Source organism: Neovison vison, chromosome 3 (genome assembly GCF_020171115.1).
Source record: "Neovison vison isolate M4711 chromosome 3, ASM_NN_V1, whole genome shotgun sequence".
Classification (NCBI taxonomy): Eukaryota; Metazoa; Chordata; class Mammalia; order Carnivora; family Mustelidae; genus Neogale; species Neogale vison.
Window position 1 is genome coordinate 68,277,605 of NC_058093.1, and position 130,415 is coordinate 68,408,019.

The 130,415-nt window shown below is 37.6% G+C and overlaps 1 protein-coding gene across 3 annotated transcripts; it reads right to left on the minus strand.

The window, feature by feature from the left end:
* Positions 1-7,165: 7,165 nt before the first annotated feature.
* SLC25A12 (solute carrier family 25 member 12) lies at positions 7,166-112,694 on the minus strand. 3 transcript variants are annotated; one of them, XM_044242333.1, is made up of 18 exons: positions 112,620-112,694; positions 111,609-111,662; positions 91,082-91,224; positions 79,146-79,261; positions 70,551-70,690; positions 56,967-57,113; positions 54,658-54,796; positions 53,908-54,001; positions 52,212-52,296; positions 44,378-44,459; positions 42,728-42,886; positions 39,414-39,466; positions 39,087-39,167; positions 14,455-14,595; positions 12,469-12,607; positions 9,756-9,914; positions 9,550-9,640; positions 7,166-8,267 (listed from the first exon to the last, which is right to left on the minus strand). In XM_044242333.1, exons 1-18 carry the CDS (start codon positions 112,629-112,631, stop codon positions 8,066-8,068), a joined length of 2,037 nt encoding a protein of 678 aa, XP_044098268.1. In that variant the 5' UTR covers positions 112,632-112,694; the 3' UTR covers positions 7,166-8,065. The 3 variants fall into 3 exon arrangements, with proteins under 3 accessions (XP_044098268.1, XP_044098269.1, XP_044098270.1); XM_044242334.1 differs by lacking the exons at positions 111,609-111,662; positions 112,620-112,694 and adding an exon at positions 89,115-89,151 and having other exon boundaries at positions 91,082-91,141; XM_044242335.1 differs by lacking the exons at positions 91,082-91,224; positions 111,609-111,662; positions 112,620-112,694 and adding an exon at positions 74,287-74,390 and having other exon boundaries at positions 79,146-79,233.
* Positions 112,695-130,415: the final 17,721 nt, after the last annotated feature.

Genomic DNA, 130,415 nt, shown 5'->3' on the forward strand with positions numbered 1-130,415 from the left:
CTCCTCTCTCTCTGCCTGCCTCTCTGCCTACTTGTGATCTCTCTCTCTGTCAAATAAATAAATAAATAAATAAATCTTAAAAAAAAAACCTCTCTGAAACAGAAGAACAAGAACCAGAAGCGTTCACTGGTAAATCCTACCAAACATGTAAGGAAGAAATTCTACTAGTTCTCTATAATCTCAGAAGACAGGAGAAAAGGGAGTACTTCATCATATGAGGCCAGCATTACCCTAATACCAAAGCCAAAGATATCACAAGAAAACAGAAGTATAGACTAATATCTCATAAATATAGCTACAGAATCCTCAATAAATATTAGGAAACTGAATCCAACAATGTATAAAAACAATTACCTACATATCACAACGATTTGGGATTTTCTACCAGGCATGCAAGACAGTCAACATTTGAAAATCATTGTAATCTATCACAACAGGCTAAAGAAAAATCATATGATCATGTTAACATAGGTACAAAAAGCATGTAAATCCTGAACACTCGTTCTTGATTAAAAAAAAAAAATTGTCAACTGGGAAGAGAAAACTTCAACTTGATTAAAAAAAAAAAAAAAAAACTACAGAAAACTTACAGCTAACATTATACCTAATGGTGAAAAACATGATGCTATCCCATTAAGAGAAAGACGGCAAGGATGCACCTTCTCACTACTCCTTTTCAACACTGTACTGAAACTACCAGCTAATGCTCTACAAACAAGGAAAGGAAATAAAAGATATACGAATTGGGAAGGAAGGAATAAAACTGTTGGTTTGAAAATGAGCATGACTGCTTACTAGAAAATCTGAAGGAAGTGACCAAAAAAACCCTCGTGGACCTAGTAAGTGATTAGAGCAAAGTTAAAGGACAGGGCTAATGTATGAGAGTCAATTCCTTTATCAAATGAACAACGAACAAGTAGAATTTGAAGTTAAAAACACAATACCATTAACATTAGCACTCCTAAAATGAGATATTGATATAAACAAAATATGTAAAGAGATCTCCTTAGGAAAACTATAAAACTGATGAGCAAAATGAAAGAAGAAAATAAATAGATATTTCATTTTCATGGATGGATAGACTCACCATTGTCAAAATGTTGGTTTTTCCCACCTTGACCAATTGATTTCAGTGAAATCCCAGTTGAATTCCCAATAAATTATTTTATAGGTAACATCAAACAGACCTAAAGTTTATATGGAGAGGCAAAAGACAAATAGCCAACACAATATTAAAGAAAAAAGAAGACTAATACCACACAACTTCAAGACTTAGTATATAGCCACAGTAGTCAAGACAGTAGTATTTTTAAAAACAAAAACAAACAAACAAAAAGCAGATTAATGGAACAGAACACAGAGGCCAAAATAACTTAAATACATAAATACAGTCAATCGATCTCTGACAAAGGAGGAAAGAACGGGGCAGTCTTTTCAAAAAATGGTACTGAAACAACTGAACAGTTATATTAAAAGAAAATATCTAGACATGGACCTTCCACCCTTCACAAAAATTAACTCAAAATAGATCAGAGAGCTAAATGTAAAACATGCAACTATAAAACTCCTAGAAGACAACACAGGAGAAAACCTAGGTGACCTTGGACATGGTGGTGACTTTAGGTAAAACACGAAAGGGATGATCCATGAAAGAAATATTGATCAGCTAGAGTTTAAATTAAATACTTCTGCTCTGTGAAAGACAATGTCAAGGGAATGAGAAGACAAACCACAGACTGGAAAAAAAATATTTGCAAAAACCACATCTGACAAAGGGCTATCCAAATATAAAAAGTTATCCAAAATATACAAAGAATGTTTAGGTTTATACATTGTATACAATGTTATGTAGGTTTACTGAGTGTAACAAATGTATCACTCTGATGGGGATGTTGATAATGAGGGATACAGGGGGTATATATGGAAAATCTCTATAATACCACTTAATTTTGCTCTGAATCTAAAACTGCTCTAGGAAAAAAAGTATTTTTTAAAATAGTAAAAACAAAGGCATTAAAATGGTACACTACAGCTATAAATAGAAATATCTAATAGATCTAGTAAATATACCTATTTTACACAAGAAAGCAGTAAAGGAGGAAGACAGGAACAAAAAGATGAGACATTTAGAAAAAAAAATTTCAAAACTAATAAGTGAATTCAGGTCAAAGGATACAAGATCAATACAGAAAAATCAGTTCTATTTCTATATAGTAATAGTGAGCAATCTGAAAATATAATTAAAACCATTTCATTCATTAAAACATCATAAAAAATAAAATACTTAAGAAAAAATTAACAAAAGAAGTGCCAGACTTGTGCATTGAAAACAAAACAACAGAGCTGAAATTTCTAAATATCTAAGTAAGTAGATATTTACTCTTCCAATCCATGAACTTGGAATCTCTCTCTACTTACTTAGATATTCACCCCAAACCAATTTACAGATCCAACACAATTGTATCAAAATACCAACTGACTTTTTTGAAGAAACTCTCAAGCTATTCTGATATTTATATGGAAGTGAAAAGATCGAGCCAAAACAATTTTGAAAAAGAACAAATCTGGAGAACTTATACTTTCCTATTTCAAAACTTAATATGAGGCTAGAGCAATCATGAAAGTATGGTCCTGGCGTTAAGTACAGTCATATAGATGACTGTAATAAATTGAAGAGTCCTAAAATAAACATGTATGGGCAATTCATTGGTGACGGAAGTACCAGAACAATTCATTAGGGAAAAGATAGACAACTGGATAGTTTCCTGCACAAAGATGAATTTAGACCCTTCACACGTACACAAAAATGAACTCCAGGTAGTTCACAGATCTAAATATAACATCCAAAATGGAAAACTTTTCAAAGAAAACACAGTAGAAAATCTTGATGACCTCAGTTTAGGCAGAGGTCTCAGATGACACCAAAGCATGATCCATAAAATTCAGAAGTTGATAAACTGGTGTTAAACTTCGAAATTCTTGCATTTTGGAGCACCTGCCTGGTTCAGCTGGTTAAGCTCTCCCTCTTCTCCACCCAAATAAAACCAAAAAAAACCCTCTTGCCTTTCAAAAACGGGATTAAGAGAATAAACTGGGAGAAAATAATTGCAAATCTGAGAGAGGACTCATTTCCAGAGTGTATAAAGAACACTTTAATTCAATTATAAAAGCACAACCCCCAATGTCCTCATTGTTAGGAAATGTTTGCTAATATACTTAGGAACAAAGTATCATGTCACCGGCAACATACTTTCAAATGGTTCAGCAAAAATAATTATTTGCAAAGATAGAGCAAGCATGGAAAAATGTAGATAGGTGAATTTAGTTGAAACATATTCAAAGAGTTTCATATTACCTCTTCAAACTTCTCAGGTTTGTAATTTTTGAAAATAAAAAATGGATAGGAAACTTAATTATGTTCCTATGTACAAGAAATGACTTTTTTAAGAAGATATAATAGTATCTAAATATATGGCATACCTAGAAATGAATATATATACACACAATGTCCAAGACCTCTTGGGTGATAAAATTTTATTAAGACATTACAAAGACTTAGGAGATATATCATGTTCATGGATTAGAAAGTCCACTATGATGATGTAAATTCTCCCTGTATGGCCTGTAGAATCTTTGCAACTCCATTTAAAATCTCAGTGTGTTTGGCTTCCTTAGTCTTTGGAAGGAAATTCACAGGTTGTTTCTAAAATGGATTTGGAAGGGGGCGCCTGGACAGCTCAGTCTTTAAACGTCTGCCTTTGGCTCAGGTTATGATCCCAGGGTCCTGGGGTCAAGCCCCTCCTTGGGCTCCCCGCTCAGCGGAGAGCCTGGCTCTCCCTCTCCCACTCCCCCTGCCTGTGTTCCCTCTCTCGCTCTTTGTCAAATAAATAAATAAAATCTGTAAAAAATAAAATAAAATGGATATGAAAGAGTGAAGAACCAAGAAAAGCCACAAGCTGTCTGAAGAATAACAAGGTGAAAAGACTTGCAGTACTATATATCAAAACTTTTTTCAAGATAGAGTAATGAAGAGACTGTATATTGGCATAAGGAAAGACCAATAAAACAAAATAGTCTAGAAGGATCTGTCTGCACATATCAGTGGTCCATATATAACAGAGAAGGCACTTCAAAGCAGTAAGGAAAAGAGGGTCTTCTCAATAAACAGTGCTGGAACAACAGACTAACCATATAAAGACTCAAAAAAAATTACCTCTTATCACATGCAGAAGGCATTTCCAAGTCGGATGAAACCTCAATGTGAGACGCAGAGCTATAAAGCATTTATGAAGAAAATATCAACCATACTCATGACCCAGAGAGAGTAATTTTTAAGTGAAATCTAAAACATGCTAACCAGAAGGTAAAAATATGTGAACATATTAAAATGGTAATCTATCAGAAACAATGTGAAAAGACAAGCCACAAATTGGGGAAAGATTTTTGCAAACACAACTCATAAAGGAGTAGTATCCAAGATATACACCAGAATCCCCTGCAAATTGCTGGGGGGAAATGGACACAAAACTTGAACACATACTGCACTCACCAAAGATGGAACCTAAATATCCAGTAAACATGTTGGCATTCTCATCTGCTGTCAGCAGGAAAGTAAGTAAACCTTTTTGAAGAACAGTGTGACAATACAGAGAAACATATGGAAGGCGTTCAGTCTCATTTGACATAAGTTAACTGCTAAGTAAAAGCACAGTGAGGTAACATTACACACCCAACAGACTGGTAAAAATTAAGAAGCCAATGTACCCTTGGAGGAATGTAAATCAGTACAAGAACATCTGGGGAAACAGTTTCACATGATCTGGCAAGCACCTAACAAGCCTGTGCCTCTGTGGTCCCACCTGTAGGTATATGTACTTTTAAAAGTACATACTCTAGGGGTGCTTGGGGGAGTATGCGACTTGATCTCGGGATTATGAGTTCAAGCCCCATGCTGGGTGTAGAGATTAAATAAATAAACTTTTTTTTTGAAGTGCATACTCTAGAATATACATACAAAATATCCAGAGCAGCACTGTTTGTAATATCCTCAAATTCGAGAGCACTCAGATGTCCAGAGTAAAATGGAAAGATTAAAATACATTCATATACTGGGATGAGCAAAGTACAGATACACATGATTATATGAAGGACTCATATCAACATGTTTAGCAAAAGAAACAAGTCTCACAAGTCTATAATATAATTTGATTCATATACATTTCAAAAACAGGAACTAAATAGTGTATTTAGGGATATATATAGGTATAAAACTATAAAGAAATGAAGAGTAGGGCTGTGTTAAGGAGGAGAGAAGTGTGATGGGGAGGATATATGGGGATTTCTGAGGTGTGTGAACGATTTTTTCACAAGGGTAATTACATGGGTGTTTACTTTAGGACTTTAAGTTCTGTGTGTATGTGCATACATACATGTACATCTCATGTGCTTTCCGTATATTCCACAGTAAGAAAATATACAAATGGCCAGTAAATATGAAAAGTCATTCAACCTTATTAGTAGTTAGGAAAATGAAAATTAAACAACAGTGATCACCTGTCATGATTTACCTAAAATGTAAGAATGATAATACCCAGTTTTACTGAGGTTACAAAGAAACAAGCATTGTCATATGCTGTCAGTAGGAAAGCAAATTAGTAAAGCCTTTCTGAGGAACAACGTGGCAATATACACAAAATGGTAAAGTCCATATATCTTGTGAATCATCAGTTCCAATTTTAAATATCCTAATGAAATACTAGTGTACATATATTCAAAATATATGTACAAAAAGATATGTATACCATTCACTACAGCAGTGAAAAAATAGTGAAAAAAAATGAACGTCAATAACGGGGTATTTATGAAAAGTGTCATAATTCATACAATGGAATACTATGTAGCTATTAAAAATTAAGATAAATATGAATGGTCATGGACAAATCTCAAAGATATTAAATGAACAAAAGTCACAGAACAATACATACACAGCATAACCCTGTTTTAAAAATATAAATATATACATATATTTTTATATATAGATGTATGAAAAACAGACTACAAATTTAGACTCCAACCTACTAGTGATTCCCTCTCAGGCAGGGAGTGGTGAAGGGAGAAGCAGGGCAAAGAGGGCACTTTCACATCGTACTCGATACAGCTGACCCTCGAACAACCTGCGTTTGAACTGTGTGATCTAGTCCACTTATATGCAGATTTTTTTAATACATGACTATAAATGTGTCTTCCTTATGATTTTCTAAACATTTTTTCTCTAGCTTACTTTATTATAAAAATACGGTATAAAATACAGGTACAAAATCTGTGTTAAGTGACTGCTTATGTTATTGGTAAGGATTCTGGTCAAGAGGAGGCTATCAGTAGTTAAATTTTCAGGGAGTCAATATACGCCAGTTTTCTACTGCACTGGGGGTTGGTGTCCCCTGCCCCCAAGTTGTTCAAAGGTCAATTATATGCACAGATATTCTATGAATCTTTTGTAAGAACATATCCATGGACTACTTGCATATTTCTAACAGGTGGTAATAGTGAAACAACTGTATTGCTACTTATTCCATTCCAATGAGAACTGAATACATTTGGAAATAACTTGCTTTCAAAGCAAGTCTTCTGTTCCTTGAAGGCCTGAGAGCTTCTGGTTGTGTTACAGGGCTGTCAGCCATCAAGTGATAAGTGCCGTGTAGGATTCTAACTGACTGGGTCTATCTCCAAGTTTGCCCCTTGAAAATATTTGCATACATTCTCATATCTTGGCTTACTGGCAATAGCAAGAATGTTTTCTCAAAGCACTTTGCTAAAGTAAATTCTGATGTACACATCAAATCACAACCCTAGCAAAGTATAGCTGTGGCTGTCAAGATGCATGTTTAGATCTAAATTAGTAATCCCACCCTTGGCGAGTGTCTTTTGGAATAAGTAGTTTGAATTTGGATTCATAAGGAAGAACCTAGACCCCACTAAAAATCACAAGATACAGCTTCTCATTTTCTTCTTCCCTCCCCTCATTCCCATCACCCTTTCCTAATCAAATAATTTCCTACAGAAGTGGGAGAGAGGGACACCTGATCACGAGTTATTTGGAACTGGTAGTGAATCAAAATAAAAAGCACTATCACTCTATTTATGAAGGAAAATCCAACTACATGGATACATTTTGGTGTGCATTTTATTATCTTTTTGGAATCATATCCATATGAAGAAAGATTGCCCAAGTATCCTTTAATCTTGAAAGCTAGGCCCTTGCCTTGCTGTGTCAGAGGAAAGCAAAACTAAGTCAGTAATGCTGGAGACATCCCTGTTCCATATGCACACCGACAGGAGAGGAGCTAGCGAGGAAATGCCTTTCGGCTGATGAACACAGGAGAATCTACACACATGTTAAACACAAATGGAAACACATCAGCACACACAAGTCATTAGCCTGGTCCTCTGGCTTCCACTAGCATGCATCTTTTCCAAAGGATCTCTGATTCAGTGGTGTAAGCGCTTGGTCGTGTTATGCCTCCTATCAGCAAATACCTTTTCATTCCAGAATGGAAAATGAAGTGGGAATTAAATACATCCAATATTGATGCTTTATTTCCATAAGTCACCAATAAGAGAATGGATTTAATTTTAATACATTTATTTTTGTGTGACTCTTAATAAAACACTTTCAAAACATTCTGTACATTTCAAGCCACTTAGAACCGCAGTACATTCTATAAACGTGATTTGTTGGGATGAGGTGCCAAGATGTCTCTGTACAAAGATGTACAATATGTACAGTCACTATAAGTGCAAGCTGTGCAAAGCAGTCTAGAACACTAATTCATGCCAAGGCTTAGAAAACATTTCAACACTTAACACTAAAGCTCGAAACTGTGTTGCTGCTTTTTCCTGGGCAAATGATTACTTTATAAACAAATATATGTATATGTCATATAGAAAGAAGAGTCTGACTCCTCAGCTCAGTCAGCACCATGCAACTGACTGGATACATTACAGGGCTGCTCTTCTAAGCTTCTCTCTCCAGGGCACCATTTGGCCACACTCAACAGTTGTCTCATCACTGAGCTGCCGCCGCCACTGCCTTTGACTGAACTACAGCAACGCTAGGAGATTTAAATTTGGGGAGATAAAGGCCAAACTTGTTTTCAATGCCAGCGAAAGTGGCTGTGGCAAGTCTGTATCCACCGATGTGGTCGGGATTGGCAGGAGGAAGGTCTGCGATGCGTGATTTAGGTGTTGGTTCTGAGCCGGAGGGTTTGCTGTTGACAGGAAAAAGCCAATGGTTAGCGTGCTCAAGACTGATGTGGATGGCCCAGGAGCACAGAAGCACATTTCCAGTCTCACCCAGGTGCCACAGAGAGGAGTGTTTGTCCGGCTACTTCCTCATCATCTGTGCTAAATTTCTCATGATTTATAGCTGCTTTGAAAGCATCACATTTTTGATTTGGAAAAGAAATGGCTTCAATTTATAAATATATCCACAGAGAACAGATCAGAAGAAAACACTCTTAAATAATAACACTCTCAGAGAAGTAGGATTGTGAGTGTTTTTCTCTTTTATGTTTTCCATATTTTCTGCACTAAGCATAAACTGGTCATAAAAAGTTTACATTTTTCTTTTATTTTGACATAGGTCAAAAGCTAATTTTTAAGTGGTAGACTCATGAACGCTATTACTAAATTTAAAGACACATAGATACAATACTTACTTTTACACAATGTGAAAGCACAGAAAACCCTGGAGTTGTAAGATTCCTATTCTCACATCCTACTTTGTAGAAGTCTCTCTACTCCTTGGTTCAACAGCTACTTCCCTATTTGGCCTCTGAGCAAGGAAGGGGGGTTAAAGGTTTATGAGCTGAAGACCCAGATATGGGATTTGATCATCTCCTGAAAAGCTGATAACTGCTTGCTTTAGGTACAACCTTGCCCACCCAGCAGATTCAACAAGTAACTCCTTTTCTTTACAGCACAGGCTTCCCTAAGTGGCCCAACTTCTGACCATGATTTCACCAGTAATTATGTCCATAAGCAAAACCTCTCTCGAAAGTTTTTTTTTTTTTCTGTTTGTTAGCTCTAAGAACATCTACACTTAACTATAATAAATAAAAATAATGAAGTCTCGCAGGCGTGTGTCTTGATTGAGTCTTAGAAAGACTTGGAAAGAAAGTTTATAAAAGTGTTACTAATACAAATTTACATTATATCTGGTGAAAGGGCCATATCATGAAATTCAAATAATTAGGACCTAAATCTATGAAGCTCTGTATTTGCTTACATTAAAAAAAGACAACTTATTCACATAACATATTAATTTGCTGCTTGCCTTCACTTCCCCCAAGTCACTGCTTAACCCTGTGTATGATGTCCCCTGACCAAGGTCTTACTGCCCTCATACTTTAGCTTCTCAAGCCCACTGGTTCTGTAGGATTCTCTGTCGAACCCTGTTCTAAGAGTTCCAAAAATGCCTCTGTAGGCTGAACAAAGACCTATTTTGGTTTCGGTGATTTCTTTTACAAGAAGTTGAACAGCTGCACTTACAGGCCTCCAAAATCAATGTAAAACCACCGCTGGAGAAGTTCATAGGTGACCAAGGTAACACCAAACTGGGGAGAAGATCGAAACACTCGAGCTGGAAAAGAGAAGGGAGTGGGGCTACTGAACATGAGTGCGGCAAAGTCAATGGGTGAGTAATGGGAGCAGGTCCCTAACACCAGCCAGCCATTCTGTATGGCCGTCACCCCTACCTGCAGTCCCCTTCCAAAATGCTGAGGGCCCCTCTTCCCGGAGTATCTTCCTGAAACAGTCAATGACGCCACTGTATGTCGTCTGGCCTGCACGGGCGGCCACTTGCAGTCTTGTCTTGATGACATCCGCGGGAGTCACCAGAGAAGCTGCAGGCACACCTTTCAGGAGAAAGACACATTTAAGTCATCCAAAGTACCTTATAAAGAACAGAAATACTGCTAACATCTAACATACAATTAGCAACTTGAACTGCTCTAACCAAAGTTTCTTAAACAGATGCCTGGGAGCTCATGGAAAAAAGGATACATGAGCCTATCAGCTGCTTCCGTGTGGAATAAAATTCTTTTTTCTTTCTGAATTAGGAAAATCACTCTAATTGCATGATCCCAAAGAACTATGAGAGGAAAAAACGCAGCAATATTACTAGGACAATTCCCAAGTATTCTCATTTAGGTTTCAGTTATTTTACCTCCTTTTTTTTTTTTTTTTTGGTAAATAAGATACAAGTATTTTTGTATATACTAAGAAATGAGGACACTGCCTGTTTAATAAGATGCTAAATGTAGTGGGGTTATTTTGCTGAAACTTGTCACCTTACTGTGCAAGGTGAAGGTCAATACTCATATCCCCTCACCTGTTTGAGGGGCTACCTCGAGAGTAGAGTGGGACTCTTTTCAGATACACTTACATGACAGAAGTCATCACAACAGGAGCTGAGGAGGCCAGGCAACTAGTTAAGGAGCAATAGCAGAACTGATCATCAAAAGGCCTTATCATCTATCCCTTGTGCCTGAGCTCCCTGGGGTCATGCTGAGACTGATCAGCGGTGGGACACCCAAGAGAGATTTCACAACCACATTATAAAAATATAAAACAAAGCTTATAAAACAAAGCTGGGAACAAAGGAGCAAGATAACGTTCCTCAGAGGGATGATATTCAATTTGGCCTTAACACCACTGAATCCTTGTGGGGCAGATGGAACTGGCGGACGTGTGAGGGCCACTGTTGGAGGATGACGCGATTCCTACTCCTCCGCGTGACCCTGTGCCGTATTCCCATGGAACTAGGTAAATTGCCTGTCTTTGGAATGTTCTGAATTTTAAATGTTCTTAGGGCCTGCCAGCAAGGCTTTACTGGTAAAAATTAGAAAAAATCATCTCTCGTTCTGAAAACTGACATCAAGTATCTGTGGGCAAGAAGTTGGTGCTGACAGTTCCATGGAAATGTTTACTTCCATCAACCCCTGGCAAAATGCCTGTCCACAATTGGACTGTTCTTTCGCTGTTTCTTTGATTTGTTTTGTCTTGCTGCTGACTGGAAAGCGCAGGCAAGAGCTTGGAGGGAAAATCCGCTGGCCCCATTTACAAGTGGGAGACTTTGGTGAGAACCAGAAAGGGGCTGCACAAGCATTCAGCGCCAGCACAGAGCAGGTAGCTTTCCCGGCTTCCGGTCAACTCAAGTAACAAACGCCAGAGAATATGGAATTTGCTAGACCCCCACATAAGGGCTCAGAGCTCCCGGGGAGAGTTTCATAACCATCACAAGTCACTCCCTGTCACCGTGGGTGAGAACAAGAACGTGGTCGGGCTCAACCCCCTCCGAACCCCACCATACACACTATGCTCCAGGAAGTGATCAGGCTGTCGGGCTGTCTAGCCAGGGCAGCAGAAGAGGATGAATCCAGCGAGAGCTACGCAGTACCATGAGCCCAGCCAGTCAGACTGACGCCAAGCATTTGGACACTAGGCTTGAGTTTGTATTCACCCTTCATGTTTCTATCCTGGACCAGCAGCAATGGGGAACAAATACACGCCCTTTCCTTCTTCTGTCATTTCTGAGAGCTGGTGCAGCCAAGGACACCTGGTCCTCCACTTCTATGCCAAGCCAGCTCCTTCAAGAGGAAGGCTAGGCCTGTGAGATCAGAAGGAAGCATCTTAGTACCTCCCTGAATTTGTTATGCTCCTCTTTCAGATGGAATCTCTTTTGTGTCTACTTTGGGAATTCAGACCAAATGAAGATCTTCATTTATTCCACTGACATTTGAGCTCCTATTATTACTACGCTGACCACGAAGGGAAAGTAAAAATGAAGAAGATGAAACTCTTGCCCTCAAAAAGCTCCCAGCCTAGTACAGAAAACAAACTTATGCAAATAACTATTATAAAGAGAGTGTTAAGGGACAGAGAAGACATGCCAACTACGTGTAGTATTGCTTACTTGTATCTAAAGAGAACGATGGTAGAAGGAACATGGATAGTATCATGGAGAAAGCTCAATTTTGAGCCAATCATGTAGACTTCATCATGCAGAAATAGCAAGTGAGGCATGCTAGACCTGGGCATCACATGAGGTACAATGAAGCAACTGATCTGATGAAGAACTCTTCCACCTTAATGCTTAGCTTGGATGTACCCAAGGTTTCAGGGGCACAGGAGGCTAAGAAGCGTGTTGAAAGCCCAATTTAGATGAGCAGATCTAATTTGGCTCTGAGTTGCTAAGCTGCATTACGCTGTTTATCCACATTATGCAAATGTAATTAACTCTCATCAGAATTACAGCACATCCCACAAAGGAGAAAAAGCAATCATATTTAAACTAAGTCAGATACAGACAATAACCCTTCCAGAAAAAAAGGCGGACAGTACACAGACATTCTGTAAAGACCATGGAGGGGGAGGATTCTTTGGTTTAAAAAAAAAAAAAGTGGTTACCTGCCATGGCTCCGGCTGCAAGGAGATTCACACCTCCCACGTGTCCACTTTCATCAGCCAGAAGCAGTTTGCAGTGAGCATAAACAGGAAAATAGATCGCAGAGAAGGGAATGTCTCGGAGGAAACACGCTTTGGCACCCTGTCACAAGTGAGGAAATAGTACAAAACAGTTGTATAAACAGGACCATGAATGCCCACAAGGGATCCGGGGGTGACAAGTCTTAGGTGTCCCCTCAAACAGCACGGGGACTGAGTGGAATGGAAATGGGAGGGGAAAGAGAGGGGCATAGGAAATGTACCTGGCTCAAACTCTGAGAAAGGCCGGAGGACCCTGGAGACCTAGAGTTCGTTAACTGGGTAATGATGTTATCCTGACAACTAAGAATTTTCTGACATTTCCATACAGATTCAGATTTTAAGGTTAATAAAAAGTCAGGTCGCAAACCTCCAGGCTGCTTCTCCTGTGTGGCTTTGGTGGATGCAAGCGGGAGGCAAGATTGGGAACAGACTTGGAAACCTAATGTTGATAGCTTTATTCCAAAGCAACCAGCGAAGGCTGCCCACAAAACTAACAATTTGTCCATTCAGTGCACACAGCGTAGAGCCTGTGAACTACCAGTTGAGCTATAGGCAGTGGCAATGAAAGAGAAAGATGATTATTCTAGGGAACGGGAAAAAGAAACCACCAACCTTCCCTCCTCAGTCCCTAGGTCCTAGGTAGCAGAGGACTGTGGGGAACTGGGATAAATTCTTTCAGCAGAAGTTTCCACCGGAATAGAAAGCCTCCCAGGGATAGCTTGCCTCAGTGACTGAGGAAAAATAAACACCTTCCTCGACTTGGTCAGTAGCCTAGCTATTCTCCCGCCCAGGGCTTGACCTAGCCAGCTGAAAACTCCATCTTCGGCCTTCATTTCCCTACTGGTTCTGTTTTCAAAAGACAAACTCAAACATTTAAAAAAAAAAAAAATCCAAGGACTCTCTGAAGATGATACAGACAAGCAATATTAATAAATTTAGCTTTCAAAGGGAATTCCAAAAAGGATGGAAATGGGGGGTAGAAGGGAGGAAATGTGTACAGAATTCTCTCCAGATAGCCATCACTGTTCTGCAGGTGTCCTAAGAGCCCTGTACCTGTGTGATTCTAATCGAGAGAATTTCTAATTTCCAATTTGTAGCTACAGAAGCACTTTACACATTTCTACAGTGATAGATCTATAAATAACTCAGATGCTGTAGAAACACAGTTGTCTAATGGCAGCCAAATTTACGTATTCCCCCCTTCCGCCAGGCAAAAGAATGGAAAGAAATACTCTTCCTTGTTTAAGAACAATCATAGCTTCTGCTCCATTACATCTGATCTGTAATGATGGGAGTAAGTACACCTGCAGAGAAGGAATCTGTTGACTGGCATTTTGCTAAAGGACAGTACACTCTGTGTTGTCTTTTTTTTTTTCTTTTTAATGGAATTCATTATTGACAAATCCCACCACTTAACTTCTTAAAGACCTGAATTCTCCCAAACTCTACTACTGTTTCACTGTGGTCAAATTATTAAGACAAACAGAAGCTCCTACTGGGAAGATAACAATAGAGATAACTCAGACTCAAAATAAACACAGAACTATTTTGAAGTCCGAAAACAGACCAAAGAGAACACCAAAGAAACTTCTCCCAAACCTGCCATCAAATCAAAGGCTGTGAGGCTAAAGTCAGCAGGTCTGCGGTGCGGGCCTCCCTCCCGGCTCCCTGCCAGCAGCTTCGTAAAGGCTGAAGGGACAACAGGAGAGTGTGTTTGTATATCCCAGTGCCTCGCATAAAAGTGTCCTGATTTTGTTTTTTTATCTGGTTTTGTACTCAAGGGACTACCCTGCTGTACAAAATTGCTTTTCCACTTTGTGGGGAGAAGCCAAGGTCTCCACATTCTTTCGTGTTCTATTGAGTACATGACAAGCTCTCTACTGAGATCGCCCGAGGGAATCTACTCACCTTATACAGACCAAAAAGCCCCAGGTCCCGAAGTACATTCAGGGCACTGACCCTGGGTCCTGTGGTGATCTCTCCAGCTACCTGCAGGCGAATCTTTACTATCTCCAGTGGATTAGTAAAGATGACTTGAGAGCCGCCAGCCTACAGGCAAGGGGGGGAAGAGACAGAAGCATGTTTCCAAATCAGAGACCAACTGGAGTGTTACCAAGCAAAGTCCAGAAAACCTCTACATGGCACTACTTTACTGCTCCCTCTTCTCAGGGGAACGAGAGTCCCACACTTCGGCCGATGCTAGAGGGGCTCCCAGGGATGGTCCCGAGCTCAGCTGCAAGCCAATCTATGTCTGGGTTTGCTTTAATTTGAAATGTCAAGGGTATTTCTCAAACCAGTCTTTCCAGAGTCAACCCAGCCTTATCCAAAATGGCAAAACTAATAAATGCATTTGGAAAACAAAGTGAAGCCAGATGAGGCAGAGGGGGAGCTCCCCAACAAAAGGGAAAGAGATGGTAGAAGCCTGGTCGGTATCTTTCATAAGCTGGAGGTAAAATTTGGACCTACGAGGGTCACTTTTTTCTTAGCAAGCATCCACTTTTAGCTCAGCCCCCTGCTTCTGCTTCCTCAGACTGTAGGGCAACTAACACAACTTTGCCCCACAGAGGTGTCTTCAAAGGGGAAAAGGCTCCCCTGGCTCAAATTCTAAAATGTATTATACTGAGGAAAATTCCTGAGACAGATACATAACTAAAGGAGAGAATTTAGAAAGACACTTTGAGTGCCAAGACAAAACCAGAAAAGCTCTGCTGGGAAATGGAACATCTAGTTACCATGAGTACAAGACTGGCAAACCAAAGCACACTCCACAATGGTGGTGAGTGACAGGGATTTGAATTTGGATAATGAGGGTGTATTTGCATCTGAAATCTGTTAACTAGTGTGTGTGTGGGGGGAAGAATGTTTAACAAAACTGCTACCATTTTTTTTTCTTTTAGTTTTTGTAAGAAAAAAATGTGTTTGTACGGGTGTGTGTATATGTGAAATATAAAAATAAAATTTTAAAGCATAAATATAGGGGCAGGTGGGTGGCTCAGTCAGTTAAGTCTATGCCTTCAGCTCAGGTCATAATCTCAGGGTCCTGGAATCGAGGACCCCTCTCCCAGAGGCTCCCTGCGTACAGGGGAGTCTGCTTCTCCCTCTCCCTCTGCCTCCTCCCTCTGCTAGTGGCTCTGTCTCTGTCTCTCTCTTAAATAATAAATAAAATCTTTTTAAAAAATACAACATAAATATAAATATATATAAATGTATAAAATATAAATAAATATAAATAAACTGTAAATATATATAAATATGTATGTATATATATAAATATATATGTGTGTGTGTGTATATATATATATATATATATATATATCTCCACGAAGTGAAAAAAATCTCATTTGCTCATCTTCATCCGAACTGCAGCTGTTTATATGACATAAGCATAACCATAGTCATATAGTCATACTGTATAATCATAACTTCCCTGCGATAGCGCGGCACATGTGAAACAGGAACTAGGAAAGGCCTCACTGGGGCACTCTAATTCCACAGGTATAGAAATCCTACAAATGATACCCGTGAAACTCACGTGCAGCATTCAATGACACTTCAACTCTCTAGCTTCACCCACATTCCTTCCATGTTTCTAAAACCCACAGTCCTTCCAGTCCTACTTCCAAGGGGTAGCAAGTCTCAGCCCATTCTCCCAACCGGCTGGGAGCCACAAACCCCTCAATTCTGCCTGCTCCAATCCTGACCCCTTACTCCTCTGGACCCCAACGTCCACAAGTGCCAACACTGCCCCAAGATTCCTTTCCACTCTGTGGGAAGCCTGCTGTCCTAGATTCCCCAGGGCCCTGATCCCCCTTTTGTCCACCAAGCATGGGGGCACAGCAATTTGCTATCTCTCTCTGGGTTTCCTGCCACTCCCAACTCCACACTCCATGTCACTGGCATACAAGCCCTTGAATGACAACTGACCCAATTTTACATGTTGATTTGCCTGTGTTTCCCTGCCTTAATCTACTGCCCTGCAGGGAGGAGGAAGCATTTCAGTGTTTCAATCTAAGCAAACAATACTCTCAAAAGGATTGCTGGGTGAAAAACTGTTAAAATGATAATCCAAGTAATTGCTCCCATAGCTAGTATTAAAGACCAGACCAACTGAAAAAGTTCACTACTTCCCTAATGGTTGCAAAGACCATCTTTGGGAAAATGCACCTGATGTTCTAAACTAAAGAAGATTCAACAACAACAACAAAAAAAAAAAAAAAAAAAAAAAAGCAGCACAGAAACACAAATTTTGATTATAATCCACAAACGGTGCCACCACAAGATGATGTCAAACCTTGTGTGCCATTCATTAATTATGGACATCATGTTTAAACAAATACAAAGTTCTTCTATGTTTTTAATCACTGGTGAAGTATGACATCCCACAGAGCAGGAGTACTCCAGCTGGCAGTTCCCCACCCCACAGCTCCGCCTCCCCTCCTTGCCAGGCCATTTGGGAAATCATGGTCAGTTGATTGAGACCTGGGTTCCTTCAACAGTTCACATTTCCTTCTGAGTGTGACATGTAACATCTAACACATTAGCTGCTGTATGATTTGAAGATCTGTTACCTCGAATGTGTACTAAGTCCTGAGAATGTAATGGACGTAAGGACCAAACTAAACTGATTTGCATTTATATATATATCTGACAAGTGAGCATGTAAACAAGAAAGCAATGACACTATAGCAAGGCACACATTTATGAGTGTGTTTCACACTAATGAACTCTATTAGAAGGAAGAAAACGTCTAGCAGTTGCGTAGTCTGTATATGCCTAAAAATTCGTATTTTAAAAAACTTGGGGCGCCTGGGTGGCTCTGTGGGCTAAAGCCTCTGCCTTCAGCTCTGGTCATGATCCCAGGGTCTTGAGATCAAGCCCCACATCGGCCTCTCTCCTCAGCAGGAAGTCTGCTTCCTCCTCTCTCTCTGCCTACTTGTGATCTCTGTCAAATAAATAAATAAAATCCTTAAAAAAACCACAAAACTTTATGATAGGCCAGGAATATGTAGGCCAATAGTATCCAGAAACATTGAATAATTTTAGAAAAAATATTGTTATTTAAGTTGTCTAAAACTTTGGATATTTCCTAACACCTGAAGGGAAACATCCATGCCAAATATACACTCTCCTTTCCTAAAATCTGAGATTGACCACTATTTCACACATGTTAAACTGGAGACAATGGGATGGGGGAAGGAAATCTGCAATTAATTCAACTGCTCTAGTAAGAATTCTAGTGACACAAAACAAGGATTATGTTTTGTAACATTCTTAACCGTTTCCTCTCTGATAAACAAATACAGGAAAATAGCATTTCTCTTCTATTTTAAGGCTCTACTGATTGTAAGCGATATTATTACATTAAAAACAGCTTTTCACAGAGAAAAACATAGTAAGCATAATCAATGAATATAATGGATTTCAGAAGTATTAAATTATGAAATAAAAATATGGTAACTTTTCAATGGGAAAAAGTATTTGTATTTTTAAAAATACACTAATATGTTTGCTGTTCTACAAATATGCAAGGATGTTTGCTACTTTAAAGAACAAAACGAAACCTAAAAATGTAAATGCCCAACAAGGAAATAGTTAAATAGAAACAATTATAAGCTCTTAAGCAATAAGATCTGGTAATAAAATTATGCCAAACATAAAATATAGGTATGCACTGATCAAAATTAATTTATCAAAATTAGAATGGCTTAGGCATGGAAATACTGGTTGCCTTCTGGAAAGAGCAATGAGTACATGAAAGAATTTTTAAAGCATAGCCTATTTTTCCTTTTAAATTCTGAATCATGAAATGTATTAACTACTCAAAAACAAGAAAAACAACAACAACAACAAAAAAAACAAAAAATGAGAAACAGAACTTGTCTTAGAAACAGTGGCTTCCTTTATAGATAGATCCTCTCTCACATTCCTGCCCATGATAAATTTCTTAATTTATATTACATTAAATGCATCTTAAAAACTAGTCAGCACTAGTTATCTGCTGATCTGAAACTTTAAACAGGCTTACCCATCTATGGAGATATGAATATCAAATAAATCTAAGCAAATATAGCCCGTGATCTGAAATAATAAAGATATATAAAATTTCAATGAAATCATGATGATACACAGCTCTATACTCGCAAATGAACTTGGTCTACTTTGACATCCTGATGCTTACAATAGGTAATACCAACCCATTCAACACATTTGGTGAACGTTTTCACTCACCAGATCACCAAAATTAGCTTCTAAACTTCTAACGGTGAAATCTCCCTCTTCAAATTTGCTACTTATTCTTATAAAGAGAGGCAAACAGTAATATTAAAACTTTTAGAGGCTTTCATTTTTCATTACTATGTATGAATTACAAATGACACAATAATAGAGAACAAGTCTCATTTTAAATGAAAGTGATCTACAGATAACAGAAATGGAAAGAATGTAAACACTTCCATTTAATCTTGTGTCACATAATTATTTTTTTAATGAGAAAATAAATCAACTAAAGTGGATGGTAAAAATTAGGAGAAAAAGGATGTAATACAGAGAAGTCACGGGGCCTCTGATATGCCTGAGGCCAAAGGGTTGCACACAGGATTAGGCCTGTTCAACCTCCTGCCCTTAAAATCCTACCCCAGGGGCAGAGTCCACAAAGAGGTAGGGGGCTTGGCTCTGCTTGTGCCCAGTCTCCTGTTTCGTTTCTTCTTTGATCTGTTTTCTCCTGTCTTTTGGAACTATTTCCCTCTAACCACAATCTGAACTATAAAGTCTTCCCTTATAGAGACTGATGAAAAATCTAACTTCAATTTAAGGCCACACCAGGAACTTGAACAAAATTGTGCATTTAAAAAAATCAAGCTAATGGGGCACCTGGGTGGCTCAGTGGGTTAAAGCCTCTGCTTTCAGTTCAGGTCATGATCCCAGGGTCCTGGAATGGAGCCACACATCGGGTCCTCTGCTCAGGGGGGAGCCTGCTCCCCCCACACCCCCGCCTGTCTCTCTGCCTACTTGTGATCTCTGTCAAATAAATAAATAAAATCTTTTTTTAAAAAAATCAAGCTAATAAAAGTCACACAAGTAGCTGTCACCAGGACTGACTCAAGAATAGGAACAGTGACTCTCTCACATGCCATCAACTAAACATTCTTAGATAGTTTATAAAGCCATAGGGAATGCAATGGTTCTCTCTAAAATAGCCTAGGATCACGAAATAAACTGCAATTTGCTCTCTGCTGAGTCACTGATCTATGCCAGGGTTTTAGGATATGAATGAATAAAACCACACATAGCCCTAACTAGGGTAAGGGAAGTCAAAACCTCTGCGTACCTATCACAAAAATATATACGGACTCTGAACTTGTTCACCTATATATGTGTGCTCACATAAGTATGCGAGCATCAAGTGGGGAGCACAGTGATCCCTGCCATGAAAGTTGGAGATACTATTTCCAACAACTCTTCAGAGATATGCGGACTCAGTTTGCTGAGGAAGACCCAGCATAATGGCTGGTCAACAACAAATCCTGGCCCTAGACTTAGTCAATGCTCCAACTAATGAGGGGACCTCTTGCTGTACCTATGGGTGTGGACACCCATAGGCCAAAGGGAGGAAGCATGGAAGAATAGAAAGATTCTAGGTTTGTTGACCTATGCTGTCTTTCACTTTGTAACCTTGGACAGGTCATAACCGTCCCAGTCCTTGGTTTCCTAATATGACAACAGGGATCCCAACAACTGGCCCTATGTACCTCACAGAGCTCTGCGACACGAGTGTGAGAGCACCGTGCAGACTGAAAGCAAGCTCTCAAGGGAACGGATGTATTCGTCAGGAGCTATGTTTACGCAGGGCTAAGAATATCTGCAACACGATACAATTACACTAGCCTTTTGCTGAGCACTAAATATGTTCTGAGTTAAAAGACTTCTACCCATTCAGAAGTATACACTCTCTGAAAGAGGGGAATGTGATCAGGCAGGTATGGGCTCTGGTTAGACTTTAAACAGAAAAACAGGTACGTACCAATGGGACATTTTAAAAATACATATAGATTGGTTTATTTAGACTAATAAACTTTCTGCTTTTTTGACTTAAAAAGACCTTACATTTTTTTCCCTTTTAAGTTTATAGATATGTCTAAGAAACTCTATGTAATCTTTTCTTTGAACAAACAACCACAGAGGGGGCAGGTCAACATGGTGGTAGAGGAAAACTCAGAACACACCAAATCCTACAGCTACATATAGAACAATTCTCTCTGAAAAAAAAAAAAAAAGGTGAAAACTAGCTTGACAGCTCCTCCACAACAACGGGTAAAAAGACCACACTGAGACAGGTAAAAGAGGCAGAGATGCAGTATGGCCCCAAACCCCACCCGCACTGGGATGACCCACAAGCAAGAGTGACCTCACAAGTACAGTGACAACCCGTGAGGAGCAAAAGGTTCAAGTTCCACATGAGGCACCCCAACCCTTGGGACCTGTACCAGAGAGACAAGTCCCCGAAATATCTGACTTTAAACACCAAGAGATCCAAAAGGCTAAAGGAAACTGAGTCTCTGCTTTTAGAGTGTTCATGCACACACTCATTCACCCTATGACCCAGCACAAAAGCAACAGGTTAGAGGGCACCGAGACTACATGTGATGGAGACTCACTGGCTAGGCAGAAGGCATCTCCTGGAAGAAGAGAGGTCTGTTGGAACCCTCTGAGGATGAGGATGCTGACACGTACAATTCTGCACTCTTCTCCTGCCTTGGTAGTGCTGGCACTAGTAGGCATCATTTTTGCACTCTTCTTCTCCTTGCTAGCATCACTTGTCCCAACCCTGCACTTTCCTGGTGCCTTGCTCTGCTAAACCCAGTGGGCAGTCTTACCCCAGCCCTGCTCACCCTGATAAGTGAGCTTATCCTGGCCGAGCACTACCATGAGGCCTTGCCAAAGCACAGAGGGGATGACCCTTGAGCATTTGTAGTCAGGGGACTGCCATTTCTGGGCCCATGGGACTGAAACAATTGGAGACACAGTTCTTAACAGGCTACCACCCCCACGGTACACAGGCAACAGACAGAAACACACCCCCATCTTCCTGTGAGCGTTTCTTCAAGACTGGGAGAGACAGCTGTTTTGCTTAATATAGAAAAACAAAGAGAGAGAGTCAGAGGAAACAGGAATGTGTTCCAAATCAGAACAAGACAAAATCCCAGGAAAAAAATCTCAATGAAATGGAAAGAAGTCATTTACCTGATAAAAACGTCAAAGTAATGGTTATAAAGATGTTTACCAATCTCAGGAGAAAAATGAATGAATAATAGAACTTCAGTAAGTGACATATAATGTAAGAAAGTACAAAAAAGAGGAGCTGAAAAATGCAATAACTGAACTGAAAAATATACCAGATGGATTCAACAGCAGACCAGATAAAAGAAAAGAAAGGCTCAGTGACCTAGAAGACAGAGTAGTGGAACTCATCCAAACAGAGGGACAAAAAGAAAAAATTATTTAAAAAGTAAAGATAGCTTATGGGACTCATAGAACAACATCAAGCAGAACAGACTTTGAATAACAGGAGTCCTAAAAGGAGAAAAGAGAGCAAAGGGGACAGAAAACTTATTTGAGGAAATAATGGCTGGACAGTCTCCTAACCAGGGGAACAAAACAGACATCCAGACACAGTAAGTCCAGAGAATTCCAAAAGACATGAACCCAAGCAGATTCAAAATAACACACATTACAATTAAATCTCAAAAGTTAGAGACTCTGAAAAGCAGCAAGAGAAAAAGAACTTGGTATAGACAAGGGAACCCTATGAGATTATTAGCAGTTTCTTCTTCTTCTTCTTTTTTTTTAAGATTTTATTTATTTACTCAACAGAGAGAGAGCGATCACAAGTAGGCAGAGAGGCAGGTGGAGGGAGAGGGAGAAGCAGGCTCCCTGCTGAGCAGAGAGCCCGATGCAGGGCTCAATCCCAGGACCCTGAAATCATGACCTGAGCCAAAGGCAGAGGCTTAACCCACTGAGCCACCTAGGTGCCCCAATTATTAGATTTTTCAACAGGAACTTTGCAAGCTAGAAGAAAATGGCATGATACATTCAGTACTGAAAGCAAAAAATTTCCAACCAAGACTACTCTACCTGGCAAGATTATCATTCAGAACTGAAGGAGGGAGAGAAAGTTTTCCAGACAAGCAAAAGCTAAAGGAGCTCATCACAGCCTAAAAAGAAAAAAACTGGCCTAAAAAGAAATGTTAAAGAGACCTCTTTAAGCTGAAAAGAGAGGGTACTGATTAGTAACCAGAAAACACTGAAAGTAAAAATCTCATCAGTAGAGGTAAATATATAGCCAAAATAATAGACTAACCACTTATAAAGCTAATGTGAAGGTTAAAAAAATTAAAGCAGTAAAAATAACTATAACTACAAAAGGAATTCAAAATGGTGATGGAGTAGGAAACCTTAGTTTCATCTGGTCCCAGGAATTCAGCTAGATGGCTATCAAATCATTCTAAACACCTGTGAGTGAACTCCACTGGAGATCTAAGAAAAGAATTGCTGCAGCTCTACAAATAGAAAAGCAACCACATTCTGCAAGAATGACAAGATGGAAAAGCTCACCTCAAACAAGAGGCAGTACTGACTACCTAGGACCTAATCAGTATGGATATAAGATGTCAGAACTAGAATTCAGTATAAAAATTATAAAGATACTAGCTAGGCTTGAAAAAAGCATAGAAGACACTAGAGAATCCCTTTCTGGAGAAATAAAAGACCTAAATCAAACAAACCATAATCAAAAAGGCTATTAATGAGATGCAATAAAAATGGAGGTTCTAACTGCTAGAGGCAGAAGAGAGAATTAGTGATATAGAAGACCAAATGATAGAGAATAAGGAAGCTGAAAAAAAGAGAGATAAACAACTCCTGGCAAGGCTATCATTCAAAATAGGAGAGATAAAAAGCTTCCAGGACAAAAAGAAACTGAAAGAATTTGTGATCACTAAGCCAGCCCTATAAGAAATATTAAAGGGGATCCTATAAGTGAAGAGAGAGCCCAAAAGTAACATAGATCAGAAAGGAACAGAGACAATATGCAGAAAACAGTGACTTTACAGGTATTACAATGGCATTAAATTCCTATCTTTCAATAGTTATTCTGAATGTAAATGGGCTAAAAGCCTCAAACAAAAGACACATGGTATCAGATTGAATAATTTAAAAAAAAAAAAAAAGCAAGACCCATCTATAGGCTGTCCTCAAAAAACACATTTTTAAAAAATATTTTATTTATTTATTTATTTATTTATTTATTTATTTATCAGAGAGAGAGAGAGAGAGACAGAGCACAAGCACAGGGAGTAGCAGGCATAGGCAGAAGCAGGCTCCCTGCTAAGCAAAGAGCCCAATGCAGGACATGATCCCAGGACTCTGGGATCATGATCTGAGCCGAAGGCAAACACTTAACCAACTAAGCCACCAAGGCATCACTGCAAGAGACTCATTTTAGACCCAAAGACACCACCATATTGAAAATGAGGGGGTGGGAAACTATCATGCTAATGGACATCAAAAGAAAGCAATCCTTATATTAAACAAGTTAGATTTTTAAACCAAACACTGTAATAAGATGAGGAAGGACACTATATCATAATAAAGGGTCCATCCAACAAGAAGATCTAACATTTGTAAATATTTATGCCCCTAGCAAGGGAGCAGCTAATTATATAAACCAACTAATAACAAAATTAAAGAAACAACTTGATAATAATACAGTAAGAGCATGGAACTTTAACATCCCCTCATTGCAATGGACAGATCACCTAAGCAGAAGATCAACAAGGCAACAAGGGCTTTGAATGACACACTGGACTAGATGGACTCCACAGATATAATCAGAGCATTCCATCTTAATGCAACAGAATACACATTCTTCTCAAGTGCGCATGGAACATTCTCCAGACAGATTATACATACTGCATCACAAATCAATCTCAACCAGTACCAAAAGCCTGGGATCACTCTCTGCATATTTTCAGACCACAATGCTTTGAAACTGGAACTCAATCACAAGAGGAAATTTGGAAAGAACTGAAATACATGGAGGCTAAAGAGCATCCTACTAAAGAAGGAATGTGCCAACCAGGACATTAAAGAAGAATTTAAGAAATTCATGGAAACAAATGAAAATGAAAACACAACTGTCCAACATCTTTGGCGGTCCTAAGAGGGTAGTATATAGCAATACAAGCTTTTCTTAAGAAACAAGAAAGTTCACACAAACTAATCTTACACCTAAAGGAGCTGGAGAAAGTATAGCAAATAAAGCCTAATCCAGTAGAAGAGAACTGATAAAGATGAGAGCAGAAATCAAGGAAATAGAAACCAAAAGAATAGTACAACAGATCAATAAAACTAGGAGCTGCTTCTTCGAAAGAAGTAATAAGATTGATAAACCTCTAGCCAGACTTATCAAAAAGAAAACCTCCAGCTAGACTTAACAAAAAGAAAAGAGAAAGTACCCCCCCCAAAAAAATCATGAATGAAAGAGGACAGATCACAACCAACACTGAAGAAATACAAACAATTAAAAGAACATATGATGACCAACTAAATGTCAACACATTAGACAACCTAGAAGAAACAGATACATTCCTAAAGACATATAAACTACCAAAACTGAAACAGGAAGAAATAGGAAACCTGAACAGACCCATAATCAATAAGGAAATTGAAATAGTAATCAAAAATCTCCTAATAAACAAGAGTCCAGGGCTGAATGGCTTCACAGGGGAATTCTACCAAGCATTTAAAGAAGAATTAATACCTATTCTTCCAAAGCTGCTTCAAAATATAGAAATAGAAAGAAAACTTCCAAATTCTTTCTGTGAGCCCAGCATTACTTTGATTCCAAAACCAGGCAAAGAGCCCACCAAAAAAGGAGAATTACAGACCAATATCCCTGATGAGCATGAATGCACAAATTCTCACAAAGATACTAATCAGTAGCATCCAACAGGACATTAAAGGGATTATTCACCACGATCAAGTGGGATTTATTCCTGGGCAGGAAGGGTGGTTCAACATCCACAAATCAATTAATGTGATACACTATATTAATAAAAAAAAGGACAAGAACCATATGATCCCCTCAAAAGATGCAGAAAAAAGCATCTGACAAAGTACAGCATCCTTTCTTGGCTAAAACACTTCAAGGATAGAGGGAAAATACCTCAATATCATAAAAGCCATCTATGAAAAGCCCACAGCAAATATCATTCTCAATGGGGGAAAAACGGAGAGCTTTTCTCCTAAAGTTAGAAACACAGTAGGGATAGCCACTATCACCATGCTGTTCAACATAGTAGTAGAAGACCTAGCCTCGGCAATCAGACAACAGAAAGAAATAAAAGACATCTGAATCAGCAAAGAAAGAGTCAAACTCATTCTTTGCAGAGAACATAATACTCTATGTAGAAAACCCAAAGACTCAACTCCCAAATTACTAGAAATCATACAGCAATCAGCAAACTGGCAGGATATAAAATCAATGCACAGAAATCAGTTGCATTTCTATACACTAACAAGGAGGCAGAAGAAAGAGAAATTAAGGAGTCGATCCCATTTATAATTGCATCCCAAACCATAAGACACCTAGGAATAAATGAAGCCAAAATGGCAAAGGATCAGTACTCAGAAAACTAGAGAACACTCATGAAGGAAACTGAGGAAGACACAAAGAAATGGAAAAATATTCCATGATCATGGATTGGAAGAACAAATATTGTTAAAATGTCTGTGTTACCTAGAACAATCTACACATTCAGTGTAATCCCTATCAAAATATCATCAACTTTTTTCACAGAACTGGAATAAATAATACTAAAATTTGTACAGAACCAGAAAAGATCCCAAATAGCCAGAAGAATGTTGAAAAAGGAAAGCAAAGCTGGTAGCATCACAATTCTGACTTCAAGCTCTATTATAATGCTATAATCATCAAGACAGTATGGTATTGGCACAAAAACAGATGCACAGATCAATGGGAACAGAAGAGAGAACCCAGAAATGGACTCTCAACTCTACAGAGGTCAACAAATCTTTGACAAAGTAGGAAAGAATGTCCAATGGAAAAAAGTCTCTTCAACAAATGGTGTTGGGCAAATTGGCCAGCCACATGCAGAAGAATGAAAATGGAGCATTTTCTGACACCATACCCCCAAAATAGACTCAAAATGGATGAAAGACCTAAATGTGAGACAGGAATGCAACAAAATCCTAGAGGAGAACACAGGCAGCAACCTCTTCAACCTCGGGCACAGCAACTTCTCGCTAGACATGTCTCCAGAGGCAAGGGAAACAAAGGCAAAAATGAACTATTGGGATTTCACCAAGATAAAAAGCTTTTGTACAACAAAGGAAACAGTTGACAAAACCAAAAGACAACCAACAGAATGGGAAAAGATATTTGGAAATGACATATCAGATAAAGGGCTAGTATCCAAAATCTACAAAGAACCTATCAAACTCAACAACGAAAGAACAAACATTCCAACCAAGAAATAGGTAGAAGACATGAACAGACATTTCTGCAAAGAAGACATCCAAATGGCCAACAGACACATGAAAAAATGTTCAACCTCACTCAGCATCAGGGAACTACAAATCAAAAACACAATGAGATAACACCTCACACCAGTCAGAATGGCTAAAATTAACAAGTCAGGAAACGATAGATGTTGGCATGGATGCAGAGAAAGGGGAACCCTCTTACACTGTTGGTGGGGATGTGGGCTAGTGCAGCCACTCTGGAAAACAGTATGGAGGTTCCTCAAAACGCTGAAAATAGAACTACCTTATGACCCAGTAACTGCGCTACTGGTTATCTACCCCAAAGATACAAATGTAATGATCTGAAGGGGCACCCGCCTCCAATGTTTATAGCAGCAATGTCCACAAGAGCCAAACTATGGAAAGAGTCCAGATGCCCAACGACAGATAAACGGATAAAGTACCCACAGAACATGCTCCAGGATAGATCACATGTTAGGCCACAAAACAAGTCTTAATAAATTTAAGACTAAAATGATATATATACAATGGAATATTACTCAGCCATCAAAAAATGAAATCTTGCCATTTGCAACAGTGGATGGAACTAGAGGGTATTATGCTAAACGAAATAAGTCAATCAGAGAAAGACAATTATTATATGATCTCACTGATATGAGGAATTTAAGAGACAAAATAGAGGATCATGGGGGAAGAGAAGAAAAAATAAAACAAGTCAACCAGAGAGGGAGACAAACCATAAGAGACTCTTAATCATAGGAAACAAACTGAAGGTTGCTGGAGGGGGCAGAGGGGAGAGATGGGCTAACTGGGAGATGGACATTAAGGAAGGCATGTGATGCAATGATCACTGGGTATTATATAAGACTGATGAATCACAGACCTGTACCTTTGAAACCAATATTACATTTTTTTGTTAATTAACTGAATTAAAATTTTTTGTTGTTGTTTTTTAAAGATTTTATTTATTTATTTGACAGAGATCACAAGTAGGCAGAAAGGTAGGCGGGGTGGGGGAGGGGAGCAGGCTCCCTGTCCAGCAGAGAGCCCGAGGAAGGGCTCGATCCCAGAACCCTGGGATCACGACCCAAGCCAAAGGCAGAGGCTTAACCCAGTGAGCCACCTAGGCACCCCTAACTGAATTTAAATTAAAAAAAATAATAAAAATTGCTCTAAAAAAACAGACATTATACAATAATAAAAGTCATTCCAGCAAGAATATATAACATTTGCAAATATTTGTACACTCATCATATAAAGGCATCTAAACATAGATGTCTATAAAGTCACTCAACATATCGAGCACCTAAACATATACAGGAAATATTAACAGACCTACAGGGAAAAATCAACAGTGATATAATTATAGTAGGGGATTTTAATACTCCAATTACATCAATGGATAGATTATCTACATAGAAAATCAATATGGAAAAGTCCACCTTAAAGGATACATGAGACCAGATGGACTTAATAAACACATACAGAACATTCCACCAAAAAGCAGCAGAATTCACATTCTTCATAAGTACCCACAGAACATTCTCCAGGATAGATCACATGTTAGATCACAAAACAAGTCTTAATAAATTTAAGACTAAAATGATATCAAGCGTCTTTTCAGACCACAATAGTACAAAACTGGAAATCAATCACCAAAAAAATTTAAAAAGAGAAAACACAAATATGTGGAGACTTAACAACATGCTACTGAACAACTAATGGTCAAAAAAGAAACCAAAGAAAAAGAGAGAAAAATACCTTGAGACAAATGAAAATAGAACACAACAAAATCTACAAGATCTAGCAAAAGCAGATATAAGAGGGAAGTTCATAGTGATACAAACCTACTTCAAAAAAACACAAGAATAATCTCAAATCTAACTTTACACCTAAAGGAGCTAGAATTAAAAAAAAAAAAAAAAAGAGTGGCGGGGGTGACTAGGAAAAAGAGGAACGAAGGAAGCCCAAAGTAAGTCTGTGGAAGTAAGGAAATAATAAGGATCAGGCAGAAATAAGTAAGACTAAAAAGAATACAGAAAAGATCAATGAGGGGCGCCTGGGTGGCTCAGTGGGTTAAGCCGCTGCCTTCAGCTCAGGTCATGATCTCGGGGTCCTGGGATCGAGTCCCGCATCCGGCTCCCTGCTCGGCGGGGAGCCTGCTTCCTCCTCTCTCTCTCTCTCTCTCTGCCTACCTCTCTGCCTACTTGTGATCTCTGTCTGTCAAATAAATGAATAAAATCTTTAAAAAAAAAAAAAAAAGAAAAGATCAATGAAACTAAGAGCTGGTTCTTTGAAAAGATAAACAAAATTGGTAAACTTTAGCTACACTAAGAAAAAGAGAGGGCTCGAATAAATAAAATCAGAATTGAAAGAGGGAAAGTTGGGACGCCTGGGTGGCGCAGTTGGTTGGACGACTGCCTTCGGCTCAGGGCGTGATCCTGGAGTCCCGGGATGGAGTCCCACATCAGGCTCCCAGCTCCATGGGGAGTCTGCTTCGCTCTCTGACCTTCTCCTCGCTCATGCTCTCTCTCACTGTCTCTCTCAAATAAATAAATAAAATCTTTTAAAAAAAAAAAAAAAGAAAGAGGGAAAGTTATGTCATACCAAAAAAATACAAAGGATCACAAGAGGCTACTATGAAAAATTATATTCTAACAAACTGGACAACCTTAGAAACATATAACATTCAGTCTTCCAAGCTGAATAATGGAAAAATAGAAAATCTGAATAGACCGATTACTGAGAAGGAGATTAAATCAGTAATTAAAAACCTCTCAACAAATGTCCAGAACCAGATGGCTTCACTGGTGAATCCCTAATTCATTTATTTTTTAAAAAAATATTTTATTTCTTTATCAGAGAGAGAGAGAGAGAGAGCGCACACAAGCAGGCAGAGTGGCAGGCCGAGGCAGAGAGAGAAGCAGGCTCCCTGCCAAGCAAGGAACCCAATGCAGGAGCCGAAGGCAGCAGCTTACCCGACCGAGCCACCCAGGTGTCCCCCATAATTCATTTAAAGAAGAGTTAATACCTATCCTTCTCAAACTCTCCCAAAAATTGAAGAGGAGGGAATGCTTCTAAACTCATTTTATGAGGCCAGTATTAGACTGATACCAAACACCAAACAAGAACACCCAAAAAAGAAAATGACAGACCCAAATCCCTAATAAACACAGGTGCAAAAATCCTTAACAAAATATTAGTAAACCAAATTCAAAAATACATTAAGAAAGTCATACACCATGATCAAGTGGGATTTATTCCAGGATGTAAGGATGGTTTAACATCTGCACATCAGTCATTGTGATACACCACATCAACAAAATTAAAGCTAAAAATCCCATGATCAACTAAATAGATGCAGAAAAAGCATCTGGCAAAATTCAGCATCCATTTAATGACAAACTCCCAACTAACATCATACTCTAAGATCAGGAACAAGAGAAGGATGCTTGCTTTCACCACTTTTACTCAATATAGAATTCAAAATTTTAGCTTGAGCAATTTGGCAAGGAAAATGAACAAAAGGCATTCAAATTGGAAAGCAAAGAGTAAAACTCATATATAAAATCCAAAAGATCTCCAAAAAACTGAATAAACAAATACAGTAAAGTTGCAGGATACAAAGTCAATATACCAAAACCTGTTGTTTTTCTACACTAACAATGAATTATCAGAAAGAGAAATTAAGGGGTGCCTGGATGGTTCAGTGGGTTAAAGCCTCTGCCTTCGGCTCGGGTCATGATCCCAGGGTCCTGGGATCGAGCCCCACATCGGAATCTCTGCTCTGCAGGAAGCCTGCTTTCTCCTCTCTCTCTGCTTGCCTCTCTGCCTACTTGTGATCTCCGTCAAATAAATAAATAAAATCTTTAAAAAAAAAAAAAAGAAATTAAGAAAACAATTCCATTTACAACTGCATCAAAGTGAATAAAACACCTAGGAATAAATTAAACCAAGGAGGTAAAAATCTGTGCATCAAAAACTACATAGATAAAAGAAATGGAAAAAGACACAAATAAGTGGCAAGAAAGTCTGTGCTTGTGGACTGGAAAAATTAATATTGCAAAAATGTCCATATTATCCAAAGCAATCTACAGATTCAATGCAATCCCTGTCAAAATCCCATGACATTTTCACAGAAATAGAGGAAACAACCCTAATATTTATATGAAACCAAAAATGATCTTGAGTAGTCAAAGCAATCTTGAGAATGAAGGACAATGCTGGAGACCTCATACTTGCTGATATCAAGCTATGTTTAAAAGTGACAGTAATCAAAGCATTATGGTTTTGGCATAAAAACGTATACATCAATGGAACAAAAAGAGAGCCCAGAAATAAACTCATGCATATATGGTCAATTACTTTACAACAGAAGAAGAAAGAACATACAATGGGGAACAGACAGTCTCCTCAATAAATGGTGATGGGAAAACTTCACAGCCACATGCGAAAGAATGAAACTGCACCACTATCTTATCCCAGACACAAAAATTAACTAACAATGTATTAAAAACTTGAATATAAGAACAGAAACTATAAAACTCCTAGAAGAAAACATAGGTGGTAAGCTCCTTGACGTTTCTCTTGGCATTTGGATTGGACTTCAAAGACAAAGATGACAAAAGCAAAAATAAACAAATGGAACTATATCAAACTGAAAAGCTTTTGGACAGCAAAGGAAACCACCAACAAAATCAAAAGGCAACCTACTTGAGTAGGAGAAGATACTTTCAAATCATATATCTGATAAGAGATTAATATCCAAAATATATAAAGAATTCTAACAACTCAATAACAAAAAATCCAATTAGAAATTGGATACAGCATCTGAATAACATTTCTTCCAGAAAAGACATACAAGTGACATGAAAAGATGCTCCATGTTTTAATCACCAGGGAAATGTAAATCAAAGCCACAGTGATATAACATCTCACACCAGTCAGAATGGCTATTCTAAAAAAGATAAGAAATAATACGTGTTGGTGAGGACATGCACTGCTGTTGAGAATATAAATTGATGCAGCCACTATGGAAAACAGTATGGAGCTGCCTCAAAAAACTAAAAATAGAACTACCATATGATACAGCAATATTATTTCTGGGTATTTATCCAAAGAAAAAGAAAACACTAATTTGAAAAGATATTTGACTGCTATGTTTATTGCAGCATTATTCACAATAGGCAAGACACAAAAACAACCAATGTGTCCACTGATGGATGAATGGATGAAGAAGATGTGGTATATGTATGCAATGGAAAACCACTCAACCATGAAAAAAGATGAACTCTTCTCATTTGTACCAACATGGATGGACTTTGAGGGTATTATGCTAAGTGAAATAAGGCAGAGAGAGAAAAATAGTGTAGAATTTCACTTACATATGAAATCTAAAACACAAAATAAATGAAAAAAACTCATAGGAGTAGAGAACAGATTGGTGGTTGGCAGAAGGGAGGGGGATTATAGGAGTGGGTAAAATAGGAGATGGGGGTCAAGATACACAAATTTCCAGTCATAAAATAAATAAGTCATGGGGATGTAATGTACAGCATGGTAACCAAAGTTGACAATATATTTCATATTATGTAACTTTTTATGGTGGCGGGGGGGGGGAACTATGCTTAATGTGGTAATCATTTCCCAGTGTATACAAATACTGAATCATATTGTACACCTCAAACTCTCAAACTAATACAATGTTATACAACAATTATAACTCAGTAAAGAAACCATAGATATATTAAGATAATAGGTAAGTCACAGACTGGGAAAAATATTGATAATACATATTTCTGACAAAGGACTACATCCATCATGGATAAAGAACTCTCATAAGTCGGGGGTGCCTGGGTGGCTCAGTGGTGTAAAGCCTCTGCCTTCGGCTTAGGTCATGATCCCAGGGTCCTGGGATCGAGCCCCACATCGGGCTCTCTGCTCAGCGGGAAGCCTGCTTCCTCCTCTCTCACTCTCTGCCTGCCTCTCTGCCTACTTGTGATCTGTCAAATAAATAAATAAAATCTTTAAAAAAAAAAAAAGAAGAACTCTCATAAGTCAATAATAAAAAATATAAATAACCTAATTAAAAATTGGTGGGAAACTTGAACGGACACTTTACAAAAAAAATATACAAATAGCCAATAAACACATGAAAAGGTGGTCAATGCCTTTAAAAATCAGAGAAATGCAAATTAAAAGCACAGTAAGATACCCTTTTATTCCAACTGACATGACTAAAATAAAAAAGACTAAGACCATCAAACATTGGTAAAGATGCGGAGTAACAAATACTCATATATTGCTAATGAGACTGCAAGATGATCCATCCACTTCAAAGAACCAACAGACAGTATCTTTCTTTATTTAAAGATTTTTATTTATTTATTTGAAAGAGAAAGAGCAAGAAAGAGAACACGAGGAGGGGGAGGGGCAAACGGAGAGGGAGAAGTAGTCTCCCCACTGACCAGGGAGCCCCATGTGGGGCTTGATCAGGACTCAGCCAAAATCAGGAATTGGACGCTCAACTGACTGAGTCACCCAGCTGCCCTTACAGCAACCTTATTTATAACAGATACAAACTGGAAACAACCCAAATGTCCATCAACAGAAGAATGAATAAGCAAATTTTGGTCAATTCATACAACAGAATAATAGTAAAATTAAAAACAAAAACCCAACTTTTTTTTTTTTTAGCATCTTACTATAATGCACATTTATTATCTCATGGTTTCCTTTTTTTTTTTTCTTCTTTAAATTCAATTACCTGACATATAGGAAATCATTAGTTTTTGGTGTAGTGTTCAATGATTCATGTATTAGTTGTGTATAAAGAAGATGTCTTTCATACATACATTAGAATATTACTCAGCCATCAGAATGGTTATATTCTATTTCTATGAGACTGATGTGCTGCCTACTGCACTAAGGAGACACCTATATTCTATTTCTAAAGTGAGATGTTCTACTGTGATTCTCTGCTGCCTGTAGGAAATGGAAGCAGCTTGCATCTCCGGTAAATCAGAGTCAACAAAATTTCCATCTGGTTGAAAAAAGAACACGTGTGTGTGTGTGTGTGTGTGTGTGTGTGTGTGTGTACAGACACATGTATGTGAGCATGCATATGAGAACATTAGAAGGAAATATTCTGGGGCACCTGGGTGGCTCAGTAGGTTAAGTGTCTGCCTTTGGCTCAGCTCATGATCTCGAGATCCTAGGGTTGAGCCCTGCATTAGGCTCCCTGCTTAATGGGGCATCTGCTTCTCTCTTACCCCCTGTCCCTTCCCCCAACACTGTTTGTGCTCTCTGCTCTCTCTCCTGTTCTCTCACCCAAATAAATAAATAAAATCTTTAAAAAGAAGAAGGAGGAGGAGGAGGAGGCGGAGGAGGAGGAAATATACCAAAATGTTGACAATGAAAAATAAAACTACCATTTGGTAATCTCTATGCTCAAGGCAAAAGACCCTAAAAAATTAAGGTTAATAATTCATGTGAAAGATCAAAGACCTAAATGTAAGAGCTAAAACTATAAAACTCTTAGAAGAAAACAGAGGTATTAATCTGCATAATCTTAAATTAGGCAACAATTTCCTATATATATCACAAAAAAGCACAAGCAACAAAATATGGTTAAATTGGACTTCATTAAAATCAAGTCCGAGTCTTCAAAGGACAGAAAGTGAAAAATATTGGAAATCATATGTCTGATAAGGGACTCAAAATATATAAAGAACTCTTATAACTTAATAATAAAAGACAACCCAATTAAAAAACAGGCAAAGATTCTGAATAGATATTTCTCCAAAGGAGATATACAAATGCCAAAACATTCTTGAAAAGATGTTCAAAAAAAAAAAAAAAGAAAAGATGTTCAAACTGTCAATTATTAGATTACAACAAGGTAACACTTCATATCCACTGTGGTAGCTATAATCAATAACAAGAATGTGGAGAAATCTGAACCCTTATACATTGCTAGTGGGAATGTAAAATGTTGCAGCCACTTTGGAAAACAGTCTGGCAGTTCCTCAAAATACAAATTAGAGTTACTATACAACCCAACAATTCCACTCCTAGGTATATACCCAAGAGAAGTGAAAACATACATCCACATAAAACTTTTTACATTAATGTTCACAGCAGCATTGCTCATAATAACCAAAAAGTGGAAACAACCCAAAGTTCAACAACTGATGCATAAACCAAATGTGACGTATCTATATAATGGACTATTCCTCACCAATAAAAAGGTCTGAAGTACTGATACATAGTGCAGCTTGGATAAATCCTGAGTGAAAAAAGCCAGACACAAAAGACCACATTTTTCATTCTATTTATATGAAATGTCCAGAATTGGTGAATTGACAGAGATGGAAAGTTTATTAGTAAGAGGGAGAGAGGAAAGACTGGTGGACAACAGCAAAAGGGTCCCAGGTTTCATTTTCCGGTGTTATCACACAATTTAGAATATGTTCTAAAATTAACTGTGCTATGCTAAAAACTGCCAAGCAGTACACTTTAAAAAGGGGGAATTGTAGGGTATGTGAATTATATCTTGGTAAAGCTGTTGTTCTTAAAATATTTCTGAAACATAGCAGGCATTCAATGAGTGAGAGAATAAATAAATGAAAGAATGAATGAAGAGAAAGATATACCGAATACTAAAGAATACAGATTTGGAGACAGAAGTGGCTTGAATCTCAATTTTTCCATTTACTAAGTGCTGGATTTTACTGAGCTTTTAATTTCTTCCACTCTAGCTGGGAATAATGAGATGATGCCTGTAAAGTCCAAGTCCAGGGCAGGATGTTCTACGAATGCTAGCTGTTATGATGACATAATCATAAGCATGTATTTTCTGTGGTGATATGTAGTAATGAAGGAAACCACAATAAGGAATTCAGCTTTCAAATTACCACCATAGAATATGATTAGACTTAAGATTAAGTTTTATCTGGTAAGAATGATCAGGAGCTACCTGTTTTCTATGAGATATAAACGTAACCTTAGTCCGGTTCCCTTCACAGGAAAAAAGAAAGTAAATCTCTCTCAGGCTTCACAGCTTGCTGAATGAGAATGAATAAATGGAAGAACGAATGAATGGAAATGCACCAAATATGAATAAATATGGATTTTAAACAAAAGTGGTTTGAATCTTTATCACCTACTAAGTCTGGAACTCACTTGGGTTTATTTTCTTCAACTCTAGTTGGGAATAATAATGAGACAGATAATGCCTATAAAATGTTTGGGAGGGGTGCCTGGATGGTATAGTTAGTTGGGTATCCGACTCTTGGTTTCGGCTTGGGTTGTGATCTCCTGGTTGTGGGATCACGCCCCGAACTGGGCTCCATGCTCAGTGCAGAGTCTGCTTGGAATTCTCTCTCTCTGCCCCTCCCACTTGTGCTCTCTTGCTTCCTCTCCCTCTTTCTAAAACAAATTAAAAAAAAAAATGTTCCGATAGGCAAAGTCCCTACTGCTCATTAGCAATCTTAGCAGATTAGAGCTACATTAGAAACAAAAGCCAGTGTCAATGACAGTAATGTTTTAGTTGAGTGATACGTTTAAAGATGCTCAATACAGTATGAGGTACTAGATTTATATAGTGTGTACTCTTTTTATATATATCAAATATCACCTACTCTTAAAAATAGATCATAAAACAACCAACCAACCAAAAAAAAAAAAATAAAAGGTCTGGATATTTTTATTTCTTGGTCAATTCATTATCTAGGTCAAAGAACACCATTTTTCCTAAAGGCCAGCAGTCATTTTCCTATCAGAATTTCTCTCCCATATACAGGGAACTCAAAGCCCGGGTCCTAGATGATCCCTCTGCTGAGGAAAAACCTATAAAGCCAATACTGACTATTCAGTCTGAGCCATTTCTTTTGAATTAATCTGCATTAGGTTAACACAAGGTAAAACTGAGTGATTTTTGAGAAAACAGCAGCATTGTTCTCAGCTGGTGATACAGACGGTATTTAGCGAACACCCACGGGGTCCCTATGCATCTTTTCACCACCACTACTCAGGACGGTGAGGGTTCTCATATCAGGCTCACAGGAAGCCACTCTTCCCAGTGTCTATCTGGTGGCTGCTTACCAGGTTTCATTCAGTAAAGAGAGCACTCCTATATTCCACAGTGCCTGATATTCTTTAAATAGAGACCCATTCATTCTGTTCAAGGCTTTATTCTCTGCTGAAATACATAGACATGGGGAGAAGTGGCAGATTATGCTTTAAAGATTATTTACACTGTAGTGTGATTGAATTCATCAGTACAAATTCAATAAATACTCATTTTCTTTCCTCCCTGAATGAAGAGATTTAGAAAAAAAAAAAATGGAAGCAGAAAATGTTTGAGGTAAAGAACTGCAGACAACCTCATCATTCTGCCTAGAGCCCAACCTGTCTATTTTTCATGCTGTCAATTTCCAACTAGACAATCCATCAAAGTTCTCAGAAATGAGTCATGATTAAAGAAGAGATTTAGAGTGTCAGCATAACCCTCAAGGCACCCTAGACTTCAACAGAAATTCCCAAAGTTCAAACCTAGAAACAGGGTACATAGTAGGAAAAACAAAGGAACCAAAGATCTGATTACGGTTTAACCACTTAGGTCACATGTCAGACATGGGAACATGGGAACAGGTCAGTTTCATGGACAAAAACCTCTGGGTATTACAAAGGGAAACAGAAAAAATTAGCCACGCGAAACAGAAAAAGCCTGACTTAGGAGACTTCTGGCAAATATATGCAAGAGGAGTGGCAAAACTGAGTTTGGAAACTTCTTAACCAAACTAAAACTAAAACCACTGAGAAAAAGAATATTTATAATTTACAAACATTCTCTCATTTGAAGAGAAATAATTACAGCATCTAATTGGGGAAAAGGAAGAGGAGAAACTTTTTTGTGATCTGCTTAAACAAAGGTCTTATTCTATAATTATTATTAGTCTTTCATGAAAAAAGAAAGTTAGCCAAAGAGGTGAGTTTGCTTCCTGAGAATCTACTTGGAAAGTGCAAGCATACACGCAAATGCACAAACATACGTACACGCACACACACACACACACACAGCTTTTCACCTTTTCAATAGGAACTTTGGTTGCACAAAGGTGAGGAGCCAGGTATGCACCAGGCTGACAAATCTCATCAAAAAGAATCCAGAGCAGCCCCACTCTCTGACCCCCCAGGGCATCTTCGCAGAATTAAAAGTTGCAAGGGTCACTGACCCCATCACCTCAAGTTCTACAAGCAACAGAAGAGGGTTTAGCGAAGACTGTCAGCCAGTTCAACTGGAAGTTATTAAGAGTTTCAGGGACAAAATGGACTAAATAAGTCTTAAATCATGTATTAACAAATTTGAAATAAACAGCACAAATAAAATCAGTTGAGCTACAAACTTAAATTTGAGAATTGGTCTAAATGCAATGTCATGCTCACCCTTTAAAGACAGAAACCCTTGCGTTCAAAGTGAATATAATCTGAATCTCTGCATTCAGAATTGTAATAGCCTTAACATAATTATGGTTGTTTGCTATAACCTCTGGTCCCTAAAGAAGGAAAATTATAATTACTCCACAATGGTTTTCTCAGTCCTACACCTAAGATATAAAAGCCCAATTAATCAATCATCTCACTTATTTTGAAGTTCCAGACGATATAAATGTATGGGAACACTACCCACAACTCTATTTCCTGGGATATTTAAAAATCAGAATTAGAACTTCCAAAGTGTAGAAGGTAATGCCGGAGCTTTTAAGAGTCAGAGCCGATAAAAAATACTTCCTCTTTCCTTCATTCAAAACCAGTCAGGATCATGCAATGAAATTAAAAACTATTCCTTATGATCACTGAGAAAATCTTAGAATCCTTTAAGTTAAGAAGGAATGTCACTCAGGTATTATATCTAATGTGCAAAAAAGGTTAAAGGAACATGCTTGCCATGAGAAATGCCCAGTATTCATACTTACACAACCTCCAGCAAGGATTTCTGCTAAAAGTGGAATGGACCCATCTCTTCTGGTAAATTTGTCCCGGACAAAATCATTGACCTAATAAGAAAGCAACATCAGTTAACTGGAATTCTCAACCATTTCCTCTACTGGCATGTTACTGGTTTTCCAAATCTCAAAATACCTGTCTCATGATAAAATTAAGAATTATCAAATGTCTACATAGAAGCTGAAAGTTTTACAGACATCTTGATAGTGTGCCAGTCTCTGCAGCATCCGTCTTAATTGTTGGTTTAATGATCATCTAAACAAATGACATATAAATTCAATGAGAAAGAAACTTACAGTCAGTTTAATGGCCTTTTCTGGAGCAACTCCTATAAGCTGTGGTATCAGACCTAGGTAAACAGAGAGAAGCATTAGCAATATGAATGAAGTAGACATTAATATGTAAACCCAACAAGTTAATGGCTTCTCCCTTATTATTTACCTATTGAACATTCTAGGGTTTTCACTAAAATATGAACAAATGGATTGTCCTAAGAACTCTGTACATGTATGTAATAATTATTCAGGTCAAACATAATGCTAGGCTTTCTTGAGGCTATAGATCCTTTTCTTAAGCATGCTTCCTTTAAAGCCTAGTTATCTAACATCTCTCAAAAAGTACCTGAAGAAGGAACGGAGGCCATGATCTTCTCTACTCCCAAACACTGCCAATAACAATGTAACCAAATTCCCTCCCTTTACAACCAACAACATACAAACATACACGAACTCATTAGAGAAGTCAATGTCGTATGTCTGCAAAACATGCTGTTGAGTAGACCCAGGTTTTGGCACAAATGATGCTAATAGCATACGGTGGTTTGGTTATTACAGAATACCAACTCCCATAATTTTCTCTTTAGAGAAAACCAGAATTCCGTATACATATATTTTAAAGGAAGCCAAAACTGCAAAAAAAAACCCCGCAGTTTTAAATATCATTTAATGGGTGTCTTCTATAAGCAAAAACATATGCCTCCTGCATTCTTATTTACTAATATATGTCAAACTTAAGACATTTCAAAAGAATCTTCTTAAAACAAAGGAAATCATTATTCTTAGAAAGTTAAATTACCAAGGCTGGCTGCAAACTGGAAAAGAAAAAAAATATATAAACAATTCAACATCTGTAAGGCTCAGCTTTCTAAAGCACACAGATTATCCAAATTGCTGGCATACATTTTTTGCATACATTTTTTAAAAATGCTAACAATAAACATTCTATACCCTTTAAATCACCCAGCCATAGGGGAGTTATGTATGTATTTGCACACTCACTGCTGATCTTAAGCCTACTTTGAGGATACTGCTGAGTGATTTTCTGTGAGTTGAGAGCCAGCAAGTAATCATACATACAGGCTACTGTCAGTCAAACTGAATTATCAGTGACAAACACAAATCTGCACACACCTTTAATGGGTAGCAGGCTGATTTAAAAGAATAAATCAGCAGATGGCAGTCTTAACTTTCTAACCTTCATGATTATGAGGCCCTATTACTTTTAATCTAACTTCAATACAACCATGTCAGCGTGTGTATTTGTTTTACAACTTGCCTCAATAAGGCTCATGGAATTTTAATAAAGTACTGATTTATGTCATTTTATCACTATTGCTTGCAAAGAAATTTAAGCTAATCTGTCAACAATTTTGTCAATCATCTGACAGAATAATGGACTGGTTCTAAGCAATATATGACAATCTCAATAATCATAGTGTTCGCATACAGGACTCCTACAATCTTCTCTCTAATACAAGAGTCTCTCATTTAAAGAACTGATTTTATCAGCTCACATCCTGAATAAAGCGAACAATCCCTCCACCTCTCCCTACCCCCAAACTTGCCATATCAGACCATTTAATTAACATGACATCTCTCCAAAACGAAATTTTCTGTAAGCATCCAACCACTGAGAAGGCTAAACTCTGAATGAAGTATATACCCTGGTTACTTCTAATAGGAGCATTCTCTTTAAAAGCATACCAAGGAGGAAGAAAGGTTATTATTCAACAAAGAAAGATTGGAGATGACAAAGCAAAAATCAAAACAAAACCAAACCCTAGCACCACTCAACCCTCCTTAAGTTCCTCATTGAAAAAAATCTAGATACGCAGGGTTTGATACAGCTTAAAATAAGCATTCCCATGCACAGACCTGCATTCTGGACAACACATACCCTTTCCCATGGAGTAAGTACATGTTATACAGCTAGAATTTAGACAGGCTTGAGTTCTGAATACTTAAGTAAAATTAACTACATGCATTCTTAGGAGCCGGGTATTTGAGCTGAGTTTGATTTGATCACCCTCTTTTCTTATTTTATACATATACATATATGTATAAAATATATATATATTTTGTATATATATATAATATATATTATATATATTATATATATTTATATTTATATATATATTTTATATATATAATATATATGTATAAAATAAGAAAAGAGGGTGATATATATATATATATATATACTGCCAAAAATGAACATTCTCATGGCCCTCTCCTTTAAATGTGAGCATTATCAGGAATACATTTTTCACTTGAGTATCTGCAAATAATGCTAACCAGAGGTGTTTTTTTCTCCTGTCTGTGAGCAGAAGCTTTGTGCAGGTCCAATCTTTCTTCCCAAGGAAAAGGTTCTAAGCCCAACAGGTCAGCAGAGCTCAGAGCGAGCTAGGGATTAATGAGATCGTGTGTACAAACAAACAAGTACAGTAAATTCCATAAATGCTCTGGACTTGAGCATGTGGAGAATATTTTCAAAGAATTCCAAGTGGCGCCCAAAGGGATTAAAAAATTAATCTCCCTCCCAAAGGAAACCCTAAATTCTTATGTGAAAACATGAACATGAAAGTCATTCCCTCTCCAAAGAGAACAAGTTCCTACAAAGCCCACGGGGGTGGGGAGTTTCTACAAGGGGCTGTTGCCTCTGATGCTGACAGCACTGTGCTCAACCTTGACTTGGTGGTAACATTCCCCGCAAAAGGAAATCTCTCTGCTTTTACTCAGTGCCTCTGAGCTAAGGGGGGGGAAGGAGAGAGAATGAGACCTGGGGCCAAAGGTTTTCTTTTACTCATTTTTTTTTTTTTAAACTTCAGATGACTCACTGGAAAAAAGACTTATGAATGGTCTCCTTGGAAGACACAAACACATCTGACATCTCTTTCAACTGAAACAAGTGCACAGAGGGTAAACTCACTTCAAGTAACAGCCTCGCTTCCATTTCACAGAGAAGAGGTACATCTTTCTTCTCTCACCCCGAGAAAAGCAGCTCTCTACTTCTTAGCTGTTGTCCTTTATTCAACTCAGCCTGAGTTTTTGAGAGCACAGGGACCATGGACTCATGTTGGGACAAAGGCAGGATTTGGATTCCATGAAATACAAGTATCAGGGAGAAGAAGTGAAGGCCTTGTCTGCAGACTAATACTGCTAGTTCCCAGCAAGAATGTAAAAAGGGAAGCCAGCAACAAGAAAATAAAAAGAGAGAAACAGCTCTAGTCTGACTGGACAGGCAACACACTGATTTTCAGAATGACGGAGTTAAAATCTGCTGCTGGGGAGACAAAATCACGAACTTCAGCAGCTGAGCTCTGCTTACTTACCCCGGTAGAGTCCAAAGAAGCCCTCGTAGCGCAAGACTTTCTTAAAACAGTCAAAGCTGTTTTTGTACATCAGCTCTCCAACCACAGAGCCAGTGCCGCGCTGGTTTTGCATGCGGGTTTTCACCAGATCTATAGGGTACACTGCGGTGGCTCCCACGGCTACAAATAAAACAGGGGTTAGGCTTAAAAGAGAGCATAGTTAAATGGAAGATCTTCAAGCACAACAAATCTCATCTCAAAGGACTCGAAAACAAAATGCAGGATCTATGCTCAAAAAAAAAAAAAAAGGGATGGTGTGTTTTTTCCTTCTCCCATACACCGTGCACCGCTGAAGGATGACAGGCTAGCAACCGGGATCCATAAATACAGCTGCTTCCGAGAACAACTGCAATGGATTTTCAAGTCATCGCCAACAGTAAATAATCCAGACTTGATTTTTTCTAACAATATGAAACTACTATATATAACATATTTCTTTATATTTTCCATTCAGTACTTAAATACAATACCATTTACCTCTTACAATAATCATATATGTTCACACAGGTAGCTGTAATTTTAAAACTTAGTTTACTAAAGCATTTTGGTAAATTAATCTTAGTTACAAGCATAATATCAGAACCAACCTCAACATGATCTTATCCCTTTGTACAGAATTTGGTCTTAAAGACTTTATTCATTTATTTGACAGAGAGAGTGCACAAGCAGGGGGAGCAGCAGAGGGAGAGAGAGAAGCAGGCTCCCCACTTGAGCAGGGAGCCGGAGACCGGGCTGGATCCCAGGACGCTGGGATCATGGCCTGAGCAGAAGCAGACGCTTAATTAACCACCTGAGCCACCCAGGTGCCCCAGAGTTTGGTCTTTAAAAAATGAATGTCAGGCTTTAGAATTTTTCAGATTGAAAAATGTATAAAATGACTTAGAGTGTTATATTTTTCAACTGGTGAAAACCAAAACATGTTCTGCAACTTCTAAAACTGAAACTGAAAAGAAAAAAAATAATAGTTCCATCAGTTCAGGCTTGTTTTAAAAAATCATAAACATTTTAATCACACTTCCTAGGTTCTTCTCAACAAAGCAAGTTCACGCTTTCTATGGAGATATTTAAGCCAAAAAAGTCCCTCAAATTCTGCCCAGGAGCTAGGAGGGGAGGTTCCTTTTAGGAAATAGTATGTACAAGTCCAGATACTCTTCAAGCAGTAAAAAGGGAAAGGAAAAAAAAAAATGCAAGTAGAAAAGCCAAAGTGAATCCCTTTAGGAGGTGGTTGTATTTCATAAGGTCCTGGGATTTCTACCCCAAATCTTAATTTCCTCCCTGCCCTCACCCCCAACACCATTAACACAGTTAACACAGTCTCATTTCCATTTCTTCATCCTGGTTCTCCGCAGGAAAATTAAGGTGAGTGCAGCACACGCCCAAACTTTCACTTTACTACGGAGCTTTTGTCCTGAAGACAGGCTGGAGCCTGAGGGCCCACGGCTGTGCTGCAGCAGGCCCTCTGATCCCAGGTAGAAATCAAGAACACTTCAGAAAGCTCTGCGGTCATGTCCCGCAGGAACAATGAACTGCAGCTCTGCTGATCAGTCTCAGTCTAGTGAGATAATATTACATGAACACAAGCCAGGAACAGCACACAGCCAAGTCACTCACCTCCAGCAACTGAGCCCAGAGTGAATCTATAAGCAGACTCGGCAATCTGGAGCCAGACAGGCCTGCCTAAACCATGAGATTGCTGTGGGAGGAAAACATGTAAAAAAAAAAAAAAAAAAAAAAATTTGGAAAAGTATGAGGCAAATTTTTTTTAAAAAGCTACAATTCAGCTATTTTAAGATTTCAAAATGGATACCACAATTACCATTTTAAAACCACATCCAGCCAAACAGATACCGTTACTCCCCCCCCTTTTTTTAACAAGCCTATTAATACCTGATTTATCTGCTACTATTGGGGAATACACCATCATTCCAGAGAAGTGACGCTTTCAGGTAAACTAACATTTTGGGTATAAAATCCCTTCCCCTCTTCTTTACTTTAACCAACCTAAAATTTAAAATATTTCTGAAATGTGCAAAAACTACCTTGAGGGACACCTGGGTGGCTCAGTCAGTTAAGCATCTGAGTCTTGGTTTCAGCCCAGGTCACGATCTCAGGATCATAAGATCAAGCCCCATGTCGGGCTCTGTGCCCAGCAGGGAGTCTGCTTGAGATTCTCTCTCTCTCCCTCTCCCTCTGCCGCTCCTCACTCCACTCGCTCACTCACGCTCTCACTAAAATAAATAAAATCTTTAAAAAAAAACACTACCTTGATTCCTCGATCAGAGAAGATTGATCATAATCCACCTTCTCTAATGACTGAAAGCTGTCATATTCCTAGGCCCATCAATTACTGCATCAAGTTCTAATGCACTGGCACGTGTTGTCTTCCCAGGCCTCACAGACATTACTTCTTTTACCAACAGCTTCCTAATTTGGTTTTGCTGCCTCTCATTTACTAGGGCTAGCGACATCACATAACTAGGATTGTTAGAATTCTATTTGTAAGGCAAAGTCAAGTACTTCTCTTTGAGGCTAAAGCGAAAACCTTTAATAACTACTATTTCAAGTGTTCAGAGCCTTGGACCCCTTATTTCTAGCTTTGCAGCTCACCACTGAGGTTATCACTACATAACTACAAGATTTCTGACCTATGTTACCAAGAATTCCCTCTCCTAGGCCTCTGCATTGTCCAGCTATACCTATGTAAAGAAAACAGCTGAGGGGCTTTAAAAAAATAAATTCCTGAGGCTTGGAGCTTATCTCTCTTTTATTTATTTATTTATTTATTTCTTATCTCTTTTTTAAAAGTTTCAAATCATTCTGCTAGGCAGTTAGGTAGAAAACCACTATCCTAGCCACATTTATAGTTCCACCATAGAATCTACAATGATAATGCAAAGGAAAAATGCCCTATTGTGACTCAGAATGTTATTTCATAGGTAGCCCCCAACATATAGTATCTAAAATAATTGGCCTATACTTGTCGGCCAGTCTTGTTCTTTAATATTTTCTTCATGAAGAGAGCAGTTACTCTCTATAAACAGTTTGAGATGAAAGAATAAAATATTTGGTTTAACATAAAGGAAAGTTGAAACATATTAACTTGGAATAAGCTTTTTAAAACCAGCATAATAAAAAGCTTAGATATGCCCATTAGAATAATTTAATGGAGAGGGAATCCATGCCTAAAATCTAAAAGGGGGAAAAAAGCTAGTCCACTCTGCTTTGCTTTCATCTGTACAATCTCTTCAAAGCTCAATTAACCAAGCTAAATATGGCAAATCCAGATATTTACAAATAACTTGAGAAGCAGCCTATAAAGGGTTTATCTGCTTCTTGTTTTGTAAATTCTGTACCATAATAAGTGTGCTTTCAGGTTTTAACCAAAACATCTGATACCTAAATATTTAATGTTTGATTGTGATCTCTGTAAGCAGAGATCTTTTAAAAAGCTCATTATGCTTGCCAGTATTGTAGTTCAATAGATTCTATAGTAAAAAGGAAAATAAATAAATAATATTTGATGAAAAGCAAAATGAAACCCTTGGCCAAAAAAAAAAAATTAGTAGAGCACCATTATTTCAAATAATATCAGCACATATTTTACAAATCTCAACTATTACACTCTACTAAATTTATTATAATCCAATTAGGTAAAAGTGTACACATCTATTATGTACAAAACTGAATTTAGTATGTGGAAGAAACCAGCATAAAAAAAGGTGGAAAATTACAGAGTAGTACATCACCACGATCTTGTAGGAAATACATTTTTTCCTATAAGTAGCCCAAGCAACTACCCAGCCATCTATTATGTTTAATTTACATGCTGTTAACAAAAGTGAGCAATTAATAATTGGAAGCTGATATTTTTATCTGAAATCTAATAAGGGAAAAGTAGGATATTTTAACAATATCCTACTACAATGAGTATAAGACTAATTTTGATTCACTTATAGAATAGTGAAAAATGGGCCATCCAAAAAGTTAATTACTTTTTGTTCTTCTTGTCACTGTAATAATAACACTAATTTTAGACTTTGTAGAGATGTACTATCTCCCAAAGGGTGAGAGTATTCTACCAAGTACTTAAGACCTGGGCCCTAATGCAGCCCTCAGGGGCCCATTGTTTTTCAATCTTCTGTAAATAAACTCCTTTATGAGACCACCAGGAAGAGGCTTTCAGCAATTTCTATCCACAGTGAGACCACACTGGACTAATTTTTCAGTCAGTCCTCCGTGCATACAAAGGTAAGATGTCCATTGTATGGACAAGACTAAAGACTTGCTACAGGTCTCCTCAGATGGGGAACAAGCAGAGCAATGGCCCAGTTTCCTGTCTACCCAAGAATGATGTGACTCTTCATCATTCTTCAAGTCAACGGCCTTAACAACTCTTTTTGGAATTGAACACTCCTGCCAGGAAGATTTTAAGCATCTACCCCCAATACATGATTTCATTTATAAATCATACATAGTTACATTGTACTAATAATATCTGTAAGAATAGAAAAGTAATATACTTTATTAAATTACATATAGTATGTATTTTAGGGGCACCTGGGTGGCTTAGTCATTAAGTGTCTGCCTTCAGCTCAGGTCACCATCCTAGGGTCCTCGGATCCAGCCCCACGGCAGGCTCCCTACTTAGCAGGAAGCCTGCTTCTCCCTCTCCTACTCCCCTTGCCTGTGTTCCCTCTCTCACTGTGTGTCTCTCTCTGTCAAATAAATAAAATCTTTATAGAAAAAACAAAAACCAAATACAGATAGTATGCATTTTAAACATACACAGAAGTAGAAATTATAAAGAATGAGATGGAATAAAATGTTTTTTTAAAAATTTAATTTTCAGGGGTGCCTGGGTGGCTCAGTGTGTTATAGCCTCTACCTTTGGCTCAGGTCATGATCTCAGGGTCCTGGGATCGAGCCCTGCATCGGGCTCTCTTGCTCAGCGGGAAGCCTGCTTCCCCTTCTTTCTCTGCCTAACTCTCTGCCTACTTGTGATCTTTGTCAAATAAATAAAATCTTTTGGGCGCCTGGGTGGCTCAGTGGGTTAAGCCGCTGCCTTCGGCTCAGGTCATGATCTCAGGGTCCTGGGATCGAGTCCCGCATCGGGCTCTCTGCTCAGCAGGGAGCCTGCTTCCCTCTCTCTCTCTGCCTGCCTCTCCATCTACTTGTGATTTCTCTCTGTCAAATAAATAAATAAAATCTAAAATAAATAAATAAATAAAATCTTTTTTAAAAATTTTTTTAATTTTCACTTATTAACCAAAAAATATTTTGGGGATCACTTCTATGTATTATATTGACTAAATATGCCTCAGTTTTTTAAACATGGACTGAACAAAGTGAAGCTAACCAGTTAATTCTGATTACTCTACTTCAAAGATAACATAGTTGAAAACACAATGAGTATCTTCACAGCAAAGATGATGTTTTTAATATATGTTTTGAAGAAATTCTAGTAATGGCATTTTAGCTTAGATTTAAAAATCCTTTAAAATCAGTGTGGCTGTTATGCTACCTTTTAAACACAGCAAATATAGGGTTTTTAAAAGTTTTTATTTAGATTCCAGTTCGTTAACATACAGTGTAATATTAGTTTCAGGTGTACAATACAGTGATTCAACACTGCCATAGAACACCAGTGCTCATCACAAGTGTCATCCTTAATCCCCATCACCTGTGTCACCTATCCCCTCACCCCCCAACTCACCTTCCCTCTGGTAACCATCAGTGTGTTCTCTATAGTTCAGAGTCTGTTTTTGGACAGAAATATATTTTTAACTTCTAAAAACATGCACATAAAGCTTTTTTTCCAAAATGGGGTTTCTCAATCACAAAACTGTGTGAAAATAAGCTCCATTCTCATAGATTATTATTATTTTTTAAAGATTTTACTTATTTATGTGACAGAGAAAGAGATCACAAGTAGCAGAGAAGCAGGCAGAGAGAGAGGAGGAAGCAGGCTCTTACTAACCCACTGAGCCACCCAGGTGCCCCTAGATTATTATTTTTAACTATGTCTCCTTTCAAAAGAGTATATTGAACTAAAACTCACAGAATAAAAGGGCTATGATCCCAAATAAGAATCCAGTAACCACTAATTATTATTCATATGAAAAGGCTCTCCTGTGTTCAACCACACGCATTTTCTTTTTTCTTTTTCTTTAAGGTTTTATTTATTTATATGAGAGAGAGAGAGAATGAAAGGGAGCACGAGAGGAGAGAGGTCAGTGGGAGAAGCGGACCCCCTGCCAAGCAGGGAGCCGGATGTGGGACTCAATCCCAGGACTCAAGGATCATGACCTGAGCCAAAGGCAGTCACTTAACCAACTGAGCCACACAGGTGTCCACACACATTTTCTTTAACCTGTCTTCCTTTAAAGAATGTTTATAAGCCCTACAAAACTGTATGAAAACTAAAGAATTATAGTGTTCTTTAATTCTTAGCTAAAAACATCTCTATAAATATACAAATACCTGAATGGTTTTTGGCCTCCACCCTTATTAAACAGCACTTTTTTTTTATAAAAGTACAATATATGGTCAGTAAGAAGGTTTTTTTAAGCTTAGCTAGCACTGTAACTTAGGGTTCACTTGTATTCAGGTATGTAAATTAATTTAATTAATGCTATAGATTTCACTTCATGAATATTCATAAGTAGAAATGCTACTGTAGCTGTCATTTTCGTTAATGACTGTGTACTGAATTTTTAGCATTTAGGCTGAAAGAAAATACTCAGCACTAAGAACAAGATCGCCTACCGTGAGCAAATGGGCCAAGGAAAAGACACTCTTTCCCTTAAGGTTATGATTATGATCATGAAAGTGATATTTAATAAGATTAATTAAGTGTTTTTCAAAGCAAAATAAGAGTTGAGAATCTTAACTGATTTTTAACCTGCTCCCTAAGCATATGTGTATGATAGGAAATGACTTGAGACCTCATTTGATAGTAGAAAGTTCTTATGCTTTTGTTGTTGAATGTATCTCATTCTATAAAGGAAAATTAGATAAGGCAAGATCATGCCAGTAAACAAGTCAAATTACCTAACCAAAACACAGCTTCAAGCTGGATGCCAACCCAATAAAAAGAACCGCCCCTTCAAAATAGCACACTATTAATGGAGAAAAGAAAAGGAAGGAAAAGCGGATGATTACACAGGGGGAAGAAAAAAGCTAGATTTAATACCTCCTGAAATGTATGATTGGAATGGAAATAAGTCCAGGGAAAATAAAACAAAATTCCTTGTGTATAAGTCACACCTGGATTTGAATTCAATATTCTCGCCCTTATAAAGTAAGATTTAAGGGTCTGTGAGTCTTTTGTTTTGTTTTTTAGATACCACCTTTAAGTGAAATGAAATGCTATTTGTCTTTCTCTGACTTCGTTCACTAAGCATAATACCCTCTAGGTCTAACACGGTGTCACAAATGGCAAGATCTCATTCTTTTTTATGACTGAATTATATTCCCGTGTGTGTGTGTGTGTGTGTGCATACATAACACATCTTTCTTATCCATTCATCTACTGATGCTCACTTGGGTTACTTCCATATCTTAGCTGTTGTGAATAATGGTTGCCAGAGGGAAAGTGGATGGGGGATGGGCAAATTAGATAAAGGGGATTAAGAGGTACAAACTTCCAGTTATAAAATATATATGTCACAGAGATAAAAAGTATGGCACAGGAAATATAATCAGTTATTTTGTAAGCTATATTAATAGACCTATTAACACTGAAAAATACCTTTCTTTGAAATGCAATTTTTTAAACATCAAGACCAAATTTTTATAAATGTATGCTACAAAAATGCAAAGTTCAATTCACTGAGCTCTTTAAATATTACAATGCCTCAATTATTTAATAAATTCATTAAATTTTATAAATCAATGAACTGGAATAAATCCACCTATTTTTTAAAGGATCTGAGAACATTTGGTAGAAATAAACTTTGATGGCAACAGATAAGAATTTTTTGCTATTAAAGAAGCTAAACTTCTTCGCTACCTGTAATGGGTTATAGGTATACTTTAATCTTCAGGAAACTTTATTCCATTCCAAGCAAACACAGTATTAACATAAAAAGCAATATTTTCCATTTTTAATCTATGTATCTAACTAAAAAGTTCTTGTTTATTATGTAAAGGAGAAGTAGAAATTCTAATCAGCTTCAGAGGGAGAATCCTCATTCCATGGACCTCAAGTAGAAGAAAAATTTCCTACCAAATTTCCCAAAGTGAGCCCGACGTACATGCCCGATCTTTCACTAGTACACGTGGCTATTCACCTGTGTGACAGCATTAAAGAAAAAGCAAACTTGGGCTCTTTCTGTGGCATGCCCATTTAGTTTTTTCTCTCTCTCTGTTTCCAGTCTTCTTCCCCATCTCCCCACACCCTTTCAATATCTCCTAGAGCACCACAGTCTCCTAAGGAATCACGTGGGACACAAGCCTCATCTATTAAAGCAGGGAAATAGCAGAAGGACAGGGAGTAGCCCTCCTAACCCTCACCCCTAATACAAAGCCATGTGACCATCACTACAACTGAGACTGCCTCTGAACACTACAGAAGTTAAGGGTTTCAGTTTAAAACAAGACCTAAAAAAATAAAACTACTGTTCTGGTCTACTCTTCCATGTAGTATCATGGGGTTTATTTTCCCACTAAGATAGATTTTTTTTTTTTTTTAAGATTTTATTTATTCATTTGATAGACAGCTAGAGAGCACAAGTAGGCAAAGAGGCAGGGAAAGGGAGAAGCAGGCTCTCCATTGAGCAAAGAGCCCAATGCAGGGCTCGATCCCAGACCCTGGGATCATGACCTGAGCTGAAGGCAGATGCTTAGCTACCCAGGTGCCCCTAAGATAGTATTTTTGAAATCAGAAATGGGACTGTATTAACTTTATGGGACTCAGAGCTATTGTTTTAAATCATCCTTTAAGAAAAAATGCTTACATAGTCAAGGTTTTCTTTCTGGTTCATTAATTACATAGTTTTCTTGCATTACTGTAGTCTATAAAGCACAATCTCAGTGAAAGATTTACTTCATTAGAAGAATGTTTTATATTTTAAAAGCCCTATAAATATCAATCTAATGATTCAAAGTGAACTTAACACTGATAGCTAAATGTCACTATACAAATGAAAGGAAAAGACTAGTAGTTCTAGGAAGAAGGAAGTCCAGCCCATGTATGTCTGCACTCTTATTTTCCTTACCTTAATAGCTAAAAGAAAAAAAAAAAAAAACCATAAATTTAGTTCCCCATAAAAATACTTCATGAGGGTGGGTGTAAAAGTTCTACAAAGGTAATCTTTGAGCTAAGTCAGATCTTTTTCTAGAAAGTAGTTTTTAATTTTCATAGCATTCACAGGCTCTAGGCCATTGTGTACATGATTTCAGCATTCGGGGGGGGGGGCAATTCTATTTACGAGATGCCTCCTACCTGTCTCTGAAGTTCTGCCAGGTTGTAAGGTAAGGCCCCCTCAGCCAACGGGGCTATTCTCTCAATATCTGCCAAAGTCAAGCGCCTTCAGGCAAAAATATGGAAAAGGAAAATTGTCAGACACCAACAAACTCCTCATACCAAGATCATATTTCTTCAGAAACAAAAACAAAGGAGTGGAGGAAAAAACTACAGTTTAAAAGTAGTATTTCTCTATTTACCCAGATCATTTTTTAGTAGAGAAAAAAATCTCCAGGCCCAGGTTCCCACAACAAAAAGCAAAAGACCCCAGAAAAATAATGTAGAGTATACAAATTTAATAAGACTCCAATGATACATAACAAAAGAAAAGAACTAATATTACCAGAAGCAAAGTATAGACATTGACAGTTCGTACATAACTAAACATATTCCTTTGGCATACATATTTAATGCACAGGTACAAAGTATCTTGAGAAGGATATACACAAAACTGATAAATTCTGGTGGCCCTTAATGAAAGGCACAAAGGTACAAGACAGACTTTTTATGGCACCCTCTTTTGAGCTCCAAGTTTTGAATCATAAATTACTGTTTTCCAAAAACTTACTTAAAAATAAGTATGTTCCATGAACGAGGTAGGTCACTTCAGATTGTTTTGAAAAGCACTTTTTTGAAACTGTTTTATCATGAAGGAGGCTCAGTACCTTTGCTAAAAATATGAATTCTAGATGGATGAGATACGGCTTGACGTTTCACGTTAATCACCAGAGATGGGGTGGTCCATTCTGTATCATGTCCAGCCTAACAATTCATTATGTAGCAAGAAGGCAATAAATCGCCCAGGCATACTCAGCTTCTATTAGTCCTCAGCGCTACCATTAGAACTCATTTTTCAGATATTCCTACACTTAAATAACTACTAAAGGCGTCTAAAAAAAAATCTTATTACTTAATAGAACAGAACTCCTCCACCCCACAAATCCTGCCAGAGTTAAAGTTTTTTCTTTTATTTGCAAAAGAACTTTGCAAATTAAAAACTCTCAATGTGCTTTGTTTTGTTTTGTTTTTTAGTTTTTGTTGTTGTTGTTGTTGTTTTTATCTATAAAATGGAAGCATAAAACATCTGAGCTTGTCTGGGATGATAAGCATGGTGATAATGTCACAGGTCTATTTAACAAAAACGATACCCTCTAACAAAAAATGACATATACTATTCAGCAAAATGAACATTTACAATAAACCAATAACATTACAAGACTCCTAAATATGTACTTCAGTTTATTTGATAAACTTGGGCAAATTTTCACAAATCTCTTCCATGGAAATGAGTCCAGATGAAATCATTTTTTCCCATCCCTTTCTTACTTCTCACTCCCCTCTACTCTTTATTTTTCTTCCCTCCCCCATTTCCCTCTCTCAAGCCCCTTGAGCTAACCCTGCTCTTTTCTTTTACCTCTCTCTCCATCTCTTCCCTCCCTTCCCCCATCCTCTTTTCCTTTTCCCTTTCCTTTCTCCCCTTCTCTCTGTACATCTCCCCAACCTAAAGATCTATCTTCCTGTCTCTCCCTCCTCCTGTTTCTCATGTTGCCTATCTTTCTTTGAATTTGTGGACTGCATTAACTACTGTTAAAATGAACTGAAAGCATACCCTTGCTTTACATGTTGAAGAAATTGTCCTGTAATAAATATCACAAAGAATTATTGAAATAGTTACCCTGTAGCATTATATAAGTCCGCAAGTTGGTAGAGGATATCAATTTCTAGAGGAGTGACCTGTCCATAGCGTATGGCACTCTGCGCAAATTCCTCTAGAAGAAAAAGAAAATATTTTAAAATCTGAAAAGATTCTTAATATGCTTGTACTTTAACCAACTACGATCTGAAAGTTGAAGGCATCTTAGTATTATTTTAAAAATATAAAACTGAATTTAAATACCTAAGTTCAACTATGAAATTCTGAAAGCTGGCAAAAGATAAGATATTAACATCATGTACAGCAAAACCAGACAAATTAACTTCAAAGATGAAGTGATCTCTTTAGAATCCTCTCTGTTATCTTGTTTCTTTGCTTTGGTCTCCAGGGCTATAAGATAAAAGAATTGGATATTCTCCAATCACCTAAACACCCTACTAAAATATCGCAAAAAGAACAGGCTTGCCCATCTTTCTGGGGCAACTCTTTCCTAGAACAAACAAGCTGCTGCCGCACTGCCACTGACCAGTTTGACAGATTGGGCCAAGGTTCTTTTCAAAACTGTCAAAGCACTTTTCCATTCCTGACCCCAGCATCCCATTAATTCCACCTGGGTTTTTGGAAATCACTAGGGCCCAACTGAAGCATATACACATAGCAACATACTTTCTAGATCTGGCTTCAGAGGGGTAAACTTAGACCAACCTCACGTGCTAGATAAAGAAAAGTGAAAATGCAGACACAGATCAATACATATTTTTAAAGTCTTACCTTTTGTGACTTCAACATCTTTCCTTGTGCCAGCTAGAGTGCTGTAAATCTTACGAACAAGCTCCATGTTGTTCAGTAAGGAGTTAAATGCATTGAAGTAGGAGAAGCTGACCTGATGTGAGATACTTCCTCCAGCTGCCTAAGAAATGACAACACAAAAAGTGTAAAAAACAAATGAAAACAAAAAAACACATTTAAGGACACTACACTTCTCCCAAAGAAGATCCAAAGGACTCTTCATTATTAAAGTGATTAACAACCAGTCCATAAATACAAAGAAAGTATCATACTGAAACACTCAGTGCATTTCACGCCCTCAGGGAGGTCTATGTAATTTAGGTTTTAAGGAAGAAAGCAACATCTGGAAGTTGGACTTCACGGTTCATCTACCTATAAGGTCAGAAACAACAAATACAATTATCACAGATCAAAAACAATGGTTATTTAAACAAGATTTTCAAGATCCTTGACTATGGAACTCTTGCTAGTCCAGCATAATTCAAACATCAATGTACAACATAAGGAGTATTTTTTTTAAATTGCTTTTATTCCTATACAGATACATAAAAACCAGGGCTACCTTTACATCTTAAAACTATTTCACTGTATCAGCAGCCCTCCTAATCTTTTCTTTTTTTTTTTTTTAAAGGCAACTGTTATAATTAAGATATTTAACAGTCTGTGCTGGGCTCTACATCATGAAAGGTACAACTACCATAAACTCCAAAAAATGTAGAGAAAATCTAGGGATGACTTATTCACCAGAAATTAGATCTTCAGCAGAATGGTGCAGAAGAGGCTCGTGCCTGAGGAGCAGTGGGGGGCAATATGGCCTTCATTACTTCTCCAGGATGAGAAGGTAAGCTCTCCCTCTGCCTACCAGTTGGACATAAACTCAAAGAGAATATTTTTCATAGTTTATAAAGCCTAATTTCTAAGCCAGGAGTCAGAGGAACCCATATGATTAAAAACATTCTCTATTAAAAACTCAAAGAAATACTTATGGAAATACCAGTGTGACCTTAATCATAAAGGTCTACTGAGAACAGTGTAGGTAATGATAGGTACCCATCCCTCACACACATGCCTTAACCCAAATATAGATGATATGTGTGTTAGCCTGAATTTGGATGCCAGTGACCCAAAAGCAGAACTCAAATTATTTATTACATTCCTTTAGGAACTGAAATGCCATTTGGTAAGCTGAAGCTATAATAGGTCTATGTGACCCAATTGGAAAAGATTAAATGGGTCCCCTCACTCCAAGGCACTGAGTGAGTCCTTCCCTAGGATAGCCCCCCCGCCACAACCACCACTTTCCTCCCTGTCTCCCATTCTTTCCTTCCTTCTCTCATTTTTTGGCTGGGGTATGAGGTGAGGGTTCAGGGAGTGGGAGATGGGTGTCAAGGAGGTGAAATGTGTAGGACAAGGTGACATGCTCCATGTTCAAATTCACTGAAGAAAAAGAACAGAAGTTGATCTTTCTACCCTGGTCTAAATCAGGGATAATGATCTTCAGCTGAAACAACAAAAGTACTCACTGGCTTCCCTCCATTTAAAACAAGCAGCAATCAAAAACTTATATGTAAGTACAATGCATGAACAAGAAAACTGGTAAGTGAGGAAGGTTTCACCACTCTTTGTGAGGAAGTGAATGACATCAGTTTGCTATGGTCCAGATGGTTACTTGTTGAGATTAGCAGTTTGACAGAACAAAAACAGAAAAACAAAACAAAACAAAAAAAACCCATCTGGTCCATGCAGACTGAATGCACAGGTGAAGGGGCAGAGAGAGGAGGGAGCCACAGAGGCTGATGCCCACGTATTTCCTCCATACCTTCTGCCTCGGCCATGGTTATTAAAACAGTGTAGAGGCCAGTGATGATTCCTCTAGCAAACAGCACCCTGCAGGCAACAGAGGAAGGAGCCAACTTTATAGCAAGGCTTTGGGAGCCTGGTGGGATGGAAAGAGGCCAAAGTGAAGGCAGTAGTGTCTGGGAGAGGTACTGCCACTGGAAAAAGTAATTACACACCCTTGTCTACAAACTCCTTGTTTTCTTTGGTTGGACTCTATAAATGGAAATAAACAATTTGGAAATACATGAAAGCAAGATGGTGGCTCTGAGAAAGCTATGATCTGCGGAAATTCACCATCACCCCCACCTCCCTCACACATACCTGTTTACCTTCTGTAACCAAACATAAAGTTAGAATAGTTGAGACTCCAATGGGTCCACAGAGGCAAGCCGGGATCCAACGGTTCAAAATTTTTAAAGAAACAGAAAATGGAGCAATTGTTTTCTACTTACTGAAACTAAGTTCTCCTCCACAAAGGGAGTAAGCATGTGAGACCGAATGGTAACCATGATGTCACTGAAATCCAAACCGGAAATCATGCCACTTTTGCTTTTGTCTTTCAGCGCAAAGGCTTGTCTTGCATGTTCCAGTTGCAGCTCCTAGAGAGAAAAGTTGGAAATATGACATTAGATTGGTCAAAGCACATCCCAATTGCCTGTTTTGAAGAGGAAGGACACCATTAAACATTAAAAGATGTTTAAATTTATTTTAAACATTCATGTCTTGGGGTTCCTGGGTGACTCAGAGGGTTAGGTCTCTGCCTTGGGCTCAAGTCATGATCTCAGAGTCCTGGGATCAAGCCCCGAATCAGGCTCTCTGCTCGGCAGGGGGCCTGCTGCCCCCCGCTCTCTCTGCCTACCTCTCTGCCTACTTGTGATCTCTTTCTCTGTCAAATAAATAAATAATATCTTTTTTAAAAATCCATATCTTGGCTTTAATATTATATACACTGGACTCCACAGCACTGTAAGTAAATATGAAAATAGTTCCCATTTCCATGCACGGGAATTAAGCTTTAACACCATTTATAAAATATTATGGACAAGGTTACCTTTGGAATAATTAATATACATTTGGACAACTATAATTAAATGAATATTAGATCAAGCAAGAAGTAGGCTATGTTCAATATGCTCTAGATGACAGGCTGTAATATTTAATGTTATATAACTTACTTCTCTAATTTTCTTTAAAGGGACATCTTTCATTTTAAGATTTTATTTATTTGAGAGAAAGAGAGCACGCGCACACAGAGGAAGAGGGAGAGTGAGAGGCAAAAGCAGATTCCCCAGTAAGCAGAGAGCCTGGTGTGGGGGCTCGATCTCAGGACCCTGGGATCATGACCTAAGTCTAAGGCAGACACTCCACTGACTGATCCACCCAGGCACCCCTAAGGACATCTTTTCTATTTGCAGGTGCTCAAATGAAAACTGAGGAATGTGTGGTTTGACCATAATAACCAAATTCACATATAAGAGAATGCTTGCCTCCTCCTCTAAAAGAAGCAATATATTTGCTCATTATCTCTCTCCAACAGAACACTGTTAAATGTTAACACAATATTTTAACATTTTTAAAATATTTTATTTAATTATTTGTGTGAGGGAGAGAGTGTACAAGCAGGGGGAGCGGCAGGCGGAGGGAGAAGCGGGATCATGACCTGAGCTGAAGGCAGATGCTTAACCAACTGAGCCACCCAGGCATCCCAGCAATAAAACAAGTTTCTAAAATATTTTTTCTTAACAGGTTGGCAGGCTAGAGACAAGTATATGAAAACTACTAAATCTTTCAATAGTCATAACTTTAAAAAATTAGATGATAACCCTGAGGAAAACATCTAAACATTGTAACACCTATCATCAAACATCTAAATGTTTGGATTTCCTTGAAAAGAGCAACAGGAGTGGAGAGCTAAAATCAACTGATAAGTACAAAATTAACAACCAGCATGATTTGACAAAGTTTTCTTTTCCCTCTCTTCTACTTTTTAAAAAAATGTTTAAATATCTATTGAGATAAAATTAACAAAATCATAATATATTTAAAGTGTGAAACATGATTTGATATATTCATACACTGTGAAAGGAATCTCACCATGTTAAGTAACACATCCATTACCTTACATAGTTATCTTTTTTTAGGAGACCCCTCAAGTTCTACTCTCTTGGCAAATTTCAATTATACTGGGGTGCCTTGGTGATGCAGTTGGTTAAGTGTCCAACTCTTGATTTCAGTTCAGATTGTGACCGCAGGGTCCTGAGATTGAGCCTGTGTTGGGCTCCACTCACAGGGTAGAGTCTGCCCTCTCCCACCTCTCTAAACAGTCTATTGAAAAAATTTCAATTATACAACACAGTATTATTCATAGTCACCATGATACACTGTACATCCTCAGACCTTCCTCATGTTATAATTGAAAGTTTGTAACCTTTTTCCAGTTTCTCCTGCTTTCTCTTACCACCCCACTCCTCAATGAGCCCCTGGCAACCACTATTCTACTTTGTGTTGCTATGTGTTCAACTTTTTTTTTTTTTAAGATTCTACATAGAAATGCTATCTTGTAATAGGGCTTTCTCTGTCTGGCTTGTTTCACATAGTGTAATGTCCCCCAAGTTCATCTAAGTTATTGCAAAGGACAGGACTTCCTTCTTTTTTTTTGAGTGAATACTATTCTAGTTTGTGTGTCTGTGTATGTGCGCACACACACACACAATTTCTTTATCCATTTATCTGCCAATGGACACTAAGGTTGCTTCCATACCTTGGCTATTGTGATAATGCTACAATAAACATGGGAGTACAACTACCTCTTTGAAATAGTGACTTTTTTTCCTCTTTGGATACATACCCAGAAGTGGGCTGCTGGATCATAAGGTGGTTCTATTTTTAATTTTTTTTCAAAGATTTTATTTATTTATTTGACAGAGAGAGATCACAAGTAGGTAGAGGCAGGCAGAGAGAGAGGGAAGCAGGCTCCCTGCTGAGCAGAGAGCCTGACGTGGGACTCGATCCCAGGACCCTGAGATCATGACCTGAGCCAAAGGCAGCGGCTTAACCCACTGAGCCACCCAGGTGCCCTATTTTTAATTTCTTGGTGAGCCTCTAAACTGTTTTCCATAGTGGCTGTACCTGTTTACATTGCCACCAACAATGTACAAGGGTTCCCTTTTTTGCACATCCTTGCCAGCATTTGTTGTCTCTGGTCTTTTGATAATAGACAGTGAAGTAACATCTCATTGTGGTTTTAATTTGCATATCTCTGATCATTAGTGAGGTTGAAAACTTCTATACCTCTTGGCCATTTGAATGTCTTCCTTGGGAAAATGACTATTCAGGTCCCTTGCCCATTTTTATTTTTATGTATATATGTATGTAATTGAGTTGTATAAGTTCCTTGTATATCTTAGATATTAATCCCTTATCAGATATGTGATTTGCAAATATTTTCTCCCATTCCAGTGGTTGCCTTTTCATTTTGTCGATTGATTTCTTTACTGTGCAGCTTTTCACGTTGATGTTATCCTACTTGCTTGTTTTTGCTTTTTCTGCCTTTGCTTTCGGTGTCAAATTTTAAAAATCATTGCCAAGACTGAAGTCAAGGAAATTACCTACTATGTTTTCTTCTAAGAGTTTAAAGTTTCAGGTCTTATGCTCAAGTTTTTAATTCATTTTGACTTGTTTTTGGTGTATGGTATAATATAGGAGTTCAGTTTCATTCTTTTGCATGCGGACATTCAGTTTTTCCAACACTGTTTATTAAAAACACTACCTTTCCTCCATTGTGTATTCTTAACTCTTTTGTCAGAAATTGACCATATATGCATGGGTTCATTTCAGGACTATTTTGTTCCATTTATCTATGTGCTGGTCTTTGACAAAACCATACTGTTTTGAGTACTATATCCTCATACTATAGTTTAAATTCAGAAAGTGTGAGGTCTCCAGCTTTGTTCTTCTCAAAACTGCTTTGGCTCTGTGGGGTCTTTTGTGGTTCCATACAAATTTTATGACTGTTTCTCTAGTTCTGTTAAGAAGTACCATTGGAATTTGATAGTGACTGTGTTGAATCCACAGATCACTTTGGATAGTATGTACATTTTAACAATATTAATTCTTTGAATAAATGAACACAATTATTTTTCCATTTATTTGTGTCTTCAACTTCTTTCATCAGTGGCTTAGTTTTCAGTGACCAGATTTTTCACTTTCTTGGGTAAATTTATTGCTAAGTAGTTGATTCTTTTTGATGTTCTACAAATGGGATTCTCTTCATTTCTCTTTTTAATAGTTCACTGTTAATGTATAGAAATGCAACTGGTTTTGTATCTTGATTTTGCACCCTGATACTTCCCTGAAGCCATTTATCAGTGCTAACACTGTGTGTGTGTGTGTGTGTACTTTTTTTTAGGGTTTTCTATATATATCATGGCATCTGCAAAAAGGGACAATTTCATTTCTTCCCTTCTAATTTGGATGTCTTTTATTTCTTTTTCTAGACTAATTGCTCTGGCTAAAGCTTCCAGTACTTTTTAAAATAAAAGTTGTAAGAGTGGACTTCTTGTCTTTTTCCTGATCTTAAAAGCTCTTAGCTTCTCACTGCTGAGCATGATGTGAGTTATGAGCTTGTCGTGTATATGCTTTATTATGTTGAGGGATGTTCCATCTATAGCTAATTTGCTAAGCATTTTTATCATGAAAGGATATTGAATTTTGTCAAATGTGTATCTGTATCTATAGAGATGATCATATGATTTTATTCTTTATCTTGTTAATATGGTATACCACATGTAATGATTTACATATGATGAATTCTCCTAGCATTCCAGCAAACTTTATCATGGTGTATGCTTCTTTTTATGTACTATTAAATTCAGTTTACTGGGCACCTGGGTGGCCCAGTTAAGTGTCTGCCTTAGGCTCAGGACACGATCCCAGGGCCCTGGGATCAAGTCTTGCACCAGGCTCCCTGCTCAGCAGAGAGCCTGCTTCTCCTTCTCCCTCTGCCTGCTACTCTGCCTACTTGTGCTCTGTCAAGTAAATAAATAATTTTTTAAAATCTTTAAAATTCCGTTTACTAATATTGTGTTGAGGCTATCTGTATCTATCTTCATCAGGAATACTGACCTGTAGTTTTCTTTTCTTGCAGAGTCCTTGTCTGGCTTTGGTATCAGGGTTAACACTGGTCTTGTAAAATGAATTTGGAAGAAGTTTACCCTCCTCGTCTACTTTTTGGAAGAGTCTGAGAAAGATTGGTATTACCTCTTCTTTAGATGTTTGGTAGTATTCACCAGGAAAGCCATCTGATCTTATAGTTGTCTTTTTGGGAGGTTTTTTTGTTTTGTTTTGGTTGTTGTTGTTTGGTTTTTGTTTTAGTTTTTTTTTTTTTTTTTTTTATTTGACAGACAGAGATCACATGTAGACAAAGACAGAGGAAGAAGTAGGCTCCCTGCTGAGCAGAGAGCCGGACAGGATGCGGGGGCTCCATCCCAGGAGCTTGGGGTCATGCAGAGGCTTTAACCCACTGAGCCACCCAGGCGCCCCTTTTGGGAGGTTTTTAAATTACTGACTCAACCTTCTTGCTAGTAATTGGTCTGTTTAGATTTTTTATTTCTTCATGATTCAGAATTGGTAGGATATATGTTTTTAGGAATTTATCCATGTCTTCTAGGTTATCTCATTTGTTGACATAGAAATATTCAAAGTAGTTTCTTATGATCCTTGGTATTTCTCTTATCATTTATGTCTCTTTCATTTCTTTTTTTCCTCAATCTAAACATCTGTCAATTTTGTTTATCTTAAAAATATACAGTTCTCAGTTTTATTGATCTTTTCTATTGTGTCTCTAGTTCTTATATTTCCTTTTTTTTTGCCTTGACTTTTGTTATTTTCTTCCTTCTGCCAACTTTGGCCTTAGTTTATTCTTCTTCTAGCTCCTTGAGATGTAAAGGGAGATTCTTAATTTTTTCTCTATGTTGGTGTTTATTACTATAAACTTCCCTCTTAGAATTGCTTTTGCTGCTTCTCATACATTTTGGTATGTTGTGTTTTCATTTTCATTTGTCTCATGACACTTTTTGATTTTCCTTTTGATTCATTCTATGATTATCAATTATTCAGGAATGTGTTGTATAATCTCCACATATTTGTGAATTCTGTCCTCTTCTACTTTCTTCATTCCCCCTACTCACTCCATTTCTTCCTAGCACCTCCAACCATATCACTCAAATGAAACAGGAATTTTAGGTCTTTATTCCAACCTTAAAATACTCTTGGAAGTATCCCCCACAGAAAGAGTATTCCTAAGCAGCATCAGAAATAGACACAGGTCCACTCCATGTCTGATATGTTTTGCCTTCCTTACTTCTCCTTTTTCCTCCTTCTTTATGTTTTTGTCAAGTCTTTGTCTTCTCCATCTATATGTCTTTGTCTCTCAGAAATATCCAGTGGCAACCATGGACACAATGAAGCCTTATTAATGACACTCGGTACTAGAGAAAATGTGGACCTTTATATTAAAGACAAAGCAGAATCCTCATTGCAAGAGTAAGGATGGAAGGATAGATTTTCTGTTTTCTATTAGGTTAACAAATGAAGGACTCCTAAGTATCTTTTAAAAATACATAGGAAAAGTATCACAGATGAAACTGTAGAGGGTATCAGATTGGCTTCCAAATGGTCCAGGAGGAAGCACTGTGGAGACTATAGACAAAATAAGACTGGCCAACAGTTAATAACTGCTAAAGCTGGTTGATGGGTACATGGAAATTCATTACATTGTTCTATTTTTAAATATACTTAAAGTCTTTCAAAATAAAAAGGTTAAAAAATTAACATTAAGGACTTCAAATGAGAAACAAAACAAAAGGGGAAAAAAGAAGGTTCCTATCTAAAGCTCTCCAGTTTAGGTAGTATAAGTAATATATCAGGGTAGAATTAGATATTCCTTAATAAATGTGAGGGAACCAATGACAAGAACAAACCATCTTTAGAGAAACCTTAAAAAACACGAGTTGGAAGAACATTTCCTTCTTAATTTTATTTTTTTTTCTTTCAAGATTTTATTTAAATTCAAATTTGTATAGTGTAGTCTTAGTTTCAGGGATCATTTCCTTTTTTAAATAATCATGTCTCAAATAAATAATATTTTCTACTTTTCCGGTTTGCACAGTTTACAGTGTCAGTCGGATAGGCACTAAATGTGCAAGTGTTAGAAACAAGCACTGGGTTCTACAAACAACCACACCTACAGGATATCGTGTTCAAACTGTGATCATGCACCTAAAGAAAAACAATATCCTAGGCTTATAAAAGATAAAATACCTAAAATACTCTAAAATGACGCCTCAATCTTAAAAGATAAAGATACTCTAATAAATAAAAAATAAAACAAGTACGCTTTCAGATTTCAAGTGTGGATAGGGTAACTGAAGGAAAGGGTAAAAAAACGAAGTTACGCTCATGTTAAAATGTATTTCATCTAACTATGAGATGAAAACAGCTGAGCTTCAGAAACTGTGGCAGTGAATGAGAATGACTAGTAATGTAACTCTGGTGTCTTCTAAAACTCTACTCTTTGCTAAAATCACAGAAAAGGAACTAAAAACAGACACTCAAGGACAAAGAGAACAGAAAAGAAGATAGCAACTACATTTTTAAGATTAGAGAGCAGAAAGGCAAGTGACAGATAAGACTCAAGAAAACTGGACATGGAAAAAACCAAAAAGCAATTCAATGACTAAGACCCCTAATCCAAGACCCCCCAAAACTCTCAGGAATTGGCTACACTAGTACCCGCAGAAGTGACAGTGAAAGTGGAACTACAGATAGGAGGTTTAGAGGGAAGTCTGTTTAAAATGCAGTGAGTCACCTGCACTGCTTCACTGTAGCCAGGATTCTGCCCTTTCCCAAGCCTGGGAGGAAACTAGAGGTTCACTGCCTTGAGAATGTAACAGAGGGTCTTCAGACTAGGGGAGACCAGGTGCAGTTGAAAAGAGATAAGTCAATGAAAGTCCATCTCCAGGCGCCTGGGTGGCTCAGGGGGTTAAAGCCTCTGCCTTCAGCTCAGGTCATGATCCCAGGGTCCTGGGATCAAGCTCCGCATCTGGCTCTCCGCTCAGCAGGGAGCCTGCTTCTCTCTCTCTCTCTCTGCCTGCCTCTCTGCCTATTTGTGATCTCTGTCTGTCAAATAAATAAATAAATAAAATCTTAAAAAAAAAAAAAAAAAGAAAGTCCATCTCCATACTGAATGTTGAGACCTCCAGCCCTCCTCTCAAATTCAGCAACCAGAATGTCAGATTGAATATTCCAGGTGGCATGCTAAAGAAAAGACCTGAGCATACAGACATTAGAGGGATCCCAAAAGAACAGCCCAGCCAGCGAACTTTACAATAAGGTCAAGCGTTAATAAGTAGTACCATGAACTCAATAAGCCTTAATCTTAAATATGAGCAGAAGTCCAATGACAATCAGACATGAGTAAAGCCAAACAAAGAAACACAAACAAAGAAAAAGAAACTTGGAGAAAACAGACATTTCGCAGGGGAAGGAAGAAAACACCTGCCTTCAATATCTTTGGAGAAGGGAGAAGTATAGCACATCCATGAAAAAAGAATATGCTATTTTTTAAAAAGGAATATTCAGAAAGGAATATTCAGTTCTTTTTAACTGAAAATTTGAAATGTAACAAAAATTAGAACTTAATAAAATATTCAAAAGTAGAAGAGAAGAAAAAACTAAATCATACATTTAATATGCTTACCATATTAAAGGAAAGAAAGAAAATAAATAAGAAAAGTAATGAGAGGGCGCCTGGGTGGCTCAGTGGGTTAAGCCGCTGCCTTCGGCTCAGGTCATGATCTCAGGGTCCTGGGATCGAGGCCCGCATCGGGCTCTCTGCTCAGCGGGGAGCCTGCTTCCTCCTCTCTTTCTGCCTGCCTCTCTGCCTGCTTGTGATCTCGCTCTGTCAAATAAATAAATAAAATCTTTTAAAAAAAAAGATTTAAAAAAAAAAAAAAAGAAAAGTAATGAGAATATTTTCAAGGGGCGCTTGAGTGGCTCAGTGGGTTAAGCCTCTGCCTTGGGCTCAGGTCATGATCTCTGGGTCCTGGGATCGAGCCCCACATCGGGCTCTCTGCTTAGCAGGAAGCTTGCTTCCCCTCTCTCTCTGCCTGCCTCTCTGCATACGTGTGATCTCTCTCTCTCTGTCAAATAAATAAATAAAATCTTAAAAATATATATATATATTTTCAAGAATTGAGGGACAAAAGTTTTCTAATTCAAAGAGCCCACTGAATGCCCCACACCAAGGAGTATCATCATGAAATTTCAACATACTGAAGAAAAGGGGAAAAAAAAACCTTCCAGAGTGAATAAATGTTTCAAAACAGAATCAAGAATGAGAATGGCACTGGATTTTTCAGTGTCGAAACAGGAAGCAAGAAAATAAAAGAGAAATGTTTTCAAAATTAGGAGGAAAATAATTCCTAGTAGAATTCTATACCCAGTCAGGCACCTGGGTGGCTCAGTCAGTTAAGCATCTGATTAAGGCTCAGGTCATGATCCCAGAGTCCTGGGATCCAGCCCCACATTGGCTTCCTGCTCAGTGGGGAGTGCTTCTCCTTCCTGCCCCTCTTTCAATCCTTCTCTAATAACTAAATAAAATCTTAAAAAAAAAAAAAAAGAATTCTATACCCAATCATACTAAGTGTAAACAGTGCAGAGTTTTTCAGATATGGAAAGTCTCACAAAAAAATTATTTTACTTTCCTCAAGAAGCCCTTGCAGGAAGCATTCCACCAAAAAGAGGAAGTAAACCATAATAAAGGAAGAGATGGAATACAAAAAACAGGAGAGTCAACATAAAAGAAAAACAAATGGATTTCTCACGGTGAAGGTAGATAACAGACTGACAGACTGACAGCTACGCAAAAAGTACGAACACCAGCCTGCAACCATGAAGCAGGTCAGAAAGTTCCAAGGAAATGGTGCAGGGACTGTGGAAAACAGTCTGGAAATTCTTCAAAAAGTTAAAGATAATATTACGTGACAGCAATTTCATATCTAGGGATATACTCAAAAGATTTGGAAACAGGTATTCAAACAAATACATGTACTCCAATGTTCACAAGTGCCAAAAGGTGAGGTGAGAACAGCCCAAGTGTCCATCAACTAATGAATGGATAGACAAAATATTGTATATGTATACAATGGAATATTATTCAGCTGTAAAAAGAAGTAAGGTAGTAATACATGCTACAACATGGATAATCCCTGAAAACATTATGCAAAGTGAGAAAAGTTCAGACATAAAAAGTCATATTGTATAATTCCACCAGCAGTGGTCCTCCTTTATCCATGGGTCTTTATCTAAGACCCCTAAATGGATGCCTGTTACTGCACATAGAACCAAAAACTATATATACTGTTTTTTTCCCATACATACATACATACAATGAAGTTTAATTCCTAATTGGACATAGTAAGAGATTAACAGTAATCACTAAAATAATAATAAAACAGAATAATTATAACATTTCATTGCAATAAAAGCTATGTGAATGTGGTCTCTTTCTCTCTTGTCTCTTCAAATATCTTACGGTACTTTACTCACCCTTCTTCTTGTGATAACTTGAGGAGATAAAATGCCTAAGTGATAAGATGAAGTTAGGTGAATGGTGTCAGCATTGTGACATAGCATTAGGCTACTACTGAACTTCTGATGATACATCTGAAGGGGGATTATCTGCTTCTGGACTGCGGCTGACCGCAGGTACACTGAAACTGCAAAAAGCAAAACTGTAAATAATGGGGGGGGGGGCGCTACTGCATATGCACTATGCAGAGGAAGTAAATCCACAGAGGTGAAGGTAGTTTGGTGGCTGCCAGGAGCTGAGGAGAAACAGGAATGAGGACTGACTGCTTAATGAGTACAGAGGGGTTTTTCTGGTAATGAAAGGTTTGTTGCACAACACTGTGGATCGCACTAAATGCTACTAAATCATGCACTTTTACATGGTTAATTTGATGTTAAGTGAATTTTACCTGGATTTTTTAAAAAAGAAAAAGCTCCTAGAGAGCTCCAAAAAGACAAAATTGATAGAATGAATACCTAATGTTGTAAATATATTAAAATGAGATGTTAATAACTGAGGCAAAATTTAAGAATGAATTAGCATTAATACATAGAAAAATAAACAAATAAGAAGAACTAGAAATCCTAAGAAAAGTAATCATTTTAGTCATGCACAGTATTTATAAAATTATCATAATTAAAATATGATTAGTGATCTAAGCAGAATCATAACATAATTATATGGGTGATGGAGACAAAAAGTATCCAAGTCTGTGGGATAGAGAGAGGGGGTGAAAGAATCAGCTCCTAATCTTCCACAGTTCAAATTCAATGAAAAAATACCTAAAAGTGAACATTTTTAAAGTAGAGTACAAAACCACAGAAGACCCCATATAGCCATGCGATCTTGAGAAAGAATAATAAAGCTGGAGGTAAGACAGTCCCAGATTTCAAGATATACTACAAAGCTCTAGTAATCAAAACAGTGTGGTACTGGCTCAAAAATACACATAGATCAATGAAACGGAACAGAGAGCGTAGAAATGAACCCACAATTATACAGTCAATTAATGTACAATAAAACAGGAAAGAATATATAATGAGGAAAAGACAGTCTCTTCTATAAATGGTGCTAGGAAACTGGACAAAACTATGCAAAAGAATGACACTGGACCACTTCCTTACACGACACACAAAAATAAACTTAAAATGGATTAAAAACCTAAATATAAGACCTGAGACCATGGAACCCTTAGGAGAAAACATAGGCAGGAATCTCACTGACATTGGCCTTAGCAACATTTCTCTAAATGTCTCCTGAGGCAAGGGAAACAAAATCAAAAGTAAACTGTTGGGACTACACCAAAATAAAAAGCTTTTGCGACAACATGGATGGAACTAGAGCGTATCATGCTTAGCGAAATAAGTCAAGCGGAGAAAGACAACTATCATATGATCTCCCTGATATGAGGGAGTGGTGATGCAACATGGGGGCTTAAGTGGGTAGGAGAAGAATCCATGAAACAAGATGGGATAGGGAGGGAGACAAACCATAAGTGACTCTTAATCTCACGAAACAAACTGTGGGTTGCTGGGGGGAGGGGGGTTGGGAGAAGGGGGGAAGGTTATGGACATTGGGGAGGGTATGTGCTTTTGGGTAAATTGGAAGGGGAGATGAACCATGAGAGACTATGGACTCTGAAAAACAGTCTGAGGGGTTTGAAGTGGCGGGGGGGTGGGAGGTTGGGGTACCAGGTGGTGGGTATTATAGAGGGCACAGCTTGCATGGAGCACTGGGTGTGGTGAAAAAATAATGAATACTGTTTTTCTGAAAATAAATAAATTGGAAAAAAAAAAAAAACCAAAAAACATAAAAAAAAAACATAAAAAAAAAAAAAAAGCTTTTGCACAGCAAAGGAAACCATCAGCAAAAGAAAAAGACAATGTAGTTAATGGGAGAAAATATTTGCAGAAAAACAGGCAGGGGAGACGAACAGACATTTTTCCAAGACAACATCTAGATGGCCAACACAGTTCATTAAGCATCCAACTCTTGGTTTCAGGTTGTGATCTCAGGGTCATGGGATTGAGCCCTGTGTTGGGCTCTGCTCAGCTCAGAGTCTGCTTAAGACACTCTCACTTTCTTCCTCTGTCCCTCTATCCCACCACACTCTCTCTCTAAAATAAATAAATAACTCTTTAAAACACACACACACACACACACACAAAATGAGATATTACCTCACATCTATTAGAATGGCTAGTATTAGAAACATAAGAAATCACAAGTATTGTTGAGGATGTGGAGAAAGGGAACCCTCAGGCTCTGTTGGTGGGAATGCAAATTGGTGCAGCCACTGTACAAAAACAGCACGGAGCCTCCTGGCAATAATTAAAGACAGAAGCACCATACAATCCAATAATTCCACTACTTGGTATTTACCCAAAGAAAATGAAAACACTAATTTGAAAAGATATGTGAACCTCTATGTTTATTGCAACTTTATTTACAATAGCCAAGATACCTGGAAGCAACCCAAGTATCCCTTGATACATGAATAAGGAAGATGTGGTATATACATACAATGAAATATTACTTAGCCATGAAAAAAATGAGATCCTGCCATTTAAAGCAGTAGTGATAGACCTAGAGGGTATTATGCTAACTGAAATAAGTCAAAGACAAATATCATATGATTTTACTTATATGTGGAATCTAAAAAATAAAACAAATGAACAAAGCAGAAACAGACCCATAAATACAGAGAACTAGTGGTTGTCAAAAGGGAAGCATGTGGGGGATGGGCAAAATGGGTGAAGGAAAGAGGGGTGTACGGGTTTCCATTTATGGCATAAATAAGTCAGAGATGAAAGGCATTGCATAGGGAATATAATGCCCAGTACTACAGCAGCATTGTATGAGGACAGACAGTAGGTACACTTGTGGTGAGCACAGAATAGGCAATCACCATGTTGTACACCTGAAACTAATTTAACATTGTGTGTGAACTATACTTCAATTTAAAAAAAGAGATTTCAGGGGCACCTGGGTGGCTCAGTGGGTTAAGGCCTCTGCCTTCAGCTCAGGTCATGATCTCAGGGTCCTGGGATCAAGCCCCGCATCAGGCTCTCTCCTCAGCGGGGAGCCTGCTTCCTCCTCTCTCTCTGCCTGCCTCTTTGCCTACTTGTGATCTGTCTGCCAAATAAATAAATAAAATCTTTTAAAAAAAAAAAAGAGAGATTTTTAAAAAGTAGAAGTGCCAATGTGAGTTTATTATTTAAAGCTATGGAAGTAATCACCGAAAGAAATAATTGTAGGAGTTTTAAAAAGTTGCCTCTGGGAGTGGGAAATGAAAAATGGGCATGTAATGCCACAAGGAATTGCTATTTTTGGTAATAAAACTAAAAAGGAAGGAAGTGGAGGAGAAATGACATGTATTTATACCAGTTATGAAAACTAAGCTCACCTGGAGAAACTGTGTGAATTCTGTGTAGTTAAGATGCTTCTTCCGATTATGCCCAAAATGCAGTCGGATAAATTCACAGTCCCAGTTAAAAGGGATATGATGATGAATAATAGTTTGTCCAAATATTTCTTTGACATTTTCTTAAAAAGGAAAACAAAAATAAATAAATTATATCTGGAGTAAGTAGTTCAGTCCACTGCAATGTTCCTACAGAAAGAAATTAAGAGAAATTTCAAGTCAATATTATCTGCTTCTATTAAGATTAGCTGCAAAATCTTTTGTGCCCAGAAACCCATGCACAGGAACACAATTGATACAAAATATAATTTTACACTTAAGATTGTGTACCATTACATATAAGGCCATGAGATTCTTAATTTCTCCTGATTTTATTTTAATTAGGAAGTGATTTGTATCTTGCACTACAAATGGCTGCTACTTTGCATTCCAGTAAAAAATCAATAGTGTTTTCCCGATTCCTCAAGGAGTCGAATTAAGCCCTTTATCAGAAGCATGAATACCTAAATTACAGTATAATGCAATATTTGTCATACTAAGTATGGTTTGATTGAGGCTTGATTATTACATTCACACTAGCCTGAATGTCTATTGAAGATAGGTATAAGAAATACTACCAAAAGCATATCATTAGCTCAGCAGCAAGCACCTTATTAAAAGCTTCTGATATTGTCAAAAATATGGTCTTGACACAAAGCTTCAAAATCCCCATAAAAAGCATGATTATTAGTCCCAACTATTAAAAATATTTTAAGATAAGTGAAATTAGTGATTCACTTTTAAATAAAGAAGGACTAAACACAGTACACTAACTTTTAGATAGGAACCAGTCAAGCTGTGTAACATACAACCAAAACCCTCTGACAGCTTGTCTTCATGCACTAACAACGTCAGTCACTTTCTTACACAGTTCTACACTTACAATAAAAGTCAATTCACGAATGACTGGTACTTTAACAAGCATAGACTGGATAGCCTAATTTAGAAGCTCATGCCAAAAAAAAAAAAAAAAAGAAAGGAAAAAAGAATCATTAGCAAAGTTAAGAAAGCAGGAAGCCTGTTTTACTGATGTCTTAAGAACAAAAATTATTTTCAAGTTTATGCCAATTGTATTAGTGGAAGTGTTTTACCATCCATAGCTATCAATTTTACTAATTAGTGGGAGTTAAATGTTTTATAATCTCCAACTATGCTCTTTTCTCTAATTTCTGCAAATTCTTTGAATAAGATACCAATCTCACATTGTAAATGGTTTAATGGATTCCCTTTAGTTTTATATACCTTTTTTTCTTGATAAAAGCATTGCTATTGGGAGAATAAGAAGGTGGAAGAATCCAGAACTGGAAATCCTACCAGTCTGGACTCAATGTAACAGCTCTGAATAGGTCACAGCTATCAGGAAGTTGGAAGAAGGCATTGGATGTCACTGGGGAGATGGGATTCTCATCTTTCCTTTCAGATGGAATGTAACATTTATTTCTTGCCTAATTAGCAACACTGTGTCAGAGTTTACAAACCATGTTAAATTATTTTCACCTTCCATAAACCCATATTAAATATATGGGTTTTTGTTTCTAAAAACAAAAAAAATTAACTCAGTAGTAATTCATGGGATCCTGGATTTTAATCAATACAAAAGTTCACCCTTAAACCTACATGGAATTTCAACAGTTGTAAAAAAAATATGCTAAAATTTGTAAGATAGTTAAAATAATAAGGGTTACAAAAAGTATTTAGAGCTAAATATGGGAGATCAGTGAAGATTTTTTATGATCTTTAATTAACCAGCTGCTCTACTCCCAAATTAATCACATTGATTTCTTATATTTAAGGTCTGAGTGTTAAACTAAGGAAACATGAAAAAATTAATGGAAAGCAGAAAAGAATAACTTAAGTTATGGATGCCTGGGTGGCTCAGTTGGTTGAGCAACTGCTTTCGGCTCAGGTCATGATCCTAGAGTCCCAGGACTGAGTCCTGCATCTGGCTCCCTGCTCAGCAAGGACTCTTCTCCCTCTGAACCTCTTCCCACTCATGCTCTCTCTTTCATTCTCTCTCAAATAAATAAATAAAATCTTTTTTAAAAGAGAATAACTTAATATATATATTTATTTTAAATATTAAGTGTATGAAAGGGAATAAGTTACTTTATGATAACCTTTATTTTAAAGGTCACAAGTCCTAAAACTCAACTATAAGAGTTGATAAGAAATGCACATAATACTAGAGAAGTTTTATATAATGGTGGAAAAAAACTGAATTCCCTTTATATGATCAGAAAATATTAGAATATTAGTGTGAAACTAATCAAATACAAAGATTCAAAAGCTTTCAAACTACAAAAATTTACTTAATTATGAAACTGTTTTCTACAATCACAAAATGGATACTTACGAACCAAAGTTACAATGTCTGACTTACACTCAAAAAAAGTTCCATAATAAAAACTTTAACTAAAGTCCTGTTTTGTAAACTTCCTAACAACTTCTAAATAAGCTATTGGAATATCTTTGAAACAATTAAAATGGTAGCTTAAATTACTCATAGTAATCTCCCCAAATACTGAAGTGTCCTTTTCCATGAGTACTTGTTTCAACATTTCCTACTTCTCACACTTTGTATGTGGTTTTATTATGACCACTAATATGTGCTGTATTTTATTAACCACCCCCTCCCGACACTTTTAATTATTTTAACTATGTCACAGGCTACAACTATAGTTACTAGGAATAACAAAATTTCCAACCCACTTTGGCACCTCTTGATGTGTCCCACTTCCCTTCTGTTATTATTTTGACTACCAGCTGCCTAAGGCTAATTCAGGAAGCTTACAAAAATAATTAGTACAACTATTGTTTTAAGGTCCAATTCATAATCACCACTTTACCAGGATGCGCTTATCAAAAAAAAAAAAAAAAAAAGTTATACAAAAGCTCCAGAACTGGAGAGTTTCTACTTGTGTGAGGCAATAGCTCAAAGAGATGATGTTTTTATCTTACCCAATTTTATCAAGTTCTGCGTGACATGAAAGAGAACCCCAATAATCTCAAATATTCCCAGGGCAACTAACTGAAACTGCACAGAAAGTTTTCCCCCCAGAGAGAATCCCGTCTTTCCAGTGGCAAACAAGGGTCTTTGGCTCTAGGCAGCACTCCTTGGAGTGCTATTTCAGTGGCCATAGCTCCGGCCTGGATGAAAGAGCTATGACAGTCACATCTTAGGCAGCAAGATCATGATCTAGTGTTTTATACTAGCCCGGTTTTGCTATGGGATATAGCTATGGGATATAGGAATCCATTCGTTTTCTGACATATAGAAAACAATAGACCACTTTTTCACTTCCTGCAGAGCATGGGCTTATGAAAGAGATGGTTTATAATTCCTCTGAAAATGGAATTGGGGCCAGACACAAAAGTCGCCTGTCATTATGTTCTCTTTGCTCAAAAGAAAGGAGGGCAGGTAATGGTGACAACTGTGATTAAGTAAAAATGTTCACAGACGTATAACATTAGTCAGTTTAGCTGTATCAGTCACTTATGATGATAGGACTAGATGAAACACACATTGAAGCATATATATCATGTAAATATGTCTTAATAGAGGTTTTAATTTCCCCAGCAGCCCACACCATGTCTCCCCATCTCATCCACCCTCATCCCTCCCCTGGTCCTTAAGGGGCTTCCTACTGGTCTTGTTCACCTTTCTGCAGTACAAAATTACCTCTGACCGGGGCTGGCACTCTTCTCCAAGACTGCCACCATGCCTGTTCCATGAATGAGCCTGGAAGGAGCTGCTGTACCAACGGTGTGGCCAGAGAACTCCTCCTGTAGGTATACAAGCCATCAGCCCTGTGACACAGCCCACCTACCATCAGCCCAACGACATCCTGATTCCAAGGATTCCAGCCCAGCAGGAGCCACTGCTTCCAACTTAATAGGCTCGAGACCAAACATTTTTATTGTCAGGGGGGGAAAAAAAGTCCTCAATAGCTGAGTTTCACCTGCACAGTTCTTAAAGTGAAGTCAGAGAGGCTTTTAGAAGGACTCCCACCAAAACAATGAATTCCTTGTGTATAACTGAACAAAAACAATAGACTTGTGGAAGTAAAGAGTTTTTCAGTGAAGGAAAACTTGGGGAGAAAGAAGAGGAACAACTAAGAGACCAAAAAAGAAAACAAAGGAAAACAAACAACAACAACAAAAAGTTCAACAACAGGAACTTAGCAGAGAAAGTCCCAACCAATATAGCATGTAGACTCAGTCCCACACTGCTATGCTCTACTTCCAGGTAGGGCATTATTTTCCTAGGCAACATCCTCTGTTTTTCCAAGCAAGAAAGTATTTCTATTAACTCTTTACCTACCTCCAGAAGGGACTACCAGACAATCAGTCAGTAGAGTAGTCTTCCTGCCAAATACGTGTGAAGGTCCATTTCTCAGGAAGGATAAGTTTATGTTTAAAGAGCTTCTATTACTAAAGAAACTAGATGCTTCAAGAGTCTATCACTGGGACGCCTGGGTGGCTCAGTTGGTTGAGCAGCTGCCTTCGGCTCAGGTCATGATCCCAGCGTCCTGGGATCGAGTCCAACATCGGGCTCCTTGCTCGGCAGGGAGCCTGCTCCTCCCTCTGACTCTGCCTGCCATTCTGTCTGCCTGTGCTCGCTCTCTCTCCCTCTCTCTCTCTCTGATGAATAAATAAAATCTTTAAAAAAAAAAAAAAAAGAGTCTATCACCAAATGGCATATCCTTTTTTTTTTTTGTCTCTAATTCTAAGCTACTCTAGTGGCCTTGAGTATTAATATTACCATCTCTGCAGTATCTGAAAGAAATCTCAAAATTCTTCCTGATTTAATCTGAACATCCAAATGCAGCTCTAATTCTTACCAGATTAAAGTAGGTATTTGTTACTATTAGATTTTCATATTACTCCAAGTCTACAGCTTTGTTTCCAGTGAGAGAAGGTACATCTTTCATATCTAGATTTCCACCTCCTGAACCTTTAGTAATAGCCGTGGTAATGCCTAAACCAAACCCAATCTGTTTTTCCCTTCATGGAAAAAGAGGCACAAATGGAACACATATTTATTTCTTGTATCTAATGACAACGAAACACAGTATAAAATCAAAAGGAATCCCTGCTTTTTGAGGGTTTTACAGTAGGAAGATGAAGGTAGGCCCTTGAAAAAAATTTACTTTGGAGAGTTCCCATTCCTAGGCAAGCCGTTTGGAACACAATGTTGGTGAGATTTCAGTAGAAAACTTAGACTCTATAACATATCTTATATTCACTTATTAGTCAATAGGAGTTTGCGTTTCATTTTTTTTAGAAGGATTACATCTTTGTTAAAGGAATAGGCTTTGATTTTTTAAATGTGGGACGAATGCATGACAGCTACTGAAAACACGAGGTAGTATATACTGGTTATGTAGGTTACCTCACCCTAATGCTACCGAGCAGAATATCCAGTACGCTGGCGGCTGGCAGAGACCAAGGCAAGTTTGCAATATGTCTAGCACTCACCAGGCATGCAGCAGCCTCTACAAGGCTCATGACACCAGGCAGCAACAGATACACAAACCAGTAAGTAATCATCCACAGCATGCATTAGAAGTTTTATTGGAAGAACAAAGAGGAAACAACTAATGGTTGTATTCACTCTTTTAAAAACTCCAGAACCCTCTCCTGAGCTTGCCTATTCCGAAATGGATAACCAAAGTCTCAATATAAGTCCTCTCCCGCAAAGTAGAGGCATCTCTAAAAATTAAAAAAATAAAACAAAACTTTTCCAGCACTCAAGTAAAGGTTGTTCAATATTTGTATTTATATAAATACTTCTAAAAAATGCACACAGTTTAAGTATCTAATCTGATGTGTATTAAAAAACGTATCTACAAAAACAAAAGCATAGATGAGAACAATATATACAAATACACAGATAACATCATCATAGTCCACAGGATATCAATGGCATAACAGTTTTCTCCACTCCATTACACCTGACATCCAATATTCTCTCCCACCTTTCTCTCCTGATGTGCTCAAGAGAAAACTATAAACAATTTCCAAACTAGAAAACATAAGGCCATTTAGTTGAAAAGAATTTAGAGTTATTATGGATCTAAAATTTCCTTTTACTTTAGCATTTATTTTAAAATAAGCATAATTCATTTTATTAAGTGGATACAAACATGAAAACTGACCTTTATCACAGATCCAAAATCCTATAAAAATAAACTCCAAGTTAATTATTTCCTTATGCTGAAATTCTGTCCTCTTGAAAACAGCCTGTAATGAGTAGGCCTTAGAAATCTTGTTAAATAGCATTTGTAACAGTTTCAATGCTTTTCCTCCCAAGAACATAAAATTAAACTTTCTCTCCTTCATTATAATTTTTATTTAAGAAAATTTGTCCGAAATGGATCCTGAAAACTAGGGAAGCAAGGCAGGAAAGGAAAATGGTCAAAGTCTCAGGAAATATGTGAACATCAAGACAACCATCCAGCTGGCCAGGGACTCCAAGAACAATGTTGAAAGGGCATTCAGCTGTGTATTATTCCATAAGAATCTTCCTATCTCTAGATTATGAAGCAGAAGAATGAAAACAGAATTTTGGAGGATTTATATGTTCTTCAGTTCATATCAGGTGTTATAACAATGGAAAGTGATTTGTTTGGCTTTTAATCTTAATTATATTTTCTTAGAATTCTAACTCTTACATCATGGTCTGGGGGAAAACAAAAGATCTTTAAAATGATAGAGTTGGGATCTAATAACTCCAAGCTTTCATTTGCATGAAAAAAATGTGTTCCTAAACACATCTATTTGAAATTAACTATTTCATTAGTTGATTAATCTACTAATCAACACTGGCATGAGTCTCCATTGTTCTATTGGATGAAGTGACTTGAGCAACTTGTTTTTTAAAATAAAATTGGGAAAAGCAAATGGAGGATACACAAAGAACCAAGATACCAAGGTAGGAGAGACAAAAGAAACCACAATTTGGTTTTGGGAAATCTAATTCTTAAACAATGGACACAGGATAGAACCACAGGTATGCTGTCCCTAATGCAGATATTTGTATCAAAGTATTTCCCAAGAACTGCTGCATAACATTTGAAAGTGAGACATGTGAGAATGTGTGATACCTACTGAAAATGGAAAATGCAGCATTATTAGTGGTCCATGGTTAATACTGAATGATGACATGATAAAGGTTTCATATTTCAAACTACAGAATCTAGATACTTCTGGGGAAAGTCAGCCTTTAGGAAGAAGAATGGTCAGAGCTTGCACCAAAGCAGGAAGCATGCCAAGACAGATGCAAAAACCCGAGGAGTTCTGTCTGCACTGGTGTTTATTTGGGAAAATCTTCTTATACAGAAAATAACAGGGTCAATGGGCAAAAGGAAAGGTCAATGCCAAGCTAGAATATGTGCCCACTAAAATCAAAGTAAAGGCACCACTGGTCCTTCTGAATACCTATACTTCCTCATCATTATTTCCATGGCAGTGATACTTAATCCTTTGAGTTTAACTGAAAGATGTTTTTTATATAACAAATACTGCAGTAAATAAATATTTAGCACTATAGTCAGGGAAAGCCAGATTTTCAAGAGTTTTTCTACCACATATTGATGCCAATTCACACCATAAAAGGGCTAAAATTCAGCTTTACAAGGTGAAAAAGTTCTGGAAATCTGTTTCACAACAACATGAATATACTCAACACTACTGAATTGTATGCTGAAAAAGGGTTAAGATTTTATGTGTTTACTATAATAAAAAGTGTAAATGTAAAAAAAAAAAAAAAGGGAAGAGAGTTCAAGATCCTTGAAAACACTGTATTGTTTTCATTGAAAAGCCTGTTGTCAGAAAAATTTGCAGATACTTTAAACACAAACTAATTTTCACAAATAAGCATCTTTAAAAAAACTAACACACAGCTACAGATAGAAATTCTAGTTTATATGATTGTCAAACAATGACACTGTGCTAAATTATGTGTCTACCAAAGGGTTTATATCAATTTTACATTTAATACAGATTTCAATTTCAACATACTAGGCTTGTTTCCTAAAATCAAAAATCTATAATGGGGGTTTAGAGAATGCTAACTGTTCTTAACTCCCTCCTTCGGTTCCATTCTTGTTGCTACAACGACAGAGCAGCAATTTTCCAGACTGCTATTGAAAAGCTCTGCACTCTCTACCCAAAAATTCCTTAAAGAATGACATGATTATTCCATGTTGTTCACAGTCTGTTTCATAAAGAATTTTGCCCAGGCTAGCCCAGAACAAGAAAATTTTATACCACCTATTTTAGGAATGTTAAGTGTCAATGACTCAATGAGCAAAGGCATTCCTAGATTCCTTACTTTTTTGCAATAGTCTAAAGTTTTGAAGGAAATACACCATTTTAATTTTTATCTATGTAAATTCTTTCAGGAAATTAATACTTCACTTATTGACTAGCTCCTAAATAAGCAGCAATCTATTTGCAGTTACTAGATTTAGCATTTAAAGACTGGACCAGCCTTACTGACTTCACTTATCACTTAAAATCTTTTTTTTTCCTTACCAAATGTCACCTCTCCATTTCCACTCTTGTCAAACAATTGGAAAGCCACTATGAACATAGAATCTGGAGCACATAAAACAGATTCAAATGCCAAGAACTCTTGATAGGAGATCAACCTGGAATAATATATAAAATATTACTGGTTGGTAAAGAAAAGAAAATATCAGGCATTTAACCTGTCTTTACTATATGCTATAGGAGATAACCAAATAATTGAAAAAGGGAAGTTTCTCTTTACAGAGGTATTCCAGATAATAAAGAAAGAAGGAAGGAATGATAGAATTAGAATACTACCCTTTTGTGAACCCCTAATAAATGAATGGACCTGGGCAATAAGCAATCACTCCTAAAATCACAAAAAGAGAAAGAACTAGACCAAAAGTAATTAAACCTGAAGCTGATAGTCTCTAGATCATAGAGTCACAACCATGGTGTTTAACAGGACCATTTTAAGCTAGGTAATTCTTTGTTGTGGGGGCCTCCTGGATAATGTATCATGTTTAGCAGCAACCCTGGCCTCTACCCACCAAACTGCAAATTGCCAACACCCAAGTTGAGACCCACTGCTTTCCATGTAATCAATTTACAGAAAATACAAAGGACAAAGGAACATGTTAAACATCACCACAGAAACACAATCAGCGTAAGTGCAGACTGGAGGAAACTGTAGCATGAACATTCTGTACTTGCAAAGAAACAAAAACAAAAATTTCTAAAAAAATTTTTTAAAAGAAAATATGGAGGAGAACTTTGTTAAAGACCTAAAAGATACAGTAATTAGTTATAAGATACAGATCTTATTTGGATTCTGATTTAAATGAAGAAAAAGTTTTTAATTTATGAGAAAATTAGTAAATGACAATAATTATATAACAAATGCTTGGTGATATTAAGAAATTGATGTTAATGTTTTTGAGGAGGTTTGTTCTGCTTTTGTAATTTTTCTTATCTTTTTGAGACATACACAGATATTTACAAACAAAATATGTCATCTGGAATTACTCCAAAATAATCCACGGGATGAAAGAGTGGAAAGAGGCATAAATAATACTAATTTAATAATTATTTTAATAATTACTAAAACTTGGTGATGAGGATATTGAATTCACTACACTAGTTTGTTTTTTATGTTTGAAATGTTGGCAATATATTTTTTAGGGGCACCAGGGTGGCTCAGTTAAGCATCCAACTCTTGGTCTCAGCTCACAGGTCTTGACCTCAGGGTGATGAATTCAAGTCCTGTGCTGGGCTACACGCTGGGCATGGAGCCTATGTAAAAAAAATTTTTAAGGAAAATACATTTTTTAAAGGAAAATTCAAAACAAAAGGGAGGAAAACTAAAACATACTGAGTCCTAGAATACTCAGAGTTATGAAATTAGCCAGTGGCCAAAATTACACTAAAATTGTCTTCGATGATCTTTTTAGGATGGGCGGGGCATGAGTGGGAGTGGCGGGTGCAGAGAGAGAATCTCAAGCAGGCTCCTCACGCAGCACAGAGCCCAACCTGGGGCTCACACTCACAACCCCAAGATCATGACCTGAGCTAAAATCAGGAGGCAGACACTTAACCAGCTGAGCTACCCAGGTGCCCCACCTTCAATGATCTTATCATAGAGCCAGTATATGCTAGTGTAGAGTTATCTTTCACAGCAAGCTTGCTGCAAAGATTCCACACCCTGTTGCTGCTTTTGGGAAGTGACTAGTATCCAAGTAAAAGCATTATAAGAATCTGTTTTTAGTGCTCGCTTTGGCAGCACATATACTAAGAATCTGTTTTTATAAATATATAATACATACACTTATTTATTTACTTATTTATATTAGTAATGGTGCTGACTTTTATTCTCAAATGGCCTGGTTTGGGCAACACATTTACAGTCACACTATAGAAAGGAGAAGACCTAATCTTTAATGTCTCCTAGCCCCTCAGGATCTGATCTCTGCACACAGTCCCCTTGCTCTCTGCACTCCAGCCCACTCATTCTTTTTTTTTTTTTTTTTTTTGACAGAGAGAGACATAGCCAAGAGAGGGAACAGGAGCAGTGGGAGGGGGAGAAGCAGGCTTGCCACCAAGTGGGGAGCCCGATGCGGTGCCTGATCCCCGGGCCCCTGGATCATGACCTGAGCCGAAGGCAGCCGCCTAACGACTGAGCCACCCAGGCATCCCTAACACATTCATTTTTAATCCATGCTCCTTTCACTCAGGACCATCACTCAGCATTTCATTCTACTTGGAATTATCCCACCATCTCCAAACTTTCGTCCATTTAATTTGTACCCATCTTTACATAGCTCAGCTCAAGTATCGTTTCCTCAAGAGAACCGTCTCAGAGTTCCCAGATGACTTTACATACCCTTCACACCCCTAGAGCAACACACTATACATTTTCAGAGACCCTTGTAAAACTTTTATTGAAGTAATTACATAATTCATTGTTTAAAGTCTAATGCCCAGGATGCCTGGGTGGCTCAGTTGGTTGAGCGTCTGCCTTCAGCTCAGGTAATGATCCCAGGGTCCTAGGATCAAGTCCCACATTGGGCTCCTTGCTCAGCAGGGAGCCTGCTTCTCCCACTGCCAGCTCTGCTGGCTGCTCCCCCTGCTTGTGCTCTTTCTCTCTCTCTGACAAATAAATAAATAGAATCATTAAGAAAACAAAATAAAATAAAAAATAAAGTCTAATTTCCTACAAGAAGATAAGCTTGTCACAGAGCACAGTGTTGATTCAGGATAGGAACTTATAAATATTCTTGAATAAACTCAATTCAGAATACAAGACTTTTTAGAGAGCCATATTTCTCAACACAGTATTAGGAATGACTACAATTTACAGTTTATTTTATGGCCCCATTCATCAAAGACATATTTTACATTCAAAGTTTCATCTTCTATTAAATAAAATACTTTGAAATATGTTTAATTTACACAAGTTACATCATATCCAAAGCAATGGTGTATTCTATGCCTTTTCCCTTTATTGAGGAAAAGGCCTTGTGGTGGTATTGTTCAGGACACTAAAGGCGATGATGTGCCCCTGATGAAGAATCACTGTGCCCCTGAGGAAGAATCTTTGGTGAAATTAGGAGCTTGAATGCTTAATGAATCCTGGGAAGAATAATAATCAAACTGTTTACAGGTCACGTGTCATAATACACTCTATGCTTTGGTGTACTAAAAACTATGATAAAACTCAAAAGTACAGTTATCATTACAGAAATTCTAGAGCAATAAAAACAAATGAAGTTATAACATATCAAGTATCATCATCTACACACCCTGAAAAAGCAATGAGTGGTATGTGGTTTTAATAAGATTACATAACACAAATGAAATAATGATATAAAGGGGGAGTTAGAAAGGCCTTCATTTTCTACAGTATGTATTTCTGAAATGTTTGAAATTTTTATTATTTACCTTATTTCTTTTTATTATAAGAGTAATGTTAAGAAAAAAAAAAGTAACTAGGCTGACAATGGATTAAAAAACAAATCCATCTTGGCTTTTCTGAAACAGCCTCAGGAATCTAAATAAAAAATACAATCACCCTGGGGCTCCTGGGTGGCTCAGTGTGTTAAAGCCTCTGCCTTTGGCTCAGGTCATGATCTCAGGGTCCTGGGATCAAGCCCTACATCAGACTCCTTGCTCAGCGGGGAGCCTGCTTCCCTCTCTTTCTCTGCCTGCCTCTCTGCCTACTTGTGATCTCTCTCTGTCAAATAAATAAATAAAATCTTTTTAAAAAAAGATTTAAAAAAATACGATTATCCTGAAATACAGAATATGTAGCTTTCAAACACATTTTATACTCAATAGCACAACTTACTATTTTTTTTTAAAGATTTTTTATTTTATTTATTTATTTGACAGAGAGACAGGCAGAGAGAGAGAGAGGAGGAAGCAGGCTCCCCACTTAGCAGAGAGCCCGACGCGGGACTCGATCCCAGGAGCCTGAGATCACGACCCGAGCCGAAGGCAGCGGCTTAACCCACTGAGCCACTTAGGAGAAAAGTTAGAAGACTTTTTCCTTAACTAGCAAAGGTTATAAACAGTTGGCTGGCAGACAGAATTTGGACCACACATGTTTTCTTTGGCATGCAAAGTATAATTTTTTTAGTTACATTAGTTGCCAGCATTAAGAAATCTTAAGTACTTCACACAAATATCCAGTTTTCTGGTTTCTCTTATTAAACTGCAAGCGTGGGCAACAGTTTTCTCTCCAAAGTAGCACAGCTCCCTGGAGCCAAAGCAGAAGATGCCTCTTCACAAGACCAGGGCCCATTGGTTATCTAACTCCACCCCTGTGGACCCCCACATAGGTTTCCAACTAAGTAGACCTTTGTCTAAAATATAAAGTCTGCAGACTCTAAATATGTACATTTCTTAGGGTGCCTGGGTCAGGTTCAGTTGGTTAAGAAGGTATTGGGGAGGACGCCTGGGTGGCTCAGTGGGTTAAGCCTCTGCCTTGGGCTCAGGTCACGATCACAGGGTCCTGGGATCAAGCTCTACATCAGGCTCCTTGCTCAGCAGGGAGCCTGCTTCTCCCCTGCCTGCCATTCCCCATGCTTGTGCTTGCTCTCAGTCTCTCTCTCTCTCTCTCTCTCACTCACTCGGTCAAATAAATAAATAATATCTTAAGGAAAAAAAAAAGAGAGAGAGAGAAGGTATTAGGGGAATACATAACCAATCCTCAATACTCACAGGTACCTTTGTTACATAGATCAATTTTTTTGAAGAAAGGTTAGTTAAGAAATACAAAAGCAGGGGCCCATGGGTGGCGCAGTCGGTTAAGCCTCTAACTCAGGTCCTGATCCAGGTAAGATTCAGCCACCACTACCCCTCCCAACCACCTTCCGCACACTGCTTGAGCTGCTTCCCTCTACCTCTGCCCTTCCCCACCACGCTTGTGCCTCTCTCTCTCAAATAAATAAATCTTAGAAACATAAAACCATCAGCAACTTAAAAATAAGTAACTTTGACTCTTAATCTCACAAAACAAACTGAGGGTTGCTGGGGGGAGGGGGGTTTGGAGAAGGAGGGTGCGGTTATGGACATTGGGGAGGGTATATGCTATGGTGAGTGCTATTAAGTGTGTAAACCTGGCAATTCACAGACCTGTACCCCTGGGGATAAAAATATATTATATGTTTATAAAAAAAAAAAGAATGAAATCTTGCTATTTACAATGAGATGAATGGAGCTAGAGTATATAATACTAAGTGAAATACGTCAGAGAAAGACAAATACCATATGATTTCACTCATGTGGAATTTAAGGAACAAAACAAATGGACAAAAGAGGAGGGGAAAAAGAGAGGCAAACCAAGAAAGACATTCCTAACTACAGAGAACAGACTGTTGGTTACCAGAGAGGAGGGCAGTGGGGGGATGGGTTAAATAGGTGATAAGGATTAAGGAGTGCGCTTATCAGTGATGACCACTCAGAAATATATAGAATTGTTGAATCACTATATTGTACATCTGAAAGTAATATAATACTAAGTTCACTATACTGGCATTAAAATAATATACTTAATAAAAAATGTCATGGTGGTATTAAAAAAAAAAAAAAGTCACTTCATATTATTCAGCCTTAAAAAGGAATGCAATTCGGGGCGCCTGGGTGGCTCAGTGGTTAAGCCGCTGCCTTCGGCTCAGGTCATGATCTCAGGGTCCTGGGATCAAGTCCCGCATCGGGCTCTCTGCTCAGCAGGGAGCCTGCTTCCTCCTCTCTCTCTGCCTGCCTCTCTGCCTACTTGTGATCTCTTGCTGTCAAATAAATAAATAAAATCTTTAAAAAAAAAAAAGGAATGCAATTCTGATTTATATATGCTGTAACATGGGTCAATCTTGAAAACAAAAGGACAAATATTACATTATTCAATTTATATGAAATAAATAGTCAAACTCATTAAAAACAGAAAGTAGAATAGGGGTTACTAGAGGCTGGGTACTGTGACAAAATAAGGACTCACTTTAATAGGTATGGAGTTTCAGTATGAGAAGAGGAAAAAATTGGTGGTGATGGATGGTGGTGACGGTAGTAGAACAATATGAATGTACTTAATGCCACTGAACTGTACACTTAAAAAATAGTTAAAATGTATTTCATTTTTTATCTATATATTATCTATATGTTATTTTTACATTTAATTGTATATATTATATATTTTATTACATTTTATTTTAATTTATTATATTATATATTTTATTATATATTTTATTTTACATATTTTATATACTTTTAATTATGTATTTTAATTTTATTATATATATTTTGTTATTTTATTATATATATTTTATGTCTATTATACATTTTATATTTTATTATATTTTTATTATATATATTTAATTATGTATTTTATTACATATTTTTATTTTTGTTATGTATTTTTATTTTAGTATATATTTTATATGTATTTTATAATAATATTTTAATACAAAATATATTTTATTTTATTATATATATTTTAATATAATAAAAAAGCCACCTGAAATTACCCAGGTTTATGTATTTATCAAAATTCTGCAAACGTATCTTTAAGTTCTATATTTGTCACTGTCTGTAAATTTTATATCTAAAGAAATCACTCAAATACTGAAATCAAGTTAATAATATGTATGCTGAAATATTTAAAGAATATCAATGTTTGTAATTTACTTTGGAATGTGTTAAAAAATAAGATGGATGGACAGAAAATTAGAGGGATATACAAAAAAGGAAGCATAGAAAAATGTTAATGGTAGAATATGTTAGGTATATAAGTGCACATTATAAAATTCTTTCAACTTTCCTGAATATTTGAATTTTCAGTATAAAATACTGGGAAGAAGTAGGGGGTGCAGGGCATGGACCACTTTGTCTCTCTGATATGCCCCTTATCAATTTTTAGCCCATAGGCATTTTATACCACATGATAATGTAACAGTACTTTTCATAAAGCAAGAAATAGCCTATTTATCTGTGAACATGAAGCAAACATGTTCCAGAATAATTTTGAAGGCTCTACTCCCCATATCCTGCAATGAATTCCCTATTGTTAGAAGGTCTTAACCAAGACTTAAGCAGAACAAATGCAAACCACAAGCCACTAACTGGGTGAAGAAACCATTGCTTAGTTCATACTTTAATACATGGTTTTAATAGATGGTTTGTTTTCCTTTAACGAGGATGAGGGGGCACCTTCAATTTTTACCATAACTACTGCTTGACTTTTTACAAAAAACATATATTCTTGTTATAACTCCAAAATAATGCATTTTATGAATTGGATGTTTTAAAATTTTTCTACAAAGTTCCTTTTAAATTTACCAAATGGAAAGTAATCAAATTTTGTAATATTAATACGGTAATTCTGCAATTTTTAGAACAACCAAGATTTCTCCATAAAAGATTTTTCTATATGCATGAAGAATACTTTTACTCTTGGAGCACCAGCTGGTACAGTCAGTAAAGCATCTAACTCTTCCTTTTGGCTTGGGTCATGATCTCAGGTGGTGATGTGGAGCCTTGCATCTGGCTCCGCACTCAGTGGGGAGTCTGCTTGGGTTTCTCTCTCCCTCTCCCTCTGCTCCTTATTGCCCCAATCTCCCAGCCACCCAGTGCTCTCTCCCTCTCTGTCTCTAAAATCAATCTTTTTTAAAAAATACATTCTTATATGTATGTAGAACATTAAAGGAAAACAGTTGTGAAAAACAGAGAGAAAATAATAGTTTTATACATTAGAGGAGAATAGAGCCTCTAGAAGAATTTCCGACTAGAGCTAAATATAGAAACTACAATTCCAGAAGTTAGTTTCAAACAAGCAACTGTCTAAACATTTAAGATCAGATCACACAATAATAGTTCCCAAAATCTGCATCTGATGCATGAAATCATTTTGCTTTTCATTATCCAACCCCATCTTCAAAGTTTAAGCCACAATCTCACAAATACTTGGCTAATGGCCTTTACTTTTAGACAACCCATCATGCTATTTATACCACATAATGTTGCTTCTACATGGCTTTGCACAGCGAACTCTTATATCAAAACCACTACTGCTTATTTGACTATCTATTTGAGCAAAGGGAATGAGGAAGAGGAAAACAGGCAGTTTACATGCTAAGAAAACATGGAACAGGGGGTGGGGGAGGCCAGAGCACAAAAAGGTATGGTATTCACTGCTCTTAAACCTGCTTTCCCCACTTATTTATTAACTAAATCATTTAGACCTGCCTATATTAGTTCTATTAATTGAGATTGGGTCTGGGGTAATTATAAACAAGGTTATGTGATGCTATTTCAAATTATCCGTACCTATAAGATTCTCATCGAACAACTACAATAGAGAGTTGCCTACATGGCACAGTCAATTAAGTGTCTGCCTTCGGCTCAGGTCATCATCCCTGAGTCCCAGGATTGAGCCCTGCATTGGGTTCCTTGCTCAGCAGGGAGTTTGCTTCTCTCTCTGTCCCTCATCCCACTCATACGCTCTCTCTCAAATAAATAAAATCTTAAAAAAAAAAAAGGTTGGGGAGCATGTGTGGTTCAGTCAGTTAAGCGTCTGCCTTCCATTCAGGTCATGATCCCGGGGTACTGGGATGGAGCCCTGCTTTGGGCTCCCTGCTCAGCGGGAAGCCTGCTTTTCCTCTCCTAGTCCCCCTCCTTGTGTTCCCTTTCTCACTGTGTCTCTCAATGTCAAATAAATAAATAAAATCTTTAAAAACAAACAAACAAAAAACCTACAATAAAACCAAGAAATATCTCCCAGGGCTATAAAAAAAGAAATACCAATTGCAATACTCTATTCTTTCATCACTGCTCTGGGTAAAGGAGTGAGAAACAGAAAGTAGGGGGGAATAAAGAACACTTAAAAAAAAAAAAAAAGATTGTAAGAAGGAAAATGGACTAAAAATTAAGAGAATTTTGTGTTATTGGGCAAATCAACCTACCTCTCTTGATCTCATTTTCCTTAAATGTTAAATGAGCAAGGCTGACTACGTGGAATAAATTAAACAATATCAAAGCTTTTGATTCTCTTGAATTACAAGTATTAAAGAAACATTAACCAGGATATCTAACCTTTTTTGAATTCATAGACACCCCCCTCCTGAAAACCTAGGGTTTCTCCCCAGAAAAATGCAGATATAAATTCACTCTTTTTGCATTATATTTCAGCAAGTTCAGGAACCCCTGAAGACAAGCCATGAATACAAGGTTAAGAATTGCTGTGTTTCAGAGTGTTGGTTGGCTCAGGTCATGATCTTAGTTAGGGCTGTGAGATCAAGCCCCGCCTAAGATTCTCTTTCTCCCTCTCCCTCTGTCCTACTCCTCCTCTTAAGAAAAAAAAAAAAAAAAAAAGAATTGCTGTGCTTCTAGAAAATTCCACCTTTCTCTGCTTTTAGAAATAATCTAATGTTTCATAAACTCATTTAATTTTTAGGATATAACTCTTGGCATCAGATTTCCTACCCAATCCCAATTTGACTCACTCCAAAGAGAGGAAAACAGGAAAATTAAAAAGTTTCTAAAATCTGAAATAGGGGCACCTGGGTGGCTCAGTCACTAAGCATCTGCCCTTGGCTCAGGTCATGATCCCAGGGTCCTGGGATCAAGCTCCACATTGGGCTCCCTGCTCCTTGGGGAGCCTGCTTCTCCCTCTCCAACTCCCCCTGCTTATGTTGCCTCTCTCGCTTTGTCTCTCTCTGTCAAATGAATAAATAAATTTCCTTAAAAATAAATAAAATAAAATAAAATCTGAAATAAAAAAGATTTACTGTTGAAGGGAAGGGGGAAAAAGATTTACCTTTTAGAAAGAGAAACAGGTTTGTTTTTAAGTGAACATTATCAACATTATTTGATACACTTCACTAGCCAAAACCCATCTTTGAGCTACTCTGGCAGCTTAAACCCTTGGTTCCACTCAACCACATTAACGATGCAACTGAGTCTGGGAGAACCACATGAGGCATCAAAAAAAAAAAATACACTTACTGAGATGGACCAGAGCAGATGGTCACAAACGAAGCATCTGGAAAGATACGGGTACTCTGAAAGCAGGTCTCAGGTCAAATTAATGACAATCAATACTCTCATAATTTCTAAAAGATCTAAATGTATATGTTACCTTTAAAAGTTTTAAAGACTGAATTCTGATTAAAAATACCTTTCATACATATTATTGCCTAATCACTACTGAGAAATCCAATGACTGAATACCCCATAGTAACTTACCAGCTTATTTGACGAATCTTTTCGTCAAATTTCGATGAAATTTATTTATTTACTTATTTAAGTAATCTCTAAGCCCAATGTGGGGCTTGAACTCATGACCCCAAAATCAAGACTCTCATGCTCTACTAACTGAGCCAGCCGGTTTGACTTTTTTAGAGGCAAGCCACAAAAGTATGTAAGTTCCCCAATATCTACTATTGATAAATTATATAAAATCTTTATTTAAGATAGAAAATACTCATAGCAGACCTAATGCACTATACTAGGTTCTGTGGGAAGACACAAATAAATACAATACTAATGCTGGACTCAACTCAGATACCAACATTTCTAGTTTAACAACTACAGTAGTTTCCTAAATACCAAATGTATTTCACTGCACGTAAGTCTCACCCTACTCCAACCTACCATTTTTCTAAAAATCTGATCATTTCTGTGGTAATAGAAATAACTTTTAACAACTCCTCATTAACTAGTTTTTCACACAACTACCACTACAAGTAGGAGAAAGAACCTGGGCCTTTGAAGCCTGAGGATGTAGCCTGGAACTCACGAAGCATGACAAAATTCTCTTCATAATTCATAAAAATAATCCATTTGCTCTGTAGTACCATATTTGATTTTAATATAAAAATGGTGAGCTTTCCCCCCTGAGTAAACTGACACTGCAGTAAGATGCACCTTGCTATTTCTGTGTCTGCACACACCCCTACACTGCCAGGCTAAAAATACTTCCAAGACTAAGTCACGTGCCTTCGGGACACAGTCAAACCTTAGCACAGAAGGTCCCCAGTTCCACTCCAGCCACAACTCCAACAGCAGCAAAGCAACACCACAGCCAAGGTACACACAATACAACTTCCCCAATGTCACTCCCCAACACACATACACACGCAGGCACACACATGCACACTCTCCTTGATGTTTCATACCACTGCTGTTCCCTTTCCTAGAACTCTCCTCCCTACTTATCAGACCACTCAACTCCCCGTTCATCTTGCCAGATTTCACTCAAGTATCACCTCATCCATAATGCTGTCCTGATCACCCAAAACAGAGTTAACCCTGTTTTCTTGGGTGTCCTTTGTAACTTTCATATACTTCTATTATAGCACCTCCTTCCCAAAGTATTATTTTCTTTGTTTATGTATCCTCTTTCTCACTAGGCCATGAGTTTCTTCTTAAGGCCAAGAACCCCGTTTTATTTATGCTCATATTACTAAGGTGCGACAGGGCCTGGCTAATGGTGTCAAATAAATGAGTAGACAGACGAATAAATACCACCCTCTAAATTCTTCCTTCTTCCTTGATTTATTCTTCTTCGTAGCACTTGTAACCTAACATGCTCTAGTTTACTTTTAAATTTGTATGTTACTTTTGCATTTATCAGTTTGCTCAATGGTGTAATTCTAGGCCTTAGAACATTGTCTAAAACATAGTAGGTATTCAATATTTTTTGTACGAAAGAAAGAAATACACTTAGTTATCTGAAAACCATTCTGTTCAGATTCAATATAAAATACAGTTTAAAAAAAACACACACACAAGAAAAAAATGCTAGTTATGCCAAATCCTTGATAATGGCAGCAAGTGACACTTTTTATAAACTTCTAAGAAAAAGATACGGTTGATAAATTCCAGATGGTCATAGGCAAACTTAGCGTTTATTATTTTTTAGTAAGATATTGCAAAACATTCATTTTCAAAAAATTTATAAAGGTTCTTACCCATCCTTGGTTTGATCAGCTACTCCTGCCAAGAGCTGCACAATCTTCGGATTGCTATTTGGATCATTATACAGTCCAAGATAACGCTGCACAAAGTCCTCTGGGGTCATGTAATGTTCTCCATCGACCTCAGTACTGGCATACTAAAAAATAAATAATGTATACTTAAAAATTAAAATTATTTAACATCACCTTGTAGCCAAAAAAAATAATCTGTGAAAAGGTAAATTAAAGGCCAGTATCAAAATCATAATAAAGATAACAAATGCAGGACTTTTTTCTGGATAGTGAAAAATACTCAGAGGCTGATTTAAGAGCATTGTCAAAGAACTGATACAGGCTATAACATGGGCAAACCTTGAAAACATTGTAAGCTAAAGAAGCCAAACACAAAAAGCCACAGACTATGATCCCTTTTACAAATGAAATGTCCACAATAGGCAAATCCACAGTGACAGAAAGTAGAGGCATGGTTGCCAGGAACTGGAAGGAGGGAGAAATGAGAGTAACTGCTTAAACATATATGGGGTTTCTTTGTGGGGGGGCAATGAAAATGTCCTGGAATTAGATGGTGGCAATGACCACACAACACTGTAAATATACTAAACAATACTGCACTGCAAACTTTAAAATGGTGAATTTTGTTATGTGACCTTTTTTCATCAGAACATATAATGCTTGAGAAGAAATATGAGAAAGATGAAGAAAGGTGAAAGGGCAGCCAAGGTGACCAAGACCTGAGAGTGAGAAGATGACACCTGCAGGCTCCTAGAGGCTTTCCACCCCAACAGCAATGAGCTGGGGGCGGGAGGTGGAGGGTGGAGGGGTGCAGGACAAACTACTAAACCTTCGAAAGTAAAATGAATAAGAAGAGTATGACAAAGAAGACCTTGCATCATAGGTATTTGTTCTATGCTCCAATAGCTGAAAAAAAGAAACAAAAATATTCTTCTTTTATGTGATTAATTTTTACAAAGAAAAAAATAATACCTGCCTATCAAATAAATACCTCATTATTTTAAGGGTTTTATATACTATGGCATGATCAAACATAAAGAACCAAAGTTCTCCTCTTTTGGGTTGCAGATGACCAATTGAGCTACTTCAATCAAATATCAAAGCAGTAATATCGGAAAATTTCCCAGAATTGAAGAATACAAACACTCACTAAATTGCCAAACTAAGTGTCAAAAAAACAAAATAAAACACAACAAAACAAAAAAAAACCCCATGCCAGGACCCGGCCCATCATCATAAAATTACAAAACACCAGAATAAAGAGAAAATCCTGAAAGTTTTCAGAGACCAAAAAAAAAAAAGGTCACTTATAAAGAATTATGAATCCAAGGATCAATGATTCCTCAACAGAAACACGGACAGCTTAAAGACAGTGCAGTAAGACCTTGAAAATTCTAAGATAAAGGAGTTCCAGCCTAGATTTCTAAACTAAGCCAAACTTTCAATCAGTTTTAAGAATAGGTTAACAGTACTTTGAGGGGTGCCTTACTTAGCTGGGCTTATTCAGTTGGGCTTATTCAGAGGGCTTACTCAGTTGGGCATCTGACTCTTGGTTTCAGCTCGGGTCATGGTCTCAGGGTCATGAGATCAAGTCCTACAGCCAGCTCGGTACTCAGCAGGCAGGCTGCTTCTCTCCCTCTCCTCTGTCCCTCCCCTTGCTCATGCATCTCTAAAATGGATAAACCTTTAAAAAAATAAGTAAATAAAAATAAAAGTACTTTGAGATATCCATGTTCTCAATACTTCTTTCTCCCATCGTGTACCTTCTCAGGAAGCTATAGAAGCATTTACTCCATCAAAAAGAGGCATGAACCAAGTCAGAGGAAGATGTAGGATCCAGGAATCAGCTGATCCAACCCAGGAAAGTGGCCAAGAGAAATCCCCGGACAAGAACTGTGCTGCAGGCCTCTAGAGTCCATGGTCCTGGCAGGGAGCAGACAAAGGACTCCAAGAAGGAAAGCCACTGGGAAAAATGGAGTGTTAAATTACCCAAGGCATTTGGCTATATGGAAAATAACATTGGGAGGAATATTAATCTTTGTTCAAATGTCATCTTCTCAATGAGATCTACTCTTATTACCCTATTTAGTATTATAACCCATGCCTGCACAAATATTCCCAGTTCCCCTTATGTTGCTCTTCTTTTCCCCTTGGCACCTATCACTTTGTGATAAAGTACATACTATGTACTTTACATCTTTATTTTGTTTATTGCTTATCTCCCAACAAAGGAAGGAATCTTTGTCTAGTTCTAGTTTTTCTCTTTGTCTAGTTTGTATAGATTGTCTGTTCACTGTTGCATCCCAAGCACCAAGAATAATGGCACACTGTAGGCATTCAGTAAATATTTGTAATTTTAATGGATTGGTATTAGGTACACAAATTGCTAAGTAAATAAAAAGTTAGGTAATTTTTAACTCTATAAGAAAGTAAATTATGAAAAGGTATTTTTGTTGCACAAAAACAGGAAGTAGGGGTGCCTAGGTGGCTCAGTTGTTAAGTGTCTACCTTTGGCTCAGGTCATGATCCCAGGGTCCTGGGATCGAGCCCCGCGTCTGGCTCCATGCCCAGCGGGTAGCCTGCTCCTCCCCTCTCCCACTTCCCCTGCTTAGGTTCCTTCTCTCACTGTGTGTGTCTCTCTGTCAAATAAATAAATAAAATATTTTTTTAAAAAAAAAGTAAATATAATACATGACTTGGCTCAAAATAAATAGTGTTTATACTCATAATAATATAGATACAAGTATTAATTACAATGATAAACATACTGAGAGGAATGGAGGGAGAAGGAAGGAGGACGTAGTATAAGGAAGTCCTCAACTACTATCATGGGAAGTCAGTAATGTCTAGAAATAGCAATATAGAAATATGAAGGGAAATACCAAAATAAATAGCTAAGAGAAGTGGTTGCTTCTGGGAAACAAGACAGGAGTGGAAAGGATCAAAGCAAAGGACTATTGGTTTGCTTTTTGGTTAAGTGTTTCAAATATTCTCATTTGTGATTCTGACTAAACCAAGCAACCAGCTCTTTCAACAAGGAAAAAATTAAATAAAAAATGTTTCTTTCGTCATATTCTGAAACACACCACAGAGGCTATTACAGCCAATGCTTTGTTACCCTGCGCAAGAAGTAGTCCAAGGTAGACATGTTTTTACCAGCTTGTACTACTAAAAACACCTAACAAATATCACCTCAAAATAAAGTCATGTTTTTCTACATACTATAATAATGAGTGGATTCCACCAATTCCCATCAACTACTTGTTTTGCTCTTTGTTCTTCAATGTTCTTCAAAATCTGACATGTTTTACCAAAATCAGAAAACCACAGTTAAGAATAGGATAGGCAGGAGTGGGGAAAGGCACAATGTCAGGAAGACTACTGCGACTGAAAGGAGGAATCAACACAAGGCAATCTAAAATAGAATTTAAGGACACTGACAAGTTAACAACTCACTAGAATATGAGTGCCAAACAATGGTATAGGAAATGTACTATAGGATTCATTTACATGCAGAAGGTGCGACCAAAAAAGCAGTTTGAGACCAGATGATGGAAAATTTGAATGCTAAGCTAAATAGTCTGAACTCCGTTCTGGGGGCATGGGATGACACTAAAATTTTAGAGGACAGAGCTGTGATTTAACCTGTGCTTTCTCTAGTGGCAGTGGAAAAGATGGTTTGGAGAGCACAGAAACTGACTGGGGGCAGGGAGACCAAGTGTCCATTACTGAAGATCCAGGTGAAGGAGGATGAAGCCTGAACCAAGAGGGTGGGAGTAGAAATAAGAAAAAAATGGGTACTTTCACCCCTTGCTAAAGGCTTTTTTTTTTTATTATTTTCTTTAAAAATTTTTTTTTTAAGATTTTAATTATTTATTTATCACAGAGAGAGAGAGAACACAAGCAGTCAGTGGCAGGGAGAGGCAGAAAGAGAAGCAAGCTCCCCACTGAGTAAGGAGCTGACATGAAAGTCGATCCCAGGACCCTGGGATCATGACCTGAGCCAAAGGCATCTGCTTAACCGACTGAGCCACCCAGGCATTCCTAAATGATTTTCATAATGTTACAGTCACACATTCAAAATTCAAAACGTACAAAATGGTATACAGTGAAAAGTCTTCCTAACACCTCAGTCCCTAGTCACCCAATACCCCCCTCCAGAGGCAATCAATTTCTTGTATATCCTTCCAGATGTTTTATGCATAAATGATTATACATATATGAAATATATGCATATACATGCTAATATATACATATGCAAATATGCATGAATATTCTTACTTATTTCTTTTTACACAAATGATAACTACTGATACTGTTCTGTACATCTTGCTTTTTCCCAATTCAGTCATTGTGAAAAGGGATTCAGCAATACATATATACACATACCTATCATATATAAAGAACTATATGAATGCTCACGTCCTCTGACAAGGAATCCCAGGTATGAGTCCTTTGGAAAGTTTAAAAGAAGGAAGAACTAACATGAGATGCAAAATAAAAAAAGATACTAGAGATGGGTTATGGAGATCTTTGTTCTTTCTACAACTGTTTGAGAGCTGCTTGCTTTCCTTAATCAGATGTCAGTTTTCAAAAAAGAGTATGAAAACATTTCAGAGTTAGTATTAACAAAATGTGGCAACTAATTCTCCATTTCTTTTTGCCACATAGTATCTCATATCTAATAGTAGTACCTGAATTTGTCTGCCAGGATTACACCACTACACACAGAACACACACACACACGCACACAGAAAGTATACTGTACTTACAGAATCACCAGGATTTCACAACATTCTTGATTTTATGAGGAAATAGAGCAGCCTTAGCAGAAGTCAAGGACACAGCAGCCAACAAGGAAAACAAATGCTTTTGTTGCCAAGTACTGGAACAGGCTTTGCCAGTATCTGGGGTTATAAATGATGCCAGAGAATCACTTACCCTGAGGTATTTTGCTAGTGTTTTCCCCAACTCTCCTAGTCTATTTTAACTTGATTTGAACTGAAAGATAAAGTGTATAGCTCAGAGGGGGAAAAAAAAAACAAGTCTTCTCATCCATAAGGAGTCAGTACTTGACTTTTGCAGGAGACAGTTAACTAATTAACTCATTAAATTAGAGACAATTACTTGGCAATGTCAGTGAGTCTGTTTGCCTGGACAGAACAGAAGAGGGAGTATAGAACTGACTAGAATCTACCCACAGTCAATCAAGATGCTAAAACATGTTAGGTATTATGTCAACAAAGAAAAGCAGGTACCTTAAAAAAAGGAGATATATTTAAACCAAAAGTATATTTTAAAATACTTTTAAAATAAGAATGACCCGGGACGCCTGGGTGGCTCAGTTGGTTGGACGACTGCCTTCGGCTCAGGGCGTGATCCTGGAGTCCCGAGATCGAGTCCCACATCAGGCTCCCAGCTCCATGGGGAGTCTGCTTCACTCTCTGACCTTCTCCTCGCTCATGCTCTCTCACTGTCTCTCTCTCTCAAATAAATAAATAAATAATCTTTAAAAAAAAAATAAGAATGACCCATTTATTTTAAACAACTTCATTATTTTCAATGTTTATTTTAATGGACTGGATAATAATGTTTTAAACAAAGTAAACATGGCCTTGAGTAACACAAAAGGCTAGAAGTCAGAAAACTTTAAGAGGCCATATTAAGACATCTCTCTGCTAACCAAAATGACTTGCATATTTACACTAAAAACAATAAAAAGCAATGTAAAACAAAGTTTTGGGTCTCCCAAGCTAACAGTTATGCTAAAAATTTAATATGACAACTAACTTACTCATTTCATCATTTCCATTTTGTTACTGTCATTTCAAAGAGTGAACCAAAATTTCTTTAAATGAAATTGACCAAATACTGTATCCACACTCCAAATAACTTTAGAGTTAATCACTTGCCATTTCAAAGATGTCTCTTAAGCAGTTGTAAATCCTTCTTGGGCAGGAATTCAAGGACACATGAAAGACACTGACAAGAAGTGGCTGACATCATCCAAACAAAATAGGTGACTTATTTCTTTATTAAACATTTTCCAAATCCAACTTAAGTACTTGAATGTAAAAGTGCACATAGATTTGACATTTCCAGAAGTATTTAAATTTACATTTATTTCACATGTGCTTGAAAAAGTCTTGACATTCTGAAGACTGAGAAATAAAATGGATCCTAATGAAAGATTAGAATATTTATTGCTGATAAAAGATGGTAGGGTTTCACATATAGATACACATACTTACACTATTATACTTATACTGAACTACCTCTAGCTCCAAAAGAGATAATGTTATCTAGAAATGTTTTGCCTACCAGACCAACAGATCAACATATCAAGGTCTCACCTGACTGAAAGTAAGTTAGATAGTAGTGACTCCTTTAACAATTTACCAAATTTTAAACTATATCACAGGTTACTACAAAGCAGACTTTACAAAGAATTTTCACAAAACCCTAAATTTCTACTGAGTAAGGAGGAAAAGAAGGTTAACTTAAAATTCAATGACACAAATGAGTAAAACCCCAAATAGTCTAAATGAATCAAATTGCCTGTTTAAATGGCTTAAGTTCAAAGACAAATAGATCCTTTGATATTTTATATGTCTAAAAGACTTTCCAGAGATTACAAAGAAAAAAAAATTTTTAAGATTTTATTTATTCTTTCGGCAGAGGGAGACACAACAGAAAGGGAACAGAAGCAGGGGGAGTGGGAGAGAGAGAAGCAGGCTTCCCGCTGAGCAGGGAGCCCAATTCGGGGCTTGATCCCAGGACTCCAAGATCGTGACCCGAGCTAAAGGCGAAACTTAAGGACTGAGCCATCCAGGCACCCCATAAAGAAAAATTCTGATCTGCTGTAACTATAAAGCTGGTTGCTTTTTCAAAAGTATACAGTGTATCAAAGATTTTCTTTTTAAGTATGCACACCAAAACCAAGGTAATATGTTTAGAAGCACTACTAGTTAAACCAAAAATCTGCTAACATAAAATCTTACAGTTTTTTTGCATTCACTTAAAAAACATTTATTAAGTACCAATTGTGTGCTGGACACTACGTGTGATACTAGGGATGCAAGATCACAAAAAACATAGTTCCTACTCTCACATTAGCTCAGAGACAGTGGCATGACAGACACTGAAACCAGGGTCAAAAAATGAGTTCTAATCCCCTGTGTGATTTCTTGAGAAACACAGCTTCTCTGAGCCTCTTCTCTAATAAGAACAGAAACATAGCTGTCTTGATGCAAGGGGAAAAATGAGATTTTGAACACCAAAGTACTTGGAAATTGTAAAACTAATGCATATTGAAATACTGTAGTTCTTCTAAAAAGTTTAGAAACACAGAGAAGCATACGGTCCTGGTTTCCCTCCTTGCTTATTTAATTTTTCTGCTTTTGCCCAAACACGAAGGAATTATTGTTGCAACTCTTCATCTTTCTCCAAACCAAGGTCTCCTTGGAGTTGGCTTCTACAATTCATAGGTTTACCACATTGGTCCTAACTGGTCTAGCCAGCTTAATCTCTGCTTATCCAACACGTGGCTGTAACATGAGTCCAAACACACTGTTGCTCCCTGACTTTGTTCCAACTAAGATGAACTGACATTTTCAGATCTTAATACCCTTTTAATATAAGTAACTCTCAAATGACAATGTCACAAAGTTTGGTAGTTACAGATATCACATAAAGCATTTCCCATATAGAAAAATGAACACGTGAATGATGGAAGAGCTGAGCATACAAAGTTAATCCTCCGGATGTCCTTAACTTTTACTGCTCTTACTCCTAACGGAAGCCAAATTTAGTCAAGAATGTGTGCCCTTTCACTACACGAGCACTCTGCATGAGTAGCAAACTGCAACAGGCCTGACATACAAACCCTGTTACAACAGCACAATGTGGAATTCATCTATCATCAGTAATGTTTTAATAAGAAAAAATAATTTTAACACGTGTGGCCACTTTTTAAAAGATTTTAGTTAGTGATGCAAAAATTTTTTGATATTTACTAAAACCAGCTACACAAGCATTAGGAAAAGGCAATTTTATCCATCTAATTTTATTTTATTTATTTATTTAAACATTTTATTTATTTATTTGACAGAGAGATACACAGTGAGAGAAGGAACACAAGCAGGAGGAGTGGGAGAAGAAGAAGCAGGCTTCCCGCTGAGTAGGGAGCCTGATATGGGGCTCAATCCCAGATCCCTTGGATCATGGCCTGAGCCAAAGGCAGACACTTAACAACTAAGCCACCCAGGTGTCCCTATTTATTTATTTTTCTTTAAATATTTTATTTATCTGTCAGAGAAAGAAAGAGAGAGAGAACAAGCAGGGGGAGTGGCAGGGAGATGGAGAAACAGGCTCCCCCGTCAGAAAGGAGCCCATTGCAGGACTCATTCTCAAGACCCCAGGATCATGTCCCAAGCCAAAGGCAGATACTTAACTGACTGAGTCACCCAGGTGTCCCATCCATCTAATTTTAATTAGCACTTTCTGTTGCATATTTCACATACAGTAGAAATAAACCATCTATTCGATTTTGCAAAAAAAGTTCTCCAAACATCTGCTTTCTAACTCAGCTTGTTTCCATGAAATATTATGCACTTCTTTTTCTTTTTGCTTCAGTGAATATATCTTTACTATCCATTATATCAAGTCCTACTGTCATCTACTAAACAATGTAATTCCTAACAGAGCACGGAGGTACAAGACCCTTGTTAATCACTGAAATCAAATGAAGCCACCATAATAAACTAGGTCTACCAAAACAATTTTCCTCTCAAAATGGCCAAAAACCTTGGAAATAAAATAATGACCCCAGAGAACTCAATAACTCAAACTAGAATGCTTCTCAGGGCACAATAAGTTGCATAATTAATTTGCATTGTTCTTAAAATAATACTTCAATCTCTTGGTCTAAGTAACCATGGGAACATACAAGGAGCATATATATATTTATAAGCCTGGGCAAATCATGTTTTTGACAATCAAGGTGCAGCTCCTAGGGGCACGGAATGCTTTAATGTTGGTAAGCCTTGATTAAATAGCAAGATTTTTGCCACAGAGAAAGAAGGACCTCTATTGTGGTAGGGAGTGGAAAATATTAGATTTAGGAGACAGATCAACCAAATGTAATGTAATATGAACTTGGTTTGGATCCTGATTTTAACAAATCAAATTTTTAAAAAATGAAACAACCAGGGAAATTTCAATACTGAGTGGAAGTCCACATTATTAAGGAGTATTTTTACCTGTAATAATCGAATTATGGTTTGGTGGTTTTCAGAGTCATCACCTTTAGAGATACTAGAGTATTTGTGTATGCAGTGATACAATGTCTGGGAATTGCTTCAAAATAATCCAATGCAGCTGCAATACAGACGAAGCAAGCTTAGCCATAAGAGTTGGTGAAGCTGAGTGATAGATATATGATAATTCATTATACTATTTTCTCTAGCTTATATAGATTTAAAATTTTCCATAATTAAAAAAGACTTTTTAAAAAATGACCAAAAAAGAATGAGATTATTCTATATGTACCATATGTACTCCTATCTCCAAATAATATTAACTAAAAAAAGCCGAGTTGCTTTGAAACACATAAAGCAAGTCTCTTCTCTTTACTGTATAACCTTTAGCAAGTTACTTAACCCTCCTAGGGCTCAGTTTTTTCATCGATGAAAATGGGAATATTAATGGTTCCTACCTTATAGAGTTGTTTTGAGGATTAACTATAAAGATTTGTATAAAATACTTACAATATTGCCTGAGACATGATAGTTATTCAGTAAGTAAGAAAGAGAACACAGTTCTAGAAGCCCAATAGCGGCCATGGCACTGGTTTCAGTGAATGATGCCTCAGCAACTTCAGTAATATTAAGTAAAAGAGAGCTGGACAGAACAGGGAAATGATTTTTAAGTTACACACATAAAGAATGTATTACAAGTCTCTCTTTTAGGTCTGTGTCTTGGTATTTCAAAGCCTACTTGGACCATTATTCTTTCTTTGGTCCAGACTGAGCAGGTGAAGATTCCAAAAACAACCTCTGCACACAACTTCCACAGTCTCTCAATCTCAGACCATGGCTTTATCCTTTCTCAAAACCTATAAACTTGAGAGAAGTCACCTTTTATGGTGGTATTTCTGAATGTGGGGACTTGCAAAGATCTTCAGGTACAGGTCTCAAGAATGTGATCAATTGGGGTGCCTGGGTGGTTCAGTGGGTTAAAGCCTCTGCCTTCGGCTCGGGTCGTGATCCCGGGGTCCTGGGATCGAGCCCCGCATCAGGCTCTCTGCTCGGCAGGGCAGCAGGGAGCCTGCTTCCCTTCCTCTCTCTCTGCCTGCCTCTCGGCCTACTTGTGATCTCTCTGTGTCAAATAAATAAATAAATAAATACCTACTTGTGATCTCTCTGTGTCAAATAAATAAATAAATAAATAAAGTGATCAATTAGCTGATTACATGTCCATAATCAGAAACACATACTAACATCTTAATCACTTTATAGGTCCAGCACAGTTGCCTGGGAAAGACAAGGGACTCAGATCTTACTCAGGAAAGAAAAATCTTCATCTTATCTTAGAAGAAAAGGGAGGGAACCAGGAACTAAGCTCCATGTGTCAGGCATCATTTACAAATTACCTAAGATAATCTTTCTAACATCCCTATGTGTTAGGTGTAGTTACCCCTTCTGAGACGGATGAGCAAACAGACTCCAAAGCTAATGTAAATACCTACAGTCATACAGCAAAAAGGGATCAAATAAGGACTCAACTCCAGGTCAGACTACAAAGCCCTTGAAGGTTCTAGCTATTGGTCTCCTAGATGAAAAGGAGTTAGTGAGGGGGCGCCTGAGTGGCTCAGTGGGTTAAAGCCTCTGCCTTCAGCAGGGAGCCTGCTTCCCTTCTTCTCTCTCTCTGCCTGCCTCTCTGCCTACTTGTGATCTCTGTCTGCCAAATAAATAAATAAAATCTTAAAAAAAAAAAAAAAGAAAGAAAGAAAAGTGAGACCTCACTCAAGATATTCTAACACCCCCATAGACAGAAGGAAATTAAACTGGAAGAATCAAGGCAGTCATCCATAAGAAAGCACAGAAACATATAAGGAAGTTTACATAATAGATCAATATGGTCTATTGAAATATGACCTATTCAAAATGTAAACTGAATTATTCCACTTCCAATGTGAAAGATCTTCAGTAGTTTCAAACAACATTCTTAAAAAAAAAAATACAAACTCTTTTCTGTGGCCTACAAACAAGGCCGCACCTGATAAGGCTCTCCTGCAACCTCATCTCTTACTGGCCATTCACTCCCTCACTGACTGACACTTCAGGCACACTGGCTCATTTCTGTTTGCCAAAAATACCAAACCCTTATCTACATCTAGGCCTTTAGACATGAGAGCCCTCTGTTCAGAATTCTCTCTACCCACCTTTTAGTCTCATCTCTAATAACACAATCTCAGGGGTCTTTACTGACCACCCTCTTGACAAATGATGGCCTTCTCCATCATTTTGTTTATTTCCTTATAAGTCTTGTCACCTTTTGCAGCTGCTTTTTGTTTTTTTCCAAGTCTGTAGGGTTTGCTATTGTCTGTCTCACCGTGACCTAGAATGTGAGGTTTTACCTTCACTGAAATCCTCTTATCTAAAATCTATAAAGGTAGGGGCACCTGGGTGGCTCAGTCAGTTAAATGTCTGCCTTTGACTCAGGTCATTATCAGAGGTTCCTAGATGAAGCCCCACCGCTGGCTTCCTGCTCAGTGGGGAGTCTGTCTCTCCCTTTCACCCTGCATCCCCTCTGACTCATGCTCGCTTTCTACCCTCCTCCCCCTGCCTCTCTCAAATAAGTAAGTTTTCAAAAAAATCTTTAAGGCCACCTGATTGGCTTAGTTGGTTAAGCATCTGCCTTTGGCTCAGGTCATGATCCTTGGGTCCTGGTATCAAGTCCCACATTGGATTCCCTGCTCAGTAGGGAGTGTGCTTCTCCCTCTGACCCTCTCCCCTCTCAGGCTCTCCCTCATTACTCTCTCAAATAAATAATTTTTAAAAAATAAAAAAATCTTTAAAATCTATAAAGGTAGAAACTAGCACAATGCTTAACCTGGCACACGGTAGACAATTAAAAATATACTGATGGAGGGCGCCCATCAGTCATTAAGCAGCTGCCTTCGGCTCAGGTCATGATCCCAGGGTCCTGGGATAGAGGCCCACATCAGGCTCCCTGCTTGACGGGAAGCCTGCTTCTCCCTTTCCTGCTCCCCCCTGCTTGTGTTCCCTCTCTCTCTATGTCTCTTTCTGTCAAATAAATAAATAAAATCTTAAAAAAAAAAAAAAAATATATATATATACACACACACACACATATATGTATATATACTGATGGGTAGTAGAACACAACGTGGCATTTAATAACACTAATTTTCTCATCTTTTCAATTATTTTTCAATCCTTCAGTTGACTCAAAGATAAAATCTATGATGTGAGTATACCTTTAATGCCTAAACTTTTTTTTAATGAAAACTCTGTATAGTTTATGGCAAATGCTAATACACTAAAGATAACGACTGTTGTCTTCAATGCCTACATTCTAAAGAACTGGTGAAAACTCTTAATCAAAATGGCTGAGAAAACTATAGATTCCCTTCTGTGTGTCTCATACTGGGTTTACTCAACCCAATTTAGTCTGGGAAGTCCTCTTTTAACTTCAGGTACTGAACAGTTAAATTCTTACTTTTTAAATTTTTCACTTGGTAAAAATCTAATATGTATACATCAATACTTTGTTTTTATTTTCCCCTAATAATTTTTTTTAATTTTATTTATTTGACAGAGAGAGAGAGAACAGGAACACAAGCAGGTGGTGTGGGAGAGGGAGAAGCAGGCCTCTCGCCAAGCATGGAGACTGATCCCAGGACTCCAGGATCACGACCTGAGCCGAAGGCAGATACTTAATAACTGAACCACCCAGGCATCCTTCCCCTAATTCTTCTATAAGTATATATATGTGTAAATATACATACAACATATATGAAATGGCATTTAGAAAACTAAAATCATGCCATATACACTTAATTACATCTTTCTTATCTCAATAGTACATTGGAAATCTCTCTAAATCAGCTGATACAGGCCTCATTCTTTTTAGTTCTGCATAATTCTCCAGGGATGGTTATTCCAATTTTTCTACCTCTCCCCTTTGATAACATTTCTCTTGTTTCCTACCTTTTTTTCCTCAAGGAACAACTCCATGCTGCAACTAACAACCTTGTACACATATTCTCTCTCTCTCTCTCTTTTTTTTTAAGATTTTATTTATTTGAGAAAGACAGAAAGCGCGAGCTTGTGCACACAAGTAGGGTGGAAGGGCAGATGGAGAGGAACAAGCAGACTCTTGATGAGCAGCGAGCCTGATTCAGGACTAGATCCCAGGACCCGGTGTTCATGACTTCAGCTAAAGGCTCACTTAACTGCCTGAGCCACGCAGGCACCCCTTGTACATACATATTCTTACGAGTATTTTTATTTCTCTGGGATAAATATCCCAAATGTAGGACTGTTTGTTCAAACGGTATTTTCTTTCTATTTTAAACTATTGCCAGATTGCTTTCCAAAGAGTCTTTGTTTCCACAAATACCCTGTGAGAGCACCTTTTCGCTCCACACTGAGCCTCAGGAGATGCTATCATTTGTAGTACACATTCCATGCTTTTGAAAACATAGCCCTGATGCCCACTCCAACAAAGTGGAAATGTCTCCTGCTAAAAGCTCTGTTTAATTCCCTTCTCAGCTTCACGTTACTGCAAAAAATAAATATGTAATATGTAAACAAATGTTTATTGAATAAGAGGATATTTCTTTCCATTAAAAATATGTTATCATAAAAACCGTAAGGGAAGAATCACACTGCTTTATATTAGCAGCATCTTCTTCCATTTCTTCTCTAAAATAACACAGAAGAAAACGAATTTTCCTAATTTTTATATGGAATATGCTCTTCATTGTTACATTGGTGATAACGAGAAAAAGAACAGGATGGGGCACCTGGGTGGCTCAGTCGTTAAACATCTGACTTCAGTTCCGGTCATGATCTCAGGGTCCTGGGCCTGAGTCCCATGTCAGGCTCCACACTCAGTAGGGAAACTGTTTCTCTCCCCTGCCTCCAGTCCTCCCCCCACTTGTGCCCTCTCTCTTTCTCTCTCTCAAATAAATAAAATCTTTAAAGAGAGAAACAGAGTAAAAGAACAGGATTGAGGGGCGCCTGGGTGGCTCAGTGGGTTAAGCCGCTGCCTTCGGCTCAGGTCATGATCTCAGGGTCCTGGGATCGAGTCCCGCATCGGGCTCTCTGCTCAGCAGGGAGCCTGCTTCCCTCCCTCTCTCTCTCTGCCTGCCTCTCCGTCTACTTGTGATTTCTCTCTGTCAAAAAAATAAATAAAATCTTTAAAAAAAAAAAAAGAATTTAAAAGAACAGGATTGATATAATTGAGTTCTATATTGCAGCATGTTTCTAGTCTAACATATATAATGATACAGTCTCAAATGTGTTGCTTTTACCATACAATACATTGATAAATAAACAATAAAAAGTCTACCAACTGGGAAAAAAAAAAAAAAAGACCTTGACAAACAATTCACTTAGAACAGTTTTTGATAAACCTACTTGGCCACAAAGCACAGACTAGATCACTTAATTAATTAATTAATTAAATTAATTAATCCAGAACTTCTCATTCTGAAGTTTGTCAGGTTTATAATAAACAGCCTATGACGTTCCTGTTATCCTCACCTTACCTCCTTTCTTCATTGCTTCTATTGTCTCCTTTTGCTACTGTATATTTCTGATGTAGCGAAACTGGGTCAGTGATGGTGTGTGGGTGAGAGAGGTGAAAGAAGAGATAAATCAAGAAATGACAATTGTAAAGGTAGTAATAGTAAGATGTTAGCTTGACAACCGGTTGTAAAATTATAGCACAATCTAACACATACGAATTCATTTGTTGTGCTCCAATTTTATAAACTTGTAGGGCACGGGAAAAACAGAATCCTAGTGAATATTATTGTTCTTTTTTTTTAAATAAAAAACATAGCTCATCAAAATTTGAGAAGCAATGAACACAGAAAAAATATAATGAACTTCACTTTTATAAAGCCCTTCTCACGAACTTGCGCACATAATTCCATTAAAGTACTTTCAAAGAGGAATATTTTGCCATTGACAAAATATGTGAATGAGTATTTGTGAATTAGAGAGTTAATCTAAATTTTACAAAGAACAGCTTTCAACTAGGGACACCTGGGTGATTCAGATGGTTAATCATCTGCCTTCGGCTCAGGTCACAATCTTTGGGTCCTGGGATGGAGCCCTATATCAGGCTCCCTGCTCAGCACGGACTCTGCTTCCCTCTCCCTCTGCCCATTCCCCCATTCACGCGCATACACTCTCTCTCTACCCCAAATGAAGAAAGTCTTTATTTTAAAAAAAACAAACTTTCAATTGTATTCCAAAATTCAAAATCAAATCTTCTCTGTAGTCTTTAAACAGCTAAAATGATCCTGAACTCAAGCAGCCCCCAAATCCTACCAAAGCCAAATTATACTAGTAATAATAACCTATATTTTGATCTTTGTATCTTTTTGAAACTACTTTAAATTCCCATGGGACGATTCTCTCTAGTTCTCCTCCTCCTCCTTTCCACTTCAGTTATGGATATGACTTATAAATCAGCCCCTTATTCCTGGTCTTGTTTCTTTTATATTTAATCCCCTCACCACAAGGAATTATCTAACACCTGTACAAATTTGTCACTCCCCAAACCTGACAAATTTAACATACTGGGCCATATTTATTTAACAACCCAACTTAAACTGCTCCCACAAAAAAAAAAAAAAAAAATTCCCAAAATGGATGCCTTATCAATTAACATCTATCCAGATTCACTACTTCTTCCCTTACTTTCACATTTAACACCAAATTCAATGGCTTCATCCCTTACAAAGTCACTGGTGTTGTCCTTCCTTTCTATTTCCCCAGCCATCAGCCACTCCAGGTCATTATCTCCCACATGTATTATTTCAATAGCCTCTTAGCCCATCTCCCTACCTACTTCCAACCTCTCCACACTTTATCCAACATACACAAAGAGCTATCAGAATTCACCACTTCAATTTGCCCACTCAGAAACCCATAGTGCCTCCCTACTGTTTCAAATCCAAACTCATTGGCCAAATGTTCTAGGTAGTTACAGTGTAAAGGCACTTTTTTTCATCACCTAAGTAACCAGGTTTTTTTTCCTTTAACTTTACAAACACAGCTGCCACTAGCCCCTTATATACCACTAGCTTTCAAAATATTATCTGCCCCCCATTTTGAGACCCCACAAGTGATTTAGTGTAATGGATAAGAATACATATTCTGCAATTTGATTGGAATCCAGCCTCCACCACTTAAGGACTAAATGACATTAACCAAGTTGTTTAACTTCCTCTATTTAACAGGGACTCTAACCCTACCTCCTAGGGCTGTTATGAAAATTAATACAGTACCCTTAGCACATTAGGCCATTGCCCAGTACAGCGCAGAATGATCAATAAAAGTTAGCCATTGTCATTATTATTACAGCCACTTTGATCCAAGCAAGCCAAATTGATTGCTCTACCAGAGTCTACGCATTTGACTTCATTATTCTTGACTCCCTCGACCACAACCTTTTAGAGATTGACTAGGTCTGAGGGAGGAGCTAGTCCCATGTCCATTACCATTCACATCTATGCTCAGTCCTCTCCTTTGATTATTCAACTAGTATCTGCTAAACTAAATACAACTGCACACACAGCACACAGCAAATGGTCCTTAGTAAATGCTAAAGAAATACGTTAGGAGAGCCTGGGTGGCTCAGTGGGTTAAGCCTCTGCCTTCAGCTCAGGTTATGATCCCAGGGTCCTGGGATCGAGCCCCGCATCTCGAATCTCAGGCTCTCTGCTCAGCAGGGAGTCTGCTTCTCCCTCTCTCTCTGCCTGCCTCTGTCTACTTCTGCCTACTTGTGATTTCTGTCAAATACATAAATAAAAAATCTTTTAAAAAAATACGTAGTTAGTATTTTTACCTATTATCTCTAAAATACTAATAAACCATATGCTTCTAAAATAAAACTGTTTCTAAACAATGTCCTATAGCTTAAAGTAACTATAGTTTGAAGTACTTGAGAAAGGAATAAAAAAATCTGCTATCCTACTTGGTAACTGTCCTCTAATTGGCTCAACCAACTACAGTATATCCTTCTAGTTGCTGAAGGTAAATATTTATGATCTCTTATCTATAAATAATTCTTGGGCCAATGCCTTATAACTAGTGCTAAATGTACTGTTATGAATTCCCCAATTTTTCAATATAAAAATAAAATATGGTCCTCATCCAAAATTATGTGTATACAATGGAATACTATGCAGCCATCAAAAGAAACGAAATCTTGCCATTTGCGACAACATGGATGGAACTAGAGCGTATCATGCTTAGCGAAATAAGTCAAGCGGAGAAAGACAACTATCATATGATCTCCCTGATATGAGGGAGTGGTGATGCAACATGGGGGCTTAAGTGGGTAGGAGAAGAATCCATGAAACAAGATGGGATAGGGAGGGAGACAAACCATAAGTGACTCTTAATCTCACGAAACAAACTGTGGGTTGCTGGGGGGAGGGGGGTTGGGAGAAGGGGGGTAGGGTTATGGACATTGGGGAGGGTATGTGCTTTTGGGTAAATTGGAAGGGGAGATGAACCATGAGAGACTATGGACTCTGAAAAAACAATCTGAGGGGTTTGAAGTGGCAGGGGGATGGGAGGTTGGGGTACCAGGTGGTGGGTATTATAGAGGGCACAGCTTGCATGGAGCACTGGGTGTGGTGAAAAAATAATGAATACTGTTTTTCTGAAAATAAATAAATTGGAAAACAAAATAATGTGTATAAAGATAATGATAAGGAAGTGCCTGGCCAGCCCAGTTAGTAGAGCATGCAATTTTTGACCTCAAGGATTTTTGATCTCCAGGTTGTAAGTACAAGGCCCACACTGGGTATAGATATTACCTAAAAATAAAAATCTTGGGGCGCCTAGGTGGCTCAGTGGGTTAGAGCCTCTGCCTTTGGCTCAGGTCATGATCCCAGGGTCTTGGGATCAAGCCCCGCATCAAGCTCTCTGCTCGGCAGGGAGCCTGCTTCCCCTCTCTCTCTCTGCCTGCCTCTCTGCCTACTTGTGATCTCTGGCAAATAAATTAAAAAAAAAAAAAATCTTAAAAAAATAAAAAATAAAATAAAAATCTTTTAAAAAGATAAAGATGGGACGCCTGGGTGGCTCAGTTGGTTGGACGACTGCCTTCGGCTCAGGGCGTGATCCTGGAGTCCCGGGATCGAGTCCCACATCAGGCTCCCAGCTCCATGGGGAGTCTGCTTTGCTCTCTGACCTTCTCCCCTCTCATGCTCTCTCTCACTGTCTCTCTCTCTCAAATAAATAAATAAAATCTTCTGCCTATTTTTTAAAAAATAAAAAAAAATAAAAAGATAAAGATAATGGTAAGATTTAAAAGTTGTCAAAAAGCTAGGCATAGGGGCGCCTGGGTGGCTCGGTGGGTTAAAGCCTCTGCCTTCAGCTCAGGTCATGATTCCAGGGTCCTGGGATTGAGCCCCGCATCGGGCTCTCTGCTCAGCAGGGAGCCTGCCTCCTCCTCTCTCTCTGCCTGCTTCTCTGTGATCTCCGTCTGTCAAATAAATAAATAAAATCTTTAAAGAAAAAAAAATCTAGGCATAGTGCCAGCTCTCTCCTTATATTTCTATCCTCCCTCCCCCAAAAAACCAAATCCATGCAGAATCATAGAATTTTTTTCCACAAGATTTTTTTAGTAAGATTTATTTATGTTAGAGAAAGAGGGAGCAGAAGGTAGGGGCAGAGAAGAGGGAGAGAAACTCAAGCAGACTCCCCATGGGAAGTAGAGCCTGATAATGGGGTTTGATCTCACGACCCTGAGATCAGACGTGAGCCAAAATCAAAAGTCCAACGCTTAACTGACTGTGCCACCCAGGGGCCCCTCCACAGGATTTTTAAAGCTGAAAGGACCTCAATCCCCATTTTCCAACATCCCACTGAGTCCCAAATAAGAGGGTAAAGCCTAGGAAGGTCAGATAGGTAGCCTACAGGTACAACAATCAGAGGGAGGACGGGGAATTGAACCCAGTGTTTCTGACACCTTCACTACATCATACATCATTTCAACTGATTTCTTCCATGCCTACTTAATCTAGAAAAAATTAACAATATCACACAAACTTTTCACAAAACAACCAAGTATAAGCATACGGTGCAGTTAATACTGACATTTTTTTCCGCTATTTTCAAGAACACTTGTGAGGAATAAAGGTTTCAAGCCATAAACAGATCATTTCTATTACAATTACTTGTGTTCTGGAAATGATACTTCCCTGTATGAGATTTTATAAAATTTAAGATTCCAATTTTTGCTAGTTCTTTTTCATGAACTACACATATGCATGGTCATCTATGCAGCCTCCTCCCCAACAATAGCTTAAGCAATCCATGCCTCAGATAAAAATGTCATCTATTCCAGGCTGATCAGCATATGTTAGAATCTGTTCCTAATATAGAATCATAGACTTTTGGAGTTGGAAGGAACCTTGGAGATCACCTCTCATTTTACAGAGGAAACAAATACCCAGCAGGGCCCAAGGTCAAAGTTTGTATATAACAACCCAGGTCCAGAATAGAAAGTTTTCAGAAGAATATTTCAGAGAAAAACACCATATCTAGTGGAACACCTTAGCTTGTCTCCCTTTTCATCTATTTCTTAAGTACAACTTCCTGCCTGAGGAACTTCTGAAATTTAAGAAAAGAAAGCAAAACAAAAAAGTAAGCCAACTTTTTAAGTCTACAGCCAAGTTGCTGATCTTAAAAACTTAGCAGAAGGTGGATCCTTGCAAGAACTGTAGACAGTAACATTTTGTAACAAAACCTCAAAAGCTGATGACTATAAATAAGCAGAGGGAGAAAAGACACACACAATTAACAATAACTATAATATTCTTATCTCTGCAACAAATAACATAAATAAATACTTATAAGGAGAAAAACTATAAACTTGCAACTTTCAAGAAAGAAATTTAGTCACCATACCTAGTAATTACACAAGAGTGTCAATACATTTTGAAATATAATTTTGATCATAGTGCTTAAGGGAAGTCAGAAATTCTTTTCAGTGTTCTTCTTTACATACTTTAAGTCATGTTAAAAAAATATTATGGGGAAAGTATTTTATCAAACTTTAGTAAAAGAAATCTTTATTCAAACCTTAAATAAAATATTATAAGCTATGTTTGTCTATCCATGTTTTTCAAAATGAATGAAAATAGAAAAATACTGAAATTTGAGGCCTCAAAAGCACTAAATTTACAACGGTTTTTGTCCCAATAAAAGATCATGCTACATAAGCCAGTTACCTGTAGGAATATGTTTCTTAACTCATGAGGATCACCTCGCTTGGTTGTTTGCACCTGTAAGCAAAAAAAAAAAAAAAAAAAGCCAGTTAATGCTTTACTAGAAACCACACAATCTCTTCAGATTAGAGGTCTCAGACGCTAACAATCAATGCTCTTATCTTTTATAAGGGCATTAGTTTAAAACAAACCAAAAGTACCAATACTGATAACACCTGTCAAATTTGGGGATCTGTGACTACAGGGGGGGTAAGTACAGGTGTGAAGAGCTTAATATATAGCAAATCTCCCACATTTCCTCCGAACTGGAAAGGGAAGGCAGGGAGGATCAATCTCTTACTTTACTCCACATCCACTAGCAACACAATAGCAACAACCCACCTCCCAATCAAGAGGCCAGCAAGAATAGAGCAACAGGAAAGTTGAAACACCCAAATTAATCGCCTGGCCTAGCAGCCTTTCTTCCCCACGTAAAGCAATCCAGAAAATAATTATCTCCTCCCTTTCCCCATCCAACCTAAAATATGAAAGCTGCAACAACGTTTCCAAATACTTTCGACATCCTGCCACCTGCAGCACAAATGCCAGCCACTGCCCCCGGCCTCACTAAAGCCCCAAATTACTCAACTACTCACCCCCTCCCCCACTGCAATACAGAGATGCCTTAGGTATCCCCGGCTTTACATGCCACTTCCTCCTAGTCCCTTTCTGATGCCCTCCAAGTCCGGACTCACAATCCCATGCACCTAGAGCAGGACACTACTCTTCCTTCACCGACCTGTGGTCCTCCCAAGCCCCTCCAACTCATAATCCCTCCTCCTTCCCCTCCCCCAGCCGGGCATCCTCTCCCTCGGGTCCAAGCCCCACACAGCTCTCCCACCCGCAAGCTGGAGCCCCAGGATACGCTATCTAAAAACCAGGCAACGAAGAAATGGTAGGAGGTGAAGGGCTGGAGGCAAGGTCCCCGGAATGGCTCTTATGCAATAAAGGCAGCAGCAGAGAGTTGGGAGTCACCTTGACCGCCATGCTGTGCTCGGAAGCCGGGGACGAGCGAGTGAGCGAGCAAGGCCGATCTGTCAGGGCGCGCGCGCGCCGCCTTCCCGGCCGCGCCCGCCCTCCCGCTCGCCGGCGCCGCGCGCGTCCCTATGCAAATGAGCCCGGGGCGGGGCGGGAAGAGGGCCCCGATTCCGCGCCAGGAAGGGAGCTGGACCCGGGCGGGCGGCCTGCCTAGCTGGGGGGAGGACGCGCCTCCCACGGGGAAGACTGGAGTGCCAGCCCTGGGATTCCGACGCGCCGCGTGGTTGCCTACAGCTGAGTCTCCGCCAGGAAAGCCCCAGGTTTCTTAAGGCCTCTTAGTGGGTGTGGCTTTGGGCACCGACTTCAGCCAAAGTCGTTTTCTCCTGAGACTTAAAGGAACACTGGGGATCCAGATAAAACAAGATTTCGATGGATCGAATGACATGTCCCCTTGATGATAGTAATAAATGAATTAATGACAACAAATGGCAAATACTGACAATATAAAAGAGGGGCGACCGTGCACCCAGGGAAAAAACCTAAGGAAACATAACAATAACTGTGTCCTTAAATTGGCATGAGATGAATATGCTCAATGTATTTGTAATTCTTGGCCTATTGTAAAGCTTTATTAGTCGTTTCACTCCACACTCCTAATCACCTAGGTCTTTTGTGCGGTGAGGTAGGGCACAAATGCATACGGAAACTAATCCGTTTGTCTTCAACAGGACTGGTACTGAATCCTGGCCCCACTTAGCCCAACATAAACATTGCCGGTCCTGCCTAAGTAGTAGCTCTATCTTGAACCAAAATAATGTCTCTAAAACCGAATTTTGCCATTCTGACTATATTGAACTACAGACTGATTCACTCAGCAGACATTTACCGGGCATCTATTATATGCTAGACATAGTCCTGCTTGTAAAAAATAGAAAACAAGTAATATGTAGTCCCAAACCTCTAGTATTTTACAGATGGTCAGTGCTTCCCTAAACCCCAACCTTAAGTATATATTTTTTCTGTTTGTGACTACGGGCATACTCCCTGTTAAAAAAAAAAAAAAAAAGCTAACAACATAAGATTTATCTTAAACTCTTAATCCCTCTCTACCTTTTTCAAGTTTCCAATGTTCGATCTAAGAGAAGACTTTCCTTTTCTCCAGTCCCACTAATTATAATATTTGTGTTAAGTATTTAAGTTTATAGAAATGAGGAAAGAGGAGGGGCAAATGGAAATTGTTGATAAGGAGTGCTATATTAGTACCATAATGAGCTTTCTTGCTGCAGTTGATTTAAATATTACAATTATTCAGTTTGTTCAAATTTCTTTTAACAATGTTACTGGACATAAGGATTTACAAACTTGTATTTTGTTCTTCTAGCACTTTATGCTTCTGATACTTTGTTTTCTCTTATTTCCTGAAGTTTATCAAAGTAGGAATCTCAAGATGTTTATTTTACATTATTTTACAAGGGAAGAATATCTGTTTAGTAAGCCAAATTTCCTCACTTTGAATACAAGTACTTAAAGGAAGGAAGACATTTATTTAAAATGAAAGAATTATTTCCTATTGGAACATGTTGTTGACCAAATCTATATTGTTGGAGTGAAAATTTAGGGTCAGACTGGCAACTCCTACAGAGGAAGACAACATCACATTTAAACAGAGCCCTCCACAATAATTCCTAGATATAAGCAACAAACACAATGAAAATTTCCTTGAATAAAAAAAAAAAAAATAGGTGAGGAGCACCTGGGTGGCCAGTCTGTTAAGCTTCTGATTCTTGGTTTCAGCTCAGGTCTGATCTCAGGGTCATGAGATTGAACCCCATCAAGTTGGCTTGAGATTTTCTCTCTCCCTCTGCCTCTCCCATTCATATTCTCTCTCTCTAAAATAAATAAGTGTTTTTTAAAAATAGGCTATCTTTGAGAAAAATTATATATATAATTTATATATAATATGTATATTTTATATATAGATACATACACACACATATATATATATACCTTTAAAAAAAATAGCTGAACTTTGAGCAAGTCCAAGAGCTTTACTGGTGCCAATCTAGTTGCACTGGAGATGATGTAATAATTTAAAACTAAATAAAGCTGATATACAGAGAAAATAGAAAAGCTCAGCTACCCAAAATAAAGGTGGATTTTGCTAGATTTTTTATCTATCCAAATATAATAAACAATAAAATGGATAAAGGTATTAAAATGATAAACTACATGGAAATAAACTAAGTATTTAAAGGAATACGAAAGTCTATGTGTTAGAACTCCTATTCTGAAAAGCTTTCTGATCTATCCTTCTGTTATAATGACTGATGAAAGGTATTATCAAAAGTTAAAGCAGGGGAGCCTGGGTGGCTCAGTGGGTTAAGCCTCTGCCTTCAGCTTGGGTCATGATCTCAGGGTCCAGGGATGGAGCCTGTTAGGGCTCTCTGCTCAGCAGGGAGCCTGCGTCCCCACCCCACTCTCTCTGCCTGCCTCCTCTCCTTGCTTGTGATTTCTCTGTCAAATAAATAAATAAAATCTTTCAAAAAAAAAGTTAAAACAAATTAAAACTTACTTTTGCCTCAATTGCAGATGATCAAGGTTGAAGGAAAACTTATTAGTTAATGGAAAACCAAAAGACAAACCTGTCAAATAATATTCACAATATATTTGAGAAAAGGTGGTAGAAATAGTTCAAAACTTCAGTTTTTTTAAAAAAATACTTGCCAATAAAGTAATTTATAACTCTTCCCTTAAATTTCAAATGACATTTGTAAACAAGAAATAATTTTAAAACTAGGGAACAACTATAAGTTGAAAACTTAATAATTAAAACAGCCTATAGAAAATGACATTTCAGAAAGCAAAATTGGAAGTTAAAGACTAAAAGACTAGTTGCAAATATATTGTCATTAATAGTCACTTTTTAGAATTGATTTAATAAGAGATTCAATATGTAGCTTTACTGAGCCGGGAATTTACATTTGCTAGTGAAGTAGTTGCCAGTGAAAATAATATACTATCCCAACTGTAGAACCAAAATATGGGTTTACTAGACAAACCCGCAGAAACATGTTTCTAACTCCTGAGCAGCTTACATTATATTTATTTGAAACCATCCAGTCACTTTGTGGATGAAAGTTAGAATTTTACTGATGTCTAGTGTCTTAATAAACTAAAATATAATAATTAAAACAAGATGCAATTTCCAATGAGCCTGCTCTGCCACAACTCCTGGCCATCCTTCCATTTTTTTAAAAAAATATTTTATTTATTTATTTGACTGAGAGAGAGATCACAAGTAGGCAGAGAGTCAGGCAGAAGGGTAGGGGGAAGCAGGCTCCCCACCTAGCAGAGAGCCTGATGGGGGGGGCTTGATCCCAGGACCGAGACCATGACCCAAGCCAAAGGCAGAGGCCCAAACCCCTAGTCACTCAGGTGCCCCGTCCTTCCATTTTTAATAACATACTATTTCTGTTTATTTTCTAGCCTCTTCCAATTATTTTACTGACATGAATACTTTTTTTTCTTGTTTCCATATCCCACACAGCTCCTATGGATGTCATCTTGCAAGAGGTAAATCCAGGTACTGTATAAACACTAGAAGAGCATTAGGTTATCACTGACTGACTAAACCAGGAGTGAAACTCTTCCTAGGTTGAAAGTACATATACCATCATTATGATGAGGAATCAACTGCATTTTATGCCTCCCATCAAGATGAATCCCACTTAAAATAATTGAAATAGGGGCACCTGGATGGCTCAGTCATTGGGTATCTGCCTTTGGCTCAGGTTATGATCCCAGAGTCCTGAGATGGAGCTCTGCATGGGCCTCCCTGCTCAGCAGGAACCTGCTTCCCCAGCTCCCTCTCCCCCTGCTTGTGTTCCCTCTCTTGCTGTCTCTTTCTCTGTCAAATAAATAAATAAGATCTTTTTAAACATGTTTCAAATAAATAGCATGATCTGACTTTGGCACACACACATACAAAGGATATTTGAACATCTGGAACTTTGAAGTAATATTGATCTTGACCTAATAGAATTATAAAATGGTCCTTTTTATTTTACTGAAATACTACAAAACTTACCGATTTCTAAGATGTGCTTTAACTCCTTCCTTGCTAAGAATCTTTATGGGGAAATGGAAAGGGGTAGGCTAAGGAGAAATATTAAGCATTAGGTGTCCAAGTTTGAACCAATTATGTTCTACTTCATAGGCTGACCTCAAAATCAGCCAGAAATTATTATTTCAAACCCAACCACTTATAGATACTACATAAATTAGACATTTTAGGACTTCTCTATATTGTACTAGTATTATATGCCCTCTATGAACATTTGGTCTTATTGAAATAAATTCTCTTTTTGGTGGAGAGGGAAGAGTGGGGTATCAAAAATCACATGGAGGGGCACCTGGGCGGCTCAGTGGGTTGAGCCGCTGCCTTCGGCTCAGGTCATGATCTCAGGGTCCTGGGATCGAGTCCCTCATCGGGCTCTCTGCTCAGCAGGGAGCCTGCTTCCCTCTCTCTCTCTCTGCCTGCCTCTCCGTTTACTTGTGATTTCTCTCTGTCAAATAAATAAATAAAATCTTTTAAAAAAAAATCACATGGAATAGTTGTACTTTTGTAGTTACATCTTCCTAACCTGCTCTTCCTCACAGCTGGACTCTGAGTCCTTTAAATTATGCGATGGGGATGACAGTGATCTTATTTTTGGACCAGAGTCTTCTTTATTCCCTTGTGGAGGCAATAACAGTTTTCTTTTCATTGGATTTGGGAAGGAATTCATGGAATGAACTGCTCTAGATGTTCAAGTCTATGAGGGCCCTATAACTATACTAGTCATGTGTAAGCTGATATTTAGTGAAAAACCTTATGATCAGATGGAGAATTGAACTAAATGAACTGTAATGTTTCTTTTCATACTCTAATGTCATGATCAAGAGTGAGCCAAATTTTAGCTAATAAAAATTTATTGAGTGCCTGTGTTTGCACTAAACTCACTGTTGCAACTATAGGAAATATTAGAAAAATAAATAGCGTGACTCCCAAAGCATAGAGAATATTTGACTGCGTCAACTGCTCTCAGTCATTTATTTTCTAATGATTAACCAGATCTTCTGCATATGCCAAAGGCCAAGGCAGCTTTAGGTAATAATGCAGTAAAAAAAAAAAAAAATCTGGTTTGCCACATATTCCCATTCCAATCAAAAGTATATAACTGGGACAACAAATATCAGGCTCAATCCCTGAGATGCCCACCTCTATCGACCCCTGGGGATTTACTTGGATCTGATTTTTGCCTCCCTTCTATTTAGAGGTCAACCAGAAAGGATGCTTGGAATCTGGTCCAAAGTAGAGGAAAAAATTTCATTTTAAAAATTGTGCCAGCAGGGCGCCTGGGTGGCTCAGTGGGTTAAAGCCTCTGCCTTCGGCTCAGGTCATGATCCCAGGGTGCTGGGATCGAGCCCCAAATGGGGCTCTCTGTTCAGCAGGGAGCCTACTTCCTCCTCTTTCTCTGCCTGCCTCTCTGCCTACTCGTGATCTCTGCCTGTCAAATAAATAAATAAATAAATCTTAAAAAAAAAATTGTGCCAGGCAAAAAACAAAGGCCTCAGAATATCCAAGCAAACTTGAACAATAACAAAGTTAGGGGACTTACACTACCTGACTTCAATGTTTATTATAAAGCTAAAGAAACCAGTACAGTGTGGTCTTGGCTCGTATAAGGATTGATAAATAGGTCAATGGAAGAGATTAGAGAGACACAGAAATAGATATGAAATTATAAAGTCATTTGATTTCTAGCAAGGGTACTAAAATAATTCAATGGGGTAAGAAGTCTTTTTAACAAATGACTCTACGAGAAACAGAAATTCACATGGGAAGAAAATAAATTTCAACCTCCACCTCAAAATACACACTAAGACTGAGTTGAGATGAACCATAGACCTAAATGCAAAAGCTAAAATCATAACACTTTTAGCAGAAAACATAAAATAGTATCTTAGAGATTCAAAGGTAGGTAAAGGATTTTTAGTCAGCATATTAAAAGCAATAACCATAAATTAAGATATTGATAAATTAGATTGCACTAACATCAAAATTTATACTCATCATTAAGAAAATGAATAGGCAAGCACAGTCTCTAGGAGAAAAATTAGCAAAACATATATATAACAGGGTGCCTGGGTGGCTCAGTCAGTTAAGTGTCTGCCTTTGACTCAAGTCATTCCAGGGTCATAGGATTCCCTGTTCAGCAGGGAGTCTGCTTCTCCCTCTCCTTCTCCACTCCCCACCATGGCTCTGCTTATTCTCTCTCTCAAATAAATAAATAAAATCTATCTATCTATATATATATATATGCAACAAAGGACTGATACTCCAGTATATAAGGAACTCCTAAAACTCAAAGATAAATAAGCAATCTAGCTTAAAAATGGGCAAAAATTTGAACAAATACTTCACAAAAAAAAATGTACAAAGGGCCAATAAGCATATGAAAACCACACAAGATGATTAGCCATCAGGGAAATGCAAATTAAATCTCAGTAGAGAGATAGCACTACACACCCACGAGAGTGGCTAAAATTAAAAAGACTGAAAACAAATGCTGGCAAGGATGTGGAGCAACCAGAGCTCTCAGGCACAATAGTGGGAGTGTAAAACGGTCCAATCACTTTGGAAAAAGATCTAGCAGGTTCTATAAAACTAGAATACACCCACACTATGACCCAGCAATTTTACTTTTTGGTATTTACCCAAGAGAGGTGAAAATATGTATGGATAAAAAGATTCGTACAAGAATGTTCATGGCCACTTTATTCATAAAAGCCAAAAACTGGAAATAGCCTAGATGTCTATCAATAGGAGAATGGATATACTATGGTACATCTACAGAATGTAATACTATTCAGCAATTTAAAAAAAAAGCGGGGTGCCTGGGTGGCTCAGTGGGTTAAGCCTCTGCCTTCGGCCTAGGTCATGGTCTCAGGGTCCTGGGATTGAGCCCTGCATCTCTCCTACCTCTCGCCTAACTTCTGTCTCTCTCTCTCTGTGTCAAATAAATAAATAAAATATTTATAAATAAATAAATAGCAAAATATTGATACATAGAACATGGTATCATGCTAAGTATCATGCTAAGTGAAAGAAGCCTTTCATGGAATTATATAGTGTAAATGTATGATTACATTTATGTAAAGTTCCAGAACAAACAAAGCTAATCTATGGTGGGAAAAGAACCAGGTTGTCTGGAAGACAGGAATTGAGGGAACCATCTGGAGTGATGGTAATAGTCTATGTCTTGCTAGAGGTTTAGATTAGAGGTGTGTGTATTTTCCAAAACTTAGGGAATGTACAAGTAAGGTTTATATATTTTATCATGTGTAAATTTTTCCTCAAAAGAAAAAAAATCTGTGAATATTGAATTCTAGCTAATGAAGTATTTAGGGGAGAAAATACCACTATCTTAAATTTACTTTGAAATGCTTAAAAGAAATTAGATTGATGAATAGATAGAGAGACAAATAGATGGATGGATGATGGATGAATGCGGGGTGGGGAGAGATATGTGATACCTATCTGAGGGATATATGGGAATTCACTGTAAAAATTCAACTTTTCCATATGTTTGAAATTTTTCATAATAAAACACTGCAGGAAAAAAAATAAAACACTGCAGAAAACTGTGCTGGATCTTTGCATTACTAAAGATGGCTACTCGGGTACATAATTTTGTTGTTTGGCTAGCAACTGTAATAGAACTTTTAAGATACAGCTCAAGGATCTTCTCTAGAAAACAATCTTCCACCCAATTTCCCTGACTGGATTAGACCCCATTCTGTGTATAGTATTTATCACTGTGTTATAATCCCTTCTTTGTTTATTGTCTTTTCCACTGGTAGTTTTCAAACTTTACTGACACAGACCTATAGAGTATGAAATACATATTTTTAATCACCCCAACCTAGTACATACTGAAATAGAAATTTCATGAAGCAATATCAAACTTCACTACATGCAATATACTCTGCTATTTATTATTCTGTATTATTTTCCTTTTTTTCTATTTCTGGTTTTAATACACTGAATTGATTTCATGGCCCAGTTTAAAAATACTACAACAGACTGTGAACTCACATAGATTCCTAAGCATGATGCTCACTATAAGTAATTGAGGAAAAGATAAAACAAAAATCTCCATGTCTCTAGGAATTAGCACAGGGTTAGGCATATACCAGTAATCAAAAAAAAATGTTTGATAAAAGAAAAAATACACATCTCTGGGGAGGATCATCTTCATAAATCACCTTTTGCCCTCTCTCACTTTCCTTTTTTAAGAATAAGAGTTTCTTATAAGACAATCTTAATCTTAAGTTAAGACATCTTAATCTTAAATTAAGATGAAAACAGACCTGTAGGCACAGATACAGAGACAAGCAAAACTGGAGAAGGCACCTTTAAAATTGTTGAATTTGAGGGGCATATTGAGATAGAGAGGCATGACTGCTAAAGGCCTGCTGTTAAGTCTTTCAAAAAAGGCCTAATATGCTGAAGTTTGGGATATCTGGTCATCGGCTCCAGAGGTCAGAAATCATCTTGTAAATGACCCAAAGATTACTTAAGCTAATGAAATTCACAATATGCTGGTGCAAAGCCCATAGTAATGAATATTTACTATTGAACACCTACTATGTATCAGACAATATCCCAAGTACTATCCTCAAAACAACCACAGAAGTAGAGCTATCTCATGTTATTATCTCTGTTTCAAAAGGGTGCCTAGGTGGCTTGGTCAGTTGATTTTGGCTCAGGTGATGATTTCAGGGTCTTGAGATCAACCACTGTGTTATGCTCCATGCTCAGCATGGAGCCTGCTTGGGATTCTCTCTTTTCCTCTCCCTTTACCCCTCTCCCGCATGTGCTTCCCCACCCCCCACCTCAAATAAATAAATAAATATTTTTTTTTTTAGATTTTATTTATTTATTTGACAGAGAGAGAGAGAGAAAAGAGTACAAGGAGGGGAAGCTGCAGGCAGAGGGAGAAGCAGGCTCCCCACTGAGCAGGGAGCCCAACATGGGGCTCCATCCCAGGACCCTGAGATCATGAGCTGATGGCAGATGCTTAACTGAGCCACCTAGCACCCCAAATAAATAAAATCTTAAAAATAAATAAAGAGCATTGGCATTGGTTAACATTTTAAATCTCATTATCTTATGAAGATATGATGGTTGATAAGTTATGTACACCCATTTTTGGGGGAACATTGATTGTCACACAAAAGAGGATACATGAATTTCTTACACTTCAAAGGACACTAGGAAGATATGGGGACTTGAATTGCTTTTGCAGTATTCCATCCTAAAGGGAAGCCTACTAACAAAGGAGACAAAAGCAGTGAAGAACCAGAGTCTTCTTTTCAGGGAACTGGTACAAAATGGATGCTCCTTTCAACTCACTGAATAAATTAAGAATGCATGCTATGTGAGAGACAGTAAGGGTATTGATGGCAGCCAATGTCAACTGGAGAAGCAGAGATAACCACAACACAGAGTAGCTAAGTAGCTAGATTCATCTCTCCTCTATTCCTACTTCTAGCCTCCAACACCAGAAGATTTGTTTTGAGAAGGAAAGAAAAAATATTCTAGAACCAGACATTCCCCAACCCAATCTATAGGGGTTTGAAGGAGAAAGAATGAAAAATTTACTATACTCCCTTCTTCATTTCAAGTCCCCGTGGCTACAAGTTAGACGGCAATGGAGTAGACGGCAATGGAGTAATGAAGCTTTAACTAGGATAGGCTAGACTTTGAATAACTTAAAATACCAGGAAAGTATGGAATCTTCCCCAGGGGGAACATAGTATAGTGGAGCAATGATTAGAGAAAAACAAAGCATTTTATTTCATACCTCAACCAAGTTCAGATTCCTTAGTAACTTGATCACATAAAAGCAACAATAGTATGTAGCTTATAATAGAAGGTTAAGTGAATGAATCAGAACTGAAATTGTATTTATGTGGCAAGTACAAATGTATGAGTAATCTGAGTATATTAAACAACACCTGGAGCAGATAATTGAATTTTCTCTACATCACTATTTTGTATAAGGTCAGCAATGATTGTATAGCTCACCAAACCTGCTCTAACACTTCTTCTTCTTCTTTCTTTCTTTTTTTTTTTTTTTTTTTTGCCGTTTATTTAAGAAGGAAAGTAAGTTTATTTAGCAAGATTGCTTTTCATAAATCCATGCTGGATAATAGATACGTGGCCACCCTCTGTGGACTCGTAAATCAGGGTGGTTTTTGTTTTGGTTTGGTTTGGTTTTTGGTTTTTGGTTTTTTTCATTGTTATTGTTTTTCAGAGATTAACACCATAGTAGTTCAAAGAAGACTAAACAAAGTATGATCTCTCAGTTCCTCCCTTTTCCATTAAAATTTGAGTATTATGCTTGACTTCTTCCATTATCTGCAATCATTCTAGTTTGCAGGGAGTTCATACATATAATTGTTAATAGCGGAGATATTTTAGGGAACATGTTTTTGATCCCTCCAGTGAAGATTCCTTTAGGCCCACCTGATGTGAAATCATCTACCCTAACCTATTCTCTCTCTCACTCCAATTTCTATAGCATCATTGTTAATATTTGTATGAGGACTCTAATTTATGAAAACTTCCTCTCATATTAGAATGTTTTAGGACACTGGTGCAGAATAAGAATCTCCTGGAATTGTTTACAACATATTGATCTCATACACAGAATGCCCTAACGCTTTCTTAAACCAAGCCTGGTACGAGATAAAAAGTTTGTCTGTCTTTTAAAAATCTCAACCCCATATGACCCCAGTGGAAAATATATATGAATCAGATAGTATAAAATAAAGCAATGCTCACGAAAGAATGACCTTTTAAATTATAGCTTATTGTTCTGTCACAATTATGATTTAGGTAAGTACTTATCTTCCTTTAATAGATGGAAAAGGTGTTATGACATACTAAATACATAACTATGCAATTTTCATTTGTGCTTAGATATGGGCTCATATACAATTAAATCTCCTAATAGTAAATAAAATTGTAAATAAAATTTGGCATTTAAACACATTATCTAATTTATTTTTTTAATGCAAAGCAAAGCAAAACTAAGATAATTAAATCATACTGATACTATTTGAAAGAACTGGACATTTTTCATCTCCCTGCTACAGTTCTTCCATGCATTTTGCTCAAAAGAACAACCTGAAGTTCAAAATCTGAGATTCAAAGAATTTGAAAGTCCAAATTTCCAAAGGAAAAAATAGCAAAAAAAAAAAAAAAAATCTTTACTAAATGAAAGAAACGTAAAATTTAGCTAAGCAGGGCTTCTATACACCCAAGGACAATGTAGATGTGTAGACACAATCTTTTGAAAAGAAAATTTCTTCCTGGTCTCTCTTGTGATTCTGGCATAATAAAACTTATATGAAACAAAATGTTATAATTATTTGTTAATATTTTAAAAATATATTAGGAAACCCTTGCCATTGTTCTTAGAACATCTCATAAATAGAAGTTTTCATTTCTCCAAGTATTTTGTTCTTAAATGAGAATATTACATATTTTAAGTCAACATTCAGATTTTTATTTTTTTTATTTTTTTATTTTTTTAAAGATTTTATTTATTTATTTGACAGAGAGAGATCACAAGTAGGCAGAGAAGCAGGCAGAGAGGGGGGAGAAGCAGGCTCCCCGCCGAACAGAGAGCCCGATGTGGGGCTCGATCCCGGGACCCCGGAGCCATGACCTGAGCTGAAAGCAGAGGCCTTAACCCACTGAGCCACCCAGGCACCCCAGCATTTGGATTTTTAGATAAGAATTCATAAAATGAAAATACAACCCAGTATTGTAGTAAATAGATAATTCCATTTATATAGGAATTGTCCTCAAGGGCCAGACAGAGTGGGGAGGAATATTAACAAACCTGAGAGTAGGCCTAAGAAGAGAGGATATAAGCAAGTTTAATATTAATGTATTCAATATAACTCTTCATCTGAATAAAAATCTTTCATAAATGGTAAGAGAATTTGTTCTCACTTCAAGTAAGAACTCAGAGATGAAGATAACATAGTTCCAGTCCTGGAGGAGTTATCAATAAGAGGTAAATAAGCCTAACAGTGGAGAAGATGATGATTCATAATTATCCCCTAGGAGGACAGATCAGGAAGTGAAGCAATCTTTCTGTGATAAGGAGGCCTACCTTGGTGAGTGAACACAGCAGGCCCCATAAACAGCAGGCCTCAATGAAGCCAACTGGAGAGAAGTGAGAGAGGGGTATAAAAGCCTCACTTGGGGTGAAATGTGGGGCTGCGGCAGGGAACAGCATGGGTTCGCTGCTGTTTGTTGTCGGAAAGCCAGGGAGAAGAGGAGGAAGGATGTTATATAACACATACCTAGTACGTCTCCTTCAACTCCGTAAGTATATTCCTGGATAGGACGTTGCTTTGGGGAGATGGCAGCCTACATCTAGTGATTGAATGTTTGGGTGCAAAACTTATTGAAGGGTAGAGATGGAAGCGTAAAAGAGCAGGGTAAGTGGCTGATGAGGAACAGCTAGGCTGTCTTAGAACTCTGTGAAAAAGCTAGAATCTAGGTTAAAATTTTCTGGGGTAAAACTAGACCTACTGATGGTTTGGGCTCGTCTGCAAGAATACATGTGTCCTGGACAACCTTGTCTTTGGAGCCACTGTACCAGAAATAAATGTACTCTGGCAAATGATCATCTCCTGGCAATTGTGTTGATTACCTACCTTAGGCCAGAGCTACTTTCTGGTGACATCCAAAGAACAACGTACTAAGAAGGAAAGGACTAACTATATTATACACATGTTGGTAGGATGGGTTGGACCCAATAAGGTGATTTTTAGTCTTTGATTCGAATGTTGAAGGATGTTTTACAGCAAAGAAACTTAGCAGTTTCCTTTCTTTTTTCTTCATATATTCTATTTATTTACTTGTCAGAGAGACAGAGAGTGCACAAGCAGGAGGAGCAGCAGGCAGGGGGAGAAGTGGGCTCCATGCTGAGCAAGGATCCTGATGTGGGAATAGATCCCAGGACCCTGGGATCATGACCTGAGCCAAAGGCAAACACCTAACCGACTGAGCCACCCACATGTCCCGAAACGTAGCAGTTTCCAATCCCAAGAACCATGAAGTGCTGGAACAAAAGTGGAAGCTTAGCTGTTTTGGGGAGAACTTACGTTCTTAATGGTATTACTACAAAATCATTGAACAAACATTTAATAGATGTCAATCATGTACCAGACACAATGACTTTCTTTCCAAAGTAACATATTTCATGATGGAAATTAGGCCTTTCAATAGCAAGAATGGGAAGAAAAAAGTAGAAAAACAAAGGACCAAACAGAGATACCAATAGTATCTCTAACATGAACTTGCTGAGAAGTCTTAAAGAAGAATGTGGGTTGAAGTCAGGGATTTTCAGGGGTGCACAGGTGATTTACTTGGGTGGGATATATTAAAAATTAGAATTCATATTCTTTTTGGTCTAAAAAACAAAAAGTTAGGGTGCCTGGTGGCTCAGTTGTTAAGTATCTGCTTTCAGCTCAGGTCATGATCCCATGGTCCTGAGATCAAGCCCCGCATTGGGCTCCCTGCTCAGCAGGAGGCCTGCTTCTCCCTCTCACACTCCTCCTGCTTGTGTTCCCTCTCTCGCTGTCTCTGTCTCTGTCAAATAAATAAATTAAATCTTTAAAAAAAGATTTAAAACCCCAAAAGGTTAACAATGGTAATATTTAATATAGGAACAAAGAATAATAAAAATATATTAGATATGTATTTATATGGAGATATGAACAAAAGTTTTAATGCATATGTTACCAAATAAAAAAATAAGGCAGCGATTAGATTACTTGATTTCTAAAATCATTATGCTCTAAAGTTCTGATTTTATATTATTCAAAGTACTTTAGTTTCTCTTAAACTATGTTTAAAAATCCTACCATATCTATAACATAAACTTCCCCATATACAACAAAATTTAATTTTACAATGATATGAAAAAGTAAACCTTTCATTATTTAAATGCATCCTAACCCTACCAACACACTCTTCTTACCTGATGAAGCAGGTTCTCTTTGCATTATATGATGCCAGTTGGCATGACTCTTTCTTCCTCTTAGCTCACTCAAGAGACTGGCAAAAGGATTCTCTGAGAGCCCTATGTTGATGAGATTAACAAAACCTTAAAGTCTGGATTCCTTCTAGCAAAATTTTCAGAATTCTTTAAATTTTACTAATTTGCACACTGACTGGTTGGTTTAGTTTGTTGATAACCATATATACATACATATATATCTAGGTATGTATGTAGACATATATGTATATATAGTCCCTCAAAATTCTCATTTATAAAAAAAAATTAGAAAAAACACTATCATAAAGCTAAACTATTTAAGGGATGGATTTATGAACTAAACATTCAACTAATGGCATTATATAGTTGGTATAAAAGCTACTCACTTTTTGTGTCCAGATGATAGACGTTAAGAGTCTTGCTGTGCATTGTAATATGAGTAAACAGATCACAAAGAAGTTGGCTGAAAAACAGTCCATTAAAATGACAGCTTCCATAATAATGCAAATATACTTAACACTACTAAGCTGTGTGTTCAGAAATGATTAAGATGGTGGGGGCACCTGGATGGCTCACTAAGTTAAGCATCTGCTTTTGGCTCAGGTCATGATCCCAGGGTCCTGGGACTGAGCTCATATTGGGTTCCCTGCTCAGTGGGGAACCTGCTCCCCTCGCTCTCTCCGCCCTTCTCCCTGCTTGTGCGCTCTCAAATAAATAAATAAATAAATAAATAAAGTCTTTTAAAAAATAGAAAAACAATTAAGATAGTCAGTTTTGTTTTATGACAGTAAAAAAACACAATGACTAAAATAATATATCAGTTTAAAATGAATATTTCTAATCATAATTTTTACCACTTTCCAGTCTTATTTTTTAATATCTAAGTATCTCTGATATAAGTTTTCTTCACCTTCCCTCTATCCTGAAGCTTTCCATATTAAGAAACAACTCAGAGCAGCAAAAAATTTAAGACAGGGGTGCCTGGGTGGCTCAGTGGGTTAAAGCCTCTGCCTTCAGCTCAGGTCATGATCCCAGGGTCCTGGGATGGAGCCCCGCATCGGGCTCTCTGCTCAGCAGGGAGCCTGCTTCCCTTCCTCTCTCTCTGCCTGCCTCTCTGCCTACTTGTGATCTCTGTCAAATAAATAAATAAAACCTTTTAAAAAAACTTAAGACAGAAGAATAATTTGAAACAGTATTTTCACATGGAATGTGAAATATCTTAGGCATTATTTTATTACTGTAGGTAGACACAAATAATTAATGCCATTCTTGCAAATTGTAGTTTCAAAGAGTAAATCATGCCTCCCTGGATGGTCATTTGTAAACAAGTATAAGCAATTATAGTGCTCTTCCCTCATTTTGACCAATTTTTGCTTGTAAATAATGACACAATGAAAAAAGAGAAATATTAATTTTCTACTGTTCTTTGTCTCAAGCTGTTTCTCTTTGATTCATAGAATGTAAAGAGGAGGATAAAAAGTTAGCAAATATGTCCAAAAACATCCAAAAAGATGCTGTTTCTTTCTTTTTTTTTTTTTTAAGATTTTGTTTATCTGACAGACAGAGATCACAAATAGGCAGAGAGCCAGGCAGAGAGAGAGGGGGAGAAGCAGGCCCCCCGCTGAGCACAGAGCCTGATGAGGGGCTCCATCCCAGGACTCTGGGATCATGACACCAGCCGAAGGCAGAGGCTTTAACCCACTGAGCCACCCAGGTGCCCCAAGATGCTAAGTTTCTAATTATGAAAGAAAACAACATAGCCTCATTAAAGGAAGCAAACAGTATATAATTTTTTAAATCCCTCATTATTCTCTTCTCTAAACTCACCCTTCTAGAGGCAGTCACTGTTAAAGTTGTTAGGTATGCTTTTAAATGTTTTCTATGTTTATATCAAAACACATTTCTTTACACGAATAACATAACATTGTAAGGTTGTATAACTTATTTTTTAACCTATTATAGTAAATATATAGTAAATATTCTCCCAAACCAGTACATATTAACCAAACCCTTCTGATGAATGTTTAGGTTATTTCCAATTTTTCAGTAAAACTAATGCTGCATTGAACATCTTTGTTCATATATCTTTGCATTCTTAGGCAGTTTTGTAGGATAAATGCTTGTAAGTGGAACTGCTACCTCAAAAGATATACAAGTTTTAAAAACATACAAATTTAAAATATGTTAAATTTATTAAAATCGCTAAAATACTTCTCAAAAAGTACTAGTTTGTATTTCTATGGGTACTGTATGAGAGTTACAAAATGGAGTGTGCAAATTGTTGGTAAAGTGTGTCTTTAAGTTAGTCTTCTAATAGTTTTTGATATAAACATCTATTTTTATTTTATTTTAACTCATGAAAATCAAGTAGGTGGGTAGGGTATTCGGGGTACTTGGTCTGGGAATTGAAACTCATGGTTCCCCTCTCCTCCTGATTAGTGCTATGAACTAAACAAATTAGTTAAATAGCTATTGTTATTTGCCTGAAAAGAGAGAGAGATTTTGAAACAAAGATACATTAAGTATCTTCATTTTCCTTTTAGATCTCAGATTTCCTCTATGTACTATCTGACATCCATCTCTTTAATACCATGTTTTGTGGAGATTTCAACACAGGATGACAAAATTTACTAGTCTTTATGCGCTTGAACCTTTATCAAACATGTGGTTGCTAATTCATTCCTAATAGCACAATCTGGCTTTTTCTTGGAGAAAAATGCCTTTTCTAAACCTCTTATTCTAGAATAAATATTACCATACTACTATCACCTCATATTAACATATTTTAGAGTCTACAAACCTCTTTCACAAATATTGTTCCATTTTGCTTTTCACAACCAGTTGTGGTGACCGGAAGGATAGTAATTTTTCCACTTAATAGATGAAACAAGGATCATGAAGTAGTAGAACTGAGACTAGGAGGGCATTGAACTTTCCACAGCCCGCTACTGCCTCTTGCATTTGTGTAAGGACAGCATATTCCTTTTACAGAAATTTTATTCCAGGGGCACCTGGGTGGCTCAGTGGGTGAAAGCCTCTGCCTTCTGCTCAGGTAATGATCTCAGGGTCCTGGGATCCAGCCCCACAAAGGGCTCTCTGCTCAGCAGACAGCCTGCTTCCCCCTCCTCCTCCCGCCCCCACCTGCCTCTCTGCCTCCTTGTGATCTCTGTCAAATAAATAAATATTTAAAAAGAAAAGAAAAGAAAAGAAATTTTATTCCATAGTGGCTAACATTCACTTCCTAAGTTCCATTTAGAACAAGGTAAAATAAAATTTAAAAAGGAAGAAGGAACCCTGCAAAAAAGGAAACTATCTTTTTTCTTTTTGATAATTTTACTACCTTTCTGAAAGAAGTCATTCTTTTCAGAATGACTGTACCTAAACACATATTCTGTGGCATTGTAAAAAATATGTGTGAACAATTCTAAGACAAGGACAATATAAAACTATAACCTCAGGGTGCCTGGGTAGCTGCCAGTTAAGCATTTGACTCTTGATTTCGGCTGGTCATGATCTCAGGGTCATGAGTTCAAGCCCCAACTTGGGCTCCATGTTTAGCATAGAATCTGTTTGTCTCTCTCTGTTCCTCCCCCTACTTGCACTCTCTCTTTCTCATAAATAAACAAATATGCAAACAAATAAATACATATTTTAAAAACCC

Excerpts from the sequence above, each read along its gene's own strand:
- SLC25A12 (XM_044242333.1), bottom strand. Across the intron at positions 39,467-42,727 it reads CTTCTTTGGACTCTACCGGG|GTCTGATACCACAGCTTATA; the intron begins GTAAGTAAGCAG and ends CTGTTTACCTAG. Across the intron at positions 12,608-14,454 it reads GGCTTTTTGGTCTGTATAAG|GGTGCCAAAGCGTGTTTCCT; the intron begins GTGAGTAGATTC and ends CACTTGTGACAG.